At 40.2% G+C, this 134,537-nt stretch overlaps 1 protein-coding gene across 6 annotated transcripts; it reads left to right on the top strand.

The window, feature by feature from the left end:
• The first annotated feature begins 13,256 nt into the window (after window positions 1–13,256).
• LOC127642729 (electrogenic sodium bicarbonate cotransporter 1-like) lies at window positions 13,257–100,827 on the top strand. Of its 6 annotated transcripts, none has more exons than XM_052125255.1 (27): window positions 13,257–13,389; window positions 13,560–13,655; window positions 18,452–18,525; window positions 27,880–28,053; window positions 41,141–41,276; window positions 42,878–43,038; window positions 45,686–45,865; window positions 57,160–57,255; window positions 59,036–59,112; window positions 63,193–63,350; window positions 63,785–63,872; window positions 64,061–64,215; window positions 66,230–66,343; window positions 69,058–69,232; window positions 70,265–70,398; window positions 72,757–73,028; window positions 76,009–76,079; window positions 81,006–81,191; window positions 81,983–82,096; window positions 82,669–82,830; window positions 86,066–86,244; window positions 89,606–89,678; window positions 89,780–89,848; window positions 93,414–93,587; window positions 94,477–94,641; window positions 97,506–97,585; window positions 99,280–100,826. In XM_052125255.1, the coding sequence occupies exons 2-27, from the start codon at window positions 13,639–13,641 to the stop codon at window positions 99,383–99,385; spliced, it is 3,390 nt and encodes a 1,129-aa protein (XP_051981215.1). In that variant the 5' UTR covers window positions 13,257–13,389; window positions 13,560–13,638; the 3' UTR covers window positions 99,386–100,826. The 6 variants fall into 6 exon arrangements, with proteins under 6 accessions (XP_051981215.1, XP_051981224.1, XP_051981217.1 ...); XM_052125264.1 differs by lacking the exon at window positions 57,160–57,255 and adding an exon at window positions 96,269–96,362 and having other exon boundaries at window positions 45,686–45,838; window positions 99,280–100,825; XM_052125257.1 differs by lacking the exon at window positions 57,160–57,255 and adding an exon at window positions 96,269–96,362 and having other exon boundaries at window positions 99,280–100,825.
• Window positions 100,828–134,537: the final 33,710 nt, after the last annotated feature.

Genomic DNA, 134,537 nt, shown 5'->3' with positions numbered 1-134,537 from the left:
TCGCCCGTCTTTTTGTTTCAGAAATTTAATACTGTTTTTTATTTGATATGGTCCTCTGAGAAAAACTTGATGGACTTGAAAAACAGATGGCCAGTCAGCAGGGTCTATTGGTACAGCTTTTGTATATGCATGATGTTGTGCTGGGGCTGTGCTGTGCTAAGGTAGAGGGGACAGGTGCAGTTGATGCTGCATCGCTGGGCTGTGCTAAGGTAGATGGGACAAGTGCAGTTGATGCTGCATCACTGGGCTATGCTAAGGTAGATGGGACATGTGCAGTTGATGCTGCATAACTGGGCTGTGCTAAGGTAGATGGGACAGGTGGTAGTTGATGCTGCATCACTGGGTTGTGCTAAGGTAGATGGGACATGTGCAGTTGATGCTGCATCACTGGGCTATGCTAAGGTAGATGGGACATGTGCAGTTGATGCTGCATAACTGGGCTGTGCTAAGATAGATGGGACAGGTACAGTTGATGCTGCATCACTGGGCTATTCTAAGGTAGATGGGACATGTGCAGTTGATGCTGCATAACTGGCCTGTGCTAAGGTAGATGGGACAGGTGGTAGTTGATGCTGCATCACTGGGTTGTGCTAAGGTAGATGGGACAGGCGCAGTTGATTCTGCACCACTGGGCTGTGCTAAGGTAGAAGGGACAGGCGCAGTTGATTCTGCACCACTGGGCTGTGCTAAGGTAGACGGAACAGGTACCGCTGATGCTGCATCACTGGGCTGTGCTAAGGTAGATGGGCAGGCGCAGTTGATGCTGCATCACTGGGCTGTGCTAAGGTAGATGGGACAGGTGCAGTTGATGCTGCATCACTGGGCTGTGCTAAGGTAGATGGGACAGGTGCAGCTGATGATGCATCACTGAGCTGTGCTAAGGTAGACAGGACAGGTGCAGCTGATGCTGCATCGCTGAGCTGTGCTAAGGTGGAAGGGACAGGCGCAGTTGATTCTGCACCACTGGGCTGTGCTAAGGTAGACGGGACAGGTACAGTTCATGCTGCATCACTGGGCTGTGCTAAGGTAGATGGGCAGGTGCAGTTGATGCTGCATCACTGGGCTGTGCTAAGGTAGATGGGACAGGTGCAGTTGATGATGCACCACTGAGCTGTGCTAAGGTAGATGGGCAGGTGCAGTTGATGCTGCATCACTGGGCTGTGCTAAGGTAGATGGGACAGGTGCAGTTGATGCTGCATCACTGGGCTGTGTTAAGGTAGACGGGACAGGTACAGTTGATGCTGCACCACTGGGCTGTGCTAAGGAAGAAGGGACAGGTGCAGTTGATGCTGCACCACTGGGCTGTGTTAAGGTAGACAGGACAGGTGCAGCTGATGATGCATCACTGAGCTGTGCTAAGGTAGACAGGACAGGTGCAGCTGATGCTGCATCGCTGAGCTGTGCTAAGGTAGACGGGACAGGTACAGTTGATGCTGCACCACAGGGCTGTGCTAAGGTAGACGGAACAGGTGCAGCTGATGCTGCATCACTGGGCTGTGCTAAGGTAGAAGGGACAGGTGCAGCTGATGCTGCATCGCTGAGCTGTGCTAAGGTAGACGGGACAGGTACAGTTGATGCTGCACCACAGGGCTGTGCTAAGGTAGACGGAACAGGTGCAGCTGATGCTGCATCACTGGGCTGTGCTAAGGTAGAAGGGACAGGTGCAGCTGATGCTGCATCGCTGAGCTGTGCTAAGGTAGACGGGACAGGTACAGTTGATGCTGCAGCACTGGGCTGTGCTAAGGTAGATGGAACAGGTGCAGCTAATGCTGCATCGCTGGGCTGTGCTGAGGTAGAGATGGTGTCTGCGGGTGGCCCAGGATTTACAGGGGTGGGATTCAAATATTTCAAAAGTGCATCTGAAGAGAGAACAGGAGTATATGGTTGATATATTATATAACTAAAAAGCTGCTGATGGTGAAACAATAAACAATAATAGCACTTATGCCACATTATAGCCTAAACCCAAATAGCAAGAGTAATTACACCAAGCATTCATGAACAAAACATGTATTCAATGAGCACTTCTCTAGTATGCTATTTGCTACAATACATATAATGATATATAATATAATATATAATAATAATAATATAATATAACAATCAATAATGAAAATGCAATTGCTTACATTTATTAATTACAAAAGGGGATGGGAAAAAAAAGGAAAATAATCTTAATTTACTTTTACAATTTTTCACAATTATTTATGTTATAGATTAGGTTATTCCCCAAACAACACCTGAATAGTCTTTCCAACATTCCCTAATGGCAGTTTCACTGTTCACACACACATTTTCGGTTAACGTAATGAATTTAAAGGTAAAAATTGCATTGACACAATGGAATTGCTGGGAGTTTTTAATGACACTTGTACCCCTTGGGGTCATTTCTTCTCGTCGGGAGGTGGTCACGACCCATGCTTCACTCATGGGGTTGGGTGCAACATGGAATCACAGGGGTATTTGTGATTGTTGGTCTCAAGATTAGTCCACGGACCACATCAACCTCCTGGAGTTATGCACAGTTTTCCTAGCCCTGCAATATTTCTTTCAGGTTCTGGCAGGCTGTCATGTGCTCATTTGGTCCAACAACACCTTGACAGTGTTCCACCTGAACCATCAGGGTGGTACAAAGTCGCTCAAGTCTTTGCATCTCACTCACAATATTCTCACCTGTTCTCTTCCCCAACTAGCATCACTGAGGGCAGTTCACCTCCCAGGGTCTAGCAATCAGGTAGCAGATGCTCTATTAAGGGATATTCTGCATCCGGGAGAATGGAGGCTTCAGTTCGGTGAAGCAGAAGTGGATCTTTTCACATCAGAGGCAACAACCCATTGTCACTTGTGGTTTGTGAGGTCAGAGACATCCAGCCCATTGGGGCAGGATGCGCTGTCTCACCTGTGGCCAAACTGCCTACTTTATGCATTTCCTCCTATTCTACTGTTGTGGGATACTTTACACAGAATCTCCCTGTGCAACCATAGGGTGCTCCTTGTAGCACCCCGATGGCCAGCTAGGCCTTGGTTTCCCATACTTTTTTTTTTTTTTTTTTACTTTGTCTTTGTTAAATATTTTTTTTTACATGAACAGAATAATTACATTATATACCAACATTTACTTTTAAATAGATGTTTCAATTGGTGTCCATTTCTGTTGAAAAAAAAAATTCAATTTCAACTGCAATTCAGCAGTCATCTTCTCAAACACATGTATCTTTTTCAATCTTTGCATCATTCTGTTATGGTGGGTACATACGGTTTCATCCAATTCATGTTAATCAGCTTCCTAGCAGGCATTAGTAATATATGTATTATAAATAGTTTATATTTATTAATCTGATCTGGTGGAAACCCATCAATCAGAAAATAAAATGGGATCATAGCTAATAAACTTCCTAAAACTTCATCTATTTCCCTTTTAACCCCCTGCCAATACACCTGTATTTTTGGGCATTCCCAAAACATATGTATGTAATCTCCAACCTTTCCACACTCCCTATAGCATTGTGATAATGGAGAGGTACTATCAAAATGAGCAAACTTCAATGGTGTCCTGAAAAACCTAATCTTCAATTTCCAATCAAATTCCCTCACATTTGACCGCTAATGCCCTTATGACAACCAGCACATATATTTGTCCACATCTCATCCTCAATTACAATATCTAACTCTTAACTCCCAGTTTCTCTTGATATGCGATGTATCCTCAGATTGATCATGCATTAGTTTTCTATAGATATGATCAACATGATTTTTTGTTGGTAGATGGTGTTCAGTTATACTAATAAAATATTTTGTAACATTTACCGGAGTTCTTTTTAATTATGTCCCAATATCTGTGGTTTGTGATATAGTGTCTCAATTGTGAATACCTAAATAAATAATTAGATCTCAGTTTAAATATATCACGTAATTGAGAAAAGACTGTATAATCTCCCCTTCAACTTTTTCTGTACTTGCAGGTCAATGAATTGCAAAACTGTCAAAGAAATTCCAGGAAGTGAATTTTGTTCAATATTAACCCATTCTACAACATTATCCTTACAAATCCAAGCAACTATAGCTCTAAGCTCAGCAGCCCAATTGTAGTACTATTCTGAGCAATGGACACTGACTCTAACTCTTGATTTGGGATTTTTGTAGAAAACCTTTACCCATTTGACAAAATTATTGTGAAATCCCATACAGTTCAGAGTCTGTTCCAAAAACACACAGTCCATTCTATTAAATGCTTTCTCAGCATCTAAGCTGAGAAGCATAGAGGGCATTTTACTCTCACTGGCAATTTGTTGTAAATTTAAAGCTTTGTGTTGTTTGTTCCATACCGTCCATTAATAGATCCAGTCTGATCCAGTTTGACCAATATTCTCATATGTTTTTGTATTCTGCATGCTAAAATTGAGGTTAAAATGTAAAAATCCTGACAGAGTAATCTTACCGTCTATATCCTGCACATTGTGTAGGGTTCTTTACCATTTTGTGAATCACTGTAATAATTACGTCTGACCATGAGTGCGGGGGTCTTGATTGTCCAGCAGATAATTAAACATCTTGCACAGATTAGGAGTCAATTCATCAATAAATCCCTTGAAAAATTCCCCGGGAAATCCATCAACTCCAGGTGAGTTGTTATTTTATATTTTAGTAATGGTCTCCCTTATTTCTTCTTCTGTAATAGGGGAAATCATTTCCTTTGCTTCTTCTTCTGTTAATCTATTTAATTTAATTGAACCAAAAGACTTCTTATTCTCTCCTCCTTGTTTATTAATTCCTGTCCTCCATATAATTTTTATAATAATCTGCAAATGAATTAACTATATTATTCGGTTTTTCATTTCATTATAATTTTTATTTCTGGATGCTATTTCTAGAATTTTCACCCTTATTACTACCTTGTCTCCCTCCCTCAAAATAGATGGGGTGACCATTCCATTATCGTTAATATCGAAATATTCAATCAATTGTTGTCTTATTTCCTCTTTGAACTTACAATAATTTATTACTGACACATTTAGTCTCCAGTATTTAAATAGTTTACTTTGTCCCAATTGAAATTACTGGGGCATGATCGAATATGGTTATAGGTTCTATACGGCATTCTGTGACTCTACATAGGTCAGCTTTAGAAATAAAGAAAAAATCTATTCTTGAATACCATGTACATTCTCTTTAGGGTGTAAATGTCACCAAATGTTGATTAAACCTAGTTCTCTCATTATCCCTAAAAGCACATTTACTTTTTTCAACTGTGGTCTCCTGTCCACTGGTAGTCTATCAACCTGGCTATTTAAAACACAGTTAAAGTCCCCACCAATTAGATATGTCCCCTCACCATTATGTACCAGGAGAGAAAAAACATTATTGAAAAATTGTGGATAGTCTTCATTTGGCATGTACAGGTTATGAATATACTTGTTCCATGTTAAAGAAGACTGATTTGGCAAATATAATGGCAACACCCCTCTTCCTCCCCTGAATAAATGAGGCACAATAGACTTGGTAAACCCATTCCCTTCTTTTATGTGTCCCCCCTCTGACAGATGAGTCTCTTGAAGCAATGAAACAGAGCATTGCGATTTCTTAAGCTGATTAAATATTTTCTTTCTTTTAATTGGGCTACTCAGCACTTTTACATTATAACTAACATAGGTTAACTTATCCATAGAGTTTGTTTTAAGTATTGTATGTGCTGGTAAAAGGAATGTTTCAGTAATATGCAATGGCAAAAAAACATTACGAGAAAGAGATGGCATAAAACTCCATCTGTCAAGGGTAAATAGTCCACCTGAACAGAACCGAAAATATATACATGAAATGCACTTCCACATAACCATTTCTCTCATATATTGTTCTTTTCAAGCAACATAAAACACTGGCCAGATCCTGATTTAGAAGGGACAGGGAGTTGTGACGGGTATAACCCGTCTCCGTGGGCTAGAAAGGGTGCACCGAATGCGCACAGCCATTCCGTTTAGTAACACGGGCGCTTCCAGACGGATTGGGTGATTTACACTCAATATAAGTATCATTAAGCATCCGTCAATGTAGATTGTTAATTTTTTCACCTGACGATAACCCGAAAATCAGTTACCTGAATCTGTACGCTTCTCAGCAAAAGGCCATTCACTTCTGTAATTTGACCAGAGTTTACTCTTATTCCAAGGAATAAATAGCCAACTTACATATACTGCTTACATCTTATAGACATATAATTCTTCTGTAAAAAGACTTGGAGATCCGTATAAGACAACAATGCCATACTGAATACATGTCCCCCTTTACCCTGCGTTGCCCATCTTGCCTTCGACAGTTCTCTCACTTGCCATCGTCTCCCTCATCCACATGTACTTTGATTCCCAGGTCCTGCAGTGTTGATACAGCATCTGTCAGGGTAGGAAAAGTTTTACTCCCGCTTCCAAGTAAATCCTTATATGTGCTGGATAAATACACTGGGCTCGTACATTCTTCAACATGAGCTGTTTAATTATTTCTCGCACCTGCACTCTTTTCCTTTGCAACTCAGGAGAATTGTCATTGTCAATAAAGATCTATTTTGTTTTGTACAAGACCTGTTTTCTTGACCATGCTTGTCATAGAATGGCACCCTTAATCGCATAGTCCAGAAATACAACTATAATCAATCTGGGGGGTGCTGAGGGGTCTTTTGGTTTGACTGTAAGTGCCCTGTGTGCCCTTTCTATCTTTATATCCATATCATGCAGTAGTTGTAGAACTGTGGTGAGCAAATCCTTAACGAATTCGGCAGTGTTTTTACCTTCATGTCCCACCGGAACATGGTATATTCTTAGATTATTACGGCGAAGCCTATTTTGCAGGTCTGTTCAAGGAGGTATTGGAGTGTTCGCTGATGCCTCATCCCAATCTTCTACTCAACGCCAATCTGTTCCTCCATCTCACTAATCCTGCTCTCCATACCAGTCACTTGAGATTTCAAATTCTCAACTGAGGTCTCTAATTTCATCAATGATGTTTTTGTTTGTTTATGACCCTCTTGATTTTCTTTTCTCAGCAGTTTCATTTCTTCCATCACTTCTGAAATGGGAGGAATGTGGGCTAGCCTTAGCATTCCTAGCAGGGCTGGGTGACCTTTTTCTGTCATCTTTTTTTTTTTTTACTGTAGAAGTCTGTTAAAGAGCAGGAAACCTTTGACTAAGACTGTATCTGTTTGGTTGTATCTGTCGAGCGGACAGAACCATACTGCCCTGCAAAAGCAAAAGACCTTAACTCACTAGAGTGTGAAACTGAGAAAAATGACTTTAAAGTTTCTGTTTTGTCCAGACAAAAGTATTATAGGTAGGACTCCCAAAATTTCACAACTAGTTGCTATACTGAAGAAATGTTTGTATGCAAAAAATCTTGAGCTCAAAATTGACCTTTGACCCTTGTTTGGCAATTAATGTACTCTGCCTTTGTATCATGTGCCAAAAATCAGGAGTCATGCAAAGGCAAAAGGCCGTAACTGACATATAATCAATATTTACTTGCTGTTCACCATACTTACATCCATTATAAGAACACCTAACCAAGGTCTAGTCATCATGGTATTTGTTTTAAATTATATAGAAGACCTTTGGTTGTTCCTATTTAGTGCTATATTGATCAGGATAGTGCGGCAACACTAACACAGTTAAACAGTATGACAGATAAGTTACTTTGCAGTATGTACAGTATGAATAAATACAATAAATATTTTCACAATAAAGATAATTTAATTATAATTGAATACAAAGGTATATGTATTTAAATGCAAGATATAGAGTAATAATGAATTAAACATTGGACCAATACATTAGAGATTAGAGACTGCTCATTCCAAGTTTTTTACTGCGCCCAAATAAAATCTTACTGAAAGCTAATTTTTTGAGATATCAACCTAAAATTTGGAACATAACTTGTCCATAGGTATATGTGACAAAGCATTCTTGAAATACAACCATTTATGTTTGGATAGTGATTTTCATGTCTATGCGAAAAAAGGGGGAGGGGTGACAGTTAAAGGGTTAAGGGCCACCAAACTGCTCAAGATGCTCAGTCAACGAACTCGACTTGGATTACTACTTTTTAAATCTGAGATAATATAGACAGAGTATACCGAAAACTTACTATTTAGGTTAGCCTACTTTGTACAGACGTTAGCGATAACTAGCTGTAAAATCTGACGTGAACACCTGAAAGAAGGAAATATGGCTCAAACACGTATGGATTGTTGTGGATACAGCAGATGACGTGCATTGCTATGGATTATATCTTCTATGGATTATATCGGATTGCATGGAAAGGTAGGATGCCTCTGTATTTAATATTTGGTTTTCAGCATCTGATGTGAGGCGAGTGTCAGCGTCAACGTTAGCGCTAATTTACGTGACACAGATTACATTTAGCTAGCTCCGGGCTGTCACTGACATTGACAGATCTGAACCATCGCCCTATCACATCGCTATCACAGAGTAATAATACAAACAAGCAGTCGGCAGTCTACACTTTATTTCAAAGATGTGTCGTGTGTATGTTACGCGGTTTGGTGACAATAAAAGAGCGGTAATCTTTGACAGTATGACAAAGCCAGAGTACAGTAACATCACAGCGGCACCGTAACATCTCTCTTGATGCCAGGCGAAACAAAGTCAGAACACCTTAACTCAACTTCAGCGTGCCGGAACAAAGGCTAAGAGCCGTAACAACTGTTACGGCGTTCTGCTGTGGTTTCTCGTATGGTTTTGGATGTTACGGTTGTCATAGCCCTTTAATTTCTCGTTAAAATAATCAAATTGACTCACGATATTTATTCACATGAAAAAGGAGGTCTTGAATACCCAAAAATGACATAACTCATTTTTGACCAAAAATGATGTTACGGCGTTTTGCCTTTGTAGGGCAGCATATCTGCGGGCGAAAACTGTCCTCGCGAGAGAGCATTTCTGCTCTGGGCGTGCACAGAACACTATTTGGAGTGCATTTCTGTCTTATATTCAGACCAATACAGTATATTATTACATTTAAATCTGTATCTTTCTGGCCATGATCTTTTAAAATGTATAAAAAGCATTATTAATTTATCAGCATCATATTCAACATGTAAAACGCAGGTCAGGCTCATTTCTGTAAAAGCTAGCAGATTGAAGCTTGCTCCTGCTTGAATTAGCTTACATGTTGTATAGATAACGTGCAACAAGAAAAAGATTCCGACATGTTTTATCCTGTTGTTGACGTTAGCCTAAATTACATCCAGGTTGCTGCCACTCATCTCCATAAATGATCAATTAGCTTAGCTAACATTATTGGTTGATAACAGTGGGTTAAATAATGAAATTGCCAACATCACTGTATCTGACAGGACAGGTAACATTGTAAGTTAACTTACTTACCTCAGGCTTGCTTTTCCGATGTGCAGTACATTTGGCAGTGTGTCCAGTTGTTAGACTCGCATTGTAGCAGACTTTGAAAAAGTCCCCCCGACTCTGACTCGGATTGGCTGTCAGGTTTCGGAATTAGGAGTGATGATTTGTTAGGCAGAGCCTAAAGTTGCTAAATGCAAACTAAATCTAAGCGAGTCAGTGAGGTTTGGTCTAAGGAGAGTTGGGTAAAATCTTTGATAGTGCTGGAATCAAGCAATTAATCAGTGTTATTGTTTTTCTTTTTTCTTTGCTCAACAGCCTAATATTCCCATGTTCTGTTCACTCAGCATGTAGACTGAATCACACACAATCATGGACACAATCTGGATCTGCTCATTAGTAAGTGTCTGATCATTTCATCCACTTTTATTAAGAATGTAGCACTATCTGACCATTTCTGTTTCTGAAATATTGATTTATCCTGCTACTGAAGTTACATCTGTCTCTGTCAAAAAAAAGGTACATAAATGAGAATACTAGTGTGCAATTTATGAATGCTGTATCTATGACATCAAGTATTTCCCCAGACAGTGTTAATGTTCTCCTCGATAACTTTAACTCAAAAGTGAAAATGCTGTTGATGGCTGTGGCGAGCAGGGCATGGCCGAGCAGCATCTGGACAGAGTGAAGCCAGGGTGATGAGTGGTGAATGAGTTCCACATTTATGCCACACTGGTGTTGTGTTCCACGGAGGAGCGGTGAGAGTATTTAAGGAGAGGAGACAGCATCAGATGGGGCGAGAGAGATGCACAAAGCTGTGTGTGTGTGTGTGTTTCTGTGTAACTGCTGAAATGCAATGCTGTTGGATGTATGTGTTTAGTATGTTTTCTTAAAATTACTATTATGTATGTGTACACTGAAAAGTGTTGTGATAAAAAGATTTATGTTGGAGTGTTCAACAGGTCTCCGCTTCATCCCGTAGAAAGGCATAGGTCTGCCACAATGGCATTGCTCCTGTAAAGGTCAGGAAGATTACTGGCAGGCATAAAGCACTACGGAGAATAACAGCAACACTGAAAAACATGGGGGAAAAAATGCAGAAATTGCTTTCAATTTGGAACTAGGTACAGCTAGGCAGACTTTCTTCTCAAACATTATAAACAGCAATATAAACAACACCTGCAGTCTTTTTGCTACTGTTTAGAGACTAACTAACCCCCAAACACAGGTTCTCTGTGAAATGCTCTCTGACAGTAAAGGCAATGAGTATGCATTATTTTTCATGAACAAAATAAATTATATAAGAATGACGATCAGCTCGTCCACGTGTTGTGCTGAGGTCAGAGAGCACTCACGACAAAACGTACAAAAATGTGTCCTGATTTTTAGGCAATTAATGGCTAAACCCTGGAAGAAATAGTGCAGCATCTTAAAACATCGACCTGCTATAATTTTTCAAAAATGTGTTTTACTGTCTGGAAAAAGATCTCATAGAAATAATCAATGACTCACTCCTTTCAGGCACGTTTCCGAAGTCTCTGAAAACTGTGGTTTTCAAGCCCCTACTAAAAAAGAGCAATCTGGATAACTCTATATTAAACAACTATAGACCAATCTCAAACCTTACTTTCATAGGAAAGATTGGTTGGTTGGAAAAGGTTGTTTTCAATCAGCTGAACAAATTCTTAAACTCAAATGGCTACTTGGACAATTTCCAGTCTGGTTTCTGACCACACCACAGTACAGAGATGGCACTCATAAAGATACTTAATGATATTTACTGAAATACTGATTCAGGCAAAATATCAGTGCTGGTATTACTGGATCTCAGTGCTGCCTCTGACAATGTTGACCACAACATTCTCCTAGACAGTGAGTAGGGCACTATGGGACGGTCCACAGCTGGTTCAAGTCTTATCTAGAAGGGAGTGGTTATTATGTGAACATAGGCAACTATGAATCTGAGTAGACATCCATGACGTGTGGAGTCCCACAAGGCTCAATTCTTGCACAGTTCCTGTACATGCTCCCACTAGGCTAAATTATAAAAAAAACAAATTGCATATCATAGCTATGTAGATGACAACCAGATATACCTAGCTGTGTTGCCAAATGACTATAGCCCCATAGACTCTCTGTTGGATGTACCAAAACTTCATTCAGTTAAACAACAACAAGACAGAGGTCATTGTATTTAGCAACAAAGGCAGAATTCCAAGGGTCTAAAGACAAAAATCAAGTAAGGACTCTTGGTTTCATTTTGGAGTCAGACCTTAGTTTCAGAAGTCGAATCAAAGCAATAACTAAATGAGCCTACTATCATCTCAAAAATGCAGTGAGAATTAGATGTTTTGTATCCAGTCAAGACTTAGAGAAATTTGTTCACACATTCATCACCAGTAGGGTCACCTACTGCAATGGACCCTTCAACATTAGACAGCTGCAGCTAATCAGAATGCTGTTGCCAGGATTCTGACCTGATCAAAAAATGTGAGCGCTAAAGTACTACTACTCATTTATAAATCACTCAGTGGCCTTGGATCTAAATTCATTGCAGATATGCTTGCTGAAAATTATAATCATAACAGACCTCTCAGATCATTAGGATCAAGTCAGTAAGAAATTCCAAGGGTTCACTCAAAACAACGTGAGACAGCGTTTAGCTATTATGCCACCCACAGCTAGATCCAGCTTCCAGAATATGTCAGGTCTTCTCCAACAGTTGCCACATTCATGTCCAGACTGAAAACTCATCTGTTTAACTGTGCATTTACTGACTGAGTACTATGCTGCCCTTACTAATTGCACTGCATCATTTTATATCTGTATTTTGTTTGTGTAATTAAATGTGTGTGTGTGTGTGCGTGTATGTGTGTGTGCGTGTATGTGTGTGTGTGTGTGTGTGTGTGTGTGTATGATTAAATGCCAAATGTAATTAGAATTAACAGAAAATGGTTAACCCTCTTCTGAAGTGGTTATTTTGAATAATCATTATCTTAATTTGTAACACATAAAAAGGAACTTGCTGAAGTTTAATTATTTTACTCAATAACTATTGCCTCTATAACAACACAATATCACTGTAATCCCCCAGGGGCTCACCACATCTGGGATAAAAGAACCCACCTCTTAAAGAAGAAGGAGAAGAAAATTATTTTCTCAAATATGTTGCTCAATAATAATAATTATATATATATATATATATATATATATATATATATATATATATATATATATATATATATATATATATAATATGTGTTTATTAAGATGATGATCTACGAGCCTGTGTTGCATTTTACTCTTCAAAGTTTACACTGGCACGTTTTGATAATAACTGTTATTACATCATTTTTAATTTGATTTTGAGGCTTTCTAAGATTGGTTATTTAAAAGATATTAACCACAAAATATAAGAACACGAAGAAATAATGTGTAATCAAGATGTGTTGCTAAGGCATCGTGAATAAACAAATGTGCTCTCCAAATGGGTCTAAAACGTCGTCTCGCAATTGCTAAATGTTGCGCAACAACGTTGCTACAGCCTTCTTGTGTCTTATATGTCAGCGTTGTTACAGCGCGGAGAACACGTTGCTATAGTAAAAATTAAACGTGGGGATATATCAGCACAAAGTGCGCACTACCTGTTTTGAACTGACCGCGAAACTTTCTCCGGATCATCTGCCCGTGTATGCACTCATATTAGCACACATTAATGTATACTACACAGATTGGTTACTATGTGTTTACACCCTCAGAAGAGTATTTTGTTGAAGTTTCTTTTCCAGTTAATGATTCGAAGTTTTCTGCGAAAAATAGGTGTCACTATCATTTGATTCAAATTAAACGCGCTTTTAGCGCAACTCCTTGACCTCCCACTCGTGCTGTGACGTGATCGCAGCAGCGGCTGGTAATATATATGAAACGCGCCTTTTGAAGCGTCAAGTTGTTCTGCTATTTCAGCAGGCACGCGTTATCTCCTGTCACATGTGGCGGAGCACATTTGGAAAACCAAAGACAGAAAGGACTGAAGGTATTCTTTGACACGTTTTTGTAAAGACAAATGCTATTAGGAAGAGTTAAGTAGCTTATTTATTACATTTGTAAGGAATAATGAAATAATTAATAACAACGTGTCAACGTTGTGTTAGCGGAGCAGTAACTGAAACAGTAACATTTATATATTTCGCTTCGTCGTTGCAGTTGTTCCATTTGATCACGCTGGACTAGAGTGAAACAAAACAACTGGAATAAATTAACAAGCGTACAACTTCCCATCATTATGAGCGCCGGTAAGAGGTAAAAGCCCATGATTTTCTTAAATTTCTTATTTATACCGGCTGTGTGATTTGTGTTAAAAGAGTTCAGATGTATGTGGTCCCATTCAGTTCACTGTAGACTAAGTACTCTGAAAACCTCCAGAATAGTAAATTGTGTTTGTGTGTGTACAGTATATGAATGTATGTATATGAATGTGTACATATACAAATATATATATATATATATATACACACACGTTTAAGTAGCCTATGTAAACCTGTATGCAGTATATGCAAAGTATGCAGGCTTTCATCTCAAACAGTGGGACACAAATATTTGATAAGTATTCTATGCACCCCAAAGTTTATTCAGAAGTAGGCTATACATGGATAATCCAAACAGTCTGTACTATATACTCATATTATACTAAACAATTTAATGCATTATATATTTTTTACATTAACAATAAGCATGTATAGGCTACAGTTAAAATATGAGAGGTAATTAATTTCACTGCCTTCATTAGATTGTTGCCAGATTAGGGATTTTTTGTTTTTACTGCTAATTATATTGTGGTCTTGCATGTATTGATGTAATTTAAGTGTTGAAGCAATTGCCTTGAAGACTAGTTTATCAAATTGTCCTTACATTTCCCTTTGATATTAATTATATATCATTGTCAGTTGTCCAATAAATCAAGCAAATTTTAAGGCTCCTCACCCCATTTTATTGTGTTAAACCAAAATATTTGCAAGAAAATGCAAAGTGTTCTAAATGTGTGAAGTGAACCCATCTCGTGGGAAGGAGTGCTGCTGGTGCCTGCTGTGTCAATATCTGTTCTGTAGGTGGCAGAGAAGATTGGGGGTGGAAGATGGATAGTTTTATATCCAGTGGGACAGAGTCAGAGTCATCGAAGTTTTAATGCTGATATTTCTTTATAATGGAACACTCCGAAAGTTTTTATCTATATATTTTTATATTAGCATGAAGATAGACCCATCTTATCCCATTCACTGACCTATTAGTCAGTCACCTAGCATTAAATCACACCACATTTAAACTAAGTGCTATGCAATAATTTACACCTGTGCTTACGCAGCAGTGACGCCATATAGTTATTGTGTAATTACACGTATAAGTGTCACTTTATGTTAAATCCTGCAGGGCTATACAACAAAAATTTTTCAAAAGGTAATTTGTGTACTAACTACTACATACCTGATGTAAAAGTTAAATAACCCTTTGGTTGACATACAGCTTGACATTTGATGTAGAATGTTACTTTGCCAGAATTGAGTGGTTAACCTTGGCATCTATTCAGCATGCCTGATTGCATCTAGTGGAGATTTGCTGTGACACTGGTCTCCCTGGGAGCTATGCACTGTTATCAGTGGAACAAGCTCTATCCTTCCTGTTTGTGTTTACGTCTTGGTTTGTATTTATGGTTTTATAGAAAAGCAAGTCATGGCCATTAGTGTTGTATGAAGCCCAACTAGGAAAAGGAATGATTTACTAAAGGGTTTTCCAGTTAGTTTATTTCTTTTTTCCCCACATGTACTTTATTCACATAAAGTATATGTGGAAGTATTCTATTATCAAACATGAAAGGAAAATTGATCAGAACAACCTGCATTATACACACAATTACTGCACACACATAGTCACACCTTTATTCCTGAAAGAAAGTGACATTTCCTGAAAATATGCCATGTCTGAATCGTTTAAATCTAATCTTTGAACTTCTTTCTTGAGTGACAAAGAGCAATGTCCTGTACAGGGAGTCACACCTCACTAGGAAAGCCATAATCTTTCAGTTTTGTGGCTAAATGGCTACATGCTCCTCCATTTGCACCTGTAAGGCACCTTTCATAGCGTTAACGGCAAGCCTTTTACATGCAGATCGTGCTCTGATCTCAAAGCAGACATGTCTGAATTTCCTTGAATGTGTTTATGTTCGTACATGGAGCTATAGGGACATTTTTATCAATTAAATTATTTTCCTGGGTTCAATACAAGTTAAGCTCAATCGAAAGCATTTGTTTCGTAATGTTGAGTGCCACAAAATGTTATTTAAATTCTCCCCTTGTTTATTTAAAAAAAGAACCAAAAATCTTGATTCCATTAAAGACACTTACAATGGAAGTAAATGGCACAGTCCATAAACATTAAAATACACACCGTTTCAAAAGTTTAAAATTAGACTTGAACATTGTGTGTGAACATGATTTAAAGGGATACACAAACAAATTCAAATTCTCTCATCATTTACTCACCTTCGTGCCATCCCAGATGTGTATGACTTTCTTTCTTCAGCAGAACAAAGATTTTTAGAAGAATATTTCAGATCTGTAGGTTCTTACAATACAAGTGAACTGTGATCAGACATTTGTAACTTCAAAAATCACATAAAGGAAACATAAAAGTAATCCATACGACTCCAGTGTTTAAATCCACATCTTTAGAAGCAATTTAATAGGTGTGGATGAAAAACAGATTGATATTTAAGTTATTTGTTTACTCTAAATCTCCACTTTCACTTTTACATCTGTGATGGCATGAGGGTGAGTAAATGATAAGTGAATTTTCTATTTTGGGTGAACTATACATTTAAGAGTGATACATTCAATGTCATGACAACAAAGTTGCCATATTGCATATAACATGACAAAATATGGTTAGTGAGCAATTTTATCAAACTAAAAGCATGTTAACACATATTATGTATGTCTTGATGTTCTGCTTTTAAAACTGGGTGTATTTTAAAGTTGCTGGAATGGCCCCATTTACATCCATTGTAAGTGCCTTAATCTAAGCACAATTTTAGCATCTTTTTTGTAATATGAGGATGAGGGATGAGTCAAATAATTTTTTGTTATAATAAACATTATGCCACAAAGCTGTCGATTGAGTGAAACTTGTATTGAAAGTGGAATATTAATTTAAGGCAAATAGAACTGTCAAATGTAGATTTGTAACATGAAAGAAGATGTTAGGCAGAATGTTAAATTTCAGTCACCATTCAAGATCAAGTTCAACCATAAATAAAAATTCTCTCATCATTTACTCACCCTCATACTTTCTTTCTTCAGCAGAACACAAGCAAAGATTTTTAGAAGAATATTTCAGCTCGGTATGTCCATACAATACAAGTGAATTGTGATCAGACCTTTATAGCTCCAAAAATCACATAAAGGAAACATAAAAGTAATCCATATAACTCCAGTGTTGACATCCATACCTTCAGAAGCATTTTGTATGTGTTAGAGAAACAGAACATTAATTAAGTCTTTTTTTACTCTAAATCTCCACTTTCACATTCATTTTCAGATGTGAAATTAAAACTAAACAAGCACCTTTCAGATGTGAAAGTGAAAGTGGCGATTTAGAGTAGAACACATTGTGATCGGTTTTTCACCCACACCTATTTTATCACAGCTGAAGATATATATTTAACCACTGGAGTCTTTTGGATTACTTTTATGTTTCCTTTATTTGATTTTTGAAGCTACAAATGTCTGATCACAGTTCACTTGCATTGTATGGACCTACAGAGCTGAGATATTCTTCTAAAAATATTTGTTTGTGTTTATCAGTAAAAAAGAAAGTCAAACACATCTGGGATGGCATGAGAGTAAATGATGAGGGAATTTTCATTTTTGGGTGAACTATCCCTTTCACTTTCATTGCAAGGAAAAAAAGATGCAGTGTAAGTCAATGGTGACTGAGACTGTCAGTCCTTAACATTTTGTCTAACCTCTCCTTTTCATATGGGTGTGGAACAATATGAGTTTGAATACATTATGACAGAATTTAAATTTGTGAATGAACTACCACTTTAAGAATGTCACAACTGCATGGTTTCATCTAGACAGAAAATGTCTAATGAAGGTTTACTACTGATGAAGGTCTGATGAACAACTTCTGCGTGTCGTACCTCTGGTCAGTAGCAAAGCACTCTCCAGTCCTCTTAGAACTAACCCTTAAACAAGAATGTAAATGTTATTCTTCATTTTAAGCATGACATAATGAGGTTTTGTTGCAACTTTCAAGCTCTTTGTATATGTTGGTTCAATTAGTTTGCATTTGGCTCAAAGCAATGAAATGAACAAATGTCACTAATAACTCACTTTATATATATATAAAAATACTGTAAGGAATAACATGCCACCTGTACTTTTATTATTGAAAAATGTCAAACAGGAAATTAGTTCATTTTGTCTGGGCTGTGGATCATATGTTTCATTGTAAGTCTAATCCCCCATATGATGCCTGATAACCATGTGCTACCACACCAGCCTTTTATTAAGAATGTATGTGCTGCATAGGTCACTTTTAAGTATAATAGACCAGCTGGAGGAAGCTGATTGTCATGTGTGTGACTGGCAGGATCCAATGCTTGGTGTTTATTCCCCCCACGTGTAACTTGTTATATTAGTGTTAGTATTCCTTGTTAGCTGATCTGAAATCTGTGTGTGGCAGCCTGGCTCACACCTCCTGGTACATCAGAGTCAATCAGCATCTTACTAGGCTGCCCAGCCTGTCCCATCCCCCATAGACCGGATTACCCTCCCAATGTTTACCTTACCACTCCTGTGTCCCCTCAAGGGCAGTAGCCTCAGAACAAGATTGTGTCCCATAAGTTTCACCACACTTCGACTGACCAGGGCTGGATCCAGAACCAAAGTTAACCCCCTTATTAGCAGTACCTGCTAACCTGGGAAAATGGCTAGTTCCCGCAGAAACACACTGCAAGTGAATGAGCAGCGCCACTATGGCTCCACGTTGTCTTTAGAAGAGAAATGTGAGCAGTCTTTCTTCCTCTTTTACTACTACAGGGTGGAAGATGAGGCGGTGCTGGACAGAGGGGCATCGTTACTCAAACACATGTGTGATGAAAAGGAAGTTGAAGGTAAGACCATGTACCTCATTTTTGGTCTTAGGTCACCTATTTATTGGTAAAGCACATTGTTTTGATTGTTTTTTATTTTGTAGCCTAGGAAATGTTTCCTATGTTGTACTTTAGGCTTTTGCATTTATGCAGTTGGAACATTCAATGAGTGGTATGTTTCATATGTTTACTTGGGGGTGATGAATATGTAGGGCACACATATTGGATGACGTTGTGTTGACACTGTCAGTTTCCTTCCGGTCCAAAGATGGATCAGATGCTTAAATGTGGCTTAGTGGGTGTCATTTCTTAGAATTTAGTTTAGGAACTTAGGAGTTTAGGAATAAAATTAATTTTGTTTTCTTTGTCAGAGGCAAAAAAGAAAAAAGAGGCAGACAGTTATCAGTTTAATGTATTAATATGGACTATTTCTAGACTCATTAAAAACAAAGACACAGATTTTTAGGGCCTCAGCAGGTGGTGCTGGACCTGTGTTTCATCATCTCTCTTTGTTCAGTTTTCATAGCTTTAAAGGGTTAGGTCACCCAAAAATGAAAATTATATCATAATTTACTCTCTCTCAAGCCATACTAGGTTTATATGACTTTCATTTTTCAGCCAAACACAATCTGAGTTATATAAAAAAAATATTCTGGCTCTTCCAAGCTTTATAATGTAAGTGAATGGTACCTTAGATTTTGAAGCAAAAAAAAGTGCTTCCATCAATCATAAAAGTAATCAAAATGGCTCCAGGGGGTTAATAAAGGTCTTGTGAAGCAAAGCGATGCATTTCTGTAAGCAAAATATCCATATTTATAGCTTAATAAACTATAATCACTGGCTTCCAGTAATGGCTGTCCGCACGTTCATGAGAGATTCAAGTTCTGGCATATGGCGTAGGCGTAGCGTAAGCTCTGGTGAGAAGTGACGAATGCAGAAACGTGCATTGTTTACAGCAAAGGAAAATGCTGAAAAGAAGTGAGTTGTTTTTGCTATACTGTACATTTGTATTAGTCTTAAAATGGTGCATCTATCCAGTCATTCCAATCGTCCATTCATGGCAGCAAACACTCTCAGCCTCAATTGGCATTACCTCCCATTTCCTGCATGAGCACCCCCACGTCTCCCGTACTCTCCGTCTACCAGGTGATTTTGTTTGTGCCACTGCTGCAGCCTCCTCCATCTCCCAGAGTTCCTGGCTGCTGTACTCTGTTTAAAACAAATAGGGCTGGACAAAAAACTCAATCTCCTCTTCTCTTATATCGAAATCCTCCAAAAATGTTCTTTAAAAATCCTCATTGTTAACTTCTAATTCGGGACTGCCATTTTGTTTTGCTCTATCTTCTGTGCTTCATGTTCGTCACTTCTCACTGGAGCTTGCGCTATACCTTTGTCATACGGCGAAACTCGACTCTTTCATGAACAAGTGGACGGCCGTTACAGGAAGCCAGTGATTATAGTTTATGAAGTTATAAATATGGATATTTTTCTTACAAAAAACACATCGCTTCCCTTAAGAAGGCCTTTATTAACCCCCTGGAGCCATATGGATTACTTTTATGATGGATGGATGCGTTTTTTTGGACTTCAAAATCTAAGGTACCATTCACTCCCATTATAAATCTTGGATTTGTTTTATATAACTCCGATTGTGTTTGGCTGAAAGAAGAAAGTCATATAAACCTAGGATGACTTGAGGGTGAGTAATTTATGGGATAATACAATTTTTTGGGTGAACTAACCCTTTAAAGCAGGGGTTCTCAATGGGGATGTTTAAAGGATGCCAGGGGATGCTGAGAGCAAATTAGTAGAGAGGGGGGCGTTGGGTTACAAATGGGGGGCATTTATCAGTCATAAAAATCAAATCCATCTTCAAGTTACTCTTTGCTTTAAAACATTTATTTTGACTAGGAGTATACCAGTTGGTTCTCAATTAGACGGGTTGGTATGCATTTGTTCTGCAGTTCAACTGATTTTGAAGTCTAGCGACGCATCTGAAGTATCTAGTTTAGCAGCATAAAATACACAGGTGGAGGCACAACCTTGGCTAATGCACCTGAGCTGTTAAAGCTCCAGCTCAGTGAGAAGCAAGTCACGAGAAGCAGAAACCATTTGAATTAGGCACAGAATTCTACATCAACACTCTTGAACCTACTATACTATTATAGTTATTATCAATAACTGTACTTTTGGAAATAGATTGATAATTATCATATCACTACTCCAGCTCTATTAAATTTGTCATAGGATACATTGAGGAGTTATATATATTGGGAATATAATACATTTTTGTTACATCTTATAAATATTTATATTTTGTATTTATTGTTTTTACATGTGTTTAGAGTAGGTCTGCTGTTTATCATTGCAAAAAAGCCATAGTTTGTTTTATAGAAATCATGTTACATCTAAATATGGTAGTGAAGAAGATCCATGCTTCCATGTGTTTACTATGGTCTTGTTAAAAATACCACTGTTTAAAAATAAAAAAATAATAATTAATGAATAAATAAAATTTTTCAAAAAGGCCAATGTAAAATATATTAACAGTATCACTTTTATTATTAGTTTCTGTCTTCGCATTTTATAGGCCACAGATATAGCCCTCCATCTGCTTGAATTCAAGAAATGCAAGGTTTGTCTCACATTCATGATGTGTAAGCTTGCTGAATTAATTAACAAAACTTTGAAATTATGCAATGCATCAAAGCTGCATTGAGCAAATAAAACAAATAACAACAAGGTGTACGCTTTCAAATGATGCCACATAATTGGGGGGGTGGGGGGGGGCACTGCTATCAGAATGTGGCTGAGGCTACATTCGGAATGGAATACTAGCGTACTACTTACTTAATATTTACTTAATACACTGTATACTACCTACCAATTTTAACAGTATATATTATATAATACAGTAAATCGTTTAAACAGCACTATGCCATGTTGTTATCAAATGACCTCATCATGTTGCATGTGATTTGTGTCCAGTTATCTTCACCTTGATGGTAATCTGGGGGGACACAACATCTCATTCACTCCATCAGGGAACTTAGATTACAACAGTAACCCAGACGTTCCCTTTGACGTTGTGTCGAGTGAAGCAACACTAGGGGTCCCTATTCAATCAAGCCATGTGCTGAACCGTGTACATGCACTGCTGAGGCAGGTAAGGGCAGGCAGTTGCGTGCCAAAGCCACATGCTGCGTCAGACTGCTCGTACCCTTCCCCAATGGCCCATAAAAATCATCATAAACTTTTTATGTTCCCGGCATCCCGGAGGGGGGGAACAAAGCGACGTGCCAAACATGGGAGCAGGCCGCGCCAGCCATGCCTTTTCTCTCTCTATGTTTCTCGCATAGAGTAAAAGCGGCTGGGGCATCATAACGCTATTACACGCATCGGGGAAGGTGTTCTTTTCCAACTCCTATTCTTTCAGGGGGAAAAGACCCCGCGGAGACCACCACCTGCCCAGGGTGGGGGGAGGTAAAGAGTGGCGAAATACGTCACATGGGTTTTTAGGCAACACGTGGAAATGGCGTGGTGGTAGATCCTACCTGCTGCGAGGGAGGAGTTGCTACAAACACGGCGACCGGGGGACAGCGGAGACTGCCCAAGGGAGACGTGGGCCCTTCCACGGACCGCACCGTGGAAAATACACACAGGGGGATTAATCCACAAGGGCCCATCCTGTGGAGCACCTATTCCAGTACAGAATAATTTTAGTACCCGTAGTGGGTCTGGTCGAGGAATTCCTGTGCTGAATTCGCAGACCAGAGGGCTAGGGAGGAAGAACATCCAGGGAGCACGAATCTAGTGAACTCTCCTGGGAGAAAAGAGTGCACGTGATCACCTCAGTGGAGGGGAAAGGTGCTATGTGAAAGCGGAACACCCGGTCAGACGTTCCGCATTCCTGAGTTCTACGTGCTTGGACCTGAGAGAACATGGGACGAGACAGACTCAACCCTGCAATTGTAAAATCTCGTAAAGGTATTGGGTGTTGATTAGCCCGCTGCTCTGCAAATGTCTGCTAGGGAGGTGCCGTTTGCCAGTGCCCACGAGGATGCCACACTTCCCGTTGAGTGTGCTCGAACCTTTAAGGGGGCAGGCACGGCCTGGGTGTGATAGGCCAAGGCGATGGCATCAACAACCCAGTGGGAAAGCCTCTGTTTGGAGAGAGTGTTCCCTTTCCGCTGTCCACCAAAGCAGACAAGAGCTGCTCAGAACATCTAAAGCTCTGCATGTGGTCCACAAAGGTACGCAAAGCATGCAGCGGGAGGTCTCTTGGGAAGCGAACAGATCTACCTGTGCTTTGCCAAACCACTCCCAAATCAGCTGGACCACCTGGGGGTGGAGCCTTCACCCTCCGCTGAGCATACCTTGTCATGACAGTGCGTCTGCTGCCGTTGCCCGGGATGTGAGTGGCGTGCAACGACCTATAGTTGTGACATATAACGAGAACGCACGCCGCCGTGGCGATTTATGTACACTATCGTAGCGGTGCTGTCTGAGCGAATCAAGACGTGCTTGCCCCGTATTAGCAGGAGAAACCTCCACAGGCAAGGATTACAGCCAGCAACTGATGTGCCAACCCAGCCGTGCCAACCCTGTTTGGAGGCATCTTTGGTGATCAGAACGCGTCGGGACACCTGCTGTAGGGGGACTCTTGTCTGCAGAAAACAGAGCAGTACTACTGCGAACCAATCTTGATGCCGGACGTAAGTTAGAATGTGTCTTTGCGTGAGCATTTTGATCAGGAGTTTGTGCACTGAGGTAAAGGTCACTGTTTCAAGTCACTGTAATAATCGTATGCCTTGATTCTGATTCACAGTCTCCATAGTCTTTAATACATCTACTGTGTAGTTTAACAATTTATTTTACAAAATACTTTATATAAATATGCATTGCAATGTCATTCTTCAATCCAGACCTCATAAAAATATTATCCATTCCTTTTAAGACAATATTTTGCCAAAAACAGGCAGTCTCCCATTCATTCCAGTGGGTAGTTCTGCAGAGCTTGTTAGAGCAAGCAACCATAACCAAGAGGGGTAGAGCATAGTGTAGGTTCAATTACCCCTCTCTTAGCTTGCAAGGGGGCCACTACTTTTCTGTAAACATGATGCATAGGAATGGCAATTGGCATAGATATTGCACTAAAATGATTATGCTTACTTTGAAAACAAAAGTAGTCTTATCCAGATTGGCATTACCCTGACCTCAAAGTAAACTAGCAACATGTGCCTGGTAGACAAAGACTCTGCATGTGAAGTTCTTTTTGTCAAAGATCTTTATTCACAGCTATATTAGCATGCACAGTGGTGGATCACTATCGTCTGTTCTTGTACCCTCAATATCAACAGCTCTGTTACTGCGGTAACAGAGATTACTCAGATGTTGAAGCCCATAGGGCCCAGACAGATTTAGGGAATACAATTTATCCAGTGACGAATTGTGTGCCACTCCAATTCAGGCCTCTTTCTATAGTCCCATAAAAAAGGGTTCCCCCGATAGAACAGGAAACTTGGCACAAAGCTGGCCCGACAATGTGTGGTTCCACCTCTTAGCTCTCCCTTTCCTCCTCTTAGTCCTGGCTCTTACTCCCTTTTCCTTGCTTTGCTCTCACCCATCCCAGTTTAGGTGGGATGCCAATTCATAAATGGTTTTTGATAATGTCATTTTTTTTGTTCATTTAAAAAAGATGTGCAGATTGTACCAAACAAATAGACAAAATTTCAACAATTAACATGAAAATGTTTTTAAAACATACTGTATATTGGAATTGCAAAGATGGAGCAAACACATCTAACTGATTCTTAACTTTAGACAAATAGATATATAATTAAATAACTTCCTCAACCTAAATATTTTGTACCAACCTTGTTCAAAGAACCTCACGAACCTCAAACTTCACGCTGTACTCCACAGCATCCATGCACAACTCACCACACGCCCCACCGAGAGTGAACCACATTATAGCGACCACAAGGAGGTTACCCAATGTGACTCTACCTTCTCTAGCAACCAGGCCAATTTGGTTACTTAGGAGACATGGCTGGATTCACTCAGCACACCCTGGATTCCAACTTGCGACTCCAGGGGTGGTAGTCGGCGTTTTACTTGCTGAGCAACCCAGGCCCTCCAAGTAAGTTATTATTTACATAACATTCTTGATATTACACATCAGTAATAATTATTACAATCTCATAATTAAAGGCATTTTCTCAAAATACATACAGTATTTATAGTGTTGCTCAGTATTTGTTATTACCTGTAACTTAAAGTACATTCTAATAAAAAGAACTAATGTAAAGAACACATAATAAAGTCACTCATATCATAATCTTAATCTTAGAAAAAGATTAGAAGAATGATGATAAAATAAGATAAAGAAATGATAAGGGAGAGATGAAATGATGAGATAACACACAGCCAAATCAGACAAATACAGATCACCTTTGGAAAGACAATTGTGACATCATCAAAGGCTGTGATCTCTCGCTGACTGTGAGAGTTTATTATGGAGGAAGAAAAGAGACAGCAGGGCTGTGAATCCAGTTTCAATGGGAGTCCACTCAGCATTACTTAAAAGAATGGATAAAATCTTTTATGACTGGAGCTCTGTAAAAAAAGCAAAAGGACCAAAAGAAATTATAAAATAAAAAAACAAATACAGAGACAAATAGATCTTTGTGCTCAAATAAAGATAAAGTTATGTAATTACATGACAAGAAAGAAATTACTGAAAAGCTAAAATCCACCTCCGGTTTGTTAGTTTGTTGAGTTCTGTTGATGTTTATTTTGTGAAATGACCGCCTGACTGTCCATTATTAAGCCTTTTACAAGCCTTTTAGATGTGAAACAGTGCACAGGCAAACAAGACTGCTGATATTATTTGTTCATTTATTTTTTAAAGCTATACATAAATGGAATAAAACAAAAACACTACAGCAGACATAACCCATTTGTTAAAATGTTTACTATATTATATATTTTTTAATGACAAGAAATCAAAAATTATAGTAAAATAAAAAAAATACCATCTACACTCTGCCCCTCTACCGGCTGTGCAGTGTCACATGCAAAAATAACTCATTTCAGGGGGCACTGCAGGGGAATTTAGATCTTACTCATGAAGAGGTTAATTGCACCTCTTGGCAAAAAAAAAAAAAAAAGAAGGGGGAAACCGAAGAATGCCATTAAAAGTCCAGATGCACTTAAATAATCAAATATGATAATTGTTTTGTTGTTGTTTGTTTATCTTGCTGTACTTTACATATTTTTTTCTGGCATGTTATCCTTTCAGTTTGTGTATCTACTTTAAATGGAGATGTACTGTATGGTTTCACTATTGATTTGTTATAAAGACTGACTTAGAGTAAAGAGTTTTTTAGAGTGTTGTAATGCTTTGTTGTTTATAATAATAAAAAAAGCATAACTTTTCTGGTCAAATTCTTCAGCATTCCGTTTGACCACTGAAATTGTATTTATTTATTTTTTGTCTGATGAATGATGCAGCCACCAAAATTTCCTGTGTATTTTTTTTCCTTTACTTTTACAATTTTCAGTCCCCATAATTTTAGTACATCCCTTATTACAACAAAAGCTAAAAAAATGTATTGCTTTTAAATAAAGCAAATTTTTATGGTGTGGCACGACAGTGGCTTTGTGGAAAATCTTTTTAAGTAGTATTGGAATGCATTTAATATGATTCTCATATTCAATAATGTATACTATAAAATTTGAAAACTTTAATGATCACTGAAGCCTAAATATTTCCTAAACCATAAATGTTTTTTAGTTGTCTAGTGGGCTGCTAATATCAGTCAGTTGTTACACAAGCTGCAATATGAAACATGAAGTTTCATGAGTTACATACTAAAACAGTGTTGTAACATTGATATAGCAGATGGATTTCTTGTGAATGGGGGAGATGCATGGATAGTGTCTCTATGATATTGATCTAAACAGTGGAAGTTTTGTTCTACCTGCTAGCACTCCCAACCAAAATATTTAGTTTGACAGTCTGCTGCAAACCCCTCCAGTGAAGTCCATGGATTTTTTTTCTTGCCATACTCAAGAGTGCTGAGACCATTTCCTGCTTAAATTGGATTGAGGAAGTCATGCCATTTATTTATGTCTTTACTTTGGTTACGCCATATGTCTTACCCTGGTGGGAGCAAAAGGAAACAATTGACACCCAGTTCCTGACCTTATTGACATTACACATTATTTATCTTATTTATCCCATAGCCTCTGTTGAAGTGAGCAACTGGGGGAAGGTCACATGGCTTGTGTTATCTAGAGAGCAAGGAGCCATTTATCTCATGAAAATTAACATTTTAGGGCTGACACGTATTTACCTACATCATCATGGGCCTTTTTAATTTACTGGGGGGAATTCAAAAAGGATGAATTGTGGCCACTGATAGTGTTGTTAACTTGTGTCTACTTTGCAGCCAATTCTCTAAAGGAATTATGGATATTAAGGTAATGTTGCAAACATGGGCAAATATTAGCAATTTGCGAAGTGCAGTTCTTAGTACTAGGTTGTAGAGGATATGACAGACTACCGTGATCTGACATACTTTGCTTGGACAGCATCACTCCATCACTGTGATTTAGAATAATATGAAATGATGTTTGACTATATCATGTGTCTGGATATATGCCTGCTATTCTGCATCATTTGGTCAAAACTGGAAGAATAACTGTTGCCATAATCAATAGAAAATGTACACAAACATGTATTTTAAACAACATTCTGTTTAATCTACGTTAATTGCACTAGGCTGACAGTGCTGACTATTTTTAATAAGGCACAATCTATAATAAGTCTAATTCACATAGAAAGGAGGCATGTTTGCACTGAAAAGAATGACCATGACTTCATTTAAATATGCATTGTGCAGCCCTAAACCACTGCTGTTAGCACCTGGTTAAACTAGATTGTAGATTGTTAGTCTGTAAAGGCCCGGTATGCTCTTTTGACCGTAAGTGGATATGAATGCGTTTGAAACATGCACACTACAACTGCGTTGTGAGACTCTTTTTGTACAGTCAACGACAGGAAAATGTGCCAACGATGCGCACAGATAAGGACTGTATGCTCATCAAAAAAATCTGGGCCGCACGTGCACAGTTGGCGCAGACTGTGCTGATGACAAAATTTGCGTCACGTATACAATGTGCGTTCAGATCAGCAATGCGGACAACAGAAGTATACTTTGGCCTTAATACACTGGTGGTTGTGCTGAAATACTGCTTGTGCAACCATTTAGTGAATTCACCCCACTATCTTGACTGTGTTACTTTTCAATTGTGTTATGTCACATTATATTAATAGCCTGACTTACTTTCTCAATTGTGCTCTCTTAGGTCACCACACTATATACATTGGTGTGCATGTGCCTAAGAGCTACCGACGACGGAGACGCCATCGCCGGCGCATCAGCCACAAGGACAGAAAGGAGAAAGTGACCGAGAATGCTTCAGACAGGTCGGATGCTGAGAACAATGAAGAGGCCAGCAACAGCATCCTCAAACCACTCAGTAAGCGCCTGCCAAAGAGCTGTCAGTTCACATTAATGCTCAGGGCTTCTTCATGGAGCAAGTCACACATTTACACACACACAACTACAAGCCAAGGCTGCTACTGACTCTACTTAGTTTGAACAGATATCCAGAGCTGCCTTGCCAGTGGATGAGTGTGTTTGGACAGTCAGAGGCTAGGGCCCCTGCGTGTAAGTAATAACCATCCAAATAGGTCACGGTTCCCTTACGTGAGCCGCTGGAGGAGGGAAGTATGTGTGTCTCTGTGATTTCTAATGGTGAAGGATTAGATGCCCAAGGGAGGTCCACTTAGGAGGCGTTTCTGTTGATTTGGAAGCTAGGACTCTGAATGCTCTCTAATGATGTGATAGCTGAAAGGAAGACTGAGGAGGAGGAGAGGAGCTGAAAGCTATCGCATAAGCTAGGTAGAGGCAGACACAGAAAAAGAACATTCTAAGGTCTTGTGAGGAAATTTTGCTCTAAAGTTGGGCAGTGGCCATGGAGACTGTGTTTGCATACTGTATGTTTTTGTGAATAAATTGGTTTAAAGAGAATGCTCACCCAAATATAGAAATGATACTCACACTCATATTGTTTGAAACCTGTATGACTTTCTTTCTTCCGTGGAAAACAAAATATGACATTTTTAAGAACATACTGGTTACTTTTATCCATGTGGTTTCAATGAATGGGGACTGGAGCATTCAAGTTTCATAAAGGACACAAATCATCATAAAAGTATCATGAAAGTGGTTAATATGACTCATGCACTATATCCAAAGGCTCCTTAAGTCATACGATAGCTTTGTTTAAAGAACAGGTTGAAAATAATGTAAAAAAGTAAATAATGACCAAAAACATTTTTGGGTGAACTAATCCTTTAAATTCTTGAGTTTATAAAAGTTTGAAAATCTCTTAAAGGTTTAGTACAGTTTTCTGAGCTGACTCTGCAAGGCCAGGATATTTAGCTTACACATATTCAGTTCCTAATGGAAACTCAAGTGCAACCAAGCAGAATCCAGTACTTGACAGTGATGTGGAATAAACTGAGAGAGAACCCAGAGCTCACCTGACCTGCCATCTCTGAGCTTTCAATTCATTCTCCTTTGACAAAAAATGTCCTTTATCAAAACACATGGTTTGAATTAAAAATAGATTCAAGCTACATGACTACATTTTTGTACAATATTATACTATAATGTGGCATGTATGTTATTATACTATATTATTATACTATAAATTCACTTTATTTCCTTATCCTCAAATGTAATATTAAAACACTATCCTATCCCAGTTTAATGTGGAGAGAGAACAATAAGTAAACCATTCATAGGTGGACTCCATAGGTGCTCTGTCTGCTTGAGTGGTCCGAAATGTCAACGTCTGACTCAACCAATGCTGTGTGAATTTGAGGTGGGACTACCTGTTTTTTGAACAATGGGAGGTGGGTGGGGTGGATGAAGTGTTTTTGGAAAGTTGTTTGGAAATGATCATTACCTTTGGTGCCACAGAATTTAAAGAGAAATTATATGAGACTGAGTTCATATTCATACACTTGTAAAAATACATATAGGATTTTTGTTCAAATACACTGTTGTATAATAAGTCAGTGTTGGCTTTTTCCTAGTGAAGGATTGTCTGATGGAAACTGATATAGTAATCCAACAGAATAGAGCAGTCCACATGGAACAATGCCCTGGCTCATTGCCTTTGGCCTGAGCTGCATGAGTACTGACCTTTGTCTGTAGATGGATTACTTCCTGATTGTTATCCCTCATCCGGATGCATATTTGTTAGTATCAATCTTCCTTTTTATATGTTTTAACAAATAACACAGTAAATCTTTTTTTACTGGAAATGTAAATAATATGATGTATAAAAGAAATGGCCTACATAAAATGTTCTAATATTTGACATAGACAATGCATAAGTGATCAATTAGATTGTTACCTCTTATAGCAGGTGTGACTATATGATTCAGATGTAGAATTGTCGATCGATCAGCGTGTCAAGAGACCTGGGTTCAATTCTTGACCTGACACCTTTTTTTTGGTCAGCTAACAACACCATAAATCATAAATATAACAACAAAAATTGGAAAGAGAAAGATGTCGCCAATAGAAGAAACAGCAATAAAAATAGTCTTTGTAAATACATCTCGCACGTCAGTAAACTTTCAGCACATAGTCTATGTAGACTCTCTCAGCTGTTCAGAATCAGAACTAAAGATGGATGATTCATTTGAATCACTTTTTTCCAAAATGGCCTGAATTGGTTCGTTTGCGGTTCAGTTTGAATCACTTGTATTGCTGACTCACATGCTGAATCACATGCATTTGGAGTAGTTGCTCAGTGATGGTGACGGGATGATATGCTACTATAGAGAACAAAAATACTACGGGATGAAGTAGAATATTTACTTTCAAACATCTGAAACCAACACCACATCTTTTGTTTGCCATTTAAAAAGAAAGTCTTAATTGAACTCAACCGCTGCATGTGCAGCTACGTAGATACTTAAATACATTCCTACCCTAAAGAGTATCAAAGCAGTACATGGAAAAAGTAGCATGATCATACACTGGCTTGACATGTACTGTGGTAGAACTATGGTATACTTTGTACCTTGTACCTTGGAGTAAATTGAAAGTATAGGATAGTAATGTAATTATAATTTATTACCAAGGTGTTTTTTAAAATACTATGATATTACCATCCGATACCGTCACATTGTACCTCTTTTAGATATGTTTTTGTTTTCTCATAAAAAAGAATAAAATCAAACTGCAGCTGATATTTTTAGTATTTCATATTCATAAATAATATGAAGTAGCTTAAATGAAGCAGGCTACTTTAGTCATTTAGCTTGAAGTGGACTTTGCTTTCTCTATTAACTTACAGATTTTCAGTTTTGGCATAGCTATTTCTTTCTTTAGAGTAGTTGGTACCTTTGGTAGGTTTCTGAGTAGCTTGCCCAACACTGAATAGATTTTAGTAGGCCCTATTTTCTTTTATCTGCTAAATGTAAAACATGACTGGTTAGAGTACCCTGTGAAGTGATACGCTATACAGTATAAGACAGCGAGTAATAAAATAAGTTAGTTTGACAGGACAGTGTTTCTTTAAAATCTTTTAAAGTCTTCTTAATTTCTCTACTCCTACATTCATAAACTTTCCATTTTGCCTACTATTCAGCACTGTTGTTAATTTTCATGATGCAAATTAGTGGGAACTCTCCTGTGTGTTGTGTTGTATGAAATCATTATTATGATCTGAAGTGAGCTTTACAGTTAGAGGTTACAGTTACACTTATTTAGTCTTTCTCTTGATTAGACTGTCAAGACAGATGAATCCTCTCACATTATAATGATTCCTTTTAATTTACATTTCCTCACCGCTTGTTTCCTGATTCACATGATAATGTTTATTTGTTCAGTACAATTTATACAACACACAACAATTTGTAGCCGGAATCCATGGTTCTGAATATACTTTTCAGGATAATCACGTAATTACTTTCACTGAAAACAATACATAGACTAATGTCAAAAAATGTCACCACATGGTTGACAAGCAATGTAGTCATACTGGTATTAGAATGTGCAGTCAAAGGTGTATGTTTTACAACTGCTTTGTTCATAGCTTATCTAATCAGTGATCAGTTAAGATCTATCCATTTTATAAGACACGTTTCCTCAATTATTAAAATCTGGGTATAAAGTTTATATACATTGTTTCCCCAGATTGTAATAATTGAAGAAATGTATATATACACATACATTCATATATATATATATATATATATATATATATATATATATATATATATATATATATATATATATATATATATATATATATGAAGCTCCTAAAACCTTTAAACTGAAATAAATTATTTGACATCACATAATCATTTCAAGCCACAGTGATGTTTTAAAATGTTCCAATTTAATGCAAGATTTTGAAGCATTATTTATTAACATGAGTTCCAAAATGTCTTAGTATATCTTTTGTATGTTTTTTTCTTTAATGACAGCATCCACCAGTTTGTTTAAAACCTGATGACCCATGTTATCCCTGTATGGTTTGAAAATGCCCAAAGAGGCCAAATGGCCAGTGCTAAAAATAAATTCTAAATAAACATTATTTTGCAGGTTTAAACTAGATTTATTTTTGATTAGAATATTAAATTCATATATACAGTATATTTTTTATTTTTGCAAAAGAAGAGTCCAAATAGTTTGCTAAAACAACAGCTCTGAAAACATAAAGCTGTTCAGTTTTAATTAAGAGTATGATGCTCCTTTTTCCTCTAGATGTCTCTTGCTCATTTAAACTGTATCAATGGGAGCCAGTCAGACCCAATGCTGAGCAGGATATCCCACAGGCGATCCCTTAAACCCAGTGGCAGGAGGGCGAGTCATTGTAATCCTCTCAAGTGCCGTTATTTTGTCCTCTCCACTGTAGGTTATAATTAGTTAATCTAGCCTTCTTCCTAAATCCAACCCACATATGTGAACACCAGCTATAACAAGTCTTTATGAAAATGATAGGGCAGTCTCTATGCCATTATTGTATTATCCAGGTTTGCATGTGTATGTCTGGAAACAGTATGTAGAGGGTTGTTTAGGATTATCATTTTCTAGTGTGTTTTTAAGTAAGTATATTGAGTGAAAGAAATACGGCAGTTGAACTTGAAGCATACTGAATGTCTGGGCATGCTGCTTCCTCTGACTGTGCTTCAAGGGATGTTTGAGATTAAAGGTTCTTATAGCTGAGCTCATGTCCACCCACACTCTTTTTCCAGTGACCAGGAAGTGACCAGACCACAATTGTGGATGTTCATATATAGGCCGACATGGTATATTATCTAGACTATGTTGTATAGTTTCGTTACATGCAATTAGCAAACCCTGTTTGTAGTCTAAACTGGTGAAAATTGGATGTAACTTATCTTTCTTTGAACTTTCACTGGTTAGGTTCAGCATTGTATTAATCACTATAATTAGACAATAAGAGGCTATGCTATGTTATGAATGTAGTCAAAGCTAATGAGTGTTGTTTGGCACAATGTTATGCACATGCACATCCATCCCTTCAGCCATGTCTATATTGTCAATATAGCACTGCAAGTTATTTATTGTTAGGAAACAGTTACAACATAATAAAGTTTTTACGGTCACAAATTTTCATGACAGCATTTTTTGTAAAGCAAATTAATTTAGTGCCATCCTTCGTCTAGAAGATCTAATCCCTGACATGCAACAAAAATAATAATCTGCTATGGTTGCTGTGCAGTGCATTTAATGAATACAGCAGCTAGGTGAATGATTGTTTCATGTTTCATAGCTGTTACTACAGTATATTGTGGGTTTTAGCACTGTATTTTAGAATGCTGTATTAACCAGTCAGCATACATGAGTGGAATTATTCATTTTGTTAATAAAATAAAATAACATTCTCGTAAAGGGTAGAAACATAGATTCTGGTGCTTTGCATAGATTTCTCTGTTTTTTATTAGTCTCTCAGGGCAACCACAATGGATTCCCGTGTTAGTCAAACCCAAATAGTTTATGGACCATTGTTAACTTTGCTCTAATCCAGACTTCTGAGGAGGATCAGGAGTTGAAATTAATTTTGAGATGTCAAAAGATTGAATTCAAAATTTAATTGTATCATATGGAGATCAACACAAATAGTTTTGTGATGTTTGAGTGGTTGGAAAGAATGAGAGAAAAGTGAAAAGTTAGGGTAAAATTCTCCAACCAATTTCTGATAAGTGTGGTGAAGTTCTGGGGCCTGATGTATAAACGTTGTGTACACACAAAATGGGCATTGAAAGGTGCGTAATCAATTTCCCATGAACATAAAATAAATGTGGCATAAATATTTGCACAACGTCTGGACACTCTTGACTGTGCGTACGCACTCTTTAACTGGTATGTGTGAATAGGTAGACACAGCTGGACAAATAATGAACTAAACAGACTGATTAGAAACTCTAATTTTCATTTAATTTACATTTAAAATAAAAAAGTATGTAGTTAAGCACATGAAACAGAAGTAATTGTTATCAAGCCAATAGTCGCCTCGCTGTCTCCTGTCTTTATGGCAGCATCCTTACTGAAATGAAGCCTCATAAGAGACCGATATGGAACGCTCTTCATAAGCGGCATCTCCGTGCATCATTCAAATAGAACTGCTCACAAGCAGCGCACAGAAGACTTGACCAGCAACTGATTTTAATACTGGTGAACCGAGAGGAACAATGTGATACCCTAATGAGCATAAATACGCATTGCACAAACAAATTCTGGGTTAAATAAATATTTTTCTATGATATTTAATGTAAATTATATTTAACTCTGAGCTCATCACAGTACATTCTAGGATCACCTACCTAGTGAAGGATACATATGACAATTCCTTAAAATTTGGCCGAAACAAGATATCTTAGTAGGCAGCACAGTTACGATACCTACCTTTTGGAAAAGCCTATGTGGTGGAAGTGTGTTTGTGATGTCTTAAAGTGCTGCCTACAGAGGACATTCACTAGATTTTGGAACACACCCATTGTAAGCCAGAAAATGTAACTGATAAGCAGGGACAATCTACATTGCACAGAACTCTGAAGAAAGCTCCAGGCATGTTCATTTATTAAACATTTTGCAACATGGTCTCTTATAATGAATGTTACTCTATATAAATTTTTGCAAACTGACTCGTGCTGCTCTCAACGTTTCGCTGCAGTTTCCAGGTGAGATGAACACTAGAGGCACTACACCAAAGGAGTGCTTTAATCATTGTCAGACAAATCATATGTACAGTTGCTGATTTTGATCTTATAACATTTAATATAATATTACTTATATTACGCATCCCTGCTATGTTATGATATCAAAACACTTTTACTTTTGCATTACAGACCCACCTACATATACACACTTATTCCTATGTTTTTAGCTTGCTTTGTAGCTCACCTGATTGAGTTTTGGAGATTGAACTCAACGGCAGTGGTTTGAATCCAGCCAAAGACGCACGAAAGCGAAAGTGGCAAGCGACACAAAATTACATGGTTGCTTCAGTTAATGAGTTTCGTTTTTTAAATTTTTTTATTTTCATTATAAAAAAACTATCGGATAGGGTTAGGTGTTGGTAAAGGGTAAGGATGCCTGTTTTATTAAACTCTCATTTATCTTTTCAGACACTATTGGTTAGGTTTAGTGTAAAGTTTTAGGTTAGGGAGGTATGTTTGACTTATTACAACCTCCATCTAAAATTCACCTTAAAAACCTTATGATGTTTCATGCGACCAGTCTGACATTTGGGCTAATTTGAATATGCTTTCAGCTACTAATTAGAGTGTGGTATTCTCAGACATCTTTTAACACGTGGTAACAAGATTTCAATCAACAGAATTAGAACTCTGCAGATTTTCGCCTGAAATAATTACATTATAATAATTACATTATTTCAGGAAATAGCCCTAATTACATTATTTCAGGGCTTATTTGTACATTTATTAAGTTTACAGTATTTTTGACCCAATATCTGTTCAAAGAATCATTATGATATGGACTTTTTTTGGAAGTCAGTAGAATAACGTAGTTGTTTTCTTTGGTGAAGTTGGGTATCAGTTACTGTCAGGAAGTCAGTAGGAGATGGCAGGGGAGGCAATAAAGTGAAAGAACAATAGCTGTTCTGAATAAACCTCTTTTGTGCCTCAAACAAAAGACAAAAGACACTCATCACAGGCATGTGATTCCTCAAATGTTTTTAGCACTGTTTTGCTCTGCACTGCTGGAAACACATAGCAGTGATACTCGGCGTTAGACACGCTTTAACTAGATTTTTTTTTTTTTTTTTTCGAGCACTACAAAATGCCAGACAGTAAAGCCTGAACAAACATAACACTTGACACAAGTCATGCTGTCATTTTAAACAAATTAAAATTTTAATGTATGTAAACCTAAGTGCCAAAACTATCACAACTGTTTATAGTGGTAATCAACTGTAGTCCTTTGAAAATGGCAGCAGAGTGGATAAGAATTCTGCTTATATAACAGATTCACTTTGGATTGAAGTTCTATATCTACTTCATGCACCAGTGAATATGCATAGCAGCCAAATGTGACAACTGCAAATGCAGTTTCACTGACGAAATGCTTTGATGTGATGCAAAATATGATGCAAGGTTTTGTTTCTAGTTTAAAGGGATAGTTAACCCAAAAATAAAAATTTTGTCATAATTAACTTACCTACCTATAGTTCCAAACCCGTATGACTTCTTTCTTATGCAGAACACAAAGGAGATGTTTTAATGATGACTGCCCTCCATTATATTAGGCAGAATGTTAGCCTCAGTCACCATTCACGTTCATTGAATCTTGTTTTTTTATATAATGAAAGTGAATGTTGACTGGGCTAACATTCTGCTCAAAATCTTCTCTTGTGTTAAATAAAATAAAATCATACAGGTTTGGAACAACATGATGGTAAGGAGGACAAAATGATGACAGAAGTCGTGTGTAGCCTAAAAGTGTCTGTTGCTAGGATAACATACAAAAGACAGCATCCACGTGACAGAGAACATGATACTGTAGGAGTGTCTGAGCCAATGAACTACTGAGGTATAAATCTAGTTATTTATTTATTTAATTCATTGTAATTTATTGCAAATTTTAATCTACAAATTCAGTGCACTCATTGGTACATCAACTGAGTTTACTGTGTTTGGGGGTTCAATGATTTGACTTGATCACAGGTCTTTTTAATAGTGTTTGTTAGCCTTAGTTTTTTATTTCTTGAATGGCGTCTTTACCATATTAACCGTTCCTCCTCTTCCTCTTCTGACTGGTCTACCCTGAATGCAGCTACATTCACCTCGGATCTGAAATAAGAACATCACCAACGCCTGAATATCCAATTCAGATGTACACTTTCTACAGTAAAAGTTGAAAGAATTACATGGAAAATAAAAAGTAAAAGTGGCAGCTTACAGTGTCCCTTAGACCTGAGGACGTTCACGTTGAAAGCTTCATGTCACCTCAGAAAGTTTAGAAACAGTACAGTTGGTATCTAAAATAGATTGTGAATACAATTATGACAGAATGGAAATTTTTGTGTGAACTGTTCCTTTAAAAACTGTCTCAACATTCACAAACTCGTGAGAATTCAGATGTTTTTTTTTCTAGTCTGTGCATGGTGTAAGTATGTCATTAACATCTAGTGAGAGGAATTTGGTTTGGGGAACTTTGAATTTTGTTTCTATGTGTGATGTTACACAGTGTTGCTAGTGACACTGAGACTCTCCAGCATGAAGTGGCAGCTCTGCAAAGTCCCTTTTTTAGGCGCTGGGCATACTTCCCCCCTAATTTTTCCCATAAGCCCCTGGTACATATACAAAGTCCTCTTTGTGTGGGTTGTAGCTCTTGGCAAGAGAAAGAAATTGCCACAGCTTTGAAATTTGTTTGAACGATGCGATTTTCATTTCTATCTGTCCTTTGCCCATATGAAACCCTCTTTCTCTCCCTCCCGCACTTGTCCCTTCTTTCCCGACCGTGCTTAGCAACAGCATGCAGTGAGTGCCCATTGAGGCTTAGTGCCTGGTATCCATAGCAGAGTTGTCTTTTTGCATAACAGGATCACTTGGTATTTGGACTTTGTGGAAGAGTTGGGACAACGAACTGGCCCAAATGAGCTACGACACGACACCGTAGTCAGTTCCTGTTATCTAAACAGTTCTAAAAGGTTCTAAAAACATGCACATTTATACTTAAAACTTTGACATTATAAAGTGAGTTCATGCATTTTTAGTCTTATTATATAAATATTGCAGTAAAAATTGCCTAAATTTGTGCAGAGATATTTTTCAGAATTCTCCAAAAGTTAGAGGAATCATGTCAGACTCTATCCAGGCAAAATCTCCAGATGTATATAACCTTACGCTAAATAAATCAAATAGTCTGCAATTACATGTAACAATTTAGAAGATGTTGTAGATAATGGTGTTATGTAAATGTTGGAATTATTGATGTTTTATGGCTAGTATAGTTTAAAGGTTGGTTCTCATTCAGTTAGCACTTCAGGGTATTGATAACATCCCTGTCTTGTCTTTGACCATACCAGCAGCTGTACAAGTTCAGGGACGTATATTGGCTTTTGAAAGCTAGTGTTGTGCAGTAATGCTTCCATCTAATTAGTCTACTGTAGTTTATTTATTTTCAAAGAAACACCAATGTTTTATAGATAGTAATTCATTCTGGAGGTTTTATCAGAAATTGCTGTGTACAGAGTTTTCCAATCAAATTACTCATTTACTAAAACAGCATTGTATCCATGATGTTATGAAGATTAGAAGATTTCAACTGAAGCCAGTGACAGTTCATTCACACTAAATGCGTCATTTAGACGTCATTATTTGTGTTTGTTGCTCAGTAGCAAAATACATCTTTCGCAGTTTGCACAGTGCCTATAGGCTAGCATTAGTATGCAATGCTTTGAACAATACTGTATACATCTTTTGCCAAGTAACCCAAAATATCCTTGATGTGGTATAGGTCTGCAACTAACAATTATTTTGATATTCGATTAATCTAATGATTATTTGAACGATTATTCAACTATTGCAATTATTGCAACAATTAATAAATAGCTCTTAAACGATTATTCAGGTTGTGCCAGAATTAAAATGTTCTATTAAATGTGCGTACTAACAATAAAGAGGACAAAATTATGTTTTAAAAATACCTCTAAATGACATTCACTGAATTAAAGGGATTTTTTTTTTAATAAGTTTAATTCAGTAAAGAAATTCACTGCATAAAATCAGATCGGTATCAAATGTTTTGTCTTGTTTTCTATTTAAAATGGTCTAAAAATCCTTAAAACATTTACTTGAGAAGCAACATATAAAATATTTAGACTTGCTTTAAGAGAATGTATCTTAAATATACAGTAAGTGTATTTTGTATATAAGTGTATTTTATCACTTGGTTATAATTATGTTAGTGCAGTAAAGACAAAATATACTTATACTTAAGATCTATTCTCTGAAAGCAAGTCTAAATATAATATGTGCTGCTTCTCAGGTGAATTAATTTTTTTTAAAGGATTTTAAGATATTTTAAAATATTTGTATTTTTAATATTATTTTCAATATTCTCTATATATAGCTGCTAAAGTAAATGTATGTTGTTTTAAAGGAGTTTTAAATATTTATATTGGAAAACAAGCCAAAGCAAAAACTCTGTGAGTGTTTGTCTCTCACCTTTCTGTTCACTTCAGTCTATCTTTAACTCACAAAAAAGTAACTCTTTCATATTATTTAAAGCTGCGTATTGCCAATTTTCTTAACGATAAGAAATGCACAGTGACATATTGTGATTTCAGTAAGTCGCGAGCCATCACGTTATAATCTAGCTGCATAAGCACGTGCGCTCAAGGGATGAGCGTCCCCGTGTCAGAGTGCACATCAGCCGAGTGCAGTTTCAAAGTTTAGTGTGTGTCTGGACTGTGAGCTGTGTAATTCTTCCACTCCTCAGTCCTCAGCTGCAGTGCTGCTCTCACACGTCATCATTAGAATTTATTGTGATCTCATGTTACGTTAAATGAGATCATTTTACTATTCGACAACGACAATTTTTGTCAACAATTTTTTAATTGTCGATGTTGTCGATAACGTAATTTTTTCAGTGGTAACATCCCAGGTGTTTATGATTTTATTCAAGTAAATAATACGATTTAATATGACCAAGTTAACCAAAAACATTTGGTTACACCAATGACAGTAATTGTAAGGGTTACATCAGGTAGAGATACAATGACACAAAAAAGTGTTTGGACATATAAGCCACAAAACAATTATAATATAATGTCTTTGCATTATAAAACTAAATATCACACAAATTGGCATTTATTTTTAAGACATATAACATACACAGTACTGTGAAAAAGTCTTAGGCACATTAAACCTTAAGATGTATTTTATATCTTACGCTTTTGTGGGTCAATTGGAAATATAGATTTTATATTTCCTTTTGCAAATAGAATAGAAGTAGAACTGGGAGTCCTGCAAAAGATGTTAACATCATTAATTCAGTCTGGGATTATATGAAGAGACAGAAGCAATTGAGACTGACTAAATAGCTAGACTAACTGTGTCAAGCTGTCCAAGATGCTTGGAACAACATTGACAAACTGTGTGTAAGTGTACATTGGTGTTTTTTGTAAAGACATCGGATGGTCACAGCAGATATTTATTTTGTATTTTAGGTTTTCTGCAAGTAATTACAGATATGGCTAAAAAAAGATAAGTTAGTTCTAAGAAAAGGTCTAGCATAATTTGTTTGCCAATGCCACTTGCTTTGATATGTTATATCTAATGCAATGGTGACTTAAGTGTCCAAAAAAGATAATAAATCCACAAGCACTAATAAATATTCAAATGAGGAAAGAAGGGAGAAGGAAGGTCTCTTGTGAAGAATGAACAGCTTGCAAAACATTTCCTAATTGTTAATGAGGGGACCAGGGCAGGGTGCCAATGTCAGAGGGCCAATGGCGAGGGGGTACAGCCAGAGCAGCCGATGGGCGGGCTGCTTCTCTGGGTTGACAAGAGGGACCCTCTTTTAAACTACCTAGGTGTCATTGCAATAGAGTGGGGTGTACAGGACAGCAGACAACACAAATGACTCTAATGAAGGTCTAAGAGCTGTTTGACTCTGCGGGGTCTCGTGTTTGACCTCCCTCCCTCTCTCACCCATCCTCACCAGCTTTGATCGCTCTCTGGGAACAAAGGTTGTATTTAAAAAGGGTTCTAGGATGGATGCAACAGAAAGCAACCCGGAGAACACGCCTGAGAACAATAATGTAGAGAATAGTGAGGTTGGGGAGGAGAAGATGGAGTCTGAGTCCAATCAAGATGTGGATCCAGACTCACACTTGTCTACGGTGAAGATTCCGCCTCCTCCAGAGCCAACTCCCTCCATTAAATTGCACGTCAGGCCTAATGGCATAAGTGATGATGGAAAGCTGAAAATAGGCAGGACTGTACCTCAGCCTTTGACCCGCAGTATATTTCCTGTTGCAGTCTCACCTGCGGCAGAGCGCATCCGATTCATCCTGGGAGAGGACGATGATGGTCCAGCACCTCCTCAGCTCTTCACAGAGCTGGACGAGCTGCTGTCTGTTGATGGCCAAGAGATGGAGTGGAAGGAAACTGCCAGGTAAGAGCCTCATGGCTTGGCTGGGATTCTCAATGTAGCATGAAAAGGGAGCAGTGTTAAACTTTCATTGGCTGAGTGAAAAAATATTTAGGTTGTTGCTAAATCTAGATTACTTATTCCTATAGATTACTAGATTATCATAATGCTCTGTTAGTTTTGTTTTATCTAGTGTTTAAATATCCCCACATTTTATTTTTATTTTCTGTTAGCTTGTCATTTTAGATTTGTCATTTCAGTTTGTGCATTTCATTCCACCAGTTTTATGGGCATTGAATCATAAATTAACTTTGTTGTTGTTGTATTTCATAATTTTTTAAAACAAGGAGAGAAACAGATCTTTTCTATAAAGATTGTTTTAATACTCTTGTAGACTTGTTATACAGGCTCCATACAGTTGATCAAAAGAAGATTAAAGTATACTGGCCCATTGCCTGTGGCTGTTTGATGCCAGAATGTAAAGACATTTAAAACACTTTAAAACAGTTTAAAATATTTTAAACTGAGTTTCCCACCTTTACCTTGATTAATCTTTAGGGAAAAGTGTGAAGTGTTCTTGAAATGATACACATGTTGCTTCAACTGTCTTAATATCCATTATCAGCACCAACATGCAATTAGAAAACACTGTTCCTTTAAATCCTAGTGATCATGTGTCCATTAGAGCAAACAATTTGGTCTCTGATGAAAGACAAGTTTTGCATGCAGCTCACATCAATTATGGAGCTGTGTAGCTCTTGAATGGGTTTGATCATTCAATGTGAGGTGCAGATTCATGTTAAATTGAGAGGCACTCCATGTAGTCACTAATCAGTGTCCATTATCATATGCCACAGCATGCACTTGATAGATAACTAAGAATGGTACAGGAATGATTACTGCTGATCTTTTTATTTTTATTGAATTTAGTAGATATTTTTCAGAGATGAAATTAGAAACCTTTTGTGTATTTTAGGATTAAGGATTACATGCATAAACATTTCAAGCAGGGTCAACAAATTTAATAAGCAAAGTTGTACAGGAAGAAAAGGTCAGAGTTGAATTTCAGTACTGTTGGACCTGGTATTCATGTCAGGCACAGACTTAAAGGGATAGTTTGCCCAAAAATGAAAATTCTGTCAACATTTACTCTCCCTCATGTTGTTCTAAAACCGTATGACATTCTTGTGTTGAACACAAGAGACATTAGGGAGAGTGATAGCCTGAGTCACCATTTACTTTCATTGCATAATTTTGCATACAAAGAAAGTGAGTAGTGACTGTGGCTAACATTCTGCAAAGCAACTTTTGTGTATTACAGAAGAAAGGCAGTCATACAGCATTGAAATGCCATTAGGGTATATAAATTATGACATCATTTTTATTTGGGTGAACTACCCCTTTAAGAATATACAGTATATTAACACAGATATCTTGAATTGACATTTTAATGACATTTTGGCGCACATTGTCCTGTCTCATTTTACAGTGACCAGGAGTAAACAGTCTCTTATTTGCATATCTTAGATAATGCTAAGTTCTTTTGATGCAGTAGGCCAACATAACTCTTTTTAGTCAAATGAGACTTTCAAAACCTTGAAATCTCAGTTCTTGTTTCTTCTAAGGTGGATCAAGTTTGAAGAGAAGGTGGAAAAAGGTGGAGAGCGATGGAGTAAACCGCATGTGGCCACTCTGTCCCTACACAGTCTTTTTGAGCTTAGAACATGTATAGAAAAGGGCACCGTCATGTTGGATCTAGAGGCCTCCACTCTGCCAGGGGTCGTTGGTGAGTTTCCCTTTAACAGCCATTTTGGGATTTTAAGGTGAAGTATGTAATTTTTTGATGTTGAAATTCTTTCCCCTAGCCCTGCTTAATATGCATAGACAATTATAAGTAAGCCATTCAGAGGTTGATTCCCCCCAAAAATTTAAACTTAAGTGGTTTTATGGCTATGTAAATGTATAATTCACCCCAAAATTTTAATTCTTTCATCATTTACTCACCTTCGTGCCATCCCAGATGTTTATGACTTTCTTGATTCTACAGAACACAAAGGAAGATTGTTTGAAGAATATCTCAGCTCTGTAGGTCCATACAATGCAAGTGAATGGTGACCTAATCTTTAAAGCTCTAAAAAGCACATAGTGGCAGCATAAAAGTACTCCATATGATGTCTTCAGAAGCGAAATAATAGGTGTAGGTGATATTCAATATTTAAGTCCTTTTTTACTATAAATCTACACTTTCACTTTACTTCCACATTCTTCTTTTGTTTTTTTGACGATTCACATTCTTCATGCATATCCCCACCTACTGGTCTGGGCTGTTCAAAGTTGGGGATTTTCAGTAAAAATTACTTAAATATAGATTCTAAAAATCTTCATTTGTGTTCTGCAGAAGAAAGAAAATCATGCACATCTTGGATGGCATGAGGGTGACTAAATAATAAGAGAATACATTTTTTTGGGTGAACTATTCCTTTAAAAGCATTGCTCTGTATGTTTGAGCATCTTGACTAGCCCAATAAAGCAACATTGACACCAGGCCAGGTCTAAACAAATTTTTTCCTATTGTTATTTAGCCAAATCTCCCATGTTGCTTGAAGTAGAATAAGGGGTCTGCCAGTAGGGGCAGTGAGGGTTGGCTCGGCATCTTAATACATGTGCCAAGGGGCCTTTTCAGGTCATTTTGGTGATGCTATTGATACAGAAATCACACTTCACATCTAAAGCAGGTCACTATCTACAGTGTATTCTTGTTGTTGGAGTCCTTTTCTACTCAAATTATGCTCTGCTTGCTATTTTGGATCCTATAGTTAAAAACATAAAGTCACTATAAATCTAACTGCCTCTGTGGCACTCATAAAGGCATGCTAAAGATAACGTTTTCCCACAACTTGAGAATTGCATTTAAATCAGATCAGACTCATAGAGAAAAACCTTTCAAACTTTACTTTAAGAACTGAGCGGTAGGACAGGCCCACAGTTGTAATATGCATGCCTTGTCACAGCTAGCGCTGCCCATCTATTTATTTGGTTTCCAAATGCTTGCATGTCAAGATATATTCATAGGTCTTTTTAATACAGTCCTCCCGCAACCCCCGCTGCAACTGTGAGCTCAGATGCACGGGTGGCTGCATCCATTCAGGGCAGGCATTTCATTAATGCTGACTTGAGTCAGAGCACGATGAAGATCAGTCTGAATATTATAGAGCCATTAAGCACCTAATGCATTATTATCAAATATAAGTATATAAGTATGTGGTCTTATGATTACTTCTTCTGAGATTTCGTATATGATTGATTGCAGAAGGCTTTGTTCTATCAATTAAAAAAATTGTCATTTACAGAAGCTGTTAGAAATGATTTATGATAACTACATGTAATTTAATGGCAGATTAGGGATTCCAACCACAGCTGCCAATCAGGTGAGATTATAAAGTCACATTTTTAAATCACCTGTTTGTCATACTCAGAGCATTGCATGTCACAAATTATTATAAGTTTGCAGTAAATCTTACGTTTTGGCTGAGTTAAGCTCAGTCAGCATCATAGAGCTCCTTTTGAGCTAAAAATGAATTGAAGGATCAGCCATTAAGGGCCAAACCATTCACAAAAAGGGCCTGAGGGCCCTGGCCTCGTGTCTTTGACCCTCTTCTATAAAAATAGAAACTTACAGGAACCACCAGACAATCTCATGCACAAGCCACTGCCTCATCAGAACTCCACTTCTGAGAGCTAAGAATAGAATGTAATGTGTTGCTTCAATGACACTGACTTCAAGTTCGCTCCAAGAGTTCAAGTTAAAAGTTTGATGAATATCGTGTCATTGCAGTGATTTTATCTCTTTGTAAGCCCAAAGTTGCTGTAAATAAAAAGATTGCTCAGTTGCAAAATAATTGAAATGATCTCTTTACTATAGCTTTTCATTGAAACAATTACTACGAGGCAGGTCTTTCTTTAAGCCCTATTTTGATTTCTTACATGCCATTGTTATTATCATTAATGAAAATGAAAACTACACATTTTTGTTAACAGTAATAAAAATAACAACTAACATTAAAATACTAACTTGTCACGACAAACTGACTAAAACTAAAACTACATTGAGTACAAATTAATTTCAGTTTTTGATGCACAATATGTTATAAAATTTGAAACCTTTACAACCTGAATTCATTAAACATGAAAATGTCACTAGATAGCGATAATAATAGAGGGTCCAGATAAATGTAACGCTAATAAACATATTTAATAATACGTTAACGCATTAAATTTGGCCTGTTCAAAATACTAATGTTAAATTAAAAGCTAAATATCAAAAGCTGAAATACTGAAAAACTAAAACTAACAGACAGTGAAAACTATTGAAAACTAAACTACCATAACACTATCACTATTTCTGTTTATCATTCTCCCCTTGTCTTTTTCAGAAATGATCACTGACAGTCAGATTGAGACTGGACTCTTGAAAGCTGACCTAAAAGATAAGGTCATGTACACGTTGCTGAGGAAACATCGTCACCAAACCAAGAAGTCCAATCTTCGCTCCCTAGCTGACATTGGCAAGACGGTCTCCAGTGCAAGTAGGCTGTTTTCCACCCCGGATAATGGTAATATGGGTGCCAGTTTGATGCAGTTATTTTAACCATCCTTTTTCATTTTAAAACTTTATCTTTTATCTTGTTCTACTTTTTTCTTCAATTTTATATGATTTTTGTGGATTTAATTTTTTTTCTCTCCACATTTCAAAATAAATATTTTATTTGTTCAGTTTAGAGCTTTTTCCTCTATTGATATAAAAGCGGTAAAGCAACATTTTTTGCATACGCTTTCATCGCTTGTTTAGCACCGGATTCACTAAAGAAATTATGCAGATCAGGTAACAATGCAAATGCAGACCACCGCAATCTGGCTCACATTCCCGGGACGTTAGAACATCACCCCACTATTGTGATCCAGACACCTTAATATTCTCTGTATCATGCTGAAAGTGCACTTGACTAAACCACGTTTCTGGATATATGCCAGGTTATTATAAGTTAATACTCTTTTTCATCATTTGATCCTTATTTGATGAATTACTTCTGATATGATCAATAGAAAATGTACGTAAACATCTCTTGACGTAATATATATAAAAATCATTTTACAGGCTGCTTTCTTCTGACAGGAATGTCACAATGTAAATTACACTGGGAAATTTTTCTTAAAGAAGCACAATTATTATGAGCCTAAATTACAGAACATAGAGAGGAATTAATGAATAAGTACAAAGCAGGTTTTTGCACTGAAATATCACACACAAAAGTGGCACAACTGTTTAGTGAATTCGCCCGAAAACTCATCTGAAATTGAACCAGACTTTAAATTGTTTTGAACTTTACTTTCCAAATTGTATATTGAAAGCTTTGTTACACATTAATTACAGTAGTCATACAGTATTTTTTCTAACACATACAGTATACAGCATGTATTAAGTGATTTATAAGTGAAAAAGAGCTGTCAATTAATGAATCAAATACAATACAATTAATAAAATAGATTAAATTAATTTATTTCACCTACATTGGGTGGAAATCTTTGGTCATTGTATCATGTCTCGCAGATTCTTCAGCATCTCGCACCATGAGCATCGCATTTCAAAAGGCCATATGTTTAATTTTAAGTAACCACATAGTCACAATATTTCATAAAAATAAGAAATCTGCTGATTCACTGTTGACTCAGCATAGTTAATCTTTCTGTTCTCTTCCTTTTTCTGTGAGTGTCTGTCAAAGCGTGCTTGACATAACTCCCTCCTTGTCAGTCCTTGTCTTTGTTTAGTCTGTCCGGTCACAATCAGCAAATGTTTCTCAGTGATGCACTCAATATGTGCTTGTGTTACACTGTTGAGAATCACTGACCAAAGGAACTAATCTGAAAACAATGTGTAAAGAATAACATAAGAAAACACAACACTTGAAATAAGGCCATGGCCAAGAAGATCATTTGATTTTACGCACTAATATTTGATACCCGCATTGATGACAATTTATATTTCAATGTCTTGGTTATATATGTAACCTTGGTTCCCTGAGGGGAACAAGATGCTGCATTTGATCGCTATGGTGACACCGTCCGTGTGTCAAGTGGTTTGAAGCCCTTGTACAATCACGCCAATTTATTGACTGATGGCAGAGTCAGAGTTTCTGCAAAATGCACGAGCCTATGCAGCTGCTAGAGAGTATGACCAGCTGCACAGCATCTTGTTCCCCTCAGGGAACCAAGATTGCATATGTAACCAAGACATTCCCTTTTGTGGAACTCGAGCTGCATATGATCACTATGGGAATGAAATATATTCACGGCATGCGAACAGTAGCTGTCAACTGTCTAAGCCCGTGTGGCAAGCATATAGTGGTGCACAAGCGAGCTAAAATGTCTGAATAAAAGGAATTATGAATTTACTCCTGTCACAACAGAGATAATCTGGGAAGCAGGAGTCAAACCCTCGTTCAGATTATAAATTCTAACAAATGTATGTGGAGAGGAGCACCCTGCTGCCATACAAATGTCCTCCAAAGACACACTTCTAGCCAAAGCCCATGAGGATTCCATGCTCCTCGTAGAATGGGCTTGAACTGTTGCCCTGAAACGCTCCAGTTCATTCCAGCACTGTACCAACATGGCAGTGATCTGGATTTTCACTTCGTGCTGTACACCAAGAAGCAAAAATATGACACTTAAACATATATACCCTCCTCATCGCTATAGCATTTAGAATGGTATCAACCACAGTGGGGGATAACCCATCATTCAAAAGTGCGCCCCGTTGTGGGGCCACACTAATAACTTCCATAAGTCTGGCCGGGGTTGCCAAATGCTGCCCTGTGCCTGAAACAATATGTTTGCTCCAACTGGAATCTCCCAAGGTGTCTTTTCCAGGAGAGAGACCAGAGTCAAAAACCATACTTGAGATGGCCAATATGGCGACACTAAAAGAAGCCAAACCCAATCCTCCAAAACCCTCTGGAGAACTGCGTGCAGCAGACTGAGGTGGAAACACGTAAAGGCACACTCTCGGTCACTGATGCACCAGCACATTGATGCCCAGTGGTGCTGGAGGTGATAGAGAAAACCAGAGGGGACAGTGTTACGTTCTCGCTCCAAGCAAACCAGTCCACTTCTGATCTGCCAAACCTCCTCCAGATTTGTTCCATAATCTGATGATGTAATGTCCATTCTCCATGTGTCAGACCTTGTCTGGAGAGGAGGTCTACCCCTAGATCATCTGGCCTGAAACATGTATGGCTCGTAGGCATGGCATCAATCAATCAATCAATCAATCAAATTTTATTTGTAGAGCGCCTTACAACAGCCAAAAGGTGCACAAGGCGCTTTCCAGTAAAAACATCAATAGACAACAGTATATAAAAAACATAAGTGTACATAAAAATAGCAATCGAGTCAAGTCGGAGGCTACGTGTTAAAAGTTTGTCTAAATAGATGTGTTTTCAACTGCAATTTAAAAACACTCAACATGGTGATACTTCGTAAGTGTGGTTGAAGTGCGTTCCACAGTTTTGGGCCCTGGACGGCAAATGACCGACCTCCAAACTTTTTATATTTAGACTTTGGAATCACCAGAGAGGTGTGTTCAGAGGAGCGCAAGGTTCTGGCTGGTTGGTGGACCGGTTGGCCGGGGCCAAACCGTTATTGGCCTTGAACACGAACAGCAGGACCTTATACTCCAGCCTAAACCGCACCGGGAGCCAGTGGAGCGAGCGGAGGATCGGGGTGATATGTGAGCATTTGGTGGCATTGCAGAGGAGACGTGCTGCTGCATTTTGTACCAGTTGAAGCCTATTGAGAAGTGATTGATTCAATCCAATGTAGAGGGCATTGCAGTAGTCTATCCTCGAACTGATGAAGTCATGAATGGCTTTTTCAAGGTCAGCTCTGGACAGAAATGGTTTGACCTTACTCAGGAGCCTTAACTGGTAAAAGCTCGCCTTCACAACTGCACTAATCTGTTTATCGTACTGCATACCTTTGTCAAAAATAACACCCAGGTTACGCACATTGGGTGCAAACTGAGGTGTTAGAGGCCCAAAACTGAGAGACCTATTGGATGAGTCTGGATTGAACAGAATGTACTCAGTCTTTCCTTCATTCATATGAAGGAAATTATGGGAAAGCCACTGTTTGATGTCCTGAAGGCAGTTATGCAGAGGATCCAGAGCAGAACGATTGCTCAAAATCACAGGAAGGTAGATCTGGAGGTTGTCAGCATAGAAATGGAAATCTACATTGTGACTGGAAATGAGTTTACCAAGTGGCAGCATATACAATGAAAATAGAATCGGACTGAGAATGGATCCACACCGAAAGACAGAGGGGCAGCTGAGGAGGAAAAGTCATTAAGCGTTACTGAAAAGGTTCTGTTAGTGAGATAAGAAGAGAACCAATTGAGCACCGTGCCCTGCAGACCGACAACATGTTGAAGATGGGAGATAAGAATGGCATGATCCACGGTGTCAAATGCAGTGGTCAGATCCAGTAACACCAAAACCACAGAGCTGTTACAGTCCAGTGCTCCAAGAATGTCATTATGGACCCTCAATAGTGCCGATTCGGTGCTATGTCTAGACCTGAAACCGGACTGAAATTTATCACCAATGACGTGCAGTTGGAGATGAGATTGAAGCTGAGAGAAAACCAGCTTCTCCATCAACTTGGACAGAAATGACAGGTGAGATATTGGACGGAAGTTGGAAAGTATGGAGGGATCAAGGTTGGGTTTCTTGAGCAGCGGTCTAACAATGGCGTGTTTGAGAGCAGTGGGCACAGTGCCCAAACTAAGACAGGTGTTTATGAAGGAGACGAGGAAGGGACCTATGATGTCAATAACCTCCTTCAAAATCTTAGCAGGAACAGCATCTAGAGTGCAGGTGGTAGGCTTCAACTCATGGACAGCTTTTTTGAGGTCCACAATAGAAACAGCCTCAAAGTTCTCCAGCACACATTACGCCGCTCGGGTGGACATGGCAACAGCAGGGGCTTGAGTGATGGTTTGCCTGACAGACATAACCTTGTCCAAAAAGTATTGTTTAAATGCATTGCATGTATTTTCAGATACATGCAATGCATTTAAACAATACATGCATGTATTTTCAGATACATCATTCAAAGCAACAGACACCGGATTTATAATCGAATTAATAGTGCTGAACAGGATTCCAGGATGGTGGCTGTTGCTATTGATGAGATTAGAAAGGTACTGTCCTTTAGCTTCCTTCACTGCGTTCTGATAGGTGGCAAGGCTGTATCTAAACATCTCCAGTGACACCTGCAGCCTATCCTTCTTCCATTTTCGTTCAGCCTGTCTACACTGACGCCTGACGACCCTAGTTGTATCATTGAGCCAGGGATCCATAGTACCTTTGGTAGTCTTTACCTTGTAGGGCGCAACAGAGTCCATAATCTGGGAGCAGATGGTGTGGAAGGAGGAGAGGAAAAGGTCAGGACATAGAGGCGATGCCAATCCAGCAGTAGAGGCGAAATCAGAAACAGCGAAAGCAGCAACAAAGTCATCAACTGTGGATGAGGTAATGATGCGACGACGATGGGGGGGGCGTGGTCGTGGGAGCAGGAGGAACAGCACAGATGTCAAACCGTATGAGAGAGTGGTCAGAGATGGGAAAATCCAGGACCTCACAAGTTGACACTGTCACCCCGCGAGTGATGATTAGGTCAAGAGTGTGACCTAACCTATGAGTGGGACAGGATATGGACTGAGTCAGATCCAATGAATCTATAAGTGCCTTAAAATCGTTAGCAGGTTTATCAGAGGGGCAGCAAACATGAATGTTAAAGTCACCACAAATTAGAATATTGTCAAATGTTGCCAAAAACTCTGTCAGAAACTCTTAGAACTCATTTAAAAAAATCCCTATTTCATTTAGGTGGCCGATAGATTACTGCACATAAAATAGGACAGGGCAGTATGAGCACAAATACTTGTAACTCAAAGCTGGAATACCCTCTAGTGAGCAGCTGCCGGCACTTCAAGGACTGTCTGTATGTAGTAGCTATCCCCCCGCCCCTACCCGTTTGCCGCGGAGTGTTTAAGTAAAGATATCCAGAGGGGAGGAGTTCCGAAAAGGCACTGACGTCACCTGGGGGAAGCCAGGTTTCGGTGAGAAAAAACAAATCCCGATTGTAAGAGGAGATGACATCGTTGAGAACAAATGTTTTGTTATTGAGCGACCTGGTGTTACAAAGAGCCATGCTGAACGTGGTCGAGTTGACAGGCGGCGATGTCACACGAGGAATTGGACGAAGGTTTCCTTGGATGCAGCACCGGGTGGATGCAATCACTCGGAACGCCAGTGTCGGAGCCAACCGGCCGAAGCCACCGATAGCATTCCCGCGAACCTCCAACACTGCCAAGCCCCGATCGATCTCCACTCCTCGGCGACGAAAAATCCAGTTGAGTCCTCAGCCTGACATGTAACCCGCCTCTCCGACCGTTTCTTCTGCGGTGCTTACCGCCTGGTGGCAAACAGACAGGGCATCTCAGGAAAGGAGGAATTAATGTCAATAGTGGCGATGGTTGTTTGAAGGACTGGGCATTTAGGAGGTGATTAGTTGTAAAATGCAACTCCAGCAGCGTAGTGCGATCATAAAAAATAAACGGCGAGACGGTAGCAAAAACAAACATAACAAAACAGAGGAGCAAGTGACAAGCCAAGCATAGCGGTGCCATCTTTTGTAAACAAGCTTAAACTCATGATGCATGAGGCATGAGAGCGCACTCCTCCTTGGTGACTGATGTTGGACACAACCGTACTGTTGTCTGAATAGATGAGGACATGACTGTCCTGAATCTCCTGAAGGAAAAACCTTAATTCCAGCAGCACCTTCAGCATCTCCAGCTAGGACGACCTTCATGTACAGCGCCCCAACCCGTGGAGGAGGCGTCTGTTGTTATTACCTTGTGGCGACACATCTGTTCCAATGGAACGCTTAACATCAGAAGGTGGGTCCGTTTCCATCGCCGCATGCTCAGTGGTTGAAGCCCCTTTGTGGAGTTCATCGAGCAAATTTTTTTATTTTTTTGGGGCTGTTCCTGGGGGAGAAAAAGCCTGTAAAATGTTCTTGCAGGTAGAACACATCCCACTCTGAACATCGCTAGACACTGGCGTAATGACAAAACACGAGCTGGAAGCACGCCAGCATCGCCTGCGAGTCCACACCTTGAAACAGAGTCTGTTTCCCTGGCAATAGGGTGCTCTTGTCTAGGTTTACAATCAATGCTAGATTAATGAAATGGCTGAGAACCACATCTCGATTTTGGGCATCCAAAGCCTCTGAGTGAGCTAACACCAACCAATCTTCAAGATAATTTAAAACGTGGATGCCTTGAAGCTTCAAGGGCGTCAGAGCTGCATCCATGCATTTTGTGAAAGTGTCAGTGCATGTCTGAATGGAAAATTGGTTTGCTTGGCCCCCGAAAGCAAATCTGAGAAAACCCCTGTGCTTCAACACAATCTGAATATGGAAATAAGCATCCTTCAAATCTATTTTGTCACAAATCTCAAGTCAAAAACTGTACTTGAGACATTATTTGTTTCTCAAATCAATCAATCAATCAATCAATCAATCAATTTATTATTTATAGAGCACTATTAAAAACAACTACCATTGACCAATGTGCTGTACAATCAGACAGGCACAAAGCCACACATAATACCAAAAAGAGCAAATACAGTAAAGCATCACATCACAAATTGTAGGCCAAATCAAATAAAAGTTTTCAAAAGAGAGAAAAGACTTCATTATTGCCAAGGCAATTGATAAAAACTAGCGTTTACATCCTGGTTAACTTGTCTATCAAGTTTTAGTGCACTGTCCAAAAGGACTCCCAGATTTTTCATGTAGGGCTTAACATAGGGTGTTAAGACATACAATTTTTAATTGGCTTTACTCTTGGTGCTAGAAGAAGTAAATACCACAATCTCTGTTTTAGACTTGTTTAAATTTAAAACATTTAAAGACATCCATGATTTAACATCCACAAGGCAAGATATCAAGGGGTTTAAACTGCTTTTTTGAGTCAGTGGAAGATACGTTTGTGTGTTGTCTACATAACAGTGGTAAGATATGCCATGTTTGTTAGAAATAGAACCAAGTGGTAGCATATAGATTGAGAACTAGAGTAGAACCTTGGGGGACACCGCAAGTGAAAGGAACAGACTCTGAGTGAAATTGGCCTATATTGACTGAAAAACTCCTGTTTGTAAGGTATGATTGAAACCAACTTAAGGCTGAACCCTTTATGCCCACAACCTGTTCTAGGTGAGACAAGATAACGTTATGATCCACAGTGTAGCAGCACTCAGATCTAAAAGTACTAGTGGTACAGAATCTCCGGAGTTGGTGGCTTATAAAACATAATTTAAAACTTTTAAGAGAGCTGTCTCAGTAGAAAGATATTTCTTAAATCCTGATTGAAATGTATCAAAGATCTTGTTTTCAACCAAGAAACACTGAATTTGGTGGAGAGCTACTTTCTCCAGTATTTTAGATAAAAAAGAGAGGTTAGAAATGGCTCTAAAATTTGATAGAACTGAGGAATCAAGATTAGGCCTTTTAAGTCTGGATTGTACAAAGGCACGCTTCAGATAGTCAGGGACAACACCTGATTCAAGGCACTTATTTATCAAATGTAGAAGAGTAGGTCCAACTACATCAAACACTTGTTTATGTAGCCGTGAGGGAATAACATCTAAGGAAGAGCCAGTGGGCTTTATTTGGTTTACAACCGCATGAGTGGTAGTGGTTATCTTCTGAGTCTGGATAGCCGGCACATGGGATTTCACAAACATGTAAACATGTCCAGACCCAGACTAGATTCACTACCAGGCCGAAGCAGGAGCTTGAGCTTAACGGCCACACCTCCCCGCTTTCCCCGTCTTTTGTTCGCCACAATGGCCCCAGCATTCTCTATGGGGGGCCAACATGTGGAGCTTACATTCACTGTGTTTTGTATACACTTGTGCATGATGAACATCAAATTCTTTTTTGCATGTCTTGAGAACATTTGTCATGGAGACAGAGGCTGAATTCTGGAAGCGTTCTTTTTATGTTTGCTCCCCAGCACAAGCTGTGGAGGGAAACTGAACCTTTTGGTTGTTGGGCGTTCAAGGCATTTACAATGGCAAACTCATCCCGTCTGTCCAAAGGGCAAACAGGATAAAGATGGATACGTTCGTTAGTTTCATTCACTGAATGGTGGCTTACCCTTTGTTTCACCACAAGTCCGGCAGGAACACAACATACTGTCGGCCGTTTAAAATGGGCTGGGCCAACATCCAACAGCCATTACGTGGATGTGCCCGTGATGGTGGGAACGAACGAGGATCTCAATTCCTCTGAGTGGGTACAGCACCTTATGCTACTCTCTGGTGGGATGTTGTGAAGATGCCAAATGTGAGCGCACCGTAGCTGCAACAGGCTTTTCTCTCTCTCTGCGTGGAAACATCTGTCTGGACTGTATCACTGTACAGCCCAGTTTGTGACACAGGGGCATTCATTAGGAAGGCCTTGTCCTTGTCACAAATATCTGTGAACATACGCTACAGCTAGCACACCTTTGGTAGCTCTCAGCGCCATATCAGAAGCCCGGCTTAGTTCCATGATGGTTCCACGATGGTTCCACGACCCAAAGCCAGGTAGGCATTGTTCAACAAGGACGAAGTCATTGTCATCTAGCAGATGAGGGAAGAGTAGGCCGCGACTTCCATGCCACTGTAGGAGGAGAGATATGTGTTGCCAGCGTCTCCTCCATCACCAGGACCGAAGTATATCCGTGGTCGGAAGCTTGACACACATTTGAAAACTCCTGCTTTTCATCTGGCCACTCCAGGTGCAGCTTCTCCACTTTATGTGTAATTACGTCCAGCAACTCTGTATACGTAAGTTACCGAGGGCCTGGATATCCATCCGCTAGGAGACAAATCTTCGTAATCCAACACTGCTGTAGACATGCCGTTTTCATCCTCAGCTCTGAAGGAAGCCGTTGTGCGGGCCTCAGGGCTAGGACACAAAAGCCTACATGTAAACTCAATGGAGAATGTCGAGATGAATCCAAGGAGAGTGACAGAGAGAACCAAAGGTCAGCCAGCTGCTCTGGTCCCATCTCCTTGGCAGGTTCCCTCAGATGGTTAAGTGACTCTTTTCATAACTTAAATTCTGTTCCGGTTTTGTGTTCCATAATTCAGCTACCTCAAATTAACCGTTCCAAATGTTCATAATTAATTATAATGAGTTATGATTAATTATTCATGTTTCCCTTTTAATGATTTGTTGACTGTGGTATATTTTGATAAATAATCTCATCCCTGTTTCTAAAAGATTTAGTTTAAAAAATACCTATATGTGTATTATTATTGTCTATAATAATAGAATAATATGCCATGAGAATAATATTACTCCAATAAGAGAATTAATCATAATTCTTTATTAAATCTAATTCCCTACAGTAGAATTGTGATTACAATTTTAATGGTGGAGAATTTTATTCAGACAAATAATCTAGTTATTTGTCATTTATCTAAATTATAACGGTTATCAAATGCAACTGATTCCTTTATAAATTTTCTTACATAGTAATGTAGAAATTGGACCATTTAATTTAATTCCTAGCTCACACATACTGTTTCCCTTACAAATAATGGTAATGTACACAACACATTAACCTGCGCAATGAACATTTATCATACCAAATTTGCTACATATATTGCTGTGAGAATCTGTGCACTTTAACTGATTACTGTATGTTTGTGCACTGTGGAACGTGCTGATGTTCATAGGCATCGATAAAACTGTTTTCATTAGTGTTGACCCAGATCACCAATCACTGGTGTTGGTTGCTATGGTGACGAAAGTTCACAGGAAGTCCTAAAGAGACCCTTCGCAACCTGCTGACGCCATATTGTAAGCACAGTACAGCTAAGCTAATAGCAAAACACAACAACACTAAACTAACCAGTTAGCAAACTTTAATTGAAACCCTAAGTACACTACACCGATTCCCTTCCAAAGGAGGCAAGCCTTTCGCGGAATGTCTCCTGACATTCATCAAGTCACACTGCGGGCAATCCAAACCCTCCAACGTTGCCTCTGCGTGGTGAAACCCCAAACAGGAAACTCACATGTTGTGGGAATCTTCACCGATGATGAACCGTGTACATGAGTTAAGCACTTAAAATCCATTCTGTGTTGCCACACAAAAGGGAGAAATATTAATCCTTGCCAGGCGAGATCGTGCATTGAAGAACAGAAAATGTGACTCAGTGGCTCAAAAGCGAGCACTTATATGGAGCCCGTTACATAGCTCCCTAGGGCGCTTCGCTTAAGCGCCATCAGCCAATAAATTGGCATGATTGTATAAGGGCTTCAGACCATGTGACACTCGGACGGTATCCCCATAGCTATCATACGCAGCTCAAGTTCCATGAAAAGAACTATGTTTTTGTTGCTGATAAGATTAATATTCTTGGGCTGCATATTCCTGTTCAGTTTGCCAGTATGCCATTAATTCTGTGATTCATTGACCGTTGGACATTTTAAATGTGAGGCAATTAATGTGCTAGAACTATTACATTTCCTGAACAAACTTTGGATGCTATGACTGCTGAAAGCTTATCTGCTTCCTCAAATAAATCTTGTCTGTTTTTTAGCAATGTGAAAGATTTGACTGTAGTCACACACAATCTTTTACAAATCTAATTCTTTATGCCTAAAACCACTGTTATGACTCTGTATCATCTTAACTATCTTTCTTTTCACCCTTCTGTCTCACCCTTCTTTTTATCTATCTTTTCCCCTTTGGATGCTTTGCTGCTCTTGTCACTGTAAGCACGTAGTCCACTTGAGAATTCAGTGCCTTGTCTAACAACTCGCACCTCTGAGGAGGTATTGCGAGCTCCTGGAAGTCCAAGCATGGGATGGCCTAGTAAGTCAAAACATACCAGTTGACAATACATATGTGTATCCTTACCCCACCTTGTGTGTAACATAGCTACCATAGCAAAGCTTAAAGAGGTCTTATCATGAGGAATCAAATATATCTTAATATTTTTATATAAAAAATTAATTGTACTATAAAAACATATTGTAACTTTGAGAACTCAAAAGGTCTTCCCCAGTCCAAAAAGACGTATTTGCAAAAACAACATGTGTCTTTGTTTCGTGACTTTCTAACATCAGAGAAATTAATATATTTGATCACATGACTGTCCACATTTACATGTAAAGTGCATGCGCAAGGATTTGCCCGTCCAGTATCAGTGAAGTTAGAATAAAGCAGGATAGATAATATTGTTTCTATGCAGAAAAATAACTAATGATAAGATTATACTGTATGTGTAAAAAATTGTCAAACCTTGTACGGTTCCTGGCTGTGTCGCACCTGCTGCTCTGTATTTCTTTGAAGAATTCCAACATTTGAAATAAATAGCTGAAGTTTATCTTTGACAAGGTCTTTTATAATTTCAGTCTGGTTTAAAAATTTGCGTGGCACATTTCAGTGTGTATTGTTTTATGAACGTGTCAGAAAATAATGTGGCTTTGCAAAGAGGCTGTTATTGAAAGATGTGGCAGTGATAAACTTTATTTGACTCAAAAACAATCTCGCAGATCATGTGTGATCACAGCAAAGCATTGTATCGTATTTCACACAGTGAAAGACACACAGATGTCTAAAAGGCACAGCAGCCGCAGTAAAAAATAAATAAATAAATGGTCAGGGAAAGAATGGGAAATAGTCACACGTAACAAAATTCTGAATGTTTTGGCCCATATATTAAGGGGAATAAAATAAACAATAAAGGTGTATGATATTACCCCCTAAACCTTTTACTTTATATGGACACTTCAGTTGTTGTTGGCCATCAACAGTATGTCTAGCTAGTCAATCCCCTGTGCTCCCTTCACCATTGTAGAGTTGGTAGTTATGTCATGTGTGGACCATCTCTCTGAATATGTTTTATTATTATTATCATATATACTGTATAATTTTACAAAATGGTGATTTTTCATCAGTTACATAGATTTCCAAAGACTTCTAAAAATAGCATTAGGCCAGTTTCTGTGTAACGTTCTACAAAGAAAATACAAAATCACCCTAAAGATCATAAACATATCAATAATAATTAAAGAATGCAGAACTAATTGAAGTGGATGTGAAATCTTTTATGAATGAAGGGGTTTTAACCTGCCTGTTACTTTTTCCAAAACATTTTTCTTTGTTTGGCTGTGTACATTTTTTTTTGGCTGCATCAACTTGTCATCTTAGCCATTATCACAAAATAATTAATTTAGTTCTGGCAGGTTTTTAGTGGCATTGGGAATACTCTGCTTCTCTGTGCTGGTCCTGTTCTCCTGCTTTTCACAGCATGACGTCTTGGGCCCAGAAAGGTTAATAGTTAATATTTCAGTGAGTCCTCTTCTTGACTGGAAAGTCACCTTTCCTAATTTAAATTCTTTAAGTTTTAAAAGCATCAAATCAAACAATTCAGAGCTTATGAACAAAAATTCAAAAGACAGAAAAAAGTTCTTACTGACTGACACAAAAGCTAAGTCCAGTTTCTGCTTTCATGTAATCTCTACAGTGTTTTTGGTCACAATGTTGGCAAGTTGCCCTTTAAAGTTTCAATGCTTAGTGTAAGAGGCCAAAATCCCCTTTGTGGTAGATATTTTTCATTGTATCATTGTCTTTCATAATTTTTTCGTAGGTAGCCCAACCACCGCACATCGGGACTTGACATCAAGCAGCCTGAACGATATTTCAGACAAGCCAGAAAAAGACCAGGTGAGTCCAGTTCAGATGTATCCTTGTGATCCCCATTATAAATGTTCCCAATGTGGAAAGTTTAGGGCTGTTAGAAAATCTATTGAGATTCAGAACTGGAAAAGCCACAAAATGCTGTTTTAAACCACACATTGTATGATAACAGGATAACTAAAAGCATAATGATGTCAACATCAAAGTCAGATTTATTGTTATTTTTTGCAAAAAAAAAATTTTTGTTCCTTGGTCCATGCAGTGCAGATTTTAACATAGAGCAGACATTCATATATACACATTTACACATTCATATATACATTCAAATCCATATACATACACTTTCACATATACACATTTACACAGAATTTGTAAGGGTATGCAGTATAAGTTCTGCAGTATTGCAATAACAATAACAATTGCAAAAACAATAAACACAGACAATAGGTAAAACAGAATTAATAATAATACACAACAGTGGAACAGTGGATATATTTACAGAATGTCTTGGTTACATAAGCGTAACCCGGGTTCCCTGATAGGGAACAAGATGCTGTGTAATCGCATTGGGGACATGCCCCGTGTGTCACATGCTCTGAAGCCCTTATACAATCATGCCAGTTTATTGGCTGATGCCGCTAAAGCGACACTACTAGGGAGCTACGTCACAAGCTCCATAAAGGCACTCACTTCGCACCATTGAGATTTTCTACAGGAAGGCACGAGCTCATGTAGCTACTTGAGAGTATAGCTAGCTTACACAGCATCTCGTTCCCTCTCAGAGAACCAGGGTTAAGCTTACATAACCGAGGTGTTCCCTCTCGAGCAAACTCCAGCTGCATAATCTCATTGGGGAACGATATACATTCATGCCATGCGAACACAAGCTGCCAACTGTCTACGCCCATGTGGCAAGCATCTAGCGGTGCACAAGCAAGCTAAAGCATCTGAATAAAACAGTGGAAATTATGAATTTACTCCTATTCCAACAGAGAGAACCTGGGAAATAGGAGTCAAACTCTTAACCAGTTAAGAAATGTATGCATAGAGGACCACCCTTCCGCCATACAAATGTCCTCCAATGACACACAATCCGGCCTTGAAACATTTTCTGTTATAACACAGTACTTAGTGTATGTATTATCACATGTATTTTCCCACTAAGCTGGATCTTTTTTGTCAGTCTTCTCATTCTGTGCTGGTCCTGTGTTGCCATAAAGACACAAAATACATTTACATTCACCTTAATAATATTTTAATAATCCTACTAATAGTGAGTATCAGCATGACCAAAATAAAAATGTTATCAAAATGAAATAGGTGGTGCAGATCTGTTTAATATAAAAATACTTTAAACCATTGAAACCATTTACTTTCACTTTTATGCATTTGGTTTTGTTTGGAGTACATTTGATGCACATGTAAATTCATATTTTAATTGAATTTGAAAAGATCATTTTGAGTCTGCAACTGGATTAATTTAATTTGGATTGCCGGATACATGTAAACATAGTTAATATCACCCATGACAACTTATAAAGCCACTTCAGACTTGGTACATATTCTGCTTTTTTCCTAGCAACAAAATTGGATTTTCATTTGGTTACATACGCAACAGAACAGAGGGAGTGGAGTGTGTAACACAATGACATAGCTGGTGGGAAAATCACACTTTTATTCCTAATATAAAGTGCTTGGACTCACCTTGAGGGATTACCAAGAGGTCACAAAGGTGGTGTCAATCTGTGACAAACCATAACAATTAACTCACTTCACAGAATTTAGGTCAGAGAAATCATAGAATCTTTAATTTTAATCTATTCTTTCTTGCTGAACTCAGCGGTATGTATCTTTAGAAAGCTGGCCAATTTTTGACAGTATTTTTATGCAAGCTCTCCATGCAGAATAAACTAGAGCTGATGTTATTACTGGAAGGCATCAGCTGTTGACTGACTCTGAGGATATGCCCCCTTGCCCCTTTTGGCAGAATGCTGGATTGAGAGACTGGTTGTCTCTTGTGGTACAGAGACATGGACAGATTGGAATTGTAAGCACAGACTGAGGGGTAGTTCGCTTTGTGTGAAAGCCTTGTGGCTTTTCAAACTTAAAAAAATAAAAGTGTATTATTTTTTTTTGCTCACTTGAATGATTATGTCATCTCTGCTTTCTAAGATTAGGTAAATTCATTAAGATTTGTTATGGTGGTTTAGACCAGTTATGCATTTTCTCCTTATATTTTAATGAATCGATTTCATATAGATAATTATTGTTCAAGTGGAATCACTTAATTTGATTTTATATCAATTTATTAAGATTTTATGTCTTCTTTCACAAACTTTAAGGCTTCATTTTTGTGTTAGGTTGGACAAGAATCCCCTTACTTTTTCCTCTCTAAAAGAGAGCGCCTCCCTAAGGAAATATAATGAATTAGATGGATGGATGGATGGACGGACGGATGGACGGACGGATTCATTAATACTAGAATTACTCAGAATTAAAAGATAGAACATGATCATTTGAACAGTTCTTTGAATCAAGCATTTTACTTTGAATGAAGCTCAGAGGTAAACATTAGTATGCTGACAGTCTGACACAAATACTAGGGGATTGCTTAAGATGTCCCCTGCTAATACCTTAATCAGCCCTTTACGCTGCTCTGGTAACGCAATTCAGGGTCTATAATCCGGGTTCCATTTAACATTAGTGACCTCAATCCACTCCTCAATCATGACCCCAAACACTCCAGAAAATAGTCCTGTCCATACGATTTCACAACTTCATGATTAACAAAGTAAACAATTTGTTAAATCTTAAATCTGGTGTAATGGCCCATCTCCACAAGGTGACACTTTATCCCCTTTATTTGCTACCTAAAGCTAAGCAAGACAAACATTGTAATCGTATTAACATCAGGATAGTTGCTTAATTTAGCGTGTAATGCAATAATAACCATAAGACCAATGGAAGATTTTCCTATGGTATAAATGTTAAAGCCAATAAACAAATATACAACATACAGATCACAAAATAAGGGTTGTTGACATTAAATAGTTTTGGAAGAATCAGCTATACACTTTCTTTTATACATTCAAATAATCTTTTTATCTAAACCTTGATGCTGAAACATCAAGACATGTCATGCTTCAACTACCCATAGATGATCAATGGTGTTACTGATGAGTGAGAGATCAGTCCCATCCGTCAGTCCCATATGCTTGGTTGCTCCAGGGTAAATGTTTTTCATTGTGCTTGCTTGTAGTCTTCTTTTTTCAATGGTTAACTAAACTGCTTTCCCTGCCAGTTCAATAAGGCATTTGGAAAATGTCTTTATTTATTGGTTTATGTATTGTCAGTATACTGGGGAACTAGTTTATTAATCATACATAGTAACTCCTTTTGATGAGGTTTGTAAACTGTCAAATCAGATTTACTACCTTACTACTTCATTAACATGCCAATTAATGGATCTGAAGATTTGTAATGTTTATATTATTTTAATTATTAAACTGAGTTAAAATGAGTGAATATTGTTTTATAAATCCACTAAGCATTGTGCAATTACACTTTTAGCTGCTAAAATGGCATTTGCAATGATGACCTTGGAGACAGACACCAGTTGAAGTTTCTTAACAACAGTTTATGGTTATATGAGAAGGGTGTGCTAATTATCTTTGGCTTGTAAATTACACATTTGGCATAATCTCAAAGGCTATGAGCTGGCAGATGCCACTGCCTTTGAAGTTGGCCAATCTATCATGGGTAGGAGCAACAAAAACCCTTAGCAGTCACTTAATTTACCAATACTTTGAACTGGTTACCACTGGTTCCTGTAAGTTAAACGCAAAAGTATGCAGGACCCACAGTGGGCGGTTGCTGAACCCCAAAACGAACAATCCTGCCTATAGTCACCAATCTTTGTGATTTCCATTTCTTGGACAGTTGTGGTTATTAGTTTCATCTCACCTCCTGAAGGGCTTGGCACAAAAGCTTGCTGGGCAGTCTGTTTAACGAGGTCATTCATTGGAGCTTGATTTGTACACTTTGTTCATATGTTCTGCCTCCTTACTGAGCTTCATTAAAATACCATCCTCTTCTCACTTTGTCCAGCTGAAGAACAAGTTTATGAAGAAGCTACCCAGAGATGCTGAAGCTTCCAATGTTCTCGTTGGAGAAGTGGACTTCCTAGACAGTCCTTTTGTGGCCTTCGTAAGGCTGCAGCAGGCTGTTATGCTGGGGGCGCTGACTGAAGTGCCTGTGCCCACTAGGTAGGATCTGCTTTCCTCACATAAGGTCAAAGACCAAAGTAAATATTCTGTGAAACTTGAATTTAGGAATTTCTTTAAACTAATTGAATAAGATCCCAAGAAATGGCTTGATGAGCACAGTTTCCTATGTAATTTTTCTTATGTATTTCCAATGTATTTTAAACAGGATGTTTTGGTGGGACATATCGAAGGGCTTGCCCTTTTTTTAAATAGCCAATAGTCTGTAGTTACAGCCATGAATCATGATTTGGTACTTGTGGGAATTACGGGGGTTCTCAGACCCCCTGAATTCAACCAGATACCCCTGAAAGTTGATATGCGCCTTCATGGGTGGTCTCATTTACCGGATATAATAATATATAATAATATAGGAATATTATTTATTTATTTATTCATTATTATAATTTTTTAAATTTTTTTGCTGTCTTCCTCAGATTTCTGTTCATTCTTCTTGGGCCCAAAGGCAAAGCCAAGTCATATCATGAAATCGGCAGAGCAATCGCTACCCTGATGTCTGATGAGGTATGTACAGGCAATCTTAGCTAATGTTCTATCCTAGTTTGCGTCATAAATTTGATGTCCTAAATAGAGTGCCTGCACTGTTTATTCCACTGTGCTTGGAATGTTCTGTTATGCTATTAAATAACATACAAATGGTTTCTGCTTGGATTAGGAAAAGGTTAGCCAGTAATCATGGTTCTCTTATCAAGGTCTTCCATGAAATTGCATACAAAGCCAAGGACAGACAAGATCTCCTTGCTGGCATCGATGAGTTCTTGGATGAGGTCATCGTCCTCCCGCCAGGAGAATGGGACCCTGCCATCAGAATAGAGCCTCCCAAATCCTTGCCATCCTCAGATAAAAGGTATTTAATATAAGGAGTCCATTTATGCCTGTAATCTTTTCTTTCAGCAGAAGCACCGCCAATATCCCACATCAAAGTGTGTCAACATGTTCCTATTTTGAAATGACTCAAAGGATGTTGAGATAGCTTTTCTGAAGTTGTCCCTTTACATTCAATGTATAGTTTGTCCAAGGTGTTGTTTTCTCCAATAAAGAGGGGTATAAATCTGGTCATATTGTCACAAATGACAAGTAAAAACTTGCCGTATATCTTCTTTATTAAGAATAGCCAAGCCATATGTCACAAGTCATGACTCTCAGTAGTCAGGAAAATGGTTGGTTCCAATAGACCAAAGGCCTGCCAGCCATTTCTGTGCAAATATTGGTTGCCAAAAACTGTACTTAAGTAAAATTACAATTACTTTAAAAAAATTAATTCTCAGTAATTACTCAGTAAAAGTGCTAACATAAATAATTACTAGAGTAGGAATAAGAAAGTGTCCAATTAAAAGAGTAAACAAGTAGTGAGTTAATTCCACAAATTATATAATAGATGTTTACTCCCCTATATTCCATTACATAATACACATTTAACATGTATTGCAAAATTATTATTATTTATGGAAATTCTGTCATCATTCACCATCAAGTTGTTCCAAACCCGTGTGACTTTCTTTCTTCCATTCAACACAATAAGGAGATTTTAGACAGAAAGTTAGCCTTGGTCACCATTTACTTTCAGTGAATGTGTTCTTTTAATGTATATTTTGAAAGTGAATGGTGACCGAGACTGTCAGTCCCTAACATCTTTTGTGTTCCACAGAATACAAAGGGTCACACTGGAACAACATGAGGGTAGGAAAATGATGACGGAATATTAAATTATGGCTGAGCTATCACTTTAAAGGGGTAGTTCACCCAAAAATGAAAATTCTCTCATCATTTACTCGTTACCCTCATGCCATCCCATATGTGTATGACTTCTTTTCTTCTGCAGAACGCAAATTATGATTTTTAGAAGAATATTTCAGCTCTGTAGGTCAGTACAATGCAAGTGAATGGGTGCCAAGATTTTGATCTTTTGATCTAAAAGCAAATGCAGGCACCATAAAAGTAATCCATAGGACTCGGCGGGCACGGCCGGGGTCTGGTAGGCCAGGGAGATAGCTAACCTCTGTTTGGAGATGGCATTCCCTTTCCGCCGTCTGCCGAAGCAGACAAAGAGCTGCTCAGAATATCTAAAGCTCTGCGTGGGGTCCAAATAGATATGCAAAGCGATTCAGCCTCCGGGCGCCTCTATGGAACCTGATAATCAAGTCGTGCTTACCCAAGGACTTGCCGTCCACTGCAGCGTGGTGGGCAGCGATAGTGGCTACATACACCTTCAAGGTGGAGGGGGACAGCCTCCCCTCCAACCTCTCTTGCAGGAATGAAAGCACTGACCGAACTGGGCATCTCTGTGGGTCTTCAAACCAGGAAGAACACCAATTTGCAAACAAGCACCACTTTAGGGCATAAAGCTGCCTAGTAAAGGGAGCTCTGGCTTGGTTGAGCGTGTCTACGACTGCAGGTGGTAGGTCACTCAGATGCCAGAGGGTGCCATATCCCTGGGAAAGAAGGAATGTTGAATATAAACAGAAGTCTAATGATGGCTCAGTTATAATATCTATCTATTTATCTATCTGTCCGTCTGTCTAATTAATCATGTTGTTGTGATTGTATCACATGGAAGTACCATGGTACTTTGATACAATATATATGTTGGCACTGAATGATTACTATATCCATATACTGTACCATGGTATTTACATGGTACCCAAAGGTACTTTAAATAATGAGGATGTGTAAAAGACTAAATTGAAATTCTCTCATCAATTAACCTGGGCTGGGAATCTTAAAATGACCCATGAAGAGTCTCTCTTTTGTCCTGTTTCTTTCTCTGTTCTATTTTTACTGCTCTGCGACTGTAATTTAAGCACTTCAATTACATTGACTGTCTTGTTCAACTATCTCTTTTTGTCTGTTATGTTGTCCAGAAAGAACATGTATGTTGGAGGGGACAGTACACAGATGAATGGAGACACACCTCACAGCGATGGACATGGGGGCGGGGGGCACGCAGTAGGAGAGGAGCTGAAAAAGACGGGGAGGTGAGTCTTTTAGCCTTTCATCTCTATCTACAAACTGCTTTCTGTCCTATATAATCCCACCCTTAAATAATGTTTTCATAAATTCTTCTGAAGGAAATGATTATGCTGAAACTATTAACACCATTGTTTATTTCAGATAAATGGTTAATTTTGACATCCATTCAAAATTAATAGGATTATCTTAATGTTAGTCAAACATTGAAGTCAGCATGTGCTCCGTTCACTACAAACAGACTGTTATGGTTTGATTTAATATTCCTATTTCAGTACAGTCCCACTGTTGGTTTTAGAAACATTCTGACCTTTGGCAAAGAACTGTTTTGTAGTCTTAGATACAAATGATTTCTAATGTACTGTACACCTGGATTTGTGTCTATTAATTAGGGCTGCCCCCAACCAAAGATTTTCGTAGTCGATTAGTAGGCATTAATTTAAGCCATTAGTCGACTAGTCACACATTTATGATATTATTTTATTTAATCAAATATAGATATATTTTGGGGGGCATCAGAAATGGTTTGACTTCCAGGGCTGAGAAAGAATGTTATAAGTAACAATAAACAATAGTACTAACACTGTTCTAAATTACATAGAAATACTAAACCGCAATAATGAGCCTTTAAAATATAAATTTTACAAGCGCATGCACGAAGCGAGCCTCAGCGACACTGGTAAAAGCAATAATGATTCTAAATGTGTCGGAAAAAAATGTATGGAGACTGTCTGTACATTTAGTTAATTATTGAGAGAAATGGACATTAGGGTTGTGCCGACAGACCATGGTCTCAGCCAATAGCTGATGCCTTTGACCATGTCAAGATGATATTTGGCTCGATTTCCCATTAATGTTTAACATTATTATTATTATTAGGCTATTATGATTATCAAACTAATATTACAAATAATTTGCCTGTAGACACACAGACACGCACGCGCTTGAAGAAACACACTTTATTATATTATTAAGAACAGATGACAGAAAACCTGTCTATGCGCATGTATGACACGCTGTTTGTACGGAGGCGTGAAGTCTCGTGGAAAACATGCATGTAAAAGGTTCTTAATCTTTCTTTGTTTCTATTGTTTTTCATGTAAGAACAGTATCGTCTATGAGTGCTGCAAATAACCTCAGACATCTCAGGAGGTGCTTTGAGTTCAGTTCACTTTATTTTCACAGAGCATTTCATTGTGACCACATCTCTGCAGCCTATACTTGTGTGATTAAAACATAAAATAACACAAGCACGTTCACCTCGAACCAGGATTTATATTTCAGTGATTATCATCATTATAATTATTATGTTGACAATTAGAATAGTTTTTATGTCTTTATTTAAGTAATTTTCCGTCTGAGTGTTTAGATGGATACTTGGCTGGTGGTAAATTGAAGGTTACTTATATATATATATATATATATATATTTTTTTATCACTTCATTATTTTACTTGCTTTTTCGTTTCGTTTGGAGTGCAATTTGGATTTAGAAATGTATTTGATAAAAATGTTTCATTGTTTAAATATATAAATTACATTTTCAATGCAAAATCACCAAAGCAAGAATATTCACCAATTCCTCAGACCCGAGTTTCCAATGTAATTGGATATTGCGATATATTTATATATCGCAATATCCAGTTACATATATAGAAACTCAGCAAATAAAGAAACATCCTCACTTTCAACTGCTTTTATTTTCAGCAAACTTAACATGTGTAAATATTTGTATGATCATAAAAGATTCAACAACTAAGACATAAACTGAACAAGTTTCACAGACATATGACTAACAGAAATGGAATAATGTGTCCCTGAACAAAGGGGGATTCAAAATCAAAAGTAACAGTCAGTATCTGGTGTGTCCACCAGCTGCATTAAGTACTGCAGTGCATCTCCTCCTCATGGACTGCACCAGATTTGCCAGTTCTTGCTGTGAGATGTTACTCCACTCTTCCACCAAGACACTTGCAAGTTCCCGGACATTTCTGGGGGGAATGACCCTAGTCCTTACCCTCCGATCCAACAGGTCCCAAACGTGCTCAATGGGATTGAGATCTGGGCTCTCCGCTGGCCATGGCAGAACACTGACATTCCTGTGTGCCAGGAAATCATGCACAGAACGAGCAGTATGGCTGGTGGCATTGTCATGCTGGAGGGTCATGTCAGAATGAGCATGCAGGAAGGGTACCACATGAGGGAGGAGGATGTCTTCCCTGTAATGCACAGTGTTGAGATTGCCTGCAATGACAACAAGCTCAGTCCGATGATGCTGTGACACACCACCCCAGTCCATTACAGACCCTCCACCTCCAAATCGATCCCGCTACTGAGTACAGGCCTCGGTGTAACGCTCATTCTTTCAACAATAAATGCGAACATCACCACTAGTGAGACAAAACCATGACTCGTCAGTGAAGAGTACGTTTTAACAGTCCTGTCTGGTCCAGAGAAGATGGTTTTGTGCCCATAGGCGACATGGTTACATTCCCTTGCTTCTGTATATAATATATTTGTATTTGTATATTGAACATATATTTACTTTATCTTCTGTTCACTTTTTATTTGTATTTAATTTTTTCTTGTTGTTGGATTGTTAATGAACTGGAAGCTTCTGTCACAAAGACATATTCCTTGTATGTGTGAGCATACTTTGCAATAAAGATGATTCTGATCTTTGAGAGTATAACTAAGAATGTGTATAATTTTTTGTTCCTTAGGTTTTGTGGAGGCCTTATACTTGATGTCAAAAGAAAAATCCCCTTCTTCTTCAGCGATTTCTATGATGCACTACACATCCAGTCTTTGTCTGCCATTCTTTTCATCTACCTGGGAACAGTAACCAATGCCATCACTTTCGGAGGATTGCTAGGGGACGCCACAGAAAACATGCAGGTGATGATATTTACACTCTGTACCCAGGCTTTTCTAAATAAGATTCAAATCAAGCCCACCATGGATTATAGTGTAATTCAATCATGGTGAATCTTTAACTTGCAGATTTTGAGCACCTCCTTTTGAAATGTTACCTCAGTTCACTGGCAAATCATGCGAGGAAGTTAAATTCTCACAGTTTATTGACTAATCTGTCTTGAGAGGGGCTGGTCAATGTTTTAGCTCAGGGGAGCCCTTCAGGCATTGTCAGGTAGCAAAGTGGCATAAATTCAAGAGACCTAAAAGACATTTTGAGAGATTTTGCATGCAGGCTGCAAAGCAGAACACAGATAGAAAACAAATATATTTGTGCAGACCCATAAAACACAAAATCTTTCTTAACAAAACTTGAAACAGTGGTTACATTTAAATATTCTGTGATGTAGGCAGTGTAGGGCTTTGTAATATCATACCTGTATAAACTAACCAATTATAAAATATATTTCAGCAAAACATTCATTGTTATGCTGCTATTTTGGACATTATTTACTGCTTTTACCTTTCTATTTGATTTTGACTTGATTTTTAGTTAATTGTTCAGATAATTTAGTTCAGTTGTTACGTTTATGTGAACTGTTCAAAATAAATGGATGTCATGTTTTGTGTTTTATGAGGTTAGAAAAACAATCAGGCCTCATAAAGGCAAAAATTGAGTCACTTAATGTCACCTTCCTAAAATAATGTCCCAAGTAATTTTTTCAAGTTTTTCAGAAAACACAAAAAACTGAACCAAATATCATGAGGATATGATTTAGGCAAAACAAATAAATGATTTTTGTCAAAAAAATGACTTAGGACATTATTTTAGGAAGGTGACTATAATTAGTTTCTGACACTGAATCAAATAACTTTGCAAAAGCAGTTGGCACAACAGGTCTTTCAAGCACAGGTATCAATAAACCAGACTTTCTCCAAGGAATATGATGGCGTTTAAGCCAAAGTGGGGTTTTGCCCAAACACTTTTGACACTACCTCTTTGTAATTTGTGTGAAGGGTGTGCTGGAGAGCTTTCTGGGTACAGCGGTGACTGGAGCTGTCTTCTGTCTCCTAGCTGGGCAGCCTTTGACCATCCTCAGCAGTACAGGGCCAGTGCTTGTGTTTGAAAGGCTTCTCTTCAACTTCAGCAGGTGCTTGATCATCTTTTTACACAGGTTCCCCACACTAGTGGAAAACCTGGAAATCAGGGAATTTTGTTATTGTGATTACCAGGCCTGGAAAAGTCATGGACATTTGTAAAGGGGTTAATGGTAGGAGGAGGTTAGAACCGGCTTGACAATATAAATATTAGATTAATATAAAAATTTAACCAAAAAGACAAACACACACACAGGTGTCGGACAGCTGTCCGTAAATCTCTCTCTCTCTCTCTCTCTCTCTCTCTCTCTCGCTCTCTCGCTCTCTCTCTCTCATTGCAGTTTCCAATCGGCCTTTATCGCTCTCTGAGGCTTGATTAGCCTAATTAGTGTGCAGAATCACGACCCGGCCCCACCCTCTGCCCTGCCATATTCCTCCCTCGTTCTCTCAGGCCAGGGAGACCCCGGCATGATGTACATCCCTGCCCCCTCTTTCCCTGGGGAGGGGCGTGCCGGCTTGATTAGCCTAATTAGTGTGCAGAATCACGACCCGGCCCCACCCTCTGCCCTGCCATATTCCTCCCTCGTTCTCTCAGGCCAGGGAGACCCCGGCATGATGTACATCCCTGCCCCCTCTTTCCCTGGGGAGGGGCGTGCCGGCAGGTCATCCCTGTCTACCTGGATGAGGGAGCGGACAAGGGGAGGGAAACAAAAAAAAAATGTGGCACCTACACGGCGTATCGGTGATCATGCCAAAGTAACAAAACATTTTTAAAAAAAGAGGGAGAGGCCAACATGGAGCGGCAGTGGGAGAGAGAGAGAGAAAAAAAACACTTACTCGCTGGTTCTCTGATATGCCGTAGCTTGGTCCTCAGCCACTCCTCCACCATCTAATGGACGACAGCCGTGCCTCCCTGGACTAATCGGAGGCAGTCCTCCGGCCCCTGGTGGACGGAATGTCCTGCCACATTTTTGGTGGACGGTAGGGGTCTCCCCCTCCCTTGGCAGTGGTAACCGCTCCAGGCGGTTGGTTGGGAGCCCCTCCTCCCCTTGCGTTCGGTGTCCGTTCCTCCAATTCCAGGTGGCCAGGCTCCTCCATCCTCCAGCAGATGGCCAAGGCTGCTCTGTTGGGGTGGACGGTAGCGGCGAGAACTCCACTACGGCGCATCCCTCCTCCTTTCCGGATTTCGGCACCAGTGTAAAGGGATTAATGAAATAGAGGAGGCGAGAACCGGCTTGACAATATAAATAATATTTTAATAAGCAACATAAACAAAAAGACAAACACACAAAGGTGTCGGACAGCTGCCCGTAAATATCTCTCTCTCTGTCACACAGCAGCTTCCAGTCTGCTTTTATCGCTCTCTGAGGCTTGATTAGCCTGATAAGGGGCTGGGTGTGCAGAATCATGACCCGGCCCCACCCTCTGACCTGCCACAACATTTATTTTGTGAATATATAGTGACCCATACATTGGACACTTAAGTCACATTTAAACATTTTATTTTCATAGATTTAGATAATAAAATATTAAGCCAATATCTTTTCAAAGTTTTCTCCTTTTTACTGGTCCCAAAGTCTGATTTTTACTGGATGTCTGAAGTCAGTTCTCCTTAATTTCTTTAACATGAATATGTTACACTAAAGTTACACTATTATGACGGACTTCAGATGATGAAATGATGCCAACTCCAACCTGCATCACCTGCAGTACTATTTATGGTCTACGATCTTGAAATGAAATGCTTAGACTAACTATTGCCAACAAAAGCCTTCATCAGCCAATTAACAAGGACAATTGCATCTGTGAACTTCTGCAATTAATCAAGATGGACTTCAAAGACTTTGGTCATTAATCTTACATTTCAAACACAATCGATGTTTAATCACTGACCCTTAACACTTAGTTTAATAATTTTAAACCATGATTTTACCTATACATAATTAATTTTTACATTACATTCATAATGTTAGCCAGAGGGGTACTGGCCCCCACAGTGAGTCTGGTTTCTCCCAAGGTTATTTTTCTCCATTAATCTACATCTTATGGAGTTTTGTGTTCCTTGCCACAGTCGCCTACAGCTTGCTCACTGGGGTTATTAATACAATTATCATTTAATTATATTTAAACACTATTAAAAATCGTATTTTATCTAAATTACACAATGATGATTAATCGACTTTATAGACATTACAGTTTTATCGTCTGTTAATGCTGATATTCTGTAAAGCTGCTTTGAAACGATGTGTGTTGTGAAAGGTGCTATACAAATAAAATTGACTTGACTTGACTTGACTTAAAGTTGACAACCATAAAGTGTTTAAATACCTTGTCTCAGTTTTAAAAAATACAGTACATCTATATTTTTTTTTATCGTCTTAATTTCCTATCTGCACTATCATCCTCTACAGGGATAATGACTTTGACTACCTAGAATTCCGTCTTTGGATTGGTCTGTGGTCGGCTTTCTACTGCCTTGTCCTGGTAGCCACTGATGCTAGCTTCCTGGTGCAGTATTTCACACGATTTACAGAAGAAGGATTCTCTTCCCTTATCAGCTTCATCTTCATCTACGATGCTTTCAAGAAGATGCTGAAATTAGCCCATTATTACCCAATCAACTCGGACTACAAAATCGATTATGTCACGCAATATGACTGCATGTGTATGGCGCCCCCTGTTGGTAAGATATGAAACAGCACTTTGATGCTCAGATAATGATGAGCATGGTTGCATCTTGATCTGATGTTAAAACAGTTTTGTATACTTAAAGGGTAACTAAACCCTAAACCAACTTTTTTTAGTTAATGATCTGTAAGCATGGGGCTTTATTAGTACTGGTCATTGATTCAAGTAATTTTTTTGACATTTGTGTATAAAGTGTTTTAATTCTACAATATATGGTGTAAAAACGTCTGAGTGCTGCCCTCTTCAGGTTGAACGGTGGCTACTGCAGTTGAATTTTCCTATTGGCTGTTGCGGTACTCGTGACGTAAGCGGTGACAGCTGACGTAAGCAGGTTCCAGCTCACCACGCCAGATTCATGTACATGTCGTCTTGTGACCGTGTGAGGAATAATAATAACATAGAGTCTGACAGCATCTGTCAATTAATCCGTCACTACGAGTCTCAGGTGCCCCCCCCCCTGCTCAGCCCCGCACTCGGTTTGTTCCCTCTATCCCCGCCGGGGTCTGCCCACTTTTCCTGCATTTTCAAATATTTCTAGTGGGTGGAGTCAGACTCTGAGCAGGTGTTTAGTTACCCTTTAAAGGGATAGTTCATCCAGAAATTTAAATTTTGTCACCATTTACCAATTGCAAACCCGGATGACTTTCTTTCTTTTATAGAACACTAAAGGAGATATTAGCCATTCACTTTAATTGTATGAAAGATGCAGTGAAAGTGAATGGCGTCTAAGGCTAACATTCTGCGTAACATTTCCTTTTGTGATTGATGGAAAAAAGAAAGCCATACAGCCATAATTGTATGTTTTGGGGGGGTGAACTATCCCTTTAACAAAATTTCTACTTTCATTTTAAATTACTTAGAGCCTTCATAAGCCTCCCACACAGTGTCTGCATCAAATGCATGAAAAGACTGGTGCTGACCAGACAGAAAAATGCTTTTACTGATGCATATATAACATGATTTTGCTTACTGAAGCAAACATGATGTAACACAAAGTGACCTTTTTTCCCCTTGGTTGGCATCATAATGAGTGAGATGTTACTCTGTCGAGAGTTGAACTCAAATGCAATGAACATTCTTTAATTCCCCTGCTCAGTTTCACCTGGTCTATGATAGTATTCTTCCTGAGTTTATATAATGAGTGTATAAAAATACAGAGTTCTTTAATGCTGCTTAACTGGCACTGATACACAAACAGTAGAAGCACAAAGGTTGGATAGGTAGGATGCTTTTCTCAGTAATAGCAAGATTTGAGGCCTGTCCAACTGTTGTTGAAACATGTCCAGGTCTACATCTGGCAAATCAGTTATAAATATGGCCAGCATAAATATTTTAATATAACTGTCCCTTTTGTTGTTCTATTTCTGGTGTTCAAGTGATAGTTCACACCCACATGTTTGTTTATGTGAGTTAAAACTCAATACAGAGCCTGTAGCAATGAGCAGGTGCATGAAGTTTCCAAGCCACTGTGTTTTCTGGATTTAACTAAAGTGGTCATCAGTCATCAGTTAATCTCATGTGGTTCCAAACCTGTATGACATTCTTTCTTCCATGGAACACAAAAGGAGATGTCAGACAGCCCCAGTCACCATTTACTTTCATTGTATGGGAAAAAATGCATTTAAAGTTAATGGTGACTTAGACTAACATTATGTCTGACAGCTTTTGTATTCCTTGCATGGAATAAAGGAATTTATATAGTTTTGGAACAACATTAGGGTAAGGAATGACAAAACCTTAATTGTTCAATAACTATGCCTTTAACTCTCACTTGTGTCAATTCTAAAACCTACAAATAACCTATTCAAAAGATAATGCAGATTCTTCTTTCAAATATTTTTGAATGTTTATTTAATTATATGATTAATATTATAATTATATTGTATCTGCATCAGTCATTAGTGCGATATTAGTTGACTACTCATGCAGTCTATACACTTGATTGTTTTTGCTTTCAGGTTTTATTTTGGAGTGAAATTTCATTCAGTTATCATACCGCTAGACAATGACCCCACTATGGGCCATTTGAGATCCAGACCACTATACAATTGCAAAACTTGTTTTTGAAGTTTTAAAATAATAATTAAATCACTTATTTGTATCAGTGTAATGCTTTATTGCCTAAGTTAGCAATGATGTTGACATTCACTGGTGCTTCACAGATGAAAGAGGTGCTTACGGTGTGTATAGTGAGAGTTTGTGTGTGGAGAGGCCTGGGGGGGGGTGGATGCAGAAGTGATGTGGTTTGAGGTTAATCTCCTCCATGAGTGTGGTGAATTAAGACAGTACAGAAAGGGCTGGTGGGTGGGACCCTCATCAGCTCACACTGTTTTCCTCTAAACCGATGTTTGCTCCTCTTCGCCCTCCCATGGCTTCTCTCCAATCCACTGCTGCAGAGGGAAACAACGACTGTGTGGAATTGAGGTCCAGTTAGGGAGAACCCAGCAAAGAGAATCTTTAAAGATTAATGCTATGGAGAAGTGGTGAATGTTTACAACAATCATTGCGGGCTTGCTTGCGGGTATGTTGTGCTTAACTTGCCCACAACCATGATAAAATGTTTGCTCTCCAGGAGATTAATTCAGTCTTCTGCCGTTTGTGTCGAGAGTCTAAGTTGCCATTTAAACATATTAAACCATTATCTATTGACACCCCAGTGTAAGTTGAGCTAAAATACATTTGAAGTTGCCACCAATATGATTAAGTCACTTTTCACAGAAGCTGATTGTTATAAGATAATGAGAAATTGATTATTAGTCTTGAGTCAAGACTGTGTAGGACAGACAAACAGACAGACAGACAGACAGACAGACAGACAGACAGATAAACAAACAGACAATTGCACGATGGATGGATGGATGGATAATTAGTCACTTTAGCATGAATTTATTATAATTTGTTAAATTTTAAACAAGTTAAATGTCTATGGTTCTTTCTGAGGTCCACTTTTGAAACCTTCAACCTTTGTTTTTCAGTTAACACTTCAGACGTGTTCATTGATCCACTTGATGAAACATCAATCTGGATTGTAAATTACACTGATACAGTAAGTGTTTTCCAATTACATAATTGAAATTCAGTACTGTGCAAAATAGTCACATCAGATGTTTTACAAAAACATTTGTCTTAAGATGTTATTTTATATCTTCTGCTTCAGTGTTTTAATAGAAAGAGAGGAAAATGCACACACATCCAATACTTCTACAACAGGTGCTGGGTCAAGGCACAAAGCATTGAAATAAAACTGAAGTGGATCCGCACACTGTTTACCTATTCCCTTTTATTAATTTAAAAACATCTCACTTAAAAAGAACAATTAATTAACGATAAGTAAACATACATCAGTATCCCACAATTAAAAACAATTCACAAACATCAGTGAATCACATGAATGAAACAATGTAGTAATTTCAGTAAAAACATTTTAAATAGCAGATATCAGACACAGGTGAGAGACAAACAAATACAGATAAATAAGTAAACGTTATCCCAAAATGTCAATAAGTCACAAGAACAGATGGATTTCAAAATCCAAGTTAAGACCCTTAGGATACAAAGTATTAAGTGTAGCCTCTCTTTTAATAACATTTTATTAACATCACCTCTTCTGGGTGATTTGACATGTTCGATACCAATGTATCTAAGACTTGAAAGATTGTGTTATATCAAATAAAAAATGAACTACCACTGGATTCTTTTGATCATTTGTACGTATACTACTTCGATGTTCTGCAATCCTTGTTTTAAGAGCACATTATGTTTTTCCAATATAGGCCAATCCACAAGGACATTTAATCATGTAAACGTTCTTCGTAGTACAAGTGATGACACCCTTGATTTAGAATTCTTTATCTGAGTGAGGATGGGAAAAAACATTTGTTTTAACAGTAAAGTTGCATTAGGCACAGTGACCACAACTATAATTGCCAAATGGGATAGATGACAAAAAATGAGTGGGCCGGTCCATAGCCAAATCAGCTCTCATGACAAGATTATAAATATTAGGAGGGCTTTTATATACAAATCTAGGTGACACTTTATAAACATCACGAAGAACAGGATCTGAATTTAAAATGTACCAGTGTTTGTTGACAATCTTCTTTTTGTCTCTACAAATAGAGGAGTATTGGAACTATCAAACAACTTTATTTTCTTCAGATTTAACCTGTTTTATGGTTAAGCATGTGTCCTAATTTTTATTTTCAAATCTAACAGCGAACTGTGTCCAATTTTCATTATAACTTCTCTCTCTAAATCTTATTATTAAGTAAATGCTTTGTTGTGCATAAGACTCATTAGAGCTACAAATACAACATATCCAATTAAATTGACATTATGATTTTTCCATGTAGGAGTGTATTATGATCAGTCGGTTTTCAATATACATCTGTAGTAATCTTATCTCCATCCCTAATAATCTAAATTAATTTGGGTTGAGTCAAAATTGACAATAAATCAAAGATGTTCATCACTTGTATTATGAAAGCACTGAAACTGTTGCAGATAATTTTTTGTACCAGACCACAGCACAAGAAAAAAAGTCATCTTTGTTTGTAGCACCAAATTGGTTAATGTTTTATGCATTCAATACTTTGTCTTTTGTTTTTATGTGGATTTCTTAAAAAAGCTTCAATAGCTTCAATACCTCCTCCAATACCTCCCGTGTGGTATGTTAGTATAAAGAGACTCAACATCAAAGGTAACAAATAATGTATCATCTGATAATTCAAAAGTTTTCATGATCTTACTCATATCAATTGAATCCTTTACAAAAGATGGTAATGAAGAAAATGAATCCATTTATTTTCAATTGATTGATTGATTGATTAATCAACAAAACTCAAAAAGTTTTGTATGTATTTTTAGAAGTATATAAATAACTGGGGTAATTGGGTGATCAACATTCATGAAAGCAAACTCCTGTTATGTGATCTCATCTGCATCCAAACAATGTTGCAAGTATTCATGAATCTCAGTCATAAAAACCTTAGTGGGATCAGAATTCAATTTTTGATAGAATACATTGTAAAAAAACATAAAAATCTTGAAAAGCCTCCAGGAAGACACATTATCTCTGGGATTGGGTCTCTCACTGAGATAATTTAGACTTTTGTTGATTACTTTTTAAAACATGTTGTGTCTACATTGCGCTCTTTTGTAAAGATTTCAATTGATATGAATAAGATCTTGAAAACTTTTGAATTATCTGATGATACATTATTTGTCACCTTTTATGTTGTCTCTTTATACTAACATACCACATGAGAGAGGTATTGGGGGAGGTATTGAATCTATTGATGCTTTTTTAGAAATCCACATCAAAACAAATTTATCAAAACATTAACCAATTTGGTGCTAACAAAAAATAAATGTAGATACAAAGTTTACTCTTTTCTCCAAACTAAAGGTACAGCCATGGGAGGCACTATGGCTCTCAAAATCTGTCCTTTTCGCAAAGATACATTGACAATATTCTTGTGTTGTGGTCTGGTACTGAAAGTGAGCTGCTACAGTTTCAGTGCTTTCTTAATGCAAATGATAAACATCTTCGATTTATTGTCAATTTTGACTCGTCCCAAGTACATTTTCTTGATATTTTGATTATTAGGGATGGCAATAAGATTACTACAGATCTATATTGAAAACTGACTGATCATAATACACTCCTACATGGAAAAAGTTATCATCCTAGCCCTCTGAAACATAGTTTGCCTATTAGTCAATTTAATTGGATATGTTGTATTTGTAGCTCTAATGAGTCTTATGCACAACAAAGCATTGACTTAATAATAAGATTTAGAGAGAGAAGTTATAATGAAAATTGGACACAGTTCCCTGTTAGATTTGAAAATAAAAATTAGGACACATGCTTAACCATAATACAGGTTAAATCTGAAGAAAATAAAGTTGTTTGATAGTTCCAATACTCCTCTATTTGTAGAGACAAAAAGAAGATTGTCAACAAACACTGGTACATTTTAAATTCAGATCCTGTTCTTCGTGATGTTTATAAAGTGTCACCTAGATTTGTATAAAGCCCTCCTAATATTTATAATCTTGTCATGAGAGCTGATTTGGCTATGGACCGGCCTACTCATTTTTTGTCATCTATCCCATTTGGCAATTATAGTTGTGGTCACTGTGCCTAATGCAACTTTACTGTTAAAACAAATGTTTTTTCCCATCCTCACTCAGATAAAGAATTCTAAATCAAGGGTGTCATCACTTGTACTACGAAGAACGTTTACATGATTAAATGTCCTTGTGGATTGGCCTATATTGGAAAAACATAATGTGCTCTTAAAACAAGGATTGCAGAACATCGAAGTAGTATACGTACAAATGATCAAAAGAATCCAGTGGTAGTTCATTTTTTATTTGATATAACACAATCTTTCAAGTCTTAGATACATTGGTATCGAACATGTCAAATCACCCAGAAGAGGTGATGTTAATAAAATGTTATTAAAAAGAGAGGCTACACTTAATACTTTGTATCCTAAGGGTCTTAACTTGGATTTTGAAATCCATCTGTTCTTGTGACTTATTGACATTTTGGGATAACGTTTACTTATTTATCTGTATTTGTTTGTCTCTCACCTGTGTCTGATATCTGCTATTTAAAATGTTTTTACTGAAATTACGACATTGTTTCATTCAAGTGATTCACTGATGTTTGTGAATTGCTTGTAATTGTGGGATACTGATGTATGCTTTGCTGACATTTAAATGTATCTCTAATTAATTGTTCTCTTTAAGTGAGAGTGAGTGGTCATGAGATAATTGGAGACCAATCAGTCTGGGATTACATGAGGAGACAGAAGCAATTGAGATGGCCTAAACAGATAAAAGAAAAGTGGCAGGTTCTCCACGATGCTTGGAACAACCTCTCTGCCAAGAACCTTGAAAAACTGTGTGAAAGTGTACCTACTGTAGGATAATTGTTGCTTTTTTTTAAGGCATCGGTTGGTCACAGCAAATACATTTTTATTTTTTTTATGTTTACTGCACTTTGAAGTTAATTGATAAATAAACTTATAATTTTTGAAATCAATACAGCTTAAACACTGTACAAAACTGCTTAAAACTTTTACAAATGACATATGTTTGAGACTTCACTGAAATCACCAAATGGAATCTGGTACTTAAAGCACAAGAGAAACTGCTTTGTCCTGATTATTTTTTTTACAAAAGGCATTGTGCATTTAATCCTTAAATAGTTGGCTGCCCCCTAAAACATTCTCTCCAGACCTTGCTGAAATGTATCCCTCATCTCACTCCATACTGCCACGTTATCCTTTGCCAATAATAGAGCGAGATCTCTATGACAATGGCTTATTCAGGTGTTACCCTCAGATTGAGATTAATTAAACAAAATGACCCAAAATACAATCGGTGCAAACATCTTTGTGACTTTTCTTAATGATACATAGGTATTGTTTCACAGCCTTTTTGCAACTTTTTAAAGAGATAACCTCAACGAACCTAGGTTGAAGACAACAAAACACCTGACAAAGCATGTGTATCCTGTAGACTTAACAACATACTGTACCAGAATCTGGAAGGCATTTAATGTTTTGTAACTGTATTTAAAGATGAAGTGTGTAATTTCTGCACCAAACAGAAAAGAAAAAATAATTAAATGGGTTTAAACTGGTTTTCTCCAGTCATCATTGGTTGGATGAACAGAGAGTCCCAGACTAGACAGGGTTGGTTTGTATGCTCAAACAAACACAGCCACAGTGTTTAAACTTTCTAGGAAATCAACCTAGAAATGTCTTTCTTATAGTTTTGTTTGCATATTTATTTGGGAAATAAGTATTAAACTTGGAAAAAATGACACACATCAACTTTAACATAAATGTGACAGCTTTAACAACAATCTTTGTTACATTATTCCAAACAGTTATTGGATTTTATATTTTAGAATCTAACAATGTTTTTTAAATTATGTTTTGTTTCATTTGTGCAGCATCTAAATACTAGCTGGTCATCCCTATCTAAGAAGGAATGTCTGAAAATGGGTGGGGAACTCGTGGGCAATGCCTGCAACTTTGTGCCCGACATCACCCTCATTTCTTTCATCCTTTTTTTTGGCACCTACACCTGCTCCATGTGTCTCAAGAAATTCAAGACCAGCCCTTTCTTTCCTACTACTGTAAGTAGCCACACTGCTATATTGCCTTCTCTGTCAACCTGTAGTGTGATTAATTGATTAGTCGTTAACATTAATATGTGCATGTAGCCCACTGTTTAAATATAATTTATATTAATACACTTAAGAAATGTAAGTATTACATCCATATTTTGGACCTTTGGATTAATTGTTTTATTTGAAATTAAGTGAAATCACAACACGCTGCATAAACAGTATAAAACTTACTGCTTCTCTGGTGATAGTGAGATGTCAGGTAAATGTAACTTTGTGCTCTCCCATTGATCACTGGCGTAATTGTAGGTTGGGATGAAACAAGGAGACCGGCAGCTCAACAGTGCTTGATGTCATGTTGTTCTTTCAAACACTATTACTGTGTATGCAAAAACATAATGTTCATTTGTAGAGAAACGCTCCAACACTGATTACAGAGTGGTTCTTCTATGATTCGGGCAAGATGTGACATGCAGTTCCCAAGTGCCCTCTAGCTAAACTGAAATTAATTAATCGACAATCGATAAGCTAAATTAATACAATTATTAAATGACAATTAATTGATTGTTGATTAATCATTAACCTACCCATTTTCTAATATCTGGCTCTAATCCATACTGTGCACATAGAGGCAGTCATTATTTAGCCAACCTGCCTCTAATCCATTTTGCTATCATATCAATGGTGATTGTTTTACAAATATAGATTCTAATGTTTACAGCAATTGAAGAGGCTAGCTAGGCTAGCAATGGACATGCTTCATTCTTTTTGGTTCCTCAAAAAATGTTTTTCCATCTTAGGTGAGAAAACTCATAAGCGACTTCGCCATTATTCTGGCCATTTTGATCTTTTGTGGTGTCGACGCTCTGGTTGGGGTAGATACGCCAAAGCTCATAGTGCCAAGTGAATTTAAGGTAAACTTCCTGTCCATATTGTCCTCACAGTTGCTCAGTCTGTTGAACAGGCTTCCCATTGTCATGGAAAATCTGGAGAAGTCGACTTTAATCAATAATAATCAATATGCATTTTTCTTGTTATGTTCTGCTTGAAAATATTGTATCTGCTTATTATTTTTCTATGATAGAGTTAAATTTGCTTGCAAGCCAGAATGATATCTGATATGTCAGTGAATCATTCTTTTGAAACAGACAAAAGGTCTCTAAATGATTCATTAGAGAATCAGTCTGAATTTAAATGATTTTTTTAAAATACGGCATTCACAAACAACTGGAAAGGTCATGGAAAATTCATGGAAATACTTTGGCCATAATGTATGGGAACCCTCATGAAAGCATACTGAAGCTGACACTACCTTTTTTGCATCTTATTTATAGAAACACATTATGAGTCATTGCTTATTCACTCTCCATAAATGCAATGCGGTTTACCAAATCTGCTCAGGATGTTACTGTTTGTTTCCTGTAAACATTTGCCAAGTGCCTTGACTAAAGAACTAATCCTCAAACTGCACTCCTCATGTCTACAGCCAACAAGCCCAAACCGTGGTTGGTTTGTGCCACCGTTTGGAGGTAACCCCTGGTGGGTGTACCTGGCAGCAGCTCTTCCTGCTCTGCTGGTCACCATCCTGCTCTTCATGGATCAACAGATCACCGCTGTCATTGTCAATCGCAAGGAGCACAAGCTTAAGGTAGGCCTGCTGTGACTCTGCTGTGTAATTCTCTCCCGAGCCAGATGGTTTATCACGCTCATTTTGAGCCACCCAGGACCACAGGAAATACTTGCAACACAGTGGCAACTTAATATAGACACACTTCAATATGGGCATAATTATAGAAAGTCTCTTTATGAATAGAGCTTTTTATAGCTTTTGTCTGGCTGCTCGATTCTTTTAGCCAAAAATAGATTTTAAGTATTCAAACAGATGGTTTTTTGAAATTTGTGCCAGCCATGAATACCAAGAATACCAAATTCAAGTAATGTCTGTAAATTTGGGAAGAATTTATAATAAGGTAGTCACCACAATAGGTAGCAAGAACTGCAATGAACACTCTGTTAAAATGGATAACATGAAATTGTTACCTTTAAGCAGGGACAAAAAATGGTTCAAGGAATGAAAACAAAAACCAAAAACGAATTAAACGTTTAGCGTAATGTAACCAAAAACCAGAACAAAGCAATTTTCAATTGTTCCAGAGTGAAAATTTTTAATGAAACCAAAGGCCAAAGGGTTTATCAAAGTAAATTTCTGTAGCTAAACCACTTCATGTTTCCTGAAAAAGTTTTTAACGTGGTTTGATCCTGAAGGAAACTGTTGCATCAGACATTTCTTTGCCTAATTGCATTCTGTGAATAAAGACCTTTTTAACTATGTATAATTACTACATATGCATGCACGGCTAATCCAGATACAAGGAAAACATTATTAGAGGTAAAAAAAAAAATTCTCAGTTGATTCCAAGTTCCAATTAATGATAGATATGATGGATAAATACAGATTTTATGCTGCCGGGTATTGACTGAGAAGCAGATCTGTCAATAAAATTATACTTATCTGTTAATTACCTGCTTGTTATGATTTCTATGCTGATAATTCCACCACATAGGAAAAAAACGAATTGCTTATTTTAGCTTATTTTGGTGAGGCAAGTGGCTTATTTTGGGCTTGTTACCAGACCATGTTGCTTGTTTTTCTTGCAAGATCTGGCAACACTTCAATTGGTATTTCACCCACCCCTTATTACAGAGTACTGTAATAAAAATAAAAAACATTTTGAACTGTTATTTTGTTTTGTTCTAACTGGTAACCTTTTGGAAAGGAGACTGTGGAACTTCTGAACCGGAATGAAAATATCTGTAAATGTACATTTTAACATTTTAGTTTTAGTCCCTGCCTTTAGGAGCAATTTCTATCTAATCTATATTAAACGAAAAGTGTTAATGTAACCTAATGCATTCAGGTTGATTTGGTGATAAAACTTTTGACTCGAATAGAAACAACTAATTTAGATGTTACCACATGAAACACATTTACAGTAGGTACATTATTTTTCTTTAGTGCACAAACTTAAACAGCATCTATTAATTTTGGTTAATGTTACTTTCTACATACATACTTTATACTAATATATTTTTGACAGTAGAAGTTCTATATGTTTAGATTAAGTAGTGCATTGTGACCTAAAATGAACTAACAACAACAAATATGATCATGCCATCCCAGATGTGTATGACTTTCTTTCTTCTGCTGAACACAAATTAAGATTTTTAGAAGAATATTTCAGCTCTGTAGGTCCAAACAATGCAAGTGAATGGATGCCAACAGTTTGAAGCTCCAAAATGCACATAAAGGCAGCATAAAAGTAATCCATAAGACTCCGGTTAAATCTATATCTTCAGAAGCGATATGCTAGGTATGATTGAGAAACAGATCAATAGTCCTTTTTTTTTTTACTATAAATTATCCTCCCTGCCCAGTAGGTGGGGATATGCTCAAAGAATGCAAATCATCAAAAACAAAAGACGAAATATGTGAAAGTAAAAGTGGAAATTGATAGTAAAAAAAAATGAGATCTCATAATTTAACCTTGTGCCATCGCAGATGTGTATGACTTTCTTTCTTCTGCTAAATACAAATGAAGATTTTTGAAAAGGAGTTATATTTTGGTCTGTTCTCACCCAAAACCAACTGGATCACTTTAGAAGATATTGATTTAACCTCGGTGTTTATGGATTTAACCATGTGGAATATGGAATTTATGGAATATGTTTATGGTGACTTGATCTGCTTTTTGGAGCTTTATAGGCCTTGTCACAATTCACTTAAATTGTGAGAACCTGCAGAGTGGAAATATTCTTCTAAAAGTCTTTGTTTTTGTTGTGCAGAAGACAGAAAGTCATACACATCTTAGATAGCATGAGGGTGAGTAAATGATGAGAGAATTTTCACATTTGCATGAACAATTCCTTCAACAAAGAGGTAAAATACTGTTGAAAATTGTTACTTCATGATAGCTCATGCATTAACAAGTAGAAAGTGAACCCTTTTTTTCTTTCAGTTAATTTTTGTAAATATGTAAGACGATGGCTAGGCAGTCCTTGTGGAGAAATAATTTCGTAATAATTTCTCTTCTTCATATTTAAATATTTAAACTGTTAAACCCATTGCACTTCGCTAAGCATTTTTACTCGATCACTGCAATGCTGTTCCAAATGGGAATCAGACAAAAGCAAGCCATTCTTTCTCTTTTACCCTGTAATGCGAGACCATTTTTTAAACATTGTGTCCTCTTACAATAATACCTCCTCATGGAAGAACTTTTATTGAATAAGTCACAAGTCTCTGTGACATACTGTATCTGTATCTGTACTTTTCCATTGAAAGCCACATCTGAGTGATCGCATTATAATTGGTAGTTAGTTTTACTTATTGTGTATACATGAAAAAAAAATAGCAAATGTATTTATCCAAATGGAAGACATTGCACTCTATGTATGATTGAATCTACTTACCTTAAAAGCTCAACAAGTATGAATTACAAGTGAAATGTGTGTGTCATTTATCATAAAGACATTTCAACTTATGAATTCAGTATTCTATTAACGTCAAAGGATTTGTAAACATTTGTACATCTCTGATGTTGTTCATACATGTCCTTACATTTGCTGTCAATGCATTGATATTGTAGGTTTCAGTGTCTATTAAAAATACAAAAATGCATGTCTGCTAGAACAACACTTTACGTACGAATACCTATGAATACAAATGAGATCACATTGTCAAGTTGTATGTCAGTATCTAGCATTTTGGTGGTTTTGATTGGACTGATGAAAGAATCAGCTGTTGAGTTGTCATTAAATGTTCATGATTCCCAATAATAATATAATTCTTTGTAACCAACCTTCTTTTCTGTGATCTTCATCAGAAAGGTGCAGGCTACCATCTGGACTTGTTTTGGGTTGCTGTTCTGTTAGCACTGTGCTCTTTTATGGGTCTGCCCTGGTATGTAGCTGCTACAGTTATTTCCATTGCTCACATTGACAGCTTGAAGATGGAGACAGAAACATCTGCCCCTGGTGAACAGCCCAAATTTTTGGGTGTCAGGTAAGTTCTGAAATATATGAAAAATAATATATATATATATATAATAAAAAAAGTAATTTCTTGTATGTTGTACGACTATTGTAACTGGTACTTTAGGTTGCAGGTCTGTTCTGACAGAAGGGTAAAAAACAATACTGGATCAAGATAATAAAATGCAAATAACCATAAAATAGTGCATAGGATAGCAAAATACAACATAAATAGATTTATTAACTTTTAAAAGGGTTGAGGAAACTCTTCCCAAATCTTTTATTGTTGACATCAAAGGGTGTGCATCTAACATAGGAAGAATGCAGGGAAAAAAAACCCCATAAACAATACTATACAAGATAAAAGAATATACAACCCAGAATACATTAAGTACGAGCTCACTTGAAACAAGGATAAACTAATTTAGATTAATATTTTTTTAATTATTCAATCATAATTTATATTTAGCATTATTAACAATAGTAAATGTCATTGTTTTTACATTTTAATTGACTTTTGTAGAAAAAGCAATTTTGTTATTGTGTTGGGTCATCACTTGATAACCAATTTAAAATCTTGGTCCTGAAGCAAAACCAGTTGAGAACCACAGCACTAGTAGACATATTTTGCTCCACTCTTTGACTACAGAGTTCGCCTCACAGGGGCAGCTCTTAAAAGGCTGCTTGTTTGATTAAACTCCAAGGGGATTTATTGATGCAGCTGTAAGCTGAACAAATGTATACAGGCATATTTCTGCTGAAAACACAACCTCCAGTATTTAGGTCATGTTTTGAACACTTTTCCACTTCAGTTAACCAATCAGATTTGTTTACTTTCCGAAAAGTATGATAATGAAAATTAACAGTATATTTACAATAAGGTGACTTTGTTATAATAAAATATTAATTCATGAAAATTTGTTGCAATCATTACCATACATAGACATGTCAGGGTTCCCATGGAAAACCTGGAAATATCAGGTAAAGATTGTGATTTCGTGGAACATGTCGACTCAAAAGTCATTTAAATTAATACAATCTTTTATTTTATAATTAATATATTTTTATTTATTATGCTCTGTTCTAAAATATTTAACCAGGGTGTTATGTTACACTGGATTAAAAAAACATGATGAAGAGTTTAATATATACTGTATCTGTTGTGAATGAGTAGCGAAGGCAGACGAGGAGATGCGGATCCAAGTGCAGTTCAACTTTATTGAGGAAACAGACAAGGCAGGTACACGGAAAACTCGGGAACAAAGGAAAAACCCTCAATGGGGAAATAAACACAAGACTGAGAAAACAGGCAGGGAACACATACCAGGCTAACAACATTCAACGATAGACCCCGATTGAACAAACAGACAGGGTTTAAATACACTGACAAGGGAAGACAGGAACCAATGAACAACAGAACTCAAAACAAGATAACAAGGTGAATAAACAGAAACCAATGGTAGACTAATGAGGACAGGTGAAAACAATGACAGAGAACACGAACGCTAACAGGGAGACTGTGGAACTAAACAAGGGACAAAAGTGAAAACTACGGAATACAGAAGTGACAAAAATGACAACCAAGGGGTAACAGTGAGCACAAGACGAGGTAACCCTAACAGTATCATGCTATTTACAGAGTTACAGAATACATGTAACAGGATTACATATTTAAAATACAAAATATAAGTAACTGTATTCCACTACAGTTACAATTTAAATTATTGGTAATTAGAATACAGTTACATTCATAAAGTATTTTGATTACTGAAGAGATTACTTTGCGTTTTATTATAATTTGTTTAATTTAATATTTAGTCCTTTCAGATGGAAAACATTTATAAATATAAATAATGTGATCCAAAGTGCATTTGAACAGCGGTGAAACGCTTCCTTATGATATGTTACATTCATACAAGCAGAAATAAGTTTGGAGCAGCAGAAATAGAAATAAACCTTGTGTAAATTGCTATTTCTAGCCATTTTACATGAGCATGTTACCAGGCACCATCATATTTTGTTATCAAGAAAATTCAAGTTGGATCACAATTAATTTTTTTCTAGTAAGAGCTTTGATATTAGGGCAGAAATCTTGTTCTTGATAATCATTTTTCTATTGTTTTCCTGTAAAAAAAATATCTAAATCCTTAAAACAAGATCAATTAGATTAATCTTGTTTTAGAAGCATAAGATATTTAGGTTTTTCAGAGAATGTATTTTTAACATGGGTATTGTCTTACTGTACTGGAAGAGTTTTTATAGTCAAAACAAGTGAAGAAAATCTACCAGTGCTGAATACGTTACTGACCTTGAGCAATCTAACAAAATACATTACACATTACATTTTAAAGCATGTATTCTGTAATCTGTAGTGGAATACATTTTAGAGGGAACCCTCCCAGCCCTGGATATTTAGAATACCTGACCAATTAGGGTGCTTTCACACTCGAAATTTTGGTGGGCATCTGGGTTAGAATGATGTCAAAGTTTGGTTCATTTGGATCATTTGAATGCTGTTTTCCAAACTTGGGTGCGCACCTGTGAACCACACCGAGTCTGCTTGAAAAGGTGATCTGGGGTATGGTTCATGTGAACTCCAGTACAGTTCACTGCTGATATGTATGGAATCGTATCAAATCGCAGAAGTGAACGTTTGTGATGACAAATAATTCACGTCTTTGCAGGCTTCCGATCGCAAATATTATAGCATAATGCATTTCCATCAACTGCTTGTGTCCAAATAAATCCCCTTTGGAGAGCAGCTCACATTCTTCACATTTCTTGCAATTCATCCGCGGGCTCGTGGCAGACAAACGCTAATATTCATCATATCATTGCACATTCAATGCATCTGTAGCAGACAAATAGAAGTGTTGTTCTTTGCATGTAAAGTTTTGGTGGTAAATCCAAAGAGATGAGTGCTATAATAACACAGCAAAGATGATATCTTCTTGAGTTGTTGCCTAGTTACAGTGGTAAACAGCTGCTGCATGCACTCACATAGATGACGCATTCAGAACTGAATATTTCAGACTGAAATAATATGATGTGAACAGAGACCAGCGGGGGAGGGGGGAGGAAACGAACCCGGGTGCAGGCCAAGCCATTGAACCTTGTGCAAAAGTACCCAATATGTTTTGATGGATTAAATTGAAATTTAAATGTTTTCAGTTTAACTTTTATCATACCATGGTGTTTTTTTTTTTTTTTTTTTACAAATTTGTGATTTTGTGATTGTGATTTTCAGAATGGAAGGCTGAAGGTTTGGGCATGGAAATTAGCTTTCAAGTCATGGAAATTCATTGGTTGAAAAGAGTGGGAACCCAGACATGTTTTTTTACCATAAGATTTAAGATTTTGTGTAGCATGTTATGTAATTCTCTCCCCTTTAGGGAACAGAGAGTCACTGGTGTCATGGTCTTCATTCTCACTGGTCTGTCAGTCTTCATGTCTCCTATCCTCAAGGTAATGATACATTCAATAGTATCCTGCTTGTACCATGGTTTTCTTTGTCTGTTCTTAAAAGCATGTCTCAGTGTAACATGGCTTTGAATTCTTTCTCATAGTTCATACCCATGCCAGTGCTATATGGAGTGTTCCTCTACATGGGAGTTGCCTCACTTAATGGAGTACAGGTAAGTTACCAAAGACATATAGTTCATTCAAATGGGCAAATTTGTAAGTGCTGAAATATAGGTGTGTGAGGGAAATTGATTCTGGATCGACCCCACAAAAGGAGCACTTGCACTATGCACATTGTACATAGGAGCCTTGAGTTCCCCATCTATCACTCACTCGACATTGTGTCGATTGTAGTGACACTAGGGGTCTCTCTTGAGAGCCTCGTTTGCCTCTGAACTTGAGAAAAGGCCAATGATAAATTGGCGAACAGAATTTGCATGCCCCTCCCCCGGGCATACGGGTATAAAGGAGGGCGCAATACGGCTGTTCATTCAGATTTTTTCTTCGGAACCAAGCGGTTGTGTATTCAGCAAGCTGAAGTTTCACTACTGTTCCACTCACCTCTGCAGATCTTTGCTGTTGGATCTTATGGCGCTTTTTCCAGTGTCTTTTCTCTTCTCTGCACGCAAGTGCAGTCTACGCACCTGGGTGCATCGACAGCGCTTCTAAAAGAGCAATAACCTCTAAAAGAGCATTTTCTCTAAAAGAGCAATACACATCGACATTGAATGTCTTTTTAAAGACACTTCTTTTTAAAGATGCCTTTCCGCCTTTGTGTAGTTCCTGGAAGCGGCAGATATCTCTCTGCTTCTGACGTTCATAGATGCTGCCTTGTGTGTCTGGGCCATGATCACACCGAGGTAGCATTTGTGGATGGCTCTTGTTCTCACTGTGAGAACTTGACCATGGCAACGTTGCGGTCGTGGCTTTCCTTTCTGAAAGGAAACACCACTCCAGCCGCCCCCTGCATCGCGCCTTATTCCCACAGGATTGAGGCCGACACGGATGGCGATGGAGGCGATTTGGGGAATTCAGCGGTCGCTGTTTCACAGGGTAAATCCCCATGAACCACCCGCCCCCCGCATGTTCGTTTGCTTCCGTCCGGGCCCGATGTGAGACCAGCTCGACCCATGGCCAGTCTGATGTCTCCTTCAGACCCCTCGGGCTGGATCATGACGCTGCATCGGAGAGCATAGCGGCGTCTGATGTGGAGGACTTGACTAGGCTTCCACCTTCGGGTCTGCCCGCCCAGTCTAAAGCTGACCTTAGATCAAGGTCCAGAGGACGTCTCCACAGGACCACCTCCTCAGTCACCAACCCGCCCCCTGCCGGGTACGTGGAGCAAGGTAAGTGCTTTGAGCCTTTCCTCAGCACTAATGCCTCGGGACAGAACCTTGCCTCCCGACGCAATACTACCTGCTCCCCCCTGCTGCGAAGCCCCACCAGGTACATCAAATGTGGTCGTCCTCTTAGTGCCCCTCGAGCGGAACTTGGATGTGTGGCTTTCGCTCTCCAACCCATTGCGCTGGCTGGCCAGGACCATCCAACTTGGCTACATGTTTCAGTTCACCAGGCGCCTGCCCCGTTTCAGCGGCATCCACTTCGCTTCGGTGAACGGCGAGAATGCCAACACCCTGCGGGCGAAAATCGCAACCCTTTTACACAAGGACGCGATAGAGCCTGTACCTCCAGCCAAGATGAAGAAGTGTTTCTACAGCCCTTACTTCATCGTACCCAAAAAAGGTGGTAGGTTGCGGCCAATCTTGGACTTGCAATTTCTCAACAGGGCCTTACACAAACTCCCGTTCAAGATGCTCACGCAGAGACATATTCTAACATGCGATCGGAATCAAGATTGGTTCACAGCAGTAGACCTGAAGGACGCGTACTTCCACGTCTCGATCTTGGCTCAAAACTGACCCTTCCTACAGTTCCTACACTTTGGCTTGTCCCTGTCCCTTCGCATCTTCACAAAGGTCGCAGAGGCAGCCCTTGCCCCGCTAAGAGAATTCGCATACTCAATTACCTCGACAACTGGCTGATTCTAGCTCACTCTCGAGTTACTGTGTGCCCACAGGGACCAGGTGCTCAGTCACCTCAGCCATTTAGGGCTTTGGGTCAACTGGGAAAAGAGCAAGCTCGCCTCAGTTCAGAGCATCTCTTTTTTCGGCATGGAGTTAGACTCAGTTTCAATGACAGCGCACCTCACAAACGAGTGTGCAGTCAGTGCTGAATTGCCTCACCTCATTCAAACTAGCCACTGCGGTCTCTCTAAAGCTCCAGAGGCTCCGGGGGCATATGACATCCTCAGCAGCGGTGCCACGGCACATACCGTGTGAACATCACTTCTTCCTGCCATCAGCTATTCAACCCTTGGACAGGAGTCCCCCTACAGTGGGTGTCCAAATGTATCGTGGTCACCAGAGATGCTTCCAAGCTAGGTTGGGGCACTGTGTGCAATGGGCACGCAGCCGCCAGTTCCTGGACAGGACCATGGCTACATTGGCACCTCAACTGCCTAGAGTTGCAGGCTGTACTTCTTGCCCTGCGGAGGTTTCTCCTGCTGATTCGGGGAAAGCACGTCTTGATCCATTCAGACAGCACCGTGACGGTAGCGTACATAAATCACTAAGGCGGAGTGCGCTCTCATCATATGTAACAACTCGCCCACCATCTCCTCCCTTGGAGTCAGCGGCAACTGAGGTTGCAGCACGCCACTCATATCACGGGCAGCCTCAACACAGCAGCAGGCAGTGGGAGCCCAAATCAGCTGGACCACCCCCAGGTGGTCCAGCTGATTTGGGACCAATGTCACACTCAGTGGAGAGTGGAAACTCCACCCCCAGGTGGTTCAGCTGATTTGGGACCAATACGGTTAAGCACAGATAGACCTGTTTGCTTCCCAGGTAAACTCCCACTGCCCGCTCTGGTACTCCCTGTCGGAGGCTCCCCTCGGGACCGACGCGTTGGCACACAGCTGGCCCCGGGGGGGCTGCGCAATACGCTTTTCCCCCAGTGAGCCTACTTGCACAGGTGCTGTTTAAGGTCAGGGAGGACAAGGAACAAGTCATTTTAGTGGCTCCTTATTGGCCCACTCAGACTTGGCTCTCGGATCTCATGCTCCTCGCAACAGCACCTCCCTGGCGGATTCCCCTGAGGAAGGACATTCTTTCTCAGGGACGGGGCACCCTATGGCATCTGCGCCCCCAGACCACTGGAATCTCCATGTCTGTTCCTTGGACAGGATACGGAAGATCTAAGTGGCCTACCACCAGCTGTCATAGACACCATCAACCAAGGCAGCTTTATGCCCTAAAGTGGCATCTGTTTGCAAACTGGTGCTCTTCCCAATCAGAAGACCCGCAGAGATGTGCAGTCGGGTCAGTGACCAGGTAGTGGTCGTATCGGTGGACCAGCGATGACCCCAGCCATATTTAACACTCTACAGAGAGAAAACATAGAGAGAGAATGCTCCCGTGCTTGTCACGTCACTTGTTCCCCTCCTCAGGGATGCCGGGAACCTAAAATGTATATGACGTCTTATGGGGTGTTGGGGAAGGTTACGTGCAGCTTGATGCGCTCTGCTCCTTTGGCACGCAACAGCTTACATCGAATGTACATCGAAACTCATTTTGCAATTGGATCATGAATCGAAATAGATTTGAACTGTGAGGTGCTTAAAGATTCCCATCCCTATTGAGAAATGCTTAGGCTTTATTTTTGCTCTTTTGTTCTCAGTTTATGGACCGGCTGAAGCTACTCCTCATGCCTGCCAAACACCAGCCAGACCTGGTCTACCTGCGACATGTTCCACTGAGGAAGGTTCATCTCTTCACTTTCGTCCAGCTGCTCTGCCTAGCGCTCCTCTGGATCCTCAAATCCACTGTGGCGGCCATCATCTTCCCTGTCATGGTTAGCCACATGCTGCCATCCCCTACTCTCAAGGAGTGGCAATAGATTTTGATGTATCTCTTTTTGAATCCTTTGAATGTTTTAACAAAATTAAATGTTGAAAGCAACTGTGACTGAGATACTAAGAGCCTCTGACTCACTTAAAGCAGGGTTCCCATTTTCATGGAAATATTAGGGTCTACTGAAGTAAATGTACTGTCCAGGTAAATGTCATGGAAAGAAAGAGAATCATAAAAAGTAATGGAAATGTCTTTGAAGTTTATATAGTCATTATATGTTATTCTAGTTACGCTCATTTGTACACTCACCATTTAATTAGCCAAAACTTTCTCAGTGAGAAATACAATCTTTATCCTTATCCAGTATTCATGAAGGACTGAATAAGTTATGAAAATCCTTGGTCAAAAGAGCTTTATAAAAGGAAGTTTAGTCTAATGCAGTTTACTTGATCCAATTTTTTTAACCCACAATAAAATAGACTAAAGGTTGAGAATGTGTTGTCATGATGTCACCAATAATATCCACAGACAATGAACAGCAAACTGCCATGCTTGTTAAAGTTGTAAGTAACTTAAAAGTGTGTGATTTCTGTGCTATTTCTGTGCTGTTTTCAAACATCTTTCTAAATATGACCCCTGTCTGCTGTTGATAGAACCAACAAATAGTCTCTCCCCTGTCTCTCACCATTGTTTGAGTCAATATTGTTGTGTCAGGCTGGATGGGTCACTTAAAACAAAGAGAGGAAAGTTTAATGTGCCAAAGAGTCCTACATAAATGTACCTACGAATGGTTTACTTATAGTTGTCTCTGCATATTAAGCTGGGATACGAAAAATATGCTAATTGTATCTATATCTTACTCTAAATGAAACTGTATTTTCATTGGTCAGATCTTGGCTCTGGTTGCTGTGAGGAAGGCATTGGACTATGTCTTCTCTCAGCATGATCTCAGCTTCCTGGATGATGTGATACCTGAGAAGGACAAGAAAAAGAAAGAGGATGAGAAGAAAAAGAAAAAGAAGAAACAAGGGAGCATAGACAGTGACGTGGAAGATGTGAGTGTTTTTGGCTAATATAAAATCAGTAATTTAAAGACGTTGGACTCTGCAAAGCAGTTAACTTAGTTTTTTAAATTAATTGATTGAATTATTATATTTAATTCTCATTTACAATTTATCAGATGTCTTTAAATAAATAGATAGTATCAATAATTAACTTGTTTATTTAAAGAGACATTTACATTATTAATCATGCACCAAAGTGTTTGGCTTTATATCCAGGAATAAACTTCCTCATGCAGGAAATGTGAGCCCCCATTTAAAAAGCACTAGGTCTGTAGATATTTTTATCTTATACATATTAGCTCAGGAAAAAGGCAAAAAAACAGCATGAGCCAACAGAATTGTCACTTTACATTACTCTCCAAATATTTTAAAAAAATCGTATGTGCCCTTGTTATTTACTGACAGGATTGTGAATCTGATTGAACTGGTTTCCTTAATGGTGTCAATACTGTATATTGCAGTGTTTATTATAGTAAAGCACTCAACAACTAAGGGTCCGTTTACACAACAAAGTCTTCAAAAAACTGAAAACTTTTTATGCGTTTTGGCTGTTCGTTTACATGATAACGGCATTTTGGGGCCTGAAAACCCAAACTTTAAGCTGTTATCGTCTCTGTGTAAACACAAAAACGCGAATTTTTGAAAACATTGTCGTCATGTGCACGCATATTACATGTTCAGTCTATAGGCATACACTTCGAGAACTTAGTCCCTCCAGGGAGAACAAACAAACATGAGATCACCAGTTGGAGTCCTTAAAAAGGTGGCGTGCATTATAGTCCAGGGTCACTTGTAGTAATAAAGCAACCTCATCTTCCGTTCAGAAAAAAATTGCTTGATGCTTTCGCCATCTTTGTTGTTTGTATTCACCGCTCTGTGGAAGAATGCTTATGTGCGCAGGTGCATAGCGTTTCTTTACAAAGTGACATTGCCAACTACTGGCCTGGCATGTGTAACGGGAGCCAGCTGGTAGATAGCTGTGCAGTGTGTAAACCTCATTCTCCTGACCTCAAGAGGTGCACTAGCGACTGACGCTAGGGGCTGTAGCCTTCAGCCTACTTCTTAGTGCATCCGTCTCCCACGCCGAAAACGGCGGTTCGAGTCCCGTTTGGGGCAAGGCGAGCAGGGCCAGTTACAATGGTGCCATGACCCTGATGGGAGTGAGTTTTAGGGGGGTGTGTGTAACGGGAGTCCGCTGGTAGATAGCTGTGCAGTGTGTAAACCTCACTCTCCTGACCTCAAGAGGTGCACTAGTGACTGACGCTAGGGGCTGTAGCCTTTAGCCTTCTTTAGCCGCTCTCTTTACACATGCATAATACATATATAATCGTTTTTAGTCGTTTTCGTGAATCCGTGTTAATGAGGATCTTTTTGATAATGTTGTCGTCTGTACGTAAAACTTAAAAAAAACACAAAGGAAAAACTTTTCAACTTTTAGTACATCGTTGTCGTGTAAACGTACCCTAAAAAGGCCAGTCACAATACACATCTTTTGACAATAGGCTATGGAATGCTCAAAAATGTGTTGAGCATTGAAATGTAAAGAAGGGGTGTGAACTATAATGGTGCATGTAGATTTAGTTCCTAAATCTGTTTTTGATGGTTTCTTCCTGTGCAGTCTGATTACCCTTTCAATGAAAACATCCCCAGCATTAAAATCCAAATGGACATGATGGAGCAGGAGCCTTTTTTAGGAGATAAGGCCTCCGACAGTGAGTAGACCAGATATGGGACCTCCCATCATCTTCTAAGATCTTTAGAGAACGCAACGAGATGCTCTCTAACCTCCTTTATAATTCAGCATGACTTTTTGTCTTTTGTGTGCAGTGCACGATGCCACTTCTTCTTGTCACATTATGTCTGTGGAGTTTGTCATACCTTCGTGGCTTTTGACAGCTTCATAACCTCTAACTGTCCTTTTACAATCCCCTTTTCTCTAGTTTTGCATTTTAGTTTACTGTGACTGTTGAAGTGATTTGCTAACATAAACTGGATTCTGGGATGCTTTAACTTTTTTAAAGCCTCTTTAAATATTTGTGGCTGATACGTTCACACTTTCATCTGTCTTTCCAAATGCTGGTCTATCAGTTCTCATCATGCAAAGGGATAAATACAGGACATATCACTTTTTTACAATTACAAAATCAATGTAATCAATTTAAATCAGTTGGAATCCTTTAAAACAGGGGTTCCTAACCTTTTTTTGTCAACAAAACCCCTATATTTAAAAATTATATACTTAAAGCAATGAAATTCCATCAAATGATTATAATTAATTTTACAACATTTTATTGTTGGAATAATTTAACAACTTATTTATTAATTTTGTTAAGATCATTGTGTTCTGTTGAGTGTTTGATCTTTTTTTATATTTGTTTCAAAAATATTTTTTTATTCCATTTATTTTGGCATTGGCATTTCTGTCACAATCTCATGAACTCCCTGCAATTTACAAACCACAGGTTGAGGAAACAAGCTTTAGGATAGTTAAAACCAATTATTTAAATGTGCTGTTTTTTTTTCTTCTTTCATCTCAATGCAAGAAACTGCTTGCTTTATTTGCATTGTTGGCTCAAAGGCTTCTATGAATTTTAACATCTGTCTTAAGTTGTAGTAGTAGTAGTAGTAGTAGTAGATGAGTATTAACATGAACTAATGAATTCATTGAACATCACTTCCAACACACTAATGATCAGACCATATTGCCTGTGTCTAGGTATCTGGTGCCTGTTTGTCCTGAATGTGTCTGTGTGTGTTTATGATGTGTGTGTAAATGCATGATACTGGTGTAGGTTCCTTGTGTTTAGCTGAGATCATTCATGCACTAATCATTTCCTGTTTGTTTTATCTTCCAGGAGAAAAGTCCCCTTCATTCCTTGACCGATATACATCATGCTGAAAAGCAGCACTACTTTCAGACCAGCCCAATGTCAAGGTAAGCATCTGAAGTTAGTGTAAGTTATTATGCATTTTTAGAATGCAGGGATGCGTTGAAGTTTGTTAAGTGTGCACATAATGGGACCTCTTAACAGGTTATAGATGTAGGATAATAACAGAAGATGGTGAAAAGGTTCAGCAGTGCTCCCTTCAGTACTTAAAATCAAAACTATAAGATCCATGTTCAGACTTTTTTACACTGTCTCGCTGCCTCTATATTCTGAAAGACAAAGCTGTAAAAAGTCATATTAAAATCTGCTCTGACACACCTCCAACCCTAGTATTAAAGGCTGTTCCGATGCTGCTTTGGCTCTGTGAAATGAAATGCAGCATCAGTGCTGCCTTAAACATGGTCATTGGTATGATAGAGTATAAATTTTCTAATTTTCATTTATAATTTTAATATTTTAAACAATTTCATGACATTATTTCTACTATTGTAATTCCTGTGCAAACGCATTTTTGTTGCCTCTTTGCAGCATTAAAGGGGACATATTATGCCTCTTTTTTTCATGATGCATTATAAGTCAATTATCTTACTGTATTGTGCATAACAAAGGTCGAGTTATGAAATATGAAAAACAGTGATAGTTGTTGACAATACCACTATCGTTTCATAATCCTTTTTGAAAAATGTACCGGTTTTATTACACGAAAAATCTTCATTGCATGACCATTCAAGCGGGACTGTGGAAGAGTTATCGTAACCGAAACAGAGCTACAGCTTCATCTTTATGGAATAAGGTAGTTAGGGACTAGTTGCTACGTTACACAAAGCACAATGTTTCACAACAAGCGTTTTTCTCGCAATGTGCAAACAAGCAAATTCAGAAAGCCAAATTGCAAACATTAAAAAAGTATAAATTGCGAAACTTACGACTTTCAAATTGGAAGTTCTGTCACGGAGAGTTTGTATCGATCCATCCTTGATCCTTAGCTTTGAAGCGAATCCAGCCTTGTGTTGACCATCGTTGATGAAGCAGTCCGAGTTAACACAAGCAGCTCTAGCGAGGAGATAAACATGGCGGACTGTGCCCTGCTCGCTCAGGTTTTAATGAGGACAGATCTAAACTACTCGAGCTGATCTCTTTGCCAGCTGTAAGTGGTACCTTTCCCCTTTTGAATTCATAAGGGGCTGAACGGTTCATTCAGAGACACTGAATTTTATTGATGGGGAAAGGAAAGAAATGAGGGGATGGTCTTTTACCATATTTTACCATATATGGTTGTCTACACACACTGGGGACATATAATTATATTTAAAAAATTGCATAATATGTCCCCTTTAAACAAGTCTGTGTAAATCAAGGTGTATATACTGTATGCCATCTTTGCCATGCAAGTACAACATAATAACAGAATGCTGAATTTGAAACTCACTTTTATACATTTAAATAATTATTGATAAAACCATAATAATTGATCGAGGCTTCATAATACATAATGTCCTCATTTCTTAGTTGTTGAAAGAATGCATTTAGTTAATTTGTCTTGGTTTGACTAAAAAAAAAAAAAAAATTAATTGTGTAGAGGAAATTATTGTGCAGTATTGGGAAATAAATTGCTTAAAAAACTTTTTAGGAAATTAACTATTTGAGTTCAGGTTCTAATAAAAGTTCAAAAATAAATGTTAACAAATAACAGCTAATTAAATTATCTTTTGTCTTGGAATCTTTTATCTATATCTTTCAGTTCAGAGAGAGTGCCATTAAATGTGCCTCAGATTCAAATAGATATGGACCCAGATGACAACAATGGCTACTACTGGAGGAGTCGAGGGTCTGAGACGTCCATATAACTCCTCCTCGTGCACTTGTTCGCCAATCTGCAACAGATTTTATTAAGCTCTTTGATCACACTAAGTTCTTCCAATTTGCAGAAAGCCATTTGTCAAGGAATATTTTTGAAGACTGTTCCTCATCAGGGATACTTTCTGTAAAGAGTAAAAAACAGCTTGAGAAATGCTTATCTTCCACCTAATCACTATGGTTCATAGGTTATAATTCCTAAACTACTATGCAATTCAGTTCATTGTATCACATGAACTGAGCTGTAGAAAAATGCTGTTGCTTTTTTCCTCAAAGGTGAAAGGACTATGACCTTTATTATTCATTCAATACTCCCTCCATTATTTCTACCAATTTCACAAAATACGTCAATGTTTTCTATGTCCTTTATGCTGCTCTACCTCTGTTTTACATGGTAGGCATTATGTAAAACACAGACTTAATACTTTTTATTATTATTTGCACAGCATGAGATTTTAATGTTGATCTTATTTTAGTGTACATCTTGAACAAACTTTTAAAGAAATTACTTATGAGAGAACACCTGTGAAATAGTATATTGTAATATTTAGCTGTTGATTAACATTTGAATGATATTTAATGTTATTGATCCTGATCCTGCTGTTTTTCATAATTTAATATAAATTTCTATTACATTTAATTTATATGCTTTAACAAACAAAATGTATGCCCAATTACCCCCCTGTAGCGTGCATGCTGTAAAAATCCTTTATACCCTGAAGAACCCAACTGTCCATGTTGATTCCTACTAACTCGTAACCATTCTTTCACCATCTCATAATTTATCAACAACAACAAAAACTGACATGTCTGTACAGGATTTTCAAATTCAACTTCTTTTAACCTTGTAAGTATTAGATTTGATTTTTAATTTATATTTTTGGGGGTATCTATGAAAAAGATGAAATATATTGTGAAAGCATGTCTGGGGAAATTCTTGAACATTTAAACAATGCTAATGTAGAGTGTGTAACATACATTTTTAATCAAGTTTTGTGACTGAACAAAACACAGCTGAAATTATTTTAGAATTTATATTTTTCAAAGGAAATGAATATTAAAAATGAACAGAATGTATTAAATTGTCTCCTTGTTTCTTTTTCTCTGAATTAATGTGAATAAATGGCATCTCTAATGCCAATTTATCTACTACACTAAGTATTTTGTGACATTAACTTACACATTCTACAAATACATCTCTTTTTGTAACACTTAAGTGTCTCGTTGATTTTTTGAACATTAGTGGTACAAATACAATCTTTTTGCTGTGAAATCCAGATATTATGTATTCTACTTCACCCATAAAATAGTGATATTTGTCTGTTCCACCTCTGTGGTCTTATGGTTTTAAAATGTTTAAATTGTTATTAAATAAATTGTAGTAAATACCAATTATTTAATTATTCCTTAAAATGTGATACCGAGGGAGGTTTTTTTGATATAGAAAGAAATTTGTATACAAACTTAAGTGCTGGCTGATTGTCTGAAAATAATATGAAATTTGAATATATGGAATGAAACTTGAATTCATGGAATGAAATTCTGAATATATAGAATGAAACTCAGAATGTATGGAATGAAACTGAATATATGGAATGAAAATGTAATATATGGAATGAAACTCTGAATATATGGAATGAAAGTGTGAAAATATGGAATGAAACTATGAATATATGGAGTGAAACTTGAATATATAGAATGAAACTTGAATATATGGAATGAAACTCTGAATATATGGGTTGAAACTGAATATATGGAATGAAACTGAATAAATGGAATGGAATGAAACTCCCTCTCAAAAGTGATGTATGTCTCTCCTGAGGCAGGGGTTTGTTGAAGAACCTCAGAAATAACACGATCAAGATCATCATTTGAAATGTTGGTTAAACTCCCATAATCCACAAAACCAAGATGTCTCCTGTGGTTGTACAGTGTTCGAATGTTTACAGACAACATTTGAGATTTGGCCATCCAGCTAAATCCTAAGTCCTGCATGTGAATCAGCAGAGCAGCTGGTATGTTGTATCTTAAAGTAGAAAAAACGTCTAGGTTACGAATGTAACCTCCGTTCCCTGACTAGGGGTCTCTCTTGAGCACCAAATATACATCTGATCTATGAAAAAAGGCCAATGAGAAGTTGACAGTCAGTATTTGAATACCCCACCCCCAGACATACGGGTATAAAGGCGAGGCAAATACTAGAGTTCATTCAGGATTTTTCTGAGGAGCCGGAAATGGTTCTGGCCACTACAGCGGTTCGGCTCAGCGACATGGCCGGGAAGACACAACGTCTCGTTCCCTCCATCAGGGAACGGAGGTTACATTCGTAGACGTTCCCCGTCTGTTGCTCTCTTCGACGTTGTGTTGGAGAAGCGACACTAGGGGTCCAATTTAAATCTGCCATGCGCTGAGCCCTGTACGTGTTCTGCTGACACAGGAGCGGTCAGGTATTTCTTACATGCCAACGACCGGCTGCGTCAGACTGCACGTACCCTTCCCCAATGCCCCTCAAAAGTCGTCGGAATCCTTTTGGTTACCCTAGACAGGTGAATAAGGTGACGCTTGCCAACCTGGGAATGAGCCAAGCCTGGCCAGACCTCTTTTCTCTCTATGTTTCTCACATAGAGCAATAGACAGCCGGGGCCCTTACATGCATTGAGGGAATGGGGCCAATTTCCTATTCTTTCAGGGGGAAAAGGCCCTGCAGAGACCACAACTACCCGGCGGGGAGGTAAAGTGGCGAATACATTACATGTGTTTTTAGGCGACACGTGGAAGTGGCGCGGTGGTAGATCCAGCCTCAGCGAGGGGGAGTTGCTACAACACGGCGACCGGGGGACAGCCGAAACTTACCCAAGGAAAACGCGGTTCCGCTCCTAAGGGGACCGTATCGCGGAAAATACACACAGGGGGAGTCCGAGTAGGAGTCCTCACCCTGCGGAAAACCTATTCCAGTGCAGAGTAGACTGAGTACCCGCAGTGGATTGGGTCGGCGAGTTCCTCCGCTGAACTGTGGACCCATGAGGGCTAGGGAGGAATCGACCAGTGATTCGAGACATGGAATCTCCTGGGAAAAAGAGACGCACAATTTTACCTCAATCGAGGGAAAGGATGCTATATGCAAGCGATTCACCTGGCCATCCCATCAGCGTGTAACCGAGTTCTACTGGCTAGGACCTGAGAAAACACGGGATGAAACTGACTCAACCCTGAGACTGTAATATCTCGTAAAGGTGTTGGGTGTTGCCCAACCCGCTGCTCTACAAATGTCTGCTAGGGAGGTACCCCTGGCCAGTGCCCATGAGGACACAACACTCCTCGTTGAGTGAGCTCGGACCCGCAAGTGGTGGGGGGTGGGGGGGCACGGCCTGGGTGTGATAGGCCAATGAAATGGCATCTATTACCCAGTGGGAAAGCCTCTGTTTGGAGACAGCGTTTCCTTTCCGCTGTACCCCAAAGCATAAAAAGAGCTGCTCAGAACGTCTAAAGCTCTGCGTGCGGTCCAGATAGGTACGCAAAGCACGTACCGGACACAGCAACGAAGGGGCTGGGTCTACCTCCTCCCGGGCAGCACTTGCAGGTTCAGTACTTGGTCTCTGAAGGGTGTGGTAGGAATCTTGGGCATGTAGCCCATTCGCGGTCTTAGGATCACATGTGTGTCTGCCGGACCGAACTCCAGGCTAGTGTCGCTGACAGATAACGCTTGCCGGTCCCCGACCCTCTTGATGGAAGTGAGCGCGATCAGCGGGGCAGATTTAAGAGAGAGGGCCCTGAGTCCAACTAATTCTAGCGGCTCGAAGGGAGGTCTCTGGAGGCCTGCGAGTACAGCCGAGAGATCCCAGGAGGGGAACAGGCATGGCCGGGAGGGATTTAACCTCTTAGGAACCTGATGATTAAGTCGTGCTTAGCAAGGGACTTGCCGTCTACTGCGTTGTGGTGAGCCGCTATAGCAGCGACATAACAGCATCCCCTCCAGCCTCTCTTGCAGGAATAAGAGCACTGACATAACTGCGCACCTCTGTGGGTCTTCAGCCCGGGAAGAACACCAATCTGCGAACAAGCGGCACTTCTGGCCATAGAGCTGCCTGGTAGAAGCGGCTCTGGCTTGGTTCATCGTGTCTATGACGGTAGGTGGTAGACCAGCTAGATCTTTCCAGAGGTCTGGATGCGGATGTCAGAGCGTGCCCTGCTCCTGAGAAAGAAGGTCCTTCCTCTGGGGAATTTGCCAGGGAGTGGCTGTCGCGAGGAGCACGAGGTCCGAGAACCTGAGTCGCTGCTGGCTCCAAAGGAGGAGACGACGGGCAAGTCATGACATGTGGCGGGAGCGTACGCCGCCTTGGCAATTTATGTACGCTACCGCAGTGGTGCTGTCTAACCTGATCAGGACATGTTTGTCTTGAATTAACGGGAGAAACTTCCGCAGGGCAAAGAAAACAGTCAACAACTCTAGGCAATTGATGTGCCAGCGCAGCGGGGCCCCTCTCCAAAGGCCCGCAGCTGCGTGCCCTTTGCACACGGTGCCCCAACCCAATCTGGAGGCCTCGGTAGTGACCAGGATGCATCGGGACACCTGCTGCAGGGGCACACCTGCCCGTAGAAAGCAGAGATCTGTCCAGGGTTTTAGAGTTTTTTGGCAGGCGGGGATTATTGTTACACGGTGTGTGCCGCAGCGCCATGCTCGTCTCGGGACTCGAGTCTGAAGCCAGTACTGAAGCGGTCTCATATGCATCAACCCCAGTGGCGTGGTTGAGTCGGAGGATGCTATATGCCCCAGGAGCCTCTGGAAGAATTTTATAGTGACCGTTGTGCCCAGCCTGAATTTGGCGAGGCATCTCAACACCGACTGCGCACGCTCGTCGGTGAGACGTGCGGACATTGAGACTGAGTCTAACTCCATGCTGAGAAAGGAGATGCTCTGAACCGGGGTGAGCTTGCTCTTTTCTCGGTTGACCTGAAGCCCTAAGCGGCTGAGGTGCCTGCGGGGCAAGAGCTGCCTCTGCGACTTTTGTGAAGACGTGAGGGGACAGAGACATGCTGAAGGGGAGGACTTTGTACTGGAACGCCTGGCCGTCGAACGCGAACCGTAGGAAGGGTCGGTGTCGTTGCAGAATTGAGACGTGGAAGTACGTGTCCTTCCGGTCTACCGCTGCGAACCAATCTAGGTGCTGGACGCATGTCAAGATACACTTGTGCGTGAGCATTTTGAACGGGAGTTTGAGCAGCGCTCGATTGAAAACTCGCAGGTCCAAGATCGGTCGTAAGCCGCCGCCTTTCTTGGGTACAATGAAGTAAGGGCTGTAGAAACCCTTCTTCATTTCGGTTGGAGGGACAGGCTCTATCGCGTCTTTGAGTAGAAGAGTAGCGATCTCCGCGCGCAGGAGTTTGGCATGTTGGCCCTGCACTGCGGTAAAGCGGACGCCCGCGAAGGGGGGCGGGGGCCTGGCAAACTGAATTGCGTAACCGAGTCGGATGGTCCAGGCCAGCCAGCGAGACGGGTTGGGATGTGAGAGCCACGCATCCTATCTCCGAGAATTTTTGACGTACCCGGCGGGGCTTCGCAGCGGGGCGGAGCAGGTAGTACGCCATCAGGAGGCTGAGAAAAGTCTCAAAGCACTTACATTGCTCCGCACACCCAGCAGGGGGTGGGTTAGTGACTGAGGAGGAGGTCTTGTAATGGCATCCTCTGGACACGTCAGAACCGGCCGGCCGGGGAACAGTCGTGGGGCTGAAGGCGGATCTGGGGCCGCGTCAAGCATGCCGGGACTGTTGAGATCTGGTGGCAGAGTGCCGTGAGAACGGCATTTGCGGGCCAGATGACCCAGAGACAAAGGAAATAGCTCTTTTACTGAGAATTTGGGTACCGCGGCCCCGGTTAAGGGGAGCAGCAAATTAAAAGTTTTCAAAGAAAGATTCTCCTCCCGGCCCTCCACCGGGGGACGGAGTGGTCTTACCATCTCCGGAGCTAATGTCTGGGGCTCTGGGTCGTCCATCTCAGGAGCGCCTGGGAGCCTTCCGGGTCCTCGAGGGGGTCCGTGAGACGGGGGACGTCTGCTCCTGTGGAGCGCTCGACACGGGCTGAGAGCTGGGCCCAGGTTGAGGTGGAGCAGCTTGTTGTTTCCTCGCAGGGGGATGCCCTCGGCAAGCAAACGGGGCAGGGCCCGAGGTGGCAGGTTTGCGGCGGGGCAGGATATGTGATATCGCCTCCATCTGTTATTTCACCGCGGAGAACTGCTGGGTGAAGTCCTCGACAGTTACGCCGAAGAGACCAAACTGGGAGACTGGGGCATTGAGAAAGCGAACCTTGTTGGTCTCACGCATCTCGACCAAGTTCAGCCATAGGTGTCGTTCCTGGACCACGAGGGTAGCCATCGCCTGCCCGAGTGACTGCACCGTGACCTTTGTGGCTCTGAGGGTGAGGTCGGTCGCTGAGCACAGTTCCTTCAGCATGCCCGGACCCCAGGAACCAGTCATCCAACCGCGATGGCTGTGGGAAGGACGGGGGGTTCCAGTCCAAGCCCACGCTGGCGGGGGCCCGGGAAAGCATGTCGGACATCTGAGCGTCAGCCTCAGCTTTGGCATGCTGGCCCGAAGGCGGCAGCCCAAGGGAGTCATCCACGTCAGACGCCGCGCTCTCTGATGCAGCGGCGAGCTCATCCACTTCGAGCTCTAGAGGATAGGCGAGCTGGCTGTGAGGCGAGCCACTGTTGTCTCGTGCACGGACAGGAGTCAAGGAGCGTGCCGGGGGACGGTTGGTCTGAGGGGGGGTACCCGACGGAGCCGCACCCGCTGCCATCCCCAGTTCACAAACGCAGCCTCGGTGTGATCGCTACCCAGACACGAGTCTGATGCGGAGAGCATCAGACTCGCATCCAGGAACTACACAGGGGCGGAAGGGCATCTTTATAAATATGCGTCCTGAAAAGGAGGTTCAACGCCGCTGTGTATTTTGCTCTTTTAGAGAAAATCACACTTTTAACTAACTCTTTCGAGTTTGGGTTGTACTGCGCTGTCGAAGCGCCCAGGGGCAATATTCACTGCCATGCAAAGAGAAATCGCCGCTGTAATGCGCCCTCAATCCAACTACATGCAGTAGCATCAGAGGAATACAGGAACGGGTGTGTCTTCACGCGAACAGCATGCACAACCATCGGCTCCGAAGAAAATTTCTCAATGAACTCTAGTATTTGCCTCGCCTTTATACCCGTATGTCCGGGGGCGGGGTATGCAAATACTGACTGCCAACTTCTCATTGGCCTTTTATCATAGATCGGAGGTATATTCTGTGCTCAAGAGAGACCCCTAGTGTCGCTTCTCCGACACAACGTCGAAGAGAGCGACAGACGGAGAACAAAATAACAAAAATTTGTTAATTCACATATATAGTGTTAATTAATTTTCCTAATAACTTGTATTAATCATTTTGTTTGCAATTTGCAAAGAGGTAGGTACAGTATTCTTGCATCATCCTCCATCAACATACACTTCCATTATCATCACATACCTCAGCCTTCCTCTCTGTGAGGCAGAATGTACACCCATTACATGCACTTGTATATCCGCTTCTAATTGGAGCGCTATTTCAGCCAACATCTCCCTAAGAGATTTGTAAATTCCTTTGACAATGATGCATAATGTTTTTTCAGCAACATTTTGTTGAACATGATTATTCATAAGCATTAAGAATGTTGCAATAATGGGAATATTATCCTCAAGATGGCTGGATGTAGACTCCAAACTGTTTGTGTTGTTTGGAGTATGACCAGCTGTTGCTAAAATTTTTCTAGTTCAACAAAGTATTGCTAAATTTCAGGGACTGCCTTTTTTAAAGTCATGGAATTCAGAAGGCTATTGCTCTGATAACAAGGATATAACTAGCTATACATTATTCATTAAGTACTGTAAAATTAGCACTTTCATTCCATATATTCAGAGTTTAATTCTATATATTCAGAGTTTAATTCTATATATTCAGAGTTTCATTCCATATATTCAAGTTTCATCCCATATAGACAGTTTCATTCCATTCCATATATTCAGTTTTTCATTCCATATATTCAGTTTCATTCTATAAATTCACACTTTCATCCTATATATTCAGTTTCATTCTATATATTCACACTTTTATTCTATATATTCAGAATTTCCTCCCATATATTCAAGTTTCATTCCATATATTCAGAGTTTCATTCCATATATTCAGTTTCATTCCATATATTCACGTTTCATTCCATATATTCAGTATCACTCCATATATTCACGTTTCATTCCATATATTCAGTTTCATTCAATATATTCAAGTTTCATTCCATATATTCAGAGTTTCATTCCATATATTCAAGTTTAATTAGCCTATATATATTCAGAGTTTCATTCCATAGATTCAGTTTCATTTCATATATTCAAGTTTCATTCCATATATTCAAGTTTAATTCTATATATTCAGAGTTTCATTCTATATATTCACAATCTCATTTCATATATTCAGAGTTTCATTCCATATACTCAAACTTAATTTAATAAATACAAAAAATTCCTGAATGGATTGCCATAATATGTATGTATGTATGTATGTATGTATATAAATAGTACACCCCTCGCATTTTTGTAAATATTTGATTATATCTTTTCATGTGACAACACTGAAGAAATTACTTTTCTTCACTTTGCTACAATGTAAAGTAGTGAGTGTACAGCTTGTATAACAGTGTAAATTTGCTGTCCCCTCAAAATAACTCAACTGGGGAGCTACAGTTCACTGAGGGAATTATGAATGCCAACATGTACTGTGACATACTGAAGCAGAGCATGATCCCCTCCCTTCGGAGACTGGGCCGCAGGGCAGTATTCCAGCATGATAACGACCCCAAACACACCTCCATGACGACCACTGCCTTGCTAAAGAAGCTGAGGGTGATGGACTGGCCAAGCATGTCTCCAGACCTAAACCCTATTGAGCATCTATCTCATCACTTTTGTGAGATATTGTGTGTATCTTTGGTCGACCATAGCAAGGCCTATATGTATATAAACAGAAAATAAAACAGTTAAATAATATTTTGTTTGACCACTTGAGGTTGACAATCTACATTTTCAGGCATTATTTTGTAACCTTTTAGTGGAAAGTGCCACTAAAACTTGTAATGAGCAGCATGAAGGAGTTGTGTTGGCTATGATTATTACAAACTTATGCACAGCATGATCTCGAAGGTTTCAGGAGGCCAAATAGTGGAAGATCAGGTCATTTGCAATCTACTGTGACTGTTGTGTCCTTCAACATGGTTTTACAGCAGCAAATGACAGTTGCCTGATTTTTACACCAGCAAAACTTGCCTTTTATTGAAAATAACACAACCTCGCCATCTAGTGTTTAAAATCAACATTGCACAGGGTTCGGAGGGAAATCCCTCTTCAACCACATCTAAGGCAAGGGCCTCACTTAATTGCCTGATGGGACATTTTATTGATCAATGGTGGAGAGGGTACATCAGTGGTCTAGACTCCAAAGAAGAAAGCCTACAACCTGACAGCCATAAACACAGTAATTTGAGGTAGAAGATGGAATATGTTTGTGAAAACCAGGAAAGATAACAATAATAACAATAAAACAATAAATAATAATAGGCTTATCCTCTTTAAGTTTATGAATTGCTACACTATGAGTCAGTGTTGTGTTGCCCAAATTTTTTTTCCTACTGTATGTACCCCCATCAATATAGTTTTAAGTACACATTCATCAAAACCTAATGTGTAATATGCTCATATTATACAAACAAACTGGAAACAATTTCACATACACAAATAATAATTTCTGTTTCTTAAATAAACAATTTTACTATTTTGTTGGGTTGCCACTTGATGTTCAATGTAAAATCTGGGTATTCAAGCAAAACTAATTAAGAATCACTATAGACCATGGTTTAGTGTCACATTCTAGGTGCTCTAAAATACTGGTCTCACCACAAGAGTGCATCACCACCAGTCACACATTTCATTTAATCTACTCCCTAATTCCTGTTTAAATACACTCATTGCAATAAATTCATAACACTTACTGTTTAAAAGCATTGGAACTCAGACAAACAGCTTTGATTAGCAAATCTTCAGCCCCAGGTTTTTTTTAGATCTATTGTAAATCATAAGGTTTATACTCACATGACCATGTCCAATAGTAAAGAGTAGTGCATGGAGCTAGGTATAGGCAAAAGGTAGAACTTATGTGTATGGAATTCCCTGAAAGGTAAACCTTGCACATTTTTGTAACACAGTGAATTGCTATAGGAGGAGGTTGTAAAAGACTTCCTTCACTTTTAGTTTTGTTACTTAAATGCTTGTTTGTTGAGAAGGGCAATTTCAATATATGGTGTAAATTATTTGACACTGTCTTTGCCTCGACAGTGAGGGGTGTGATGTAAACTCTCAACTGCAGTCAAATCCTGGTCAAATGCCTGGAAGGCAGCTATGCTTACCACTAATACAGGTGGATGGGGAACCTATTAACTGACCCATGGGTTTTGGAAAAGTGCTCAGTAACACAATGGCCGACATGTAGCAATACTTGTTTTAACCATAAAGAAAAGCTTCAAAAAATAAATCAAATATCAATACATTTGTGTTGAATGTCTCATTGTTCCTAAAAAATTAATTTTGGGAAGCTCTGCTAACAGAAATTGTGATGGCAAAATCAAGAAAACTTAATGCTCCTCCCCACAGAAATCTTTAGTATAAGTTAACGATTTATCTGTAATAACGAGAAACTCTAGCTGTACGGCTGATTCCTGCTCAGTGCTCTCCCTCTACCATAACATGTCATCATATTCACTTACATTATCTTTTTGACTAACAATAACAGTAATATGTACCATGTGCACCTCAATTATTTAACCTAATATCAATAAATCAAATGGAATGACGCACGCCCAGTCCCCAATCAGGCTGACAGGCGCGCAAGTGATAAAGGCGGCAGATGACGACAGTTCGAGAGAGAGAAAATGACGGGCATCTGCCATGTATGTGTTTGTGTGTGTCTTTTTATTTAATTTAATATTATTTATTAAGCCGGTTCTCGCCTCTTCCTTTCTCTTAACCCCCCTTACAGACCATTTCAATTGGGTGGAGAAAAAGTTACAAAACGCCCTTCCATCACCAAATCTCCTTAATCTCATTGGAGGAGATATCACTGAAGATGAAATTTTGAGAGTTAGGTAAAAGGATTAAAATCATTTTAAAATGTGTAAAAATAATATGATGTAAAAAAATAAATACAATTGTTTAACTTGCCACATGGTTATTTTTGTTATAACAAAATGTTAAAATGTCTTGATACAAATGCGCTACCAAAACAATACTGCATGGATATTGCACAAAATATTTTAATTTATTCTCACCACAAACAGGCGGGTAACGTATTGAGCGAACTTGTTACTTGATAAAATAAAAATAATAACATAAAATAAAATGAAAACAGCAAAAATTACTTAAATACACATACTTCCAACATGATTATCACCTGAAAATTTTACCTGCAACTTTACACCTGGTCATAAATTAGACAATCAAATAAGTCATGCTCAAACACATCTATAAATACCAAAAAATGAATGCTAAAATATCAGCCTGTTGAGATACACACCTTTTGGAGCATACCATGAAAATGACATAACCGAACTAAAATTATTGATGACCCTTTGATGGTGTTGATATCATTTTGGTATCTCCTGACCTTACGTCATGCACCTGGAATGTCCATGTTGGAAGTCTTACTTAAATTGGCATTCCATTTTTTTATTTCAGACTTTCCGACTTGAATGGAACGCAGCATAAAATCCTAAAGGGAAAGTTCTTCTATTATGTCATATCCACCCTTTCACTCGTAACAGTGTGAATGTGCCCTTTTTGTCTGCTTGCTTACTTTTCCTAGTGCTTGACCGTGAGCAAATGATGAGAGAATTACAATTTTGGGTGAACTATTCCTTTAAGAACATGTTTCACATAGTAATAATCATTTATTTTAATTGATTTTGGTAAGAACATACTTATAAATGAGTTAAGTCATGCAGTTTGTGATCAAACACCATGGTAACAACAGAACTGAAATCATCTTATCATGGACATTGTTATAGGTAAAGGTTATTCATGCAGCAGCCTAATACAATTACTTTGTAAATGTCACAAGCCTCCAAGAAAGAGCCGGTTGTGGCAAGTGGAAAGTTTATTTAAAGAGATCTCTTAAAAATCTTTGAACAATGGGTATTTAAATCCCAGTGTCATTGTCATATTTAATTACCTCCTTGGTCTGGGAAAGAAAACAGAAATTAGCTTTAATCAAATGTGAAATTAATAGCTATGCTAAACATAGATTCTTTTATATAATACAGGCATCTTGAAGCCTGATCTAATTAAAAAAACTTTCACATTGAATTAACTTGCATAGGCAATCAGTTTGGTTGGAAACTCTAAAATTAAAGGTAAACCCAGCAATGGTTTTCTTGCTAAAAAAAAGTTTTATCTCAGAAGAAAATGTTCTTTAAAAAAAAAAAAATCACTTACATGAGATAAGACTACACTCATATCAGTAGCCTGATAAATAAAAAGCTGATTCATATGAATGGGGGCTGGCATGTTAAGATCTCATTACCTGTCAAATCTATCTTTTTATCCTAACAAGCCTAATGTGTTTTAAAACATGGGTGAAATTTCCGATTTTGCTAAACATCACATTCACTTCTATTGGCATACAACATAAAGTTATTATTTATTTTTTTGACTGTTTTGCACTTAAACAGCATTGAAAGTCTATGGTATTCATCAACTGAGTTTGAAAGTGTCAGCATTTCTGTAACCTTGAAAAGCGTCTTATAAATGAACAAATATGGATGTAATAAAAACATCACTGCAATCTGTACTTCAACTACATTTAGTAACACAGACCCACGTGAGCAATTCTTAAAAGAATATTCTGGTTTCAATACAAGTTGAGTTAATTTGACTGCATATGTGGCCTAATGTTGATTACCACCAAACCTATTTTCAAAAAAATTCTTTCAAAAATGCAAAAATTTAGGTTACAGTGAGGCACAAAGTATAACATGAAATGCGTCTGTTTCATTCAGGATTTTTCTGAGGAGCCGGAAATGGTCCGGCCACAACAGTGGCTCGGCTCAGCGACGTGGCCGGGAGGACACAACGTCTCATTCCCTCCATCAGGGAATGGAATAGACGTTCCCCTTCTGTCGCTCACTTTGACGTTGTGTCGATGAAGCGACACTTGTGGTCGAATTTAAATCACGTCATGCGCTGAGTCGTGTATGTGTACAGCTGACACAGCAGCGGGCAGGTATTTGACGTGCCAAAACGACCAGCTGTATCAGACTGCACGAACCCTTCCCCAATGCCCCATAAAGTCGTCGGAACCCTTATAGTTCAAGGCGACACTTGCCAACCTGGGAACGGGCCGGGCCTCTTGTCTCTCTATGTTTCTCGCATAGAGCAAAATGGCTGATGCCCTTACATCGTGGGAAGGGGGTCTTACCCAGTTTCCTATTCTATCAGGGGGAAAAGACCCTGCAGAGACCACACCCGCCCAGAGAGGGGGAGGTAAAAGTGGTGAAATACACCACATGGGCTTTTAGGTCACATGTGGGAAGTGGCGCGGTGGTAGATCCCGCCTCTTCGGAGGGAGGAGTTGCTACAGACACGGCGACCGGGAGGAAGCGGGAACTGCCCAAGGGAGACGTGGGTCCACTCTTAAGGAGAACGTACCGTGGAAAATACACACAGGAGGAAAGTCCATGTAGGAGCGCTAACCTGTGGAGCACCTATTCCAGTACAGGGTAGATTTGAGTACCCGCAGTGGATTGGGTCGGCGAATTGCGGACCCACAGGGCTAGGGAGGAGTCATCCAGGGAGCCGAGTGAGTGGGCTCTCCTGGGAGAAAAAGAGCTAGGTATTACCTCAGCCAAGAGAAAGGGCGCTATGTGCAATCGATTCACCCGGTCAATCCGTCAGCGTGTTACCGAGTTCTACTAGCTCGGACCTGAGAAAACACGGGACAAGACTGACTCTACCCTGAGATAGTAGAATCTCGCAAAGATATTAGGTGTTGCCCAACCCGCTGTTCTACTACCAGTATAAATCTCAAACCCAGTTAAATAACACCTATTGATGATCAGTTTTTTTCTTTTCTATAAATCATTCATTCAAAGGTCAAGTTCAAGGATAATAAATGAAGGGGGCTCAGAGGTCAGAGCAAAAATGCTACCAAAAATGACAACTATGTCCCTGTAATTTAAAATGCATGGGTCAAAAAATGTCTGTAATTAATTCTTCTGTTTTTATTTGTAACATCCAATATAGCTGTACTGTAATATTCTATTATAGTCCTAGTTATTATGACATAAAATGAAAATGTTATTTTCAGTAATACATTTTCAATCTTTGAGTGAACATTTTTATTAGTGAATTGATGAAATTGATGTCCTGAGACACAGTTTATTTTAAACGGATTGAAAAAAAAATAACCTTCATGAAAAAAATAAAGAAAAAAAAAAAAAAAAAATAACCTTCATGATTTGCCCCTGAGGGGCAAATCAAGGGGCAAATATTGCCCCTTAATAAAAAAAAATTCTGACTCCGGTTCACCCAAAAAGAAGATGTTAAGCAGAAAGTAAATGCTTCTCAAAGAAACTTTCAAAGATTAGATTTAAGGTCTCTTTTGCATTTCTGCATATCTAATCTTGGCTTGAAGTATATCCAAACATGTTTACACGCAAGAACCAGTGATGGCATTATTGATATAAAACCTGGGATGACACATCTACACATGTTACTTTTGAATATGCATAGGTATGAATCATATAGGAGAGATGTTCCAGGAGGTAATATTTTCAGCAAATAGTGATTTGGTTTGTTCCTCAAACTAAGATTAAGAAGACTTGGAATATGGTGTATGAGTTAAATGTTCTAAATGAATTATTCTTTTACAGAGCTTGACTAGTCACTATTTGTCACTTTCGGAAAATGTATGCATGAATTTTCTTCAAAACACCTTTTATTTTAAATGAAAGAAAGAAAGTAACACATATTTGGAAAAAGACATAAGGGGATAAGTAAATGATGACAGAATGTTCTATTATTTTAGATGATGAGTGAGGTACATGATTTTGAATGTAGCCAGCTCAAATTTGAAGTACTGCAAGCAAGTTTCATCAATCTTGGACAGTAGTGCCATTGTCTTTTTCTATTTATTCTCCTGTATGATCAAAGTTGACAATGGGAGGAAAAAAAAAAAAAAAAACAGGCTGGTGAGTTTGACAAGTAATGCAACTCTTAACATAAAAATGGAATAGGCTATGTATTTTCCTCATCAACTTTCAAAGTCCGGCAAAAGGAGAGAAGATGAAAAAGTATGTAGTTGTTGTGACAGTTCTAACTTGGTTAGCATTCAGAAAGTACAAAGAGCACCCTGGTGATGTAAATTAATTGAAATTTCTCAACATTATCAGTGAAGAAGCTCCGTTTGCTCATGCTAATGATGCATGTTCTTTCTCTGGGTGCAGATTTTACTGCCTTCAGTTAGATGTTCACACCAGCAACTCTCATCGCTGTTCCAGTTTCTGTATGTGGAAAAACAGAGCAAATAATTAGAGGACCCAGTGAACACTTAAAGAATAAATTAACCAAATGGTGACATGTTTCGGATCATGTTACCGGTAAGACATTGACTTCTTTGTTGAACATGAAAAGATCTGCACATTGTGCTTCAATAAAAGGATCAAAATAGGATGTCATTAAATAATTTTACACTTGTATAATGGTGTCTGCATTAACTCCAATTTTCTCTTGTAATACTGCTAAAATATCTATGAAATTCATCCAAATAACTCAACCTTCTGAGAGTTTCAAACCAATCCCAAAACCAAGATATGGCTTTATAGAAAAATGAAGCACTCCTTATACATCAAGCTATCAAGTGACATTGTGCTACCAAAATATATAGTCAGGCACAGTATCTCTCTACCCAGGTTTTGAGCCATCTTCCAGTAAATTAAGTAAAATCCTAATTGAAATAAAAATGTGACAAATGATTTGGGTGCATATTTCAAACACCTCAAGATGAGATGATGACAAAAACCTGCTGCTTAGCACAAAACAGACTGTTCCAAATGAACATGGTAGAGAATAGGGTTGCCAAGCCCACATTTCTCCTATAGAATTGGGCTACTTTTAAATTGTTACCGTGAGTAGATTTATTTATTTTGCTCAGTGGTTTTAGGGTTTGACATATTGTGCATTAGATATCAATGTACTACTAACAGACAACTGTGGTTATGATTACAATACAGTGAGTGTACAGGTGAAGCAGTTTATCAGCAGAAAGAAAGCAACAAAAAATAATAGGCCTATAATCTGCCTAAATTGCAAATAAACAGTAGGACTTTACAGTAGGACTATGTTTGCATTTTTTTACATACATTAATCATGCCCTCCTTCAGATTAAATGCATTGTATTTTGTTACTTTACAAGCAATACAATACACTCTTTCAGCGTATTTTTGGGCTGTTTTTATTGGTAATAGGGCTGATTTTGGACTTATTTTGATTGGTTGAAAATGTATGACTAACCTGGCAACCCTAGACCGGAATAGTGATAGTTACACTTAATAAAAATAAAGAGCCATGAACTTGGTACAGTGTCAGTCCCAGGAGGACTAAATACGATTAGAGAAGGAATAATGTTGTCTCACCTTCTCCATTAAACATGCCGTGACATCAGCAGCCGAGCAGCACGCCGTTATTGTGTTCTAGATTCTATCAAGTGTAATGGATGCATGTCTCACTCCAACCAGAAAGCAATATCTAGAACACACACAAACACACATGCATTTGATGTAATTTATACCGTGACAAATGTCAAGATACTTGTATTTCTCCTGCTGTGTCATATAACATAAATTCAGAAATTTTCCATAGCACCACAATCCCCTCTATAAATGTATGTACAGAGGGCAGCAGCAGTAGGATTGCCAGACAGCGGGAAGCTGAAATATCTCATTGTTTTTTAAATCAGTTTCTGTTGGAGGCTCTTGACCCCACTCAGAAGACAAGAGTTTCGTATTGTAATATATTCTATAGTATACTGAGAGCTTATCACCTCAGTTTGTGATTTTGTGCAATCTGCAAACTAAATGTTAATGGCATTAGTTCATCCCCCAATGTCATTTCAGACATTGTTCAGTTCAAAGTAATGTGTTTCTATATTTTAACCCTCATGATTTGTTGATATTGACTTGTTTTTAAGTCTGGGGTCTCCACAATACCACAATAAATATGCATAAATATTAATAATAGAAGTAATGAAAAAAAAAAACAGATATTATTGAACTGCATTCATTCATTCATCCATCCATCCATTCATTCATTCATTCATTCATTCATTCATTCATTCATTCATTCATTCATTTCTCCCCAAAAGTTGTTATGCACTTTACAAATGTGCATGCTATCCATTCTAGTAATGCTGTTTCTGTTTGGGATCAAAGTGACCCCAGCAACATTATACACATTATAGAAAAATAGACTGCAATGCATCAAAATAAACGTCATGGTTACTGTTGTAACCTCTGTTCCCTGAGGGAAGGAACGAGACATTGTGTAGAATGAAGTGACACAAGGGGTCTTCCTGGGACGCCAAATGTACCTCTGAACCTGAGAAAAGGCAATGTCAAGTTGGCAGACAGAATTTGCTTGCCCCGCCCAGACATACGGGTTTAAAGGGAAGCGGGGCAGCGAGTGCCAGTCAGGATTTTGCACTGAGGAACCAAAAATAAGGTACGGCCATTTGCAGTGGTAGGGCTAGTGCTGTGGCAGGAGGGACACAACGAATGTCGAATGAAGTGACACAAGGAGTCCCCTCTAAAAACGCCATGCACTGACTGTGCTACGTGAACTGTCGAGACAGGTGCAAGCAGGCTACTGCGTGCTAGAGGCAACTGTGTCGGCTGCACGTAGCTCTCCCCAGTGCCCCCAAAGAGATGTCACATACAGATTTTAGGTTCCCCGCACCCCTGAGGGGGGGGGAACAGGTGCTACATGACTAGCATGGGAGCAAGCCCAGGAGCCACGGCCTTCTCTCTCACTATGTCTCTCACATAGCACATAGGCGCACTGGATCAACTTGGTGAAGGGCGCTGTGTGCAAGCGGAAAACCCGGTCGATTTTGCCGCATTGCCGAGTTCTACCGGCTCGGACCTGAAAAAACAGGACGAGATGACTCAACCATGAGATTGTAAATTCTGGCAAAGGTATTGGGTGTTGCCCAGCCCGCTGCTGTGCAGATGTCTGCTAAGGATGTGCTATGGGCCAGTGCCCACGAGGATGCCACACTTCTCGTAGAGTGTGCTCGAACCCGCAAGGGGGCGGGCACGGCCTGGGTGTGATAAGCTAAAGAAATAGCATCAACGACCCAGTGAGCTAACCTCTGTTTGGAGACAGCGTTCCCTTTCCGCCGTATGCCGAAGCAGACAAAGTGCTGCTCAGATCACCTAAAGCTCTGCGTGCGGTCCAAATAGATATGCAAAGCTCATACCAGACACAGCAACGAAAGGGCTGGGTCTGCCTCCTCCCGGGTCAGCGCTTGCAGGTTCACGACCTGGTCACTGAAGGGGGTAGTAGAAACCTTGGGCAAGTAGCCGGGTCGCGGCCTCAGGATAATGTGAGAATGTGCCAGACCGAACTCCAGGCAGGTGTCACTGACAGAGAACGCTTGCAGGTCCCCAACCCTATTGATGGAGGCTACCGCTGTCAGGAGGGCCGTCTTCAGGGAGAGGGCCTTGAGCTCAACTGAATCAAATGGCTCAAAGGGGAGTCTCTGAAGGCCCAAGTGGACCACTGATAGATCCCAGGAGGGGAATAGGCTAGGTCAAGGAGGGTTCAGTCTCTGGGCGCCTTTCAGGAACCTGATAATCAAGTCGTGCTTACCTAGGGACTTGGTGGTGGGCTGCAATAGCAGATACATACACCTTCAAGGTGGAGGGGGACAGCCTCCCCTCCAGCCTCTCCTGCAGGAATGAAACACTGACCGAACTGCGCACATCTGCGGGTCTTCGGCTCAGGAAGAACACCAATTCGCGAACAAGCGCCACTTTAGAGTGTAAAGTTGCCTGATGGAGGGAGCTCTGGCTTGGTTGAGCGCGTCTATGACTGCAGGTGGTAGGTCCACTAGATCTTCCGCATCCCATCCAGGGGCCAGATGTGGAGGTTCCAGAGGTCTGAGCGCGGGTGCCAGAAGGTGCCCTGTCCCTGAGAAAGAAGGTCCTACCTCAGGGGAATTTTCCAGGGAGGTGCTGTCGCGAGGAGCGTAAGATCCAAGAACCAGGCCCGACTGGGCCAGTAAGGGGCCACCAGGATGACCTGCTCCTCATCCTCCCTGATCTTGCACAGCACCGGTGCAAGAAGGCTCACTGGTAATGAAATGAAAACAAGGATTCTCCTTCCGGCCCTCCACCAGGGGACGAAGTGGTCTTGGTACCAGCTCCGGAGAGAACATCTGACTGCTTGTCCTGGAAGGGGACCTGGAGACGGGGGGCGACGGGGGGTGACTTTCGATGCTGGGGCTGAGAGCTGGGCCCAGGTTGAGGCGGAGCTGCCTGTTGTTTGGTCAGAGGGGGACGCCCTCGGCAAGCAGGTAGGGCGCGGGGCACGCTGGTTGGGCGGCACCACGGCATGATGTGAGAAATCACCTCCGTCTGCTTCTTCACTGCTGAGAACTGCTGGGCAATGTCGTCAACGGTGTCGCCGAAGAGGCCCAGCTGGGAGACAGGGGCTTGAGAAATCGTGACTTGTCAATGTCACGCATCTCGACCATGTTCAACCAGAGGTGGCGATCCTGGACCACGAGGGTGGCCATCATCCGCTAGAGTGCCTGCACTTCCGTGGCTCTGAGAGCGACGTCGGGACTACACAGGTGCAGATCTTTAAGTGCCTTGGCTTGATGGACCTGCAGGTGAGCCATGGCACGCAGGGCGGAGGCAGCCTGTCCAGTGGCGCTGTAGGCTTTGGAGGTCAATGATGATGTCCTCCTACAGGCTCTGGAGTGGAGCACCGGGCGGCGGCGTTCTCAGGACACAGGTGGATCGCAACTACCCTATCCACCTGGGGGACCTCCGTGTCCTGCCCCACCATCCAGGGTAGTGAGAGCGGATGAGCGGAGGGGTCAGTTACGGGAAGTAAAAGGTGCCCTCCATGACCGTGTCAGCTCGTCATGCACTTCCGGGAAGTGGGTGTCTGCATTCTCAATGACTGGCTACTTCTAGCTCACTCGCGGGACACGTTTTGTGCGCACAGGGACCTGGTGCTCAGGCAACTCAGCCAGCTGGGACTTTGGGTCAACTGGGAAAATAGCAAGCTCTCAGAGCATCTCTTTTCTCAGTATGGAGTTAGAGTCGGTCTCAATGACAGCACGCCTCACCAACGAGCGCTTGCAGTCAGTGCTGAACTGTCTGCGTACACTCAGACAGAATACAACGGTCCTACTGAAATCCTTTCAGAGGCATATGGCATCCTCAGTGACAGTCAGAGCGCTCGCGTTGATGCACATGAGACCACTTCAGCACTGGCCTCAGACCCGAGTCGAGAGACAAACATGGCACCACGGCACACACCACGTTCTTGACACGCAGGCTTGTTGCCGTCTGTTCAGCCCCTGGTCAGATCTAGCGTTCCTACGTTCAGGAATTCCCCTAGGCCAGGTCTCCAGGCATGTCATGGTTACGACAGATGCCTCCCAACGTGGCTGGGGTGCCGTGTGGAATGGGCACACAGTCACTGGCCCTTGGACCGACTGCAATGGCACATCAACTGCCTCGAGTTTTTGGCAGTACTACTTGCACTGAGGAGTCTATTGCCGTTGATCCAGGGCAAGCACGTGTTGGCCCGGAAGGACAACACTCATCGAATGTCACAACTCGCCTGTCGTCAGCTCCTCTGGAGTCATTGGCAGCTCAAGTCGCTGTGATCAACTCACATCCTGGGCCACCTCAACAGCACAGTGGACATGCTGTTGTGGCAGGTTACACTCAGGGGAGAGTGGAGACTCCACCCTCAGGCGGTCCAGCTGATCTGGAGTCGATTCGGCCAAGCACAGGTTGACTTTACGCATCCCCAGAATCCTCCCAATGTCCATTCTGGTACTCTCTGACCGAGGCTCCCCTCGGCACAGATGCCCTGGCACAGAGCTGGCCCCTGGGGCTACGCAAGTGTGTGTTTTCCCCCAGTGAACCTACTTGCACAAACATTGTGCAAAGTCAGGCAGGACAAGGAGAAGATCATCCTAGTGGCCTCTTAATGGCCCCCCGGACCTCATGCACCTCAAGACATTGTGTCCCTCTTTCCACAACACTGAACCAACCGCTGAAATGGCCGTGTCTTTGGCTCGGCTCCTCAATGTGAAACCTGAGTGTGGGTTTGCAAACAGCACTCCTTTTATACCCATATGTCTAGGGGAGTGGCATGAATATTCCACACGCCAATTCTCATTGGCCTTTTCTCAAAGATCAAGATGTCTGGGCTCCCAAGAGTGAATCCCTAGTGTCAACTCATCGACACAATGTCTGGTTTCCTCCATCAGGGAACGTCTCTGGTTACTTAACTGTAACCCCTGTTCCCTGATAAAAGTGGAACTAGATGCTGCGCTGATTTAGCTCTTTGGGTGCAACTTTAGGTGTGACCAGCTGTGAATATGTGTGCAACACGTCAATGAAATTGACCATAATTTATAGCCTCTGCTGGTGACATCATTGGATGCACCTGTAGCATGGTTATAAATAGATGTGTCACAGGTGCATCGTCAGGTATTTTGTCTGAAGAGGAGTCATGGGGCATCCCAGTGCTGCAGTGAAGCGCAGCATCTCGTTCCGCTTTTATCAGGGAACAAGGGTTACACTTAATTAAACCGAAACAGTCCCTGTCAATAAGCTACACTCTGATGCTGCGCTGATTTAGCGCTTTGGGAACGAGAATACCCACGCTGCCACACTGTGGATGTCCAGACCCCTTACGGTTGTGCAGTTGTGCTTACAAGACCGCGAGAGGTCTCAGACATGAAGCGAGTGAGCAGAGGATGTCTCCCCAACGGCACCCCGTCAATCAAGGCGTGGCATACCGATAGAGTGGCCATGTAAACCCTGAGAATGGCGGGGCATGTGCCTGCTGACAATTTTTCCTGCAGAAAGTCCAGAACTGAAGCAATCTGGCAGTTAACTGGATCTGCATTATGTGCACTGCACCATTTTTTCAAAGACACCCCACTTATTGGCGTAACTTTTTCTAGTAGAGGGAGCCCTAGCACTTAGAATGGTCTCGATAACTTCAGGTGAAAACCCAGTGTCCCTCAGTTGGTACCACAGCTCGAGCCGGGGATTAAATATTGTCCCCTATACCTGGGACAGAAGGTCCCTCCTGTCCAGAATCGCCCAAGGTGAGTCATCGAGGAGAGACATTATCTCCGAGAAACATACCCTGTTTGGTCAATGCGGTGCTATCAGTAAGAGGCAAGACCCTTGCTGGCGAACTCTGGCCAAGACTCCCGGGAGCAGAGAAACCGGAGGAAACAGGCGCATTCTGGGCCATGTATGTGCCATCGCCTCCAGACCCAGGGGGGTTGAATGACTCAGAGAGAAGTAGAGGGGACATTGCACTGTCTATTGGGAGGCGAAGAGGTCCACTTCCGCTCTGTAAAATATCACCCAGATATGTTCCACTGCCTCGGAGTGGAATTTCCACTCCCACGTCAGTATTTTCTGCCTGGACAGTAAATCTGCTCCCACATTCAGGCATCCAGGGATATAAACTGCTCTGATTGACAGGAGCTTGCCCTGGGCCCAAAGGAGAATCTGCCGTGCCAGTCTGTTGAGCTGGCGTGAACGTAGACCTCCTTGATGGTTTATGTAAGAGACAACTGCTGTGTAGTCCACCCGCATCAGGACAGCCTCTCAAATACTGGAGGAAGAATTTCAGAGCCAGAAATACCGCCATCAACTCGAGGCAGTTGATGTGCCAATTTGGCTGATGACCCTCCCATTCCCCTTGAGCTGTATGACCACTTAAGACCGCACCCCACCCCGTCAGGGAGGCGTCTGTTGTTAGCAATTTGTGATAGTAAGACACAACTAGAGTGGGACCCAAAGTGAGAAACCGGCATCTGAACCACATAGAAAGGTTACGAAGTGTGCAGCGCGTAACCCTTATCTACCTTAGGGGACTCGCCCTTGGATGAAATCCCCTGGCTTTGAGCCAGAACTGAAATGGTCTCATGTGCAGAAGGCCCAAAGGGATCACAGAGGACGCAGATGCCATGAGATCTATAGAGTATTCGTTGATACTGATGAACAGTGCAACCTTGGCCTAGCCTGAGTTTGCTCATGGTGTTCTAAATGGACACGATTCGAGTGGGAGACAATCGTGCCAGCATCATGATCGCATTCCATACAATGCCCAGATAGGTAATTTCCTGAGTGGGAGAGAGAATGCTCTTTTTGAGTCTCAGAACCTGTGAAACCAGATGAGCTAAGACGATATCCCTGTGCTGAACGGCCAGTTCTTGTGACTGTGCTAGTTTCAGCCAGTCGTCTATGTAATTCAGAACGCGGATGCCCCGGAGTCGCAAAGGAGCCAGTGCTGCATCCATGCATCCATGCAAGCGAACCTCAGGAACTTCCTGTGTTGTGGCAGAATTTCTATATGAAAATATGCGTCCATGAGATTGATCGTGACCAAACAATCGTAATGTTGGATTTGAGACACGACCGTCTTGACAGTTAGCATCTTGAACTTGAATGCCCTGATTGAGCGATTCAAGCCACGAAGTTCTAAAATTGGATGCAACCCCCCACCTTTCTTGGGAACCAGGAAGTATCTCCTGTAGTAACCTGACTCTTTCTCTGGAAGGGGAACATGTTCTATGGCCCCTTTGACCAAGAGATTTTGCAGTTCTTTCCACAGTAGACATGCTTGTTCTGGTTTCACAGTAGTGGAGACCACGGCATTGAAACACGGAGGATGGCGATCGAATTGAATTCTGTAGCCTTTTTGTCGAGTATTCCACGTCCTGGACTAAGGCAGGAAGCAACAGAACACCCAACATTTTGCTGGAAACCTCTAACTCCCGAAACACCAGAGGCGGCGGGAATGGAGAGGTTTTGTGGGGGTATCGGGAAGGTACAGGTGAATGGTCACGCACCGCTACCCGAGGGGGGCTACCCCCACAAGGCTGGGCGCAAGACCTTCAGGGTTTTTTCTTCTTAGAAATTATTGCCCTGAAGTCTTGCTTTGGGGGCTGATGAGGGTGACGAGCCGGCCCCCAGTCTCTACGAGGGGGAGCATGAATCGCCATGCTTTGTTTTTGAGCCTCCCTTCTGGAAGGACCGATGGCCCCTCCCCCTGTGTGCTGCGAGGAAGGAATTGCCAGAAGGCTTCCTCATGACTCTTCGCCTTCTGGAAACCGTGGCATCGAGAAGGAAAACTTTGTCTTTATCTCTGATGCCCGACAGGTTGAGCCATAAGTGTCTCTCCGTGCTGACTAAATCAGACATAGACCGGCCAATGGAGCAAGCTGTCTGCTTGGTCACGTGGAGAGACAGATCCGTGGCTCGACGAAGCTCAGGGAAAGCCTCTTCGTCGACCGTGGTGCCCGCACTCATGTCCTTCAACAGATCAGCCTGGTACGCCTGTAACACTGCCATAGTGTGCAGGGCAGCACCAGCTGCCTGATAAGCCTAAGAGTGGGTCTCTTTAGTGATGATGCCGAGCCAGGCACAAGAGCAGCATGCTCTTCCCCCAAACACACAATACAAACTGGTGTTTGTCCGTTTCAGCCATAGAGCGTAAACATGGGAATAGACACCGCTTGCTTGGTTTGTCAGTCATTCTTTTTCTTCTATAGAAAAGAGAAAGGTTTCAGTGCACTGCCTAACAATTCTAACTCCTGACAGAGGAAAGTAGAAATTTCTGACAGTCAAGAAGCACAACATACACAGAATGATCTGAAGACAAAAGATCTGATGATGCACCTGTGATGCATCTATTTATAGCCCTGCTACAGATGCATCCAATGATGTCACCAGCAGAGGCTATAAATTCTGGTCAATTTCATTGATGTGTTGCACATATATTCACAGCTGGTCACACCTAAAGTTGTTCCTAAAGTGCTAAATCAGCGCAGCATCAAAGTGTAGCTCATTGACAGGGAATGGAGGTTACATCAGTAACCATGACGTTTTTTGCTTTATTTTAAAGAAAAGGAGTGACGAGTCAAAATATATATTTTTTGTTACTTTATATTATGCCCCAAATGCTGTCAATCTAGCTTAACTTGTATTTAACATGGAACATTCCTTTAAGTGTCAAGTTAAATATATGTTTTGAGCTATCAAAATGTCCTTAGTGTCTCCGAGACCCCAAAATCAACATGAAGGACATGGTTCATTCATATGTGGGATACAAAAACAAACCTAATGGACTGAAATTATACTAAACCACTAGGTGGAACAGTTGGGCAGTGTAATGGCTGAAGAATTAGAGTATATATCGAGGTCGAGGAGAAGCATGAATTTAAATATTATTAGTTTTCATATTAATGAAAACTAAGAACTCCTTTAATTTCCAAAGGAGATCCCTGTCTCACAATAATTTCACTTGAATACACACAGAGGCTATAACATACAACCTTGCATTAGCCTTTCAAATCACAGGGTAGACGTCACCTTAATGACACCAGGCCCTGAGGTAAACTTAGCAGAACTTGCTACCATGCATCCAAATTCCATGTTGAGTGGCTCATCTAATTACAGTCTAAGATAAATTAAATATAGGCTTCTCTGCATGGCTGCCTGCCCCTCAGCAAGAGTTCATACTTTCTTGTCCACCCATGCACAATGACTCTGTAAGCCTCATTAGGCACAGCATGCAGTGCATACTGGCTACACTTTCACACAAGGGACAAGGTGCTGATCATAGAACAACCATGACTAACTCCTATAATTGAAGCTCACCATCATAGGAAAAAAAGTCAGATCTTTGTTTGTGGGCAACCTGTTCTAATGACTGGTGGTCATTGCCAACATTATTTAGTGCTTTCAGATGGAAAACATTTATAAATATAAATTACATGATCCAAAGTGCATTTGAACAGTAGTGAAACACTTTCTTATGATGTTTTAGATTCATACGAGCAGACAGAGAAGGTTTGAAGTAAGTTTGGAGCAGCAGAAATAGAAATAAACCTTGTGTAAATTGTCAGCTTTAAGCTAAGCTAAAATGCTATTTCTAACCATTTTACGTGCCCATGTGACCAGACACGATCGTATTGTTTATAAAGAAAATTTACGTTGGATCATAATTTCTTTTATCTAGTAAGACATTTGATATTAGGGCAAAAAACATATTTTGATAATCAGTTTTGTAATGTTTCCTGTAAAATATCTAAAAATCCTTGAAACAAGATCAATTAGATTTATTTCGCTTTAGAAACAACAATACGTCTAGGTTACGTATGTAACCTCCATTCCCCGATGGAGAGAACGAGACGTTGTGTCGAAGAAGTGACACTAGGGGTCTCTCTTGAGTGCCGAATATGCCTCTGAACTATGAAAAAAGGCCAATGAGAAGTTGGCAGACAGTTTTGCATACCCCGCCCCCGGACATACAGGTATTTAAGAGGGCAAATACGATGAGTTCATTCAGGATTTTTCTGAGGAGCCGGAAATGGTCCAGCCACAACAGTGGCTCGGCTCAGCGACGTGGCAGGGAGGACACAACATCTCGTTCCCTCCATCGGGGAATGGAGGTTACATACGTAACCTAAACATTCCCCGTCTGTCGCTCACTTCGATGTTGTGTTGAAAAAGCGACACTAGGGGTCCCAATTAAATCGTGCCATGCGCTGAGCCGTGTACGTGAACTGCTGATACAGAAGCGGGCAGGTACTCTCACGTGCAAACGTGACCAGCTGTATCAGACTGCACGTACCCTTCCCCAATGCCCCATAAAGTCATCAGAATCCTTCTGGTTACCCTGACAAGGGGAACAAGGTGATGCCTTGGCCTGATCATCCAGGGATCCGAGAGAAGGGATCTCCTGGGAGAAACAGGTGCACGATTTTACCTCAGCTGAGGGAAAGGGTGCTAGGCGCAAGCGATTCGCCCGGCCAGTTCGTCAGCGTGTTACAGACTTCTACGGACTCGGACCTGAGAGAACACGGGACGATACTGACTCAAGATTGTAAAATACCTCGCGAAGGTATTAGGTGTTGTCCAACCCGCTGCTCTACAAATGTCTGCCAGGGAGGTGCCCCTGGCCAGTGCCCATGAGGATGCAACACTTCTGGTTGTGTGCGCTCGGACCCGCAAGGGGGGGGCACGGACAGGGTATGATAAGCCAATGAAATGGCATCGACGACCCAGTGGGCGAGCCTCTGTTTGGAGACAGCGTTCCCTTTCTGCTGTCCCCCGAAGCAGACAAAGAGCTGCTCAGAACGTCTAGAGCTCAACGTGCGGTCCAAATAGGTACACAAAGCACGTACCAGACACACCAACGAAAGGGCTGGGTCTGCCTCCTCCCAGGGCAGCGCTTGCAGGCTCACTACCTGGTCTCTAAAGGGCGTGGTAGGAACCTTGGGCACGTAGCCCGGCCATGGTCTTAGGATCACATATGTGTCTGCTGGACCGAACTCCAGGCAAGTGTCGCTGACAGAGAATGCTTGCAAGTCCCCGACCCTAGCGGCTTGAGGGGGTCTCTGGAGGCCTGTGAGGACCACTGAGAGATCCCAGGAGGGGAACAGGTTTGGCCGGGAGGGATTTAACCTCCGGGCGCCTTTTAGGAACCTGATAATTAAGTCGTGCTTACCCAGAGACTTGCCGTCTACTGCATTGCGGTGAGCCGCGATGGCGGCGACATACACCTTAAGGGTGGAAGGGGACAGCCTCCCCTCCAACCTCTCCTGTAGAAATAAAAGCACTGACCTAACTGCGCACCTCTGTGGGTCTTCAGCCCGGGAAGAACACCAATTCGTGAACAGGCGCCACTTTAGGGCGTAAAGGTGCCTGGTGGAAGGGGCTCTGTTTTGGTTGATTGTGTCTACGACAGCAGGTGGTAGACCGGCTAGATATTCTAAGTCCCATCCAGGGGCCAGATGTGGAGGTTCCAGAGGACTGGGCGTGGATGCCGGAGTGTGCCCTGTCCCTGAGAAAGAAGGTCCTTCCTCAGTGGAATTCGCCAGTGAGGGGCTGTTGCGAGGAGCGTAAGGTCCAAGAACCAAGTCAAAGTGGGCCAATACGGAGCCACTAGGGTGACTTGCTCCTCATCCTCCATTACCTTGCACAGCAGTCTGAGGTTAGCTCCGCAGGTGGTAAGACAGCTCTGTCCCCCTGTGGAGGGGCGGGAGGAGAATCTTATGTTAAAATTATTTCATTTGCCGCACCCCTCAACCGGGGCTGCGGAACCCACATTCTAAAAAACAGAGCTATTTCCTTTGTCTCTGGGTTACCTGGCCCACAAGTTCCCAAATTAGCTGGAATTAGCTGGACCGACTGGGGGTGAAGCCTCCACTCTCCACTGGCCAAGCGTTGTTGTGACAGTGCATCCGCTATCACATTGAGGTTGCCAGGGATGTGAGTGGAACATAGTGACCTGAGTAGCTGCTGGCTCCAAAGGAGGAGATGACGGGCGAGTCGTGACATGTGGCTGGAGCGTACGCTGCCTTGGCTATTTATGTACGCTACCACAACGGTGCTGTCTGACCTGACTAGGATATGTTTGTCTAGAACTAGTGGGAGAAACTTCCTCAGGGCAAGGAAAACAGTCAACAACTCTAGGCTGTTGATGTGCCAGCGCAGCAGGGCCCCAGGAACATGACAGCCCAACCTGATCTGGAGGCGTCGGTCGTGACCAGGACACGTCGGGATACCTGCTGCAAGGGTACTCCTGCCCGTAAAAAGCAGAGGTCTGTCCAGGGTTTGAATGTCTGGCGGCAGGTGGTGGAGATCATCACATGGTGCGTGCCGCGGCGCCATACTCGTCTCGGGATTCGAGTCTGAAGCGGGTGCTGAAGTGGTCTCATATGCATCAACCTCAGCGGCGCGACCATTGCGGAGGATGCCATATGCCCCAGGAGTCTTTGGAAATGTTTTAAAGGGACAATTGTGCCTGGCTTGAAGGAAGTAAGGCATTTCAGCACTGACTGCGCATGCTTGTTGGTGAGACGTGCTGTCACTGAGACTGAGTGTAACTCCATGCTGAGAAAAGAGATGCTCTGAACCGGGGTGAGCTTGCTCTTTTCCCAGCTGACCTGAATCCCCAAACGGCTGAGGTGCCTGAGCACCTGGTCTCTGTGCGCGCATAGTAACTCTCACAAGGGGGCCAAGATGAGCCAGTCGTCGAGCTCTGTGACTTTCGTGAAGACGCGAGGGGACAGAGACAGGCCAAAGGGGAGGACTTTGTACTGATACGCCTGGCCGTCGAACGCAAACCGTAGAAAGGGTCGATGTCGCGGCAGAATCAAGACGTGGAAGTATGCGTCCTTCAGGTCTACCGCTGCAAACCAATCTAGATGGCGGATGCAAGTCAGGATATGTTTTTGCGTGATAATTTTGAACGGGAGTTTGAGCAGAGCCCGGTTGAAAACTCGCAAGTCCAAGATTGGTCGTAAGCCTTCACCTTTCTAGGGTACAACGAAGTAAGGGCTGTAGAAACCCTTCTTCATTTTGGTTGGAGGGACAGGCTCTATGGCATCTTTGAGTAAAACAGTAGCTATTTTCTTGCACAGGGAATTGACATGTTCGCTGTGTACTGCGGAAAAACGGACGCCTGCGAAGGGGGTGGCGTGGGCCTGGCAAACTGAATTGTGTAACCGAGTCGAATGGTCCGGCCCAGCCAGTGTGACTGGTTGGGCAGTGAAAGCCACGTCTCCAAACAAGGGGACGAGTATTTTTGACGTACCCGGCAGGGCTTCGCAGCGGGGCGGAGCAGGTAATGCGGCATCGGGAGGCAAGGGTGCGTCCCGAGGCTTTGTTGCTGAGAAAAAACAAAGCACTTACCTTGCTCCGTGCGCCCGTCAGGGGGCGGGTTCGTGACTGAGGAGGAGGTCCGATGTTGGCGTCCTCTGGACTCGTTTGAACCAGCCGGCCGGGGAACAGTCGTGGGGCTGAGGGCGGAGGTACCGCGTTCAGGATGCCGGGACTGTTGAGATCTGGAAGCAAAGTGCCGTGAGAACGGCATTTGCGGGCCAGGTGACCCAGAGACAAAGGAAATAGCTCTGTTTTTTAGAATGTGGTTTCCGCAGCCCCGGTTGAGGGTGTGGCAAATGAAATAATTTTAACATAAGATTCTCCTCCCGGCCCTCCACAGGGGGACGGAGCTGTCTTACCACCTGCGGAGCTAACCTCTTGGACTCTGGGTTGGATGTCTCAGGTGCTCCTGGGAACCTTCCGGGTCCTCGAGGGGGTCCGTGAGACAGGGGGCGTGCGTCTCCTGCGAGGTGCTCGACGTTGGGGCTGAGAGCTGGGCCGGGTTGAGGCGGAGCAGGGTGTTTCTTAGCCTCAGGGGAGGCCCTCGGCGAGCAGACGGGGCATGGCCCATGGCGGCAGGCTTGCGGCGGGGCATGATATGAGATATGGCCTCTGTCTGCTTCTTCACCGCGGAGAACTGCTGGGCAGAAGCAGCCTGTCCGGCGGCGCTTTAGGCCCTTAGTGGTGAGCGAGGATGTTTTCCTACAGGGCTTGGAGGGGAGCACAGGGTGACCCCGCCAGGTGGTAGGGTTTCCAGGGCATAGGTGGAGTGCAACCACCCTATCCACCTGGGGAAGCGCCGTGTACCCATGGGCCGCTCCGCCGTAGCAAGAGCGGATGAGCGAGTGGTGCTGTGACGAGTGGAGAGGGGTGCTCTCCATGATGACGTCAGCTCATCGTGCACTTCTGGGAAAAATGGGACTGGGGGGGGCGAGGCTGTGAGCAGTGCCCAGACCCCAGGAACCAGTCATCCAACCACGATGGCTGTGGGGAGGATGGAGGGTTCCAATCCAGCCCCACCCTAGCAGCGGCCCGGGAAAGCATGTCGGTCATCTGCGCATCGGACTCAGCCTGGGCGTGCTGGCCCGAAAACGGCAGCCCAGGGAAGTCCTCTGCATCAGATGCCATGCTCTCCGATGCAGCGGCGAGCTCATCCACTTCAAGCTCGAGAGGATAGGCAGACTGGCTGTGAGACGAGCCGCTGTTACCTCGAGCATGGACAGGAGTCAACAAGCGTGCTGGGGGTCGTACCTGGCAGATCTGCACTCGCTGCAATCCCCAGATCACTTCCAGCACCAGACGCATCATCCTCAATCCCATGGGAAGAAGGAGCAATGCGGGGGGCGGCTGGAGTGGCTAATTTTCTATTGAAAGCAAGCCGCGACCGCAACTTTGCCATGGTCATGCTCTCGCAGTTTCAAATTCAAAATCATGAATTTTGGTGGCTATTAATATTGTGCCACAAATTGTGTCAATGAGTTTAAATTGTATTGAACCTAGAACATTCCTTTAAAAATTTTTTTTTTCATGATTCCCTACCTCAGAATAAATTATGAATGTTAAATATGCACCTGTCAATTCCATGTGGTTGGACTTCCTCTCAGAGCTGGGATGAAAGGGGATTGGTTAAATTGGAGATTGGAGACCGGTGGGGCAGTCTTTTCAAGTGACCCACACAGCAAAACACATCCAATAGAGATTCCCTGCAGCTCCTTTGAAGTTCCTTAGTCATGGTGTCCAGTGTTATTTCATTAATATTAACAGAGAAAAATTCATCTGAACAATTTAAGGAAGAACAGACAACATTGCAGGATGACCAATCTGAAAAAAAAGTGCCGTTTCAGAGGCACCCACATGTCCACTGAAAAACTGGACATGGGACTCTGTGCGTTTTGATAATTTGATTCCATCTAAAAAGAAAATAAAAGAGGCGTATGTGAAAATTTATTTTTAATAGTCACTGTAAAATATACCTTTTTATATATTTAAAAAGAAATTGCATTTTTTAGATGTAAAAAGTATGATTTCCCCATATAATTAATGGTTAAAATTTATATTAAGTTTAACAAGAGAGTGCATGTACTTTTTACAGTAAATTATTGTTACAATTATGGTAAAAAACAATAATAGGGCATTCCAAGAATTCCCTGCGTGACCCATTACTTATCATTATATTTTATGGGAATAGTTATGTTTCTTCATATTTATAATATCAGTTCCCCTTCTGTCACTCACTTGACGTTGTGTCGATGTAGTAAAACCAGGGGTCGCACTTGGGAGCCCCAAGCACCTCTGATCTTTGATAAAAGGAATTTGCATGCCACTCCTCTGGACATAAAGGAATTAAAGGAGCTGGCTCGCAGCCACTCATTCAGATTTTTTCTTTGGAGCCGAGTGGTGTTGAGCAGAGAGTTCCACTGCCATTCCATTCACCTTACTGAAGCAAGGAAGAAGTGTATGCTGTTGGATATACAGCGCATTTCAGTGGCATGTGTCTGGACAATAGTCACGTTAATGCAGCGTTCGTGGATGGTACATGTTCTCACTGCGAGAATATGACCATGGCAACGTTGCGGTCACGGATTTCCTTCTTTTGGGGGAACATCACTCCAGACACCCCCCCCTCCCACATGCTTTCCCAAGATGCTGCAAGTGTCAGGCTAGAGTGGAACCCTCCACCAACCACTGAGCCCTTGCAGCTTGACAATTGGTTCCTGGGTTCGGAGCGCCACTCACGGCCACGACCTCCCCTGGTTCCTTTCTTCCCAGAAGTGCACGACGAACTGACAAGATTGTGGAGAACACCTTTCTCTGTCCTAACCTGACTTCCCATTTTGTCCACTCCCACTACCCTTGATGGTGGGGTGGCCAAGGGGTACACAGAGATTCCTTGCTGGGTGTACTGCTTGCATGCAGCACCTTTCCCCTCCGTGAGGTGAAGACGTGCGCTTTCGTCTCCCATGCAAGTTCACGAGTACGTGGACCCTGGATGTCCTTTCTCCCTAACACTGAGGCTGAAGTTTTAAAGGGTTATCAAGACCAGCTGAACAACCTATGAGCCGGCAACTAATGTTCTTGTGGGAATTCGTAGCCAGGCCCAGTATGTGTGCTAGCATGCCCGTACTGGGGTAGGTGCTCCACTGGCACTGGTTAACTGCGGTAACCCCCGTGATGTATTTTCCGTGGTACGGTCTCCCTATTGGTAGACCCGCATCTCCCTTCGGCAAAGCTTTCTTTGCCCCCAGTCGCTGTGTCTTTAGAACTCCTCCCCTTTGGGTAGGACCTACCACCACGCCCCTTCCACGTGTGGTTGGTGACCCCACGTGTCATATTTGCCACATGTTATTTGATGTAGTAAAGTTAATGTTTAGTTCATTATTTTAATTTAACATGTGTTACTCTGAAGGTGTTTTGTGTTTGTGTGAGTGACACTGAGCTCTGTCTCTACATGTTTAATGGTCATTGCTCCTGGAAGTGATGAACTTCATGTCATCATGTGCCCTTCCGTAATTAATACGGTGATTAACGATACATTATAAAGTGAAAAGTAGATTTTTACGGTTTCTGAAGGTTAATATATTAAGTTAATCATTTAATAATATAAATGACAGAACTGCAACGTAAAATATACCATTAAAAACAACAGTTTTAAACTGTTAAATTTGAAGGTGGTTCTGTAAAGTTGTTTAAATTTTTTTTTTCTTTTCTTTTTCTTTTTTTCTTTAAACAACAGGATTTTTTTGAATATGGAGCTGTTTTACTCAATATGTCTTCAATATGAGGTACACAGCACAAATCACTGTTAGGATTATCCCACTTCTGGTACTTCATTGGTCTTGACAAAGACATTTTCTTCGTCTCACTAACATTCAGACATTAAAATCAAATAAATCAGCAACAATAAAAACCACTAGCTAAGTCAGCTGAGTACTTTAAAGTCCATTGCTGTCACCGTCAGTTCATACTGCAGTTACCGCCTTCTCTGACAAGCGGATGTGATGAGACCAGTTTTCCGGTGTGTGACGTTCAACATAAAGCCTTTTGAAGCACGCAATAAAGAATACAAAGAGAAAGGCTGTTCTTTCAACAGCATTCACTCAAGGACTGCAAGAAATACCACCAAGCATGGCAATAGACTGAAATTCAGAGCCACTGACTGAGTACTTGTGAAAGTGCCACGGGAGGTATAACATTTGACAAGTTAATGGGTGAAATTGTCCATAATTTTTTGAAGCAGTGAGCATTACGTTTTTCAGTAGTTAGGTAGGGGCATTTCATGTGATTTCATCCCCTAGTTTACATAGTTTACGGGCAGCTGCCCTGTATGTGTGTCTTTTTATTTAATTAAATATGATTTATATTGGTAAGCCGGTTCTCGCTTCCTCCTTTCCCTTTAACCCCCTTACACTGGTGCCAAAATCCAGGAGGGAGGAGGGATGCCCGACGTAGAGTCCTCAAAACTGCCATCCACCCAGGGGAGCACCGCTGCCATCTGCCGGGGGATGGTGTAGCCCAAACGCCTGGACACGGGGAAAGCCTGCTGTCTGCGAGGCGAGGAGGGACATGACTGCATGAAAAGAAAGCGGAGGGGCATTCTGTCTGCTGGGGGTCAGAGGTTTGACTCCAGTCCGCCCGGGCAGGAGCGGCTGTTGTCCACCTGAGAGTGTGGAGGAGAGATTGGGGACCAGGCGACTGTGCATCAGAGGACCAGTGAGTGTACTTCTTCTCTCTCTCCTCTCTCGGGTTTCGACACCAGTGTAAGGGGGTTCAATGGAAACCGGCTTAACAATATAAATAATATTTAATTAAATAAAAAGACACACATACAGGGCAGCTTCCCGTAATTCTCTCTCTCCAGACAGACCACGCCCCCGCTGCCACAGGGAGTTAAGAATGTTTATTTCTAAATAATAATAATAATAATAACAATACATACATCCAAATATGCACATGCTAACCACAAATTCAACGAATTCTTTAGACATAAATAAAATAATAATAATGGTGTGATAACATGCCATGTGATATTTATCCGTATTTGTTGGATGTCAAGTTCACTTGCAACAATGTTTACCCTGTCCTACCAAGT

Source organism: Xyrauchen texanus, chromosome 4, assembly GCF_025860055.1.
Source record: "Xyrauchen texanus isolate HMW12.3.18 chromosome 4, RBS_HiC_50CHRs, whole genome shotgun sequence".
Lineage (NCBI taxonomy): Eukaryota > Metazoa > Chordata > Actinopteri > Cypriniformes > Catostomidae > Xyrauchen > Xyrauchen texanus.
Note: the sequence above shows the minus strand (reverse complement) of the source record. Positions and strands in the feature narration are given on the sequence as shown.

Coding starts and splice junctions, on each gene's coding strand:
- LOC127642729 (XM_052125245.1), top strand. CDS start 18,339: ATGGCTAGTTCCCGCAGAAACACACTGCAAGTGAATGAGCAGCGCCAC. Junction 63,873..64,060: donor CTACCCTGATGTCTGATGAG/GTATGTACAGGC, acceptor TCTCTTATCAAG/GTCTTCCATGAAATTGCATA. Junction 82,097..82,668: donor TAGTGCCAAGTGAATTTAAG/GTAAACTTCCTG, acceptor TCATGTCTACAG/CCAACAAGCCCAAACCGTGG.